The 143,248-nt window shown below is 47.8% G+C and overlaps 3 protein-coding genes and 3 pseudogenes across 9 annotated transcripts in view; 3 read left to right on the top strand and 3 right to left on the bottom strand.

Moving 5' to 3' along the window:
* The window catches only part of RASGEF1C (RasGEF domain family member 1C), a 30,075-nt gene extending 28,453 nt beyond the window's left edge, over window positions 1-1,622 (bottom strand). The window contains exon 1 of the mRNA XM_070417037.1: window positions 1,599-1,622. Coding sequence (XP_070273138.1) covers window positions 1,599-1,622 — 24 coding nt within the window. The remainder of the gene's footprint in view (window positions 1-1,598) is intronic.
* Window positions 1,623-8,186: 6,564 nt separating this feature from the next.
* Window positions 8,187-9,029, top strand: LOC139010014 (large ribosomal subunit protein eL6 pseudogene; annotated as a pseudogene).
* A 24,299-nt stretch (window positions 9,030-33,328) lies between these two features.
* On the bottom strand, window positions 33,329-84,319 carry MAPK9 (mitogen-activated protein kinase 9). Of its 7 annotated transcripts, none has more exons than XM_070416793.1 (12): window positions 84,150-84,319; window positions 71,530-71,696; window positions 59,398-59,527; window positions 56,959-57,017; window positions 54,361-54,499; window positions 46,472-46,637; window positions 45,402-45,473; window positions 41,895-42,077; window positions 40,580-40,704; window positions 39,208-39,271; window positions 37,639-37,710; window positions 33,329-36,296 (listed from the first exon to the last, which is right to left on the bottom strand). In XM_070416793.1, exons 2-12 carry the CDS (start codon window positions 71,649-71,651, stop codon window positions 36,154-36,156), a joined length of 1,275 nt encoding a protein of 424 aa, XP_070272894.1. In that variant the 5' UTR covers window positions 71,652-71,696; window positions 84,150-84,319; the 3' UTR covers window positions 33,329-36,153. The 7 variants fall into 7 exon arrangements, with proteins under 7 accessions (XP_070272894.1, XP_070272897.1, XP_070272892.1 ...); XM_070416796.1 differs by lacking the exon at window positions 45,402-45,473 and adding an exon at window positions 44,990-45,061 and having other exon boundaries at window positions 33,329-36,219; XM_070416791.1 differs by lacking the exon at window positions 45,402-45,473 and adding an exon at window positions 44,990-45,061 and having other exon boundaries at window positions 84,150-84,318.
* Window positions 84,320-84,447: 128 nt separating this feature from the next.
* LOC139011302 (large ribosomal subunit protein P1 pseudogene) lies at window positions 84,448-96,077 on the top strand (annotated as a pseudogene).
* LOC139011976 (U4 spliceosomal RNA) lies at window positions 89,167-89,315 on the top strand (annotated as a pseudogene).
* On the bottom strand, window positions 94,663-133,059 carry GFPT2 (glutamine-fructose-6-phosphate transaminase 2). Its single transcript, XM_070416790.1, has 19 exons — window positions 132,988-133,059; window positions 118,823-118,930; window positions 117,972-118,070; window positions 117,428-117,553; window positions 113,787-113,845; window positions 113,001-113,135; window positions 112,071-112,132; window positions 108,964-109,043; window positions 108,446-108,563; window positions 107,977-108,140; window positions 106,505-106,600; window positions 106,325-106,422; window positions 105,925-106,045; window positions 103,932-104,089; window positions 103,672-103,786; window positions 101,040-101,167; window positions 98,976-99,143; window positions 97,070-97,231; window positions 94,663-95,509 (listed from the first exon to the last, which is right to left on the bottom strand). The coding sequence occupies exons 1-19, from the start codon at window positions 132,992-132,994 to the stop codon at window positions 95,465-95,467; spliced, it is 2,049 nt and encodes a 682-aa protein (XP_070272891.1). The 5' UTR covers window positions 132,995-133,059; the 3' UTR covers window positions 94,663-95,464.
* Between the last annotated feature and the right edge of the window lie 10,189 nt (window positions 133,060-143,248).

The following is a 143,248-nucleotide window of genomic DNA, read 5'->3' as shown; positions in this document are numbered from 1 at the left end:
CATAGTCTATTTAGATCATGTCACCCCTTCAAGTGGAATATAAAAAATCTAACCACCACGAGAAAGCTTTACCCTTTCAGTTATGTTGTCAGCATCTGTGTCTTACATTTATGTTCACTGAAAAGACCATTTGACACTGTTATCATCTTTGGCTTCAACCATCAAAAGGGGAACAGTCTGTTATTTTATACAGACATCGATCCTTTCTGTGTGTCTTTGTTCACTCCTGGTGAGTGTCCTTCTGGTGTCATTTCCCTTCTACCAGGGAACTTCCTTTAGCAACGCAGAAGAGCAGGTCTGTTGGCAATAAATTCTTCACCTGAGCATCGCTTACAGCATCTTCGTTCCTAAAGGATATTTTCCTTTATGTATATAGAACTGTGGGTCAACAGTTCTTTTTCTTTCAGCACTTTAAATGTTATTCTACTTTCTTCTGACTTCTATGGTTTCCACTGCAGAATCCACAGTAATTTGAATCCTTCCTTCCTTATAAGAAAAGCATAACTTTACTTGATTTTTTTGTCTTTAGTCTTTCGTGTTCAGCACTTTGATGATGATGTGCCTGGGCATGAATTCCTTTTTGTTCTGTTCTGTTTGGGACTCGTGCTGTTTTGGGGTTCTCGAATATGTGGGTCTATGTCTGTGACTAAATTGGGAAGTTTTCAGCCACTATTTCTTCGAATACTTTTCTGCCCTGCACTCTTTCTCCTGTCCTTCTGGGACCCTAGTGGCATGAATGTTAGACCTTTTGCTATTATCCCACAGATGTTTGCGGCTCTTTTAATTTTTCATTTCTCTCCATAGTCAGACGGAATACTTTCTATAGAACCACCTTCAGTGTCACTGGTCACCTTTGCTGTCCTCTCCATTCTGCCGCTGAGCCCATCCGGTCAGTTTCTAGATTTCGGTGATGGCACTTTTCGGTTCTCAGATTTCCATTTGGTCTTTCGTGTCTCTTACTTCTTTGCTGAGACTTTCTATCTGTCCATTTGCTTTAAGAACATTTGCCTTCACTTGCTGGTGCATTTTTATAATAGTTGCTTAAAGTCTGCGTCAGATCATTTGAACACCTGCCTCATGTTAGCACCGGCATCTGTTCATTAACTTTTCCCACGAGAGTTGAGTTTCCTAGTTCTTTACATGTCAGATAATATTGGATGGTGCTCTGGGCATTTGGGATGCTATGCTGTGGAGTTCTGGGTCTTGTTTAAGTCCCATGTAAAACATTTATGTTTTTGCTTTAGCAGAGAACTGACCCGAGTAGGCTTGGGTCAAATGTTCTGACGAGGCTCCTGGGGGTTGCAGTTCTGATGTTAGTTCTGTGTTTTAAAGCCACGCACTTGGCATTCAAACGCCTGTGCCCACTCCTGGTCAACCCGAGGCCTGGATCGTGGTCTGCTGAGGAATTCAGTTATCATGGCCCCTGGTGCTGTTTAGGGTCAGATCCACACTCGTGCAGCCTGGGAATGAGTCTGGAGCCATAACAACGTCATTGGGTTGCTTCCTTGAGCTCCCCCCTTTCTACAACCTCCAGGGCATTTCCCGGTCTCTGGGGCTCCCATTGTTGGTCTTCCAGCCAGAAACAGGGCTTCACTTACCCCGTCCTGCTGGGCGCTTCCCATGACCGGGCCACGTGCAGGGCCACGTGGAGGACAGACAGACAGAAGGACAGCGAGGCCGCCTGCGCTCTGTGGGCAGCTCCCCTGCCAGGGCTTTAGGCACGTGCGGGCTTGTGGGCTGGGGTGTGAAAGGGCAGAGGGAAAATATTTTAAAATGGCTCAGTGGTTGAGTGCTGACCTATGAACCAGGAGGTCACGGTTCGATTCCTGGTCAGGGCACATGCTCGGGTTGTGGGCCCATCCCCAGTGGGGGATGCGGGAGGGAGGGAGTGTGCAGGAGGCACCTGATCAATGATTCTCTTATCATTGATGTTTCTATCTTTCTCTCCCTCTCCCTTCCTCTCTGAGATCAATAAAAATTATTTCTTAAAAAAGTGGATTTTCCTATTTTCTCTGGGCAGAAAGACCCATTCCTGCTCCTTAAGCCAGAACTTTCTCTGCCGGCGCTGATGTCCCTCCTGGGTGTCAGGCTGGATATGTAGATACTTATATCCAGTTCCAATAGGATAGATGTGATTGTGGGTGAAGAAAAGGTTTACAGGGCTAAATGGGTTATTTTTCAAGTGTTTCAAAAGTTAGAACGACTTTTATACTTTTCCTTAATTCTGAAGCACTTTCAAAAGTGCTTACTTTAAAAGGGCGCCCTGCTCCCTTCTCCGGCACTCGGCAGAGGTGAAGCTGCAGTCAGACGGTGGGCGAGGCAGAGCAGCGCACGTGTCTGTCATCCTGGAATCGGGATGTGGCACTTATGCTTTAACTTTATTCTTGTTAAAAATCAATGTTTGTTTTCATTGCATTAACCTTTATGTTCGCTTTCTGATTATGAGGCGTGATTTAGGTGGGAATGTAAACTGTCATTAAATATATGTTTATTTAAATAAATACGTTGATTTTCCTAAAAACAGCAAGCGAGACTGCACCAGACCTGTCTGCCCGCTCGCTGTGCCCTCCCTTTCGGAACCCCTTTCTCCGCCTGAAGGCCCAGATGCCTTCCCCTCTTGGGGGGGGGGGGGGTGGAGACGCCTCAGAGACGCAGGCGGCCCGAGGCTAGGCAGAGGGTCCTCTGGGCAGTGGGGTGTTGGGGTGCAGACCGAGAGGCGAGGGCAGAGTGCGTGGCAGACGGGAGTGGCGAGTGTGTTTTGTGGGTCTCCCTCCCCTGCAGCGTCAGCCCCTCCCCCTCATGCACTGTAACGGTTTGGAGAGGCTGTGAGTGAGCCCCCAGCGCAGCACTGGGTCTTGGTGAGCACCATCGGCTTGTCCCACATCAGGCCTGGCCCCTCCCAACTGGGCTCCAAGCCCAGCTCTCTGACCCGGTCCCGGTCCCGGGCTCTCCCATGAGCGCTCCCTGTGCTCATTGCTGCCTCCCGGCTCTGTGCCTGCTGTCCTCCCACAGGCTTCCTCCGGCCCTGTGCCTGCTGTCCTCCCACAGGGCACGGCTCCCTCCGGCTCTGTGCCTGCTGTCCTCCCACAGGGCACGGCTCCCTCCGGCCCTGTGCCTGCTGTCCTCCCACAGGGCACGGCTCCCTCCGGCTCTGTGCCTGTTGTCCTCCCACAGACTCCCTCCGGCTCTGTGCCTGCTGTCCTCCCACAGGGCACGGCTCCCTCCGGCTCTGTGCCTGCTGTCCTCCCACAGGGCACGGCTCCCTCCGGCCCTGTGCCTGCTGTCCTCCCACAGGGCACGGCTCCCTCCGGCTCTGTGCCTGTTGTCCTCCCACAGACTCCCTCCGGCTCTGTGCCTGCTGTCCTCCCACAGGGCACGGCTCCCTCCGGCTCTGTGCCTGCTGTCCTCCCACAGGGCACGGCTCCCTCCGGCTCTGAGCCTGCTGTCCTCCCACAGGGCACGGCTCCCTCCGGCCCTGAGCCTGCTGTCCTCCCACAGGGCACAGCTCCCTCCGGCTCTGTGCCTGCTGTCCTCCCACAGGGCTCGGCTTCCTCCGGCCCTGAGCCTGCTGTCCTCCCACAGGGCACAGCTCCCTCCGGCCCTGAGCCTGCTGTCCTCCCACAGGGCACGGCTCCCTCCGGCTCTGTGCCTGCTGTCCTCCCACAGGGCTCGGCTTCCTCTGGGCCTCACCTCGCTGCTCCCTCTCAGCCTCCATCACAGGACTTCCCTGGTTGCTGGTGCAGTGGCACTGGCTGCCCAGCCGCTGCCCGCCCTGGACCTGGCTTCCTGTCCCTGAGGCTTAGATCTGAGTCGGTAGCTATCGTGCATCTTTTTTACCTGCTCGTCTCCTGTGCTCCCCACGGGACCTGAGCCGCCTGGGGCACAGCTCTGTCCATCCTGCTCGTGGCTGCACCGCCAGCTCCCAGAACAGGGCTGTCAGCACTTGCTGGATCAGGGAATGAGTGAGTGAGTGAGTGAATGAATGAATGAATGAATGGACCGGGAGGTGAGTGGGTGCAGCAGCAGGTGGAGGAGGGTGGAGAAAGTGGTGCCACGCTGCGGCCACAGCTGACAGTGGTGACCAGGCGGCCCGCCAGGCAGCAGCTGCTGGGAAGGAGTGTGGCCTGTGTGAGGGTACGAGCCTTGTATTTACCACGGGAATGACTGTCAGACTCTGTGAGAAACACAGCTGCCCCTGAGGCAGGAGCAGGAGGAGGAGGGATGGAAGCACCAACTGCTCCTGGCAGAGAGGCTCTAACTCCCCGGCCCAAGCTCAGAGGCACAGCCCCGCCCCCTCCAGGCCCGGCCCTCAGCCCGCGGGCCCATCGCCCTGGCCAGGATCCCCCTCCTGTGACGCCCCAGATTCCTCCCCATCATATCAGCGACGGCTCCTGTGGCCCCAGCCCTCACCGCACCCCGCACAGGGGCCACCCGGACCTCCCCCGCCCGGCCACCAGCCAGCTTCACCAGCACCCGGCTCCTCTGTCCTCGGGGCCCAGCCTCCCAGGGGGAGGCAGCTGCGGGATCTGCTCCCCGGGGCAGGGATCCTGCTCTGGGATCCACCTCCCGTCCTGCAGGTGGAGTCAGGACCCCTGCACGGTGGCCCCCAGCAGTGAGGGCCTGGAGGGAAGGGCTCCTGCAAATGGGGCCCTTGAGTCCCGGAGAGCTGGGGATAGCCGGGGTCAGAAGGCCACAGCCCCGGTTCCAGGGCCGGGGCCACACGGGGAGACACAGGCTGTGGTCCCAATTCCAGGCACCCGTGACCCTCCCCCAGCCAGGAGTTGGACTCCTGACCCCTTAACCCCAGTGGTTCTCAACCTGTGGGTCGCGACCCCTTTGGGGGTCGAATGACCCTTTCACAGGGGTCACCTAAGACCATTGGAAAACACATATATAATTACATATTGTTTTTGTGATGAATCACTATGCTTTAATCATGTTCAATTGGTAACAATGAAAATACATCCTGCATATCAGATATTTACATTACGATTCATAACTAGCAAAATTACAGTTACAAAGTAGCAACGAGAATAATTTTATGGGTGGGGGTCACCACAACATGAGGAGCTGTATTAAAGGGTCGCGGCATTAGGAAGGTTGAGAACCACTGGTCTAACCTCTTCAGGGAGGGAGCTCCCAACACCGCACAGGAGAGAGGAACCGTTCGCAGCTTCTGAGCGAAGGAGCTGGACTTTGAGCTCCTGCAGTTGAGCACCTCCAGTGCGGCCAGCGTGAGCCTGGAAGCCGGGGTGAGCCACGGGGCGGGCTGCTCACTGGAGCGCAGGGCAGGGGGGAGGCTTGAGTTCTGACACTGCAGACCGCAGGCAGGAGGCAGTAGCCAGGAGCGCCCTCGGCCTGGGGCCCAGCATCACCCCTGAGAGGACGGGCAGCCCTGGAGCCGACAGGCGCCCAGCAAACTCGGAGCCTGTCCTTTGGGCCGAGGGATTTGCTTCGGCAATGCTGACCGCATCGGGAGCATCTGTCAGTGCCCACCCTGCACCCGCAGGCACTGCCCCTGCACCAGAATCGGGGCGGGCACAGCCAGTGTCCTGCAGGTATCGTGTGTGTCACGCACACCTGCGGGCAGACACCTCTCAGGCCTCTCAAGGCCCGGGAACAGCGGGTGCAAACAAATGCCTTGTTTTCTCCCTGAGCTCCTGGGAGTTGTTTCAGGGTGGGCTGGGAGCAAGCCTGCGAGGCCGGGCCTGCGTTGTGGGCAGGGCAGTGCGCTGCTTGCTCAGAATCTTCCCCACTGACTGGCTGTGCGACAGCCCCTTCACCTGTTTGAGCCTCAGTTTCCACAGCTGTAAAGTGGGCTCATAACCGCCAGCCTGCACGTGGATCTAGTGGGGTCAGGAGCAGGGGCAGTGCTCCCTCAGTGGGTCCTGCTCACCACCCCGTCCTGCCCCTGTGACAAGAGACACTCAGGCCGTCAGGCCCAGATGGCCGGGTGGTTACCGCCTGCTGCCCCACTGCCCCCGGGCAGGCCTTGCCCCCGGCCCTCCACTGCCGCCTGTGTTGCCCTGGCCCCTCACCAAGACCAGACCCAGGACCTGGCCATGTGTGCTTGGGGCTGTCGGGTCAGGGCCCGGGACCCGGGGTGGCGAGGGAAGCGGAGGACACAGGGTGCAGGGTCCCCGGCAGTCAGGGCAGCGTGGAGGCGGCACAGACGTCACCCTGGGGCTGTGTCCTTCTAGCCAGAGATGTCTGCCCAGGGTCTGGAACCCCTTAGAGGACAGAGAAAGAATTTCATTTCTCCCTGAGTTGGGGGATTGAGTTGAAACCCAGGCAGTTTTAGTGAGCGGTGATGTGTGACGGGTTCACAGGTGTGGGGCCCAGACACGTGGGTGGTCCAGGAGGGGTGGCCAGGGCAGGTGGCAGGGGCGCCCCCAGCTTCCCTCCCCGGGGATGGCGGGCCGGGGGTGTGGCGGCGAGCCGGCAGGGGCCTGAGTGACACCCAGCAGGGCCACTTCTCTGAGAAAAGCTTCCAGAGCAGAAGCTGCCCTTACGTGCTCCTCATTCTTGCTGCAAGAGGAGGCGCTCGCAGCTGAACTTCAACAAACTCATCGTCGTCTTTTCTGGGAAGAACCAGGGCTGATGAATCACCCGTGTTACACTGAGACAGAGGAGCACTGTTTTCCTCTGGCTTCTCTCAGAAACAGCCAGCGGACGGAGAAAGGGCCCTGTCAGACAGCTGGGGAGACGTGTGCTCACGTGTGCGCCCGGCCCGCGGCTCCACCCGCAGCTCTGGGCTCAGCCCTTGGGACAGTGGGGCCCTTATCCAGGCCAACACCCGGGTGTGGATGCAAACATGCGATTGGGAATCTGGTTTCCTTGAGACTGGCTGAGAAGCAGTTTTGTTGTTATCTGCATTTCACAGAAGGGGAAACTGAGGCTCAGAGAGAGGGCCTGACCTGTGATAGTCCCAGTGGGGGGACAGGCCTGCCTCCACCCACCCCTTCCGCAGACTCAAGCTGATACCGGCAGATTCTGACTTGAGAGGGTCTCCATGCAGAGAGTCCAGCAATGCGTGCGGGGTACGGCCCAGGCTCCACACACCGTGGGCCCTGGAGGCGGTCCGGCGGCCCAGGGTCAACCCTCCCCAAAGACAGGGCAGAGGGGATGATGTAGGAAGCCGAGCCCTGCCTAAGAGGCCACTGGAAACTAAATCACACACTCCTAAATAACTTAGAGATGAAAGTAAAATAATTAAAAATTTTCTGAATTAAAAAGACACAACATATCAAAATACGTGGGAGGTAGTTTAAGTGGTACTTACCCGAAATTTTATAGCAGTAAGTGCCTAATTTAGTAGAAAAAAAGACAGGTGTTAAATCACTTACATCAATGACTTCTGCTTCTACCTTAAGAAACTAGAAGAAGGACAAATGGAACCTAAAGTAATGATATAACAGCAAATGAGAATATTCAGAGCAGAAATCAATGAGATATACAATTAAAAGGGGTAAAACCAAAATCTGGTTCTCTGAGAAGATAAAAAAAACATAATAACCTTCTAATCAGACTAATCAAAGAAAAGAAAGAACACACGAATTACCAATATCACAAACAAGAGAGGTGACATTACCACAAGTTGTAAAGCTATCAAGAGGATAACATGGAAAAATTTCTTTAAAGACACAAACTATCAAATCTCATGGAAGAAGAAACAGTTAACCTATAGAATAGCCCTAAATAATAAAATAATGGGAAGAAGGACTTCTATGGAATAAAAGTGACTTAAGGTTTATAAAAATCAAATGCAATGTGTGGGACTTGCTTCGATCCTGATTTGAATAAATGAGCTGCCAAAGATATTTTTGAAGAATTGGGGCATCTGTGATTATAAACTGGCTGTCATATTAGCCGATATTAAGAAATTATTAATTTCACTTGGTGTGTCAGTGTCAGTGCTTATACTCATCAAATCCCCGAGTTTAGAGCTGCAAATCAGGGTCACGACAGGGTCATTACATCACATGATGGCTGTTTGGGATTTGCTTTAAGAACCTGGCCGAGTGGAAGGAAGATAAAGGAAGATGGGCTGATAGGCTTGGAGTCAGGAGACGAGTTCATGGCGGTTCATGTACATCCGGTCTATTCTTTATATGTTTATGGCTTTGAAAATTTCCTAAGGAAAAAAAAGGGGCAGAGGACCTTAGTTCTCCTTCTCATTTTGCAAGATGGCAGGTGAAAAGAAAACCGAGAAGCCGGATGCTAAGGAGAAGAAGCCTGAAGCCAAGAAGAAGGCCGATGCCGGCGGCAAGGTTAAGGCCCCCAAGAAGGGGAAGCCCCACTGCAGCCGAAACCCCGTCCTCGTCAGAGGAATTGGCAGATCCTCCCGGTCGGCTATGTATTTGAGACAGGCCATGTACAAGAGGAAGTATTCAGCCCCTAAATCCAGGATTGAAAAGAAAAAGGAGAAAGTTCCTGCTACTGTCACAAAACCAGTTGGTGGCGACAAGAATGGTGGTACCCGAGTGGTTAAATTCCGCCTAGATATTATCCTACTTGAAGATGTGTCTCGAAAGCCGCTGAGCCATGGCAAGAAACCCTTCAGTGAGCATGTGTGGAGTCTGCGGGCCAGCATCCCTCCTGGGACCATTCTGATCATCCTCACTGGGCGCCACAGAGGCAAGAGGGTGGTTTTCCTGAAGCAGCTGGGCAGTGGCTTGCTACTTGTAACTGGACCTCTGTCCCTCAATCAAGTTCCTCTTCGTAGAACACACCAGAAATTTGTCATCGCCACCTCCACCAAAATTGATATCCGTGGTGTGAAAATCCCCAAACAGCTCACTGATGCTTACTTCAAGAAGAAGAAGCTACACAAGCCCAGACACCAGGAGGGCGAGATCTTCGACACAGAGAAAGAGAAATACGAGATTACAAAACAGCGCGAGGTTGACCAGAAAGCTGTGGACTCACAAATTCTGCCAAAAATCAAAGCTGTTCCTCAGCTCCCGGGCTACTTCTGCTCTCTGTTCGCTCTCACCAATGGGCTTTATCCTCACAAACTGGTGTTCTGAATTTCTTATAAGAACCTGATTAAATAACTGATACGTTTCCTGAAAAAAAAAAAAAAAAAAAGGGACAGTCCCACCTGGTCTGTTGCCGCCCCCTCGTGGCCCCCGCCATCTGAATCGGGCAGAGGTTGCAGGAGGAAGGGACCGGGGCTTCCTCAGTGTTAGTGGGAACACTCTGATCACTTTATTTCATGTGTGTGCGTCTGTCGACACCTCTGCTCATGAGACTGGTTACAGCACAATAACCTGGTTTCTTCCTCCTGACACTTGTTGTTTGCAAAACAGAAAGGCATTTTCCCTGGCAAACATTTCAGAGCTGCAACATGCAGACACTTAACGTCCTTTTCATCACACGAAGTGCTAATACAATTTGGCTGTGTTCATGCAGAAACATCTGTCAAACTGCAGGCCCCGGCAACCCCCCGCCCCGAGCAGCTGTCACACGCTCTGCCATCTCAGCCTCTTTAACCCTCCACAGCCCCCGGCACAGCCACTGTGTGGGCCGTGTTTCACTCAGGGGCTCGGCGGACCAGTGGGTGTCAGATCGCTGCGCTGGGGAAAGCCCCGGGTGCCCTCAGGACCCGCATGGCTCCGATGACTGATGGGCACTGCCCTGCACGTAGAAAATACAGAACAAGGGGTCCAACCATTCCCATGGGAATATGTGACGAGTGGGTCACATCTCCCACCGGGGTCCTGAAGCAGGGTTACCTTCTCCCAGGACCAGTCAGCCGCTCCCCAGCCACCTGCCCAGGGGTGTCCGGCTGTCTGAGTGCAGGGTGGCCCGCTTCCGCCCGCAGAGCTGCCTCCCTTCTCCTGGCCCCTCTGACTGCCTCTCTTGTGCTCCGGGGTCTGCTGAGGGCTGACGGGGAAACCAGGAAATGGCGGGTTAAGAAGGACCAGAACCCTCCTGTGCGTCGCATACCTGACTCCCAGCCTGCGTGCAGGATGGTGGCGCCAGAGTGGCCGGGTGCCTGTCCTTGAGCTGCTCACAGTGGAGACACCGAGGACTGGCACTGAGCTGCCAGGATCTCTAGTGCTGGGGGACTGGACTTTGCTCCCCGCTCCCCTCCTTCCTAACCTCCTGTTTGACCGTCCTGTCCGGAGTGGCTGGGCATGGCTTTCTCCTCAGAGCTTCCCTTGACTACCTGACTCCAGCCCTCCTCAGCCTGGCGTGAGCTCAGGATGCCCTGGGCCTCCCACTAGGGCCTCTGCAGAGATGTGCCTGGGTGACCACGTGGTTTGATTAACTTAGCGGTCTCCACAGTGGGAAGTGTGTCCCCAGAGGACAGACCAATAGGAGGAGAATGGGAAGAAGCTAGGGGAGCCCCTTTTAGCAGTCATTAAAGGGGATTTTGTTAGATAATATTTGCAACATAAAAAGATGACCTGTCACACGTTTGTAAGTCATAATGCATGACAACAACCTAGATTGAGGGGGACCTCCACCCACCAGACAGTGCAGCGTCACCAGTTCCTCCGATTCCACCTGTGCCATCCTCCCTACTCACCCCACTCCCATCATTCCCACTACCTGGAATTTTAAAAATATTTTCTCTCTTAGATTCTACGCTACCTGATATGAAACTTCTAGAGGCCCAGTGCACTGATTTGTGCATCGGTGGGGTCCCTCAGCCTGGCCTGCTGAGATCAGGCCAGAACTGGCTCTCTGACATTCCCTGAGGGGTTCCAGATTGCGAGAGGGTGCAGGCCAGGCTGAGGGACCCAACCAGTGCACAATCGGGGCTGGGGAGGGACTGTGGGAGGGCTCTAGGGTGTGTCCAGCCCCCAGTCTCCAGCCAGACCCAAGCAGCAAGCTAACCTATAGGTTGGAGGGTCTGCCCCGTGATGGTCAGTGCGCATCATAGCAACTGGTTGAATGGTCGGATGGACAATTAGCATATTAGGCTTTTATATATAGCGATACTACAAGGCCATAGTAATCAAAACATAAGAACAGACACATAGTTCAATGGAGCAGAATGGAGAGCCCAGAAGTAAACCCATTCCTATAGAGTCAATTAATATTTGACAAAGGAGGCAAGAACATACACTGAGGTAGAGACAGTCTATTCAATAGTGTTGAGAATGTTGGCTAAATATATGCAAAAAATGAAACTAGACAATTTTCATATATATAAATAAACTCAAAATGGATTGAAGACTTAAATATAAGATTTGAAACCATAAAACTCCTAGTAGAAAACAGATGTAGCAAAATCTCTGACATTCTTCTATGTCTTTATTAATTTTAGAGAGAGAGGAAGGGAGAGAGAGAGATAAATGTTGTGAGAGAGAAACATCAATTGATTGCCTCCTGTACACACACTGACCAGGGATCGAACCTGTGACTTACTATGTGCCCTGGCTGGGAATTGAACCCACAACCTTATGGTGTATGGGATGATGTTCCAATCAACTGAGCCACCCAGCTAGAGCTCTTTTAGCAATATTTTTTCCTGATATGTCTCCTCCATAAAAGGAAATAAAATTAAAAATAAATGAGACTACATCTAACTGAAAAGTTTTTGCACAGCAAAGGAAACCATCAACAAACAAAAAGACATTCTACTGAATGGGAGAAGATATTCACCAATGATACATCTGGTAAGGCGTTAATATCCAACACTTATAAAGAACTCATATAACGCAACATAAAAAATACAAACAATCCAACTAAAAAACTGGCAGAGGACCTGAATAGACATTTCTCCAAAGAGGACATACCGATGGCCAATAGCAATATGAAAAGAGGCTCAACATCACCAATCATCAGAGAGATGCAAATGAAAACCACAATGAGATATTGCCTCACACCTGCCAGAATAGCTACCATCAATAAGTCAACAGACAACAAGTGCTGGCGAGGATGTGGAGAAAAGGGGACCCTGGTGCCCTGCTGGTGGGAATGCAGACTGGAGCAGCCACTATGGAAAACAGTGTGGAGGTTCCTCTAAATGTTAAAAATTGAACTGCCTTATGACCCAGCAATTCTACTTCTGGGTATATATCCAAAGAAACCCAAAACAGTAATTCAAAAAGAATATATGCACCCCTATGCTCAATGCAGTGTTATTTACAGTAGCCAAGGCATGGGAGCCAAGCAAGTGCACATCAACAGACAGCAGTTTAAGAGGCTGCGGCACATATATACAACGGAATATTACTTGGCCATAAAAAAGAATGAAATCTTAGCATTTTGACAACATGGCAGACCTAGAGGGTATTGTGCTGCGTGAAATAAGTTAGTCAGAGAAAGACAAATACCATATGATGTCACTTATATGTAGTATCTAAAGAGCAAAATAGATGAACAAACAAAATTAAAACAGACTCATAAATACAGAGGACTGATGGTGGCCAGAGAGGAGGGGAGTTGGGGGATTGGGTGAAAAAGGAGAAGGGATTAGAAGTATACATTGGATGCCCTGGCCGGTGTGGCTCAGTGGTAGAGTGTCAGCCCACGCACTGAAAGGTCTTGGGCTCGATTCCTCGTCAAGGGCATATACCTAGGTTACAGGTTCAACTCCCAGACCCAGTCGGGGTGTGTGTGGGAGGCAATCAATTGATGTGTCTCTCTCACATCAGTTTTTCTCTCTCTCTCTCCACCTCCCTTCCACTCTTTCTAAAAAGAACCAGTGGAAGAAAATATTATTGGGTGAGGATTAACAAGAACAACAACAAAAGAAGTACAAATTGTACAGTTACAAAATAGTCTTGGAGATGTAAAGTATAGCATAGGGAATATAGACAAATATATTGTAATAACTATGTATGATGCCAGCTGGGTATGGAAATACTGGGGGACGCTTTGTAAAGTACATGATTGTCTAATCACTATGCTGTACACCTGAAACCAATCTTCTATAATAATAAAGGGTAATATGCTAATTAGACCGGACGTCTTCTGGACGTCATTCCAGACATCCTTCCTGACGAAGCTGGGGCTGGAGGGAAGCCAGCCCAGGTCCTGAGTGCCTGTGGGCGGCCCGAGGGAAGCCAGCCGGGTTCCGGGTGCTGAGGGAAGCCGGTGCCGGCAGCCGGGGAAAGGAAGGCCTACTCTTGCATGAATTTTTGTGCATGGGGCCTCTAATACTTAAATAATGTTGAACATATACTATAATTGAAAAGTATATGCATGCACTGCACAAAATAAAGTTGCAAATAAGTGAAGAGTTACATGTTCTTTTACAGGTTAAAATGCTACATGATCATTAAAAAATATAGGTAATTATATATGTATACTTGGAATAGATGTTTAACCAGGGAAAATACGCATGTGACATATGGTAAACTATGTTTAGGAAGCAAGTGAATGAAAATTTTTATATTTATGTTAAATTAAAATTCATATGAATTTTTTTTTAAATCTTTATTGTTCAGATTATTACATTTGTTCCTCTTTTTTCCCCCCAAACTCCCCTCCTTCCAGCTCCCACCCCACCCTCCACCCTCACTCCCCACCCACTGTGTTCATCCATAGGTGCATGATTTTTGTCCAGTCACTTCCCGCATCTCCCACACCCCTTTTCCCCTCAAGAATAGTTAGTCCATTCCCTTTCTATGTCCCTGATTCTATTATAATCACCAGTTCATTCTGTACATCAGGTTATTTATTCACTTGATTCTTAGATTCATTTGTTGATAGATGCATATTTGTTGTTCATAATTTGTATCTTTACCTTTTTCTTCTTCTTCCTCTTCTTAAAGGATACCTTTCAGCATTTCATATAATACTGGTTTGGCGGTGGTGAACTCCTTTAGCTTTTCCTTATCTGTGAAGCTCTTTATCTGACCTTCAATTCTGAATGATAGCTTTGCTGGATAAAGTAGTCTTGGTTGTAGGTTCTTGGTATTCAGCACTTTGAATATTTCTTGCCATTCCCTTCTGGCCTGCAAAGTTTCTGTTGAGAAATCAGCTGACAGTCATATGGGTATTCCCTTGTAGGTAATTGAGCCTCTTTCTCTTGCTGCTTTTAAGATTTTCTCTTTGTCTTTTGCTCTTGGCATTTTAATGATGATGTGTCTTGGTGTGGTCCTCTTTGGATTCCTTTTGTTTGGGGTTCTCTGCGCTTCTTGAACCTGTAAGTCCATTTCTTTCTCCAGGTGGGGGAAGTTTTCTGCCATTATTTCTTGAAATAGGTTTTCAATATCTTGCTGTCTCTCATCTTCTGGCACTCCAATAATTCTGATATTAGACTGCTTAAAGCTGTCCCAGAGGCTCCTTACACTATCTTTACACTTTCGGATTCTTTTTTCATTTTGCTTTTCCAATTGGGTGTTTTTTGTCGAATCTTTGGTTTGATTCTTGAGCTCCTCTGGTCTGCTATTGGGTATAATATTCTTTATTTCAGTCCGTGTATGCTTACTTTCTAATTTCTTTATCGTAGCATCGAGGGTCTCATTAGTTTTCGTGAGGCTCTGCACAAATTTATGGCAAGCCCTCAAAATTGCGATTCTTAGCTCCATATCCTCCATTTCTGTCATGTTTTTTTGTCTCCGCATCTTTTATGCTTTCTTGGTGCACCCCCTTGTGGTCTCTGTGCGCAGTCTTGTTCTAGCCAAGCCTTAATTGTTGTAGTTAACACTAGAGGGATTTGACCACCAGGCCGACTGGCTGTAGGAATCAGCTGTGCGGAAAACGTCTGTCTTCTGGGGAGGTGCTAATCCAGCCTTTGCCTGAGGCGATCGGCAAATGGCTGTGCGCAGGGCTTGGGCGGGCGGGATCAACAGGGCGGGGGGAGGGAGCCGCTATGGCCACTCTCAGTCCGTCCCCAGGGGTTCTGCCTCTCTGTCCCCGCAACCGCTGCAAACCTCGGAGGGGCCGTAGCCAGACAGTCCCGCTTCTCCCGTTTGAGTCTGGGTCCCTAGAGACTCGCCCGGATCTGTAGCCCAGAGTCTGAGACTCACTCCTGATTGAAAACGACAACCGTGCCCCCAGCCACCAGCCCGCTTTGCGCGCGCACCACCTCACCACCGCACCACCGTACCTTTAAATTTTCCACACTACGCCTCCTCTGAGCGTCGGAATGCTGTTGTTTTTGCTTCTAGTTGAAGAGTCTCTCCTCAGCCAGCCTTCCTGTGGTTCTGGTTGATGTCCGTTCCGACTTTTAGTTGTATTTTTGAAGTGGTTGTTTACGGCGGCAATCTCCAGTGTTTACCTATGCCGCCATCTTCGATCTCCAGATTCATATGAATTTTTAAATTTTAAGTTCACTTAATGTTCATATATAAAATTTTAATGCTAAAAATATTTTATTGCAGCCCTAACCAGTTTGGCTCAGTGGATAGAGTGTCGGCCTGCGGACTGAAGGGTCCCAGGTTCGATTCCTGTCAAGGGCATGTACCTGGGTTGCGGGCACATCCCCAGTGGGAGGTGTGCAGGAGGCAGCTGATCGATGTTTCTCTCTCATCGATGTTTCTAACTCTTTATCCCTCTCCCTTCCTCTCTGTTAAAAAACCAATAAAATATATTTTAAAAATTTTCTAAAAAAAATATTTTATTGCAAAAATATGTATAGTTAGCTTGCTTTTAAGTTTTATAATCATGGTGTCACCTAAATGAGGCATGTGGCCCGCCAGCTGTGAGTTTGACATGCTTGCCTGTGACTTGATTTTGTTCACCTAACATAATGTTTCTAAGAGTCTGCTGTCGGATGGTCCATCATGTGAGTGTCCCAGAACTTATTCTCCAGCCTCCTCCAATGGAACCAGGGCTGGTTCTAGTTGTTGCCACCAAGCGCAGGGTTCCAGGAGTGCACACACACACACACACACACACACACACACACAGTTCAGCAGGGATGTCGGGGACATAACTGCTCCATCGCAGGGGACGCAACAAGTATTAGACTAGACAAGATCATTCTCAGTTGTTTTGCTAATGGTCTGGTCGTGACCTGTTATGGCGTCCTGGCTAATTTGCATATTACCTCAGATAGATAGATAGATAGATAGATGATTGATAGATAGATAGATAGATAGATACATCCCATCCTAAAGTCAGTGTCCATCCTTCTTCATGGGAGGAGCACTAAGACCTTTTTACTAAGGTCAGGAACAAGGTGAGACTGCCCATTGTATTCAGTATTTACTATTGAATTAGAGTTATTTAGCCAATTTAATTAGATTAGAGAAATCAAGCAGATGCAGCAAAATCAGTAAAGAAGTAAAACTATTTCAAATTGCGATGACAGAATAACTGAACTATAATGATAAAACTTAGTGAGATAGCTAAATATAATGACATACATACAAACAATAACCAGTTGCAAGATATAGTGGAAGCAAAAACACATTTATATCATTAACAAACAAGGTAAAATACTCCTGAATAAGCTTAATAAGAAATGTGAGGAGACACAACACATTGGGAGGCATGGGAGGCTAGGGGAGGGTCAAGGGGAGAAAAAAAAAGGAGACATATATAATACTCTTTGTAATATTTAAGCAATAAAACAATTTTTAAAAAAGAAAATAGTACAATAAATAATACAATTAAAAAAAAGAAAAAGAAATGTGAGGAAAACTTCAAAATGCTCCTGAAAGTAGTCTTGAACACACAGAAAGACACTCCTTGTTTTTGGATAAGATGACTCAACTTCATACCGATGTCAATTACCCTGAAGTCATCAATAAATTGAACATGATCCTAACAAGACTCCGGCAACATGCGGGAATCGCCGGAAACCCCTGAAACGAAGAGCAGGGAAGGAGGATCCGCCCTACTGGTTATTCAAACACGGTGAAGCGAGTTGAGTTCAATCTGCCCTATTGCAATGGTTGTAGATAGTCTTCCTCGCCGTCCCTGTGCACACAGCGATGTTCCCACAACTCCCGTAAGTGAAAAGACAGAGCTGCGAGACAGACTCGAAAACCCAGCGATAGGTCTAGCGGTGTTTGGATGTTTAGTGGATGATACAGGTGCCTTTATTTCCGTCACTGAAGAAGAGATGGCCTCTCAAATCAATTGTGATAGAGCAGTGGTTCTCAACCTGTGGGTCGCCACCCCTTTGGGGGTCGAACGACCCTTTCACAGGGGTCGCCTAAGACCATCGGAAAACACGTATATAATTACATATTGTTTTTGTGATTAATCACTATGCTTTAATTATGTTCAATTCGTAACAATGAAAATACATCCTGCATATCAGATATTTACATGACGATTCATAACAGTAGCAAAATTACAGTTCTGAAGTAGCAACGAAAATAATGTTATGGTTGGGGTCACCACAACATGAGGAACTGTATTAAAGGGTCGTGGCATTAGGAAGGTTGGGAACCACTGTGATAGAGGGATAGACATTTGGAAAAATATTAAATTGGTTCCATAAATTAAGTACAAAAACAAACAAGTATTGGAAAACATGGTAAATTCATTAAGAAAGCCTTTCTAACTAGGAGTCAAAATCTAGATGTGATAAAAGAAAAGCATGATTAAACCAACTACATAAAAATAGAAAGCTTTTAATGGCAGAACCTACCATACATAAAGATAAAGAAAACTGGGAGAAATATTTACAATGTAACAAAGATAAAATACTAATAATATCTCTAATATGTATTTTAAGTAAACTTAAATACAAGGGTAAAAAATACCCCAAACTCACCCTAGCTGGTTTTGCTCAGTGGATAGAGCGTCGGCCTGCTGACCAAAGGGTCCCAGGTTTGATTCCAGTCAAGAGTACAAACCTGGCCCTAACCGGTTTGGCTCAGTGGATAGAACGTTGGCCTGCGGACTGAAGGGTCCCAGGCTCGGTTCTGGTCAAGGGCATGTACCTTGGTTGTGGGCACATCCCCAGTAGGGGGTGTGCAGGAGGCAGCTGATCAATGTTTCTCTCTCATTGATGTTTCTACCTCTCTATCCCTCTCCCTTTCTGAATCTCTATCCTTTTCCCTTCCTCTCTGTAAAAAATTAATAAAATATATATTTTTAAAAAAAGAGTACAAACCTGGGTTGCGGTGCGGGCTTGGTTCAATGTGCAGAAGGCAGCCAATCAATGATTCCCTCTCATCACTGATGTTTCTATCTCTCTCTTTCTCTCCCTTCTTCTCTTCAATAAATAAAAAAATATTTTTTTAAAAAAACCCCAAACTCCAATAGGAAATGGACAAAACGTATGGACAGGAAACTCACAGAAAAAGATAACCAAATGACTCATAAACATATTTAAAATGTCCAATTTCACTCATAATAATAGAAATTTAAATTAAATGCATTGAAATACTCCTTCCTGGCTCTCAGATCAGCAAAGCTGCGAGGGAAACAGACAGTCATATATTACTGGTGAGAGTGCCAAATTTGGGGAGAGGGGAATTTGGGAATAGCTAACAAAATAAATACATTTTTCCTGGGAATTAAAGATACACCTCCACAAATGTAAGCAACCTATGCGCAAGGTTATCCATTGCTTTATTATGTTTTAATAACAAAGGCCTGGGAGAATCCAGATGTCCAACCGTCGGACACAGTTAAACAACACGCCAGCCATCATGCTGTCCAAGGGAATGAGAAGAGGTTCTGTGGGCTGGTCAGAAGAGAGGTTGACTTGAGGAAAGCAAGGTGCAAAGGAGCTGTAGATGCTAACTGTTGTGACATCCAAACGTTGTTAGACCTATCGCAGGGTTTTCGAGTCTGTCTCGCAGCTGTCTTTTCACTGGTGGGAATTGTGTATAAATGGCTTGTTTTGCAAAGAAACCCAGGAAGGATAAACCAGATTTCAAACGGGAACAAGGAGGAAAGACACAGAGATGTTTATCCAACAAATAAAATTATCTTGAAAACTAAAAGGGGAAAAAATAATTTGTATGCATACAGAAACAGACGAAGCTAACGGTTTATCAAATTGATAACATAGTCGACTGGTGCCGACTACCCAAAGAAATGCTGACCTTGACCCAGTATGCTTTGGTTGGTTGTGGTTTGGATGCAGTGATTCAGAAATTTCTTGGGGTGCATTCTAGGATTAAGCAAATGATTAAATATATTGATGTTTCGGGGACCCAGGTTCTTATTGTTGGAGAAAGGAGACGGATATATTAAATTTTAGTTAGAAAAGATTTCTGGCCCCGTCCACTGAGAAGGCCCGGAGGCCATGGCGCCACGGTAACAACAAGCACATCTGAGGCCCAGATCCTGGCTGCCCATCCCACTCCCGCCTGAAAGGCGCCCAGGCTTCTTGGAGGGATGGCTGACTGTAGGCCTGGGTCAAAGCCCTGTGAGAGCTGGAACAAAGACTCATGGGAACATGTCAAAAGGGCACAGAAACCAGCCGGAACAGCCATCCCAAACACCCAGCATCCCATCTTTGCAAACTCTACAAAGGCGCCTCTCCCCTGCTGGGCACAGGGAGGGCGGGGAGCCCTGTGATGCGGGGAGAGAGCAGGGCTGGAGCCCAAACCTGGCTCCCCTGCCCATCACAGCTGACCACGGGACCAGACCCTGTCCTCCTTGCCCGCCAGGCCTGCAGGCACAGAGGAGGCCTCCGTGTGGCCGTGGGCCCAGGGGGTGGACACAGTTAGGGGCAGACTATGGATTCCTCCTTGAAAATCCCTGGTGGACACCAGCAGCGTCTTCCCTGTTCTCCCCCCTCCCTCCTTTGCACCCCACTCGGGTATGTCAAAGTGATAACACACTCAGGGGGTTCCTTTCAATTCTCAAATGTGCCACCCTCTGACGACGCCTCCTGCACCAGAGGAAACGCAGCCCCCACAGCTCCTCTGCTGGCTCTGTTACAGCTCTTCCCACCGCACCACGGCCTCAGGGCCATGCACCTGAAGGTCCCTCCGACCTGCCCAGGGGGCTCTGCCCTTCCACTATCTCACAGCCGGGGTCACGCACTGCTCAGGGCCACTCTCTCTAATTAGGCGAAGGTGCTGCCCCCACCCTTCCTGGCCCTGAGACCTCCAACAATTCTGTCCCCTCTCAGCCTCAGTTACTTCAACTGTAGGATGGGGACAGGGCACCTCCCCGCCGGCACCTCTTCCCAGGGCCCTTCTGGCCCCTGGAGCCCAGCGGCACACCTGCCTCTCCGCGCCCAGGAGGAGGAGGGTGGGCCCCTCCAGCGCCCACACTGCCCGCCACACTGAGCAAGGCGCGGGGTCGGGCGCCTCCCCCACCGCCTCCCCTCCAGGCCCCCTGGCCCCCTGAGCACAGGATGAGGGGGCTGGGTCCCCTGGCCCTGCCCGCTCTCACCGCGGGGAACCCCCAGCCCCGCCGCCCCCTGCCCCGCGGCTCTGGCGGCAGCGGCGGTCCTCGCCTCCACCCGGTCCCCGCTCCGCACAGCAGCGCCCTCCTCCCCGCAGACAGGCCGTTCCCCTCTTCGCCAGCGCCGGCAGGGGCAGCCCTGCTGGTCCCATTTCAGAGGCCGGGACACGGAGGCCCGGCGGGCGGCCGCGGGTGCAGGCTGGCTTTCCGGCCACCGGCCAGCGCGCCTGGAGAAGGGCCGTCTCTCCGGGCCAGTGGTTCTCACCTTCCTAACGCCGCGACCCTTTCATACAGCTCCCCATGTTGTGGTGACCCCCAATTTCATTGTTACAAATTGAACATAATGAAAGCATAGTGATTAATCACAAAAACAATATGTAATTATATATGTGTTTTCCGATGGTCTTAGGCGACCCTCAAAGGGGTCGCGACCCACAGGTTGAGAACCGCTGCTCTGGGCGGCAGCGGGGGTCCACCGCCTCCTGCCCGCAGCCCCGGCGCCCGCCACCCGGGTCCGCCCGCCGGCCAACCGCGCCCGCACCTGTCAGGCCGCCTCCCCGCCCCGCGCCTCCCCGGCCTGCAGCGCCCCCACTCACCGGCTCCCGGCGCGCCCGGACCCCGGACCGGCACTTTGCCTGCGCCCGCTGGGAGCGACCCTGGGCCTCCCGGCGTCCGGCTCCCCCGCGCCCGCCCACCCTGTGGCGGGACTGCGCGCGCAGTGCCCCCTGGCGATCACACGGGGAGCGCGGGGCGCACGGATCTGGCGGGGCTGCGGCGCCCTTCTCAGCTGTCCGCCCGTCCTGCCCGTCCCTCCCGGGGCCTCTGAACCTGAGGCCCTCCCAGGCCTCAGGGTCAAGGGCGAGGGTCTGGTGTTTAGGGCCCTGGGCTGTGGCATTCTCCCACCCCCGTGCCCTGACCATGGTTCCTTCCTGACTTTGCACCCGAATTAATCCCTGACTGACTCTCTTTCCTGGCAAACCCCCCGCACCCTGTTCCCCGGTTCACCCCTTTCCTCAAGGCTGAGCCCTGGCTGCCCCTCTGGGCTCTCCTGACGTGGGTACTGCACTGTGATTGCTCTGTTGTCTCTGAGTCTTGTGGGCACAAGGTGAGCATCTAGGGCGCAGGGTATACTTCACTCCACGCCCCCAACCCAGCGCCCTTGGGGGGGAGGGGGCGGCAGGCTCAGGAATTGGCCGTGACCTGGGCTCATTTACAAGACAGATGCCCAAGACTCTGAGAGACCTCAGACTCGGGGCTCTGGGTGGGCCCCGGGAATCTGCCATCATTACAGGTCCCCAGGTTCACCCACCTTTGACTGCAGAAAAGGCACGGGGTGTGGTGTAGGACACCCAGGTGTCTAAATGTGATGCCGGCCACCTTGATAATGTAAAGTGAAGGTAGGTGGGAGCAGCGCGGTGTGGGGACCCAAGGAGGCAGCGACAGGTGCTCACAGCTGCATCCTAGGAGGCCTATTCAGGGTGAGATGAAGGCTGGGCAGTAGCTGGACAAGGGCGGAAGCCAGGAGACCCTTCGGCCACGGCTCCGCTGTCCCCAGGCAGGAGGACTGTTTGCAGGCAGGCGATGATGGCCGAGGGAGGAGGGACGGAGCTGAGTTACCTCTGCGGGATGAAGTCTGCAGGATTAGACCCCCCTTCACCCAGGCAACTTCCGGTCCTTAGTTGTCAACGCAGCTGGACTAGGTACTTAAACCTGCAACCATGGAGGGAGGTCTCCAGAGACACACGTGTCTGATTTATGACACAGGAGCATTCAGGGGCAGTTGAAAATGGGTGAAGGAATGGCATGCAGTTGGGTGAGGGCAAGAGGGGACCGAGGGGTCCTGACAGTGCGGGGGAGCATCACAGCCCAGCTGCGGGGGCTGCACAGGGCCCTCCTGGAAGGATGCGTGTGGATTTGTGCAGAGGTGGCAGCTGGCTGTTTCTAGAATGACTGGCAGGCCAACAGGACGCACACACCGAGCCTCATCCTAGCTGCCCGGCCCCACTCAGCAGGGCACAGCCTCCATCCAGGCCTCAGTGGATGAGCCCCTGTCCTCTCCTTGCATGAAGCCAACAACAAAAAGAGATTATTTATGGAAATAGTTGTGCTGAGTCACCTTTGCATTTTGGAATAAACGATACAATGTTGGGTTCAGTTAGCATCCATCTCCACTTGTTTTTGCTCAATTTTGGAATAAAAGTGATAGTAGCCTCCTAAACTGGGTTGGGTGGTTTGACAACCTTGGGTAATATAGGGTTTGTCCATTTCTTGCAAGTTTAGTAACAACTGACCTGTAAGATTCATGTGCCCTGGGGAGTGTCTGGGGCGCCCTTGCTCTGATAGTCACGCTCCGTTCAGGTTTGCTGGAGGCCATCGCAGACACCTAGTAGCCAAGAGCGTGGGGCTGGGTTCAGGTTTGCTGGAGGCCATCGCGGACACCTAGTGGCCAAGAGCGTGGGGCTGGGCACCAGGCTCAGGCCTCAGACGCGTGGCTGTGGGAACTCGTCTCCTCTTCCTGCCTCCTCTCCCCGGCGTCTCCATAAAGATGTGCCGACCTCAGAGGAGCTGCTCGGAGGAGTACAGTTCATCCGCAGGATGTGCCGAGTGTGACCACTCTTTCTGAGCTCAGTTCAGTGCTTGGTACAGACATCTATCTGCTCCTTGCAGATCGCACGTTAGCATACTGTAAATTTTCTGTTTACAGTTCTTTGCTTTTCCACTTTGCATGTTACAGGCATACTTTTTTATTCCCTTGATCAGTATTGCCAGAGGTTTATTTACCTTGTTAATACTTTGGTTTTGCTAGTTTTTTCTCTCATTGTTATTTTCTATTTCCTTGTCCCTGCACTTTTCTTACCCCCGCTCCCCACTTTATGAACTTATTGAGGTGACACAGATTAACAAAATTGTCCAGGTTTCAGGTGCACAATTCCACAGCACATCGTCTGTACACTTACTGTGCGTTCACCACCCCAAGTCAAGTCTCCATCCATCACCATTAGCCTCCTTACCCTCTTCTACCTACCTCCGCCCACTTCCCCCAGCAATCACCAAATTTTTGCCCCTATCCATTGGTTTTCCTCCTTTTTTCTCTTTGCCCAATTCCTCCACGACCCCCCCCCCCCCACCCCCGCCACCAAGCTCCCCAAACCCTGTTTTCTGACAGCTGTAAGCTTGGAGCCTATCTGTGAGTCTGTCTCTGTTTTGCCTGTTAGTTCATTTGGTTCATTAGATTCCACATATGAGTGAAATCATATGGTATTTGTCTTTCTCTGACTGGCTTATTTCATTTAACATAATGCTCTCCAGGCTCATCCATGTCACAAAGGGTAAGAGTTCCTTCTTTTTTACTGCTGAGCAGTATTCCATGGTGTAAATGTACTACAGCTTTTTTATCCACTCATCTACTGATGGGCACTTGGGCTGCTTCCAGATCTTGGCTATTGTAAATAATGCTGCAATGAACATAGGAACTAGTGTTTCATGTTTGTTTGTTTTTTATTCTCACCTGAAGACATGTTTATTGATTTGAGAGATAGAGGAAGGCAAGAGGGAGGGGGAAGGAAAGGAGAGAGAGAGAGAGAGAGAGAGAGAGAGGGAGAGAGAACGCGCACCTGGACTGGGGATTGAAGCTGCAACCTTTCTGGTGTATGGGACGATGCCTCAACCAACTGAGCTACCCAGCCAGGGCACTGTTACCGGTTTTTGTTTTTTGTTTTTTTCAGATAAGGCAGTTTCATTTTTAATTTTTTGAGGAAGCTCCATACTGCTTTCCACAGTGGCTGCACCAGTCTGCATTCCCACCAGCAGTGTGCTAGGGTTCCCTTTCTCCACATCCTCGCAGCACTTGTTGTTTGTTGATTTATTGATGACTAGAGGCCCAATGCATGAAATTCGTGCAAGGGGCTCAGCCCTCACAGCTCTGCCTGCCTCAGCCGGCCCTCGCAGCCCTGGCTTAGTCTGGAAGGTCGTCCGGAAGGATGTCTGGAAGGTCATTCGGCCGTCCAGTCTAATTAGCATATTACACTTTTATTATTATAGATAGCCATTCTGACAGGTGTGAGGTGATATCACACTGTGGATTTGATTTGCATTTCTCTGATGATTAGTGATGTTGAGCATCTTTCTATATGTCTACTAGAGGCCTGGAGCACAAATTCATGCATCGGTAGGGTCCCTCGGCCTTGCTGGGGGTGAGAAGGAGTGCGAGAGGTGGGTCGGTCATGGGAGGTTGGCCGTAGGAGTGCACTGACCACCAGGGGGCAGCTACTGCATTGAGTATCTGCCCACTGGTGGTCAGTGCACGTCACAGTGACCAGTCGTTTGGTCATTTGGTCACTTAGACTTTTATATATATAGACTAGAGGCTTGGTGCATGAAATTTGTGTACGGGGGGCGGTGTCCCTCAGCCCACAGGGATTGGGCCTAAACCGGCAGTTGGAAATCCCTCTCACAATCTGGGACTGCTGGCTCCTAATCGCTCACCTGCCTGCTTTCCTGATTGCCCCTAATTGATTCTGCCTGCCAGCCTGATCGCCCCCTAACCGTTCCCCTGCTGGCCTGATTGACGCCTAACTGCTCCCCTGCCGCCCAATCGCCCCCAACTGCCCTCCCCTGCCAGCCTGGTTGCCCCCAACTGCACCCCTGCCGGCCTGGTCACCCCACACAACCTGCTGTAGTTGTTTGGTCGTCTCTCACTAACACCCTGCCAGCCTGGTTGCCCCAAGCAGCCAGCTGTTTGGTCGTTACTGTGACAGTGTCCCGGACAATTTGCACATTCCTCTATTATTAGTATAGATTAGCCATCTGTATGTCCTCTTTGGAGAAGTGTCTATTCAGATCCTTTGCCCGTTTTTTAATTGGATTGGTTTTGTGTGTGTTTTTTGGTGTTGAGATTTTTTTTTTAATCTTCACTATCTTTGTTTTTGTTTTTTTAATATATTTTTTATTGATTAAGATATTACAGAGATTTTAAAAAATATTTTATTGATTTTTTACAAAGAGGAAGGGAGAGGGATAGAGAATTAGAAACATCGATGAGAGAGAAACATTGATCAGCTGCCTCCTGCACACCTCCTACTGGGTATGTGCCTGCAACCAAGGTACATGCCCTTGACCGGAATCAAACCTGTGACCCCTTAGTCTGCAGGCCGACGCTCTATCCGCCGAGCCAAACCGGTTAGGGCTGGTGTTGAGATTTTTAAAGTTCTTTATAAATTTTGGATATTAACATTTATCAGATGTATTAGCGAATATGTTCTCCCATTCAGTGGGTTGTCTTTTCATTTTGTTGATGGTTTCCTTTGCTGTGCAAAACTTTTTAGTTTGATGTAGTCCCATTTATTTTTTCTTTTGTTTCCCTTGTCCGAGGAGATCAGAAAAAATATTGCTCTGAGAAATGCCCAAAATTTCACTGCCTGTGTTTTCTTCCAGGGTTTTTATGGTTTCGAGTCTAACATTTAGATCTTTAACCCATTTTGAGTTTATTCTTGTGTGTGGAGTAAGAAGATGGTCTAGTTTTATTTTTCTGCATTTATCTGTCCAATTTTCCCAACACCCTCAAATGAATAGACTATCTACTCCATTATATGTTTTTTTCTCCTTTGCTTAATATTGACTATGAAGGTGTGGGCTTATTTCTGGGCTCTCTATTCTGTTCCAATGATCTATAAGTCTGTTTTTATGCCAGTACCATGCTGTTTTGATTACTATGGCATTGTAGTATACTTTGATATCAGGTAGTGTGATTCCTTCAACTTTGTTCTTCCTTCTCAAAATTGCTGTGGCTATTCAGGTTCTTTGTGGTTCCATATTAAATTTTTGGAATATATGGCCTAGTGAAAAACACAATTGGTATCTTGATAGGAAGTGCATTGAATCTGTAGATAGCTTTGGGTAGTATGGACATTTTAATGATGTCAATTCTTCCTACTCGTGAACATGGTATAATGCTTCCACTTATTTGTATCTTCTTCAAGTTCTTTATTCAGTGTCTTATAATGTTCTGATGTATTAGCAACATCAGAACATTATGAGTACAAGTCTTTTACATCCTTGGTTAAATTTATTCCTAGTCATTTTATTCTTTTTGAAGCATTTGTGAATGGGATTGTTTTCTTCGTTTCCTTTTCTGATCATCCATTATTGGTGTATAAAAATGCTATCAATTTCTAGATGTTTATTTTGTATCCTGCTACTTTACTGAATTCATTTATCAGTTCTAGTAGTTTTTTGTGTTGTTTTGTTTGTTTGTTTTTTTGTGGATTCCTTAGGGTTCTCTATATACAGTATTACGTTATCTGCAAAAAATGACAATTTTACTTCTTTCTTTCCAATTTTGATGCCTTTTATTTTTCTTCTTGTCTGATTGCTGTGGCTAGGACTTCCAGTACTATGTTGAATAAGAGTGATGAAAGTGGACATCTCTGTCTTATTCCCAGTCTTAAGGGAAACGTTTGGAGTTATTTTCCCATTGAGTATAATGTTGGCTGTGTGTTTGTCATATATCGCCTTTATTACGTTGAGGTGTTTCCTCTATTTCTCATTGCTGAGAGTTTTTCATCACAAATGTGTGCTGGATTTTATCAAATGTTTTTCTGCATCTATTGATATGATCATGTGATTTTTTAATCTTTCATTTTGTTTTATGTGGTGTAGCACATTTATTGATTTGTGTGTATTGTACCATATTGCTGGATGTGTTTGCTAATATTTTTGTTCATCAGGGATATTGGCCTATAATTATCTTTCTTTGTGGTGTTTTTATCTTGTTTTGGAATTAGGATAATGCTGGCCTCATAAAATGTGCTTGGGAGTCTTCCTTTGACTTGAATTTATTGGAATAATTTGAGGAGGATAGGTGTTAGTTCTTTGAATGTTTAGTAAAATTCACCTGTTAAGTCATCTGGTCCAGGACTTTTGTTTGCTGGGATTTGCTTTATTACTTCTTCAATTTCATTTGCTCTTATCGGCCTACTCCAGTTTTCTGATTCTTCCTGATTTCATTTTGGAAGATGTTGTTTCCAAGAATTTGTTCATTTCACTCAGGTTGTACAGTTTGTTGGCATATACTAGGTGTACTGGTTAATAATGCGGATTTTTTTCAAAAGATGGAGTTACACATGTTGATATATATGCGATTTGATATGTATGCTATTTTGTTATATTGACAAGCTTCAAAACTTTATATATCAAATTTTCTGAAGGTGTTAACATCATAGATATTTTTCCGCTTAAAAATGTCGAATTTCGTGCCAAAAAAGAGCACGAAGTTTTAATTCATTACTTTATTTTGAAGAAAAGTGCTGCTGAAAGTTATCGTATATTTTGGGAAGCTTATGGTGAACATGCTCCATCTCAAGATACTTGTGAACACTGGTTTAAACGCTTTAAAAGTGATGATTTCAATGTGAAAGACAAAGAACATCCAGGTCCATCTGAACCACGCTTTGATCGTGAAACGACCAGAATGGGCCAGAAGACACAGCAAAGTAACTTTGCTTCATGATGACACACCATCACACACTTCAAAACCAGTTAAAGACATGTTAAAAGATCTTGCCTGGGAAATATTAACCCACCCGCCATATTCACCAGACCTTGCTCCTTCAGATGACCACTTGTTCTGATCGATGGCACACGCACTTTCTGAGCAGCACTTCAAAACGTGTGAAAAAGTGGGAAATTGGATCTCTGAATGGTTTGCCTCAAAACAAGAAAAGTTCTATTGGGACGGTACCCACAAATTACCTGAAAGATGGGGAAATGTGTTGCTAGTGATGGACATTACTTTGAATAAAGCACTTTTGATGTTTCTCTTGAAATTATCGTGTTTTCTTTGATTACAAAATCGACCATTATTTTTTTAATATTTTTTAAAAATACATTTCTTTATTGATTTCAGAGAGGAAGGGAGAAGGAGAGAGAGATAGAAACATCAATGATGAAAGAGAAGAGGGAGAGACAGAAATAAACGATGAGAATCATCAATCGGCTGCCTCCTGCATGCACCCTATTGGGGATTGAGCCCACAACCCAGGCATGTTCCCTGACTGGAAATGGAACCATGACCTCTCTGCCTTGTCTTCTAAATCACTGATTTGATCCTCTGCTTCATCAAGCCTGCTTTTAATTTCTTTCAGGGTATTCTTCACTTCTGATATAGTATTCTTCATTTATGACCATGGTTCTTATTCATGGTTTCTATTCCTTTTTATCCTATACTAGAGGCCCGATGCATGAAATTCATGCATGGGTAAGGTCCCTAGGCCTGGCCGGCAATCAGGGCTGATCTGTGGAGTGACCAGCAGGGCGAATTCGGAGTCCCTGCTGGCACCCGCCTTGGCCGGCCTGGCGCCACCTGCTCACCAGCCAGCCCCACCCCCCGCCGCTGTCGGTCGCCTCCCTCTACAGGGCGATGGGTGGGGAGATCGGGGGCCCCCTGCTGGCACCCGCCTTGGCTGGCCTGGGGCCTGCAGGCTGGGGGCAGCTCCTGCATTGAGTGTCTGCCCCCTGGTGGTCAGTGTGCATCACAGCGACTGGCCATTGCACTGGTTGTTCTGCTGGTCGATTTGCATATTAGGCTTTTATTGTATAGGATAGTTCCCACTAAGTTCCTTATAGTTGCCATTAAGTTCCTGATTGTTTTCACTAAGTTCCTTGAGCATCCTTTAAACCATTACTCTGAACTCTATGTCTGTTAAATTGCTTACCTCCAACTCCTTTAGGTCTTTTTCTGGAGAGTCCTCCTTTTTTCATTTGGGGGTTGTTTTTTCTCTCTCCATTTAAGTTGTCTCTTTGTGTTTGTTTATATGTATTACAGATAGGCCTGCTGATTCCCAGTCTCTGTGGGGTGGCCTTTTGTAGGAAATGTCCCGTGGGCCTCAGTGGTGCAGTCTCCTTGAACTCCTGAGCTGGATGCTCTAGGAATAATCCTTTTGTAGATGTTTTGGCTCTCCTGTTGTAATTTGGTCTTGACTATTATCCTATTCATGTGTGGGATCTCCTCTCAGGCTGGCTAACTGTGAGACTCAGGCGTGTGAGCTGTTGTACAGGTGCAAGTGAAGTTCATCTTGGCAGATTTTGATGCCTGATAGGGTTTCCCTTTGCAACCTACTGTTATGTTGTCTGAGGCTGTTTTGTATGCTTATTTTGGGCCTCCCAGGAGGTACTTTTGTGCCAGCCAATGCCAGAAGCTGTCCAAGTTTGGCTCTTGACATCCTGTTTGAAGCTTTAGGCGATCCACAGCTGCGGCTGCTTTTACTGGGCTTGTCTGCCCATGGGAAGGGCCAAGCTGAGCTCCTAAGTCAGTGGTTCTCAACCTTGGCTGCACATTAAAATCACCTGGGAATCTTTTGAAAATCCTGATTTCTGGGCCTCATCCTCCGGAAATTCTGTTTCTTTGTTATGGGGTGGGGCCACAACATTAGTAACAAAGAAACAGAATTTCCAGAGGATAAGGCCCAGAAATCAGGATTTTCAAAAGATTCCCAGGTGATTCTAATGTGCAGCCAAGAGAACCACTGTCCTAGGTTGGCTTTTTAGCAGCACAGGGCCCTAAGTCAGGTGGAGGGTGTGTACCTGTACTATTTCCCTGTCCTCAACCAGGTGGAGACCCTTGTAGGCAGGCTGTTTGGGTCTGCTGGAAGTCAGGAGTTTGTATCAGCTTTCCTGTGAGAGGAAAGTGCCAGCCAGGCTCCCAGGCATGTGGAAGGAAGATCTCTAACTCTCAGCCAGCCAATGACTGGCTGCTCCCTGAGGCTGCTGCCTCTTCAGCTGGGTTAGTGGTACCAGGTGGGGCCAGCTGGATTCCAGAGTGTGGGATAAGTGGAATTCTGGGATAAGTGGGATTCCTTAAGGTGGGATGAACTGTATCCCGGGGGCTGGGCATTTGCCATTCCCTAGGGTTCACCTGTTGGGAGGGGCTTATGTCTCAGGAGAAATGGCCACTGGGATAGTGGGAGGATGACTCAGCACAGGTATCCTGGCAGCCATCCTCTCAGCACTCTCCCCAACTCCCTCCACCCCCGTCTCTCCTCAGGCAATTCCAGTCCACACGGCCCTTCCTCTGCAGAAACCAGGGTGACTGGGAACGAAAATTCTGTGCACCTGCCCTCAAAAATAATGGCTTTGCCTCTGGGAAGCTCAGTTTTCTGGCTGCTAGAATCTCCAACACAGGTTGCTACGTGGGCAGCTGTTGCCGACTCTGGCTGTCCAGGTTGGGGTGCCCTGCCTGGGGGTCCCAGAGGCCCCTCTCATCCCTAGGGAACCCTCCTCACCTTGGCCTATTGCTCCTGAGAGCTCGGCCAGCGCCTCTCACAACACTGCCCTTCCTACCAGTCTTGAGGTGGTTTCTGCCCTTCCTTGTTTAAACATCTCTTCAGCCAGTCCCCAGATGGCATTTTGGAGTGAATATTCCCCAATTTAGTTCTAATTCTAGTTAGATTCTTGGGGGGGGGGGGGGGGGGAGAGAAATCCACTTACTCCACTACCATCTTCCTCCTGGCCTACATTGTACCATGCCTTTTTTACCCACTTGGCTATTGATGGGCAACCCTAATGTCTTTTGACTGAAGTATTTAACCCATTTACATTTAAAGTAATTATTGATAGGTAGGTAGTTATTACCATTTTATGATTCATATTTTTATCTCTTCTTCTTCCTCCTCCTCCCCCCTCCCCCTTCCTATCCTTCCTCTTCCTCTTCTTCTTCTTCTTCACTAAGTTCCTTTAACATTTCCTGTAATGCTGTTTTGGTGGTAATGGAGTCCTTTAACTTTTTCTTGTCTGGGCACTAGACAAGTTTTTTTAGAGTACACAGAAGTGGAGAGACTCTAGGGCAGTGGTTCTCAAACTTCTGGCCCTTTAAATACAGTTCCTCATGTTGTGACCCCACCATAAGATTATTTTCGTTGCTACTTCATAACTGTAATGTTGCTACTGTTATGAATCGTAATGTAAATATCTGATATGCAGGATGGTCTTGGGCGACCCCTGTGAAAGGGTCATTCGACCGCCAAAGGGATTGCGACCCACAGGTTGAGAACCACTGCTCTAGGGCTTTTTCATGAGAGGGCTGGAAGAACTTTGAGTTTAATCTAGAGACCAGAAGACTTGGAGCTTATCTTCCCAACTAACGTCTTAAAGCCTATCTCATAAGATGGGTCCAATTCACTCTATTTCATACAAAGGAAATGCCTAGGACCCATGCGTGGAAGTTGTGGAAACCAGATTTCAGTTCAATTTAAGAAAGAAATTTCTAACAGTCAAAACTACAAAAAACTCAGTAGGAAGGGCATTCCTGATTAAAATAGTCTAAGCAGAGGCTAGGTGAGCCCTCAAGATCGATTCCTGCTCTGAATGGGTGTGAACCAGAGGACTTCTCTACCTTTTCTCTCTCTATATGACATCTAAGTATGTAAAAAAATTATTTTAAAGCACACTTATAAAAATTCTAAGAAAGATACAGTGAAGTTGTAGGAGGAGGAAAGAAAATATTATTGGAGAATCAACTATTTAAATCATGGACTTAAGTCAAGAGTTTATTTCATAACTTGTACGAAACGACTTCTGTTTCCATGAGTCTGTATCACAAGCCTCCAGCTCCACCTTTCATCATGCACTGTGTTCATTTCACTGCAGCTAAGCCCCTATGCTCTCTTTTTGGCACTTAATAAGAATACTGACTGGCGCTGGGGATTAGAGTGAGGGTGTCCCTATATACACCCAAGATCTGTGTGCTAAAGTGTCAGAGGCAGGAAGAGCAGAAGAGCAGAAGAGCCCCCGGAACCCTCCTGCAGGCTCTGCTTCCCATTAAGAACGCAAAGCATCCAGCAGCTGCTTCTAGAAAGGAGCTCTTGCCACGGCATCCACCAGGATTCTCAGAAAACTTGGCAAAATCTGTGCTCGTGGCATTTGTGTGAGGAGAGAGTCCGAGTTCTCATCAACGTCTCAGAGGCATTTATGACTAAAAGAGTGAGCTCTATATTCAGGGCAAACCTGCATCCCCTCCTCGGGGGCTGCAGCCTTCTCACTGTTGTGCGGGGTAGGGGTTGGGAGTTAGAAAGCTGATTCTGAATGGTCTCCAACTCTAAAGCACCAGGGGAGAAACCGTGGTTGCAAACACCTTTGCTCACAGGATCCTGGGCCCCAAGCCTTGATCTTTCAAACTATGAAGGAGTGTGTGGCCCTGGGCCTTGAGGACACAGCGAATGACAAGTTCCCAATGGCTTGACAGGTGCATCCCTCTTAATCATGGCCATGTAAAGACTCAAGGGGACATGACTGGCCACTCTGTTACTGTTATTACTAATTTAGTTACCAACTTTCCTGATTAAAAAGAGAACATATAAAAACACTGCCTTAGTCAAAGATAACCTCATGCTCACAGTCACACAAGGAGGCACAGAATGAATCTTCATGACAATATTGTTATTTTGAAAGATTACCCCTTCCCCTACCCAAATCCCCACCACCACCATGTACCATTTGTCAATTAATAAAAAGCATTCCAGTACTGTCTACATTGAAAATGGGAAGGTGGTAAGACAGAAATGGAACCCAGACCAATATCAAGAGAAATGTTTTCCTTCTCCAGAGGCCTTTAAAAATAAGACTGGCACTCATCTATCTGAAATGGCTCCAGCCCTTTTAAGCAGAGAAAAGAAAGTGAGCCTTTGAGGACCCTTCTACTCCTGTTGTCCTAAGTTGTGAACATCTAAAGTGACTCAAAACCCAAGTGCTCATCTCGTGCACAAACCACAAGCACATGGGTGCCCAGGGACATGATGTGATACAAGGGCAGACCAATCGGTGGGTCTCCTGGCCACACCTTGGGAGCAGACAATGACACCACGGCTCTGAAGCATTTTGTGCTACATCGTTTTGAAAACAGATTCAGGATTTGCAGCAGATTTTCAGTAAGTGATCTCACAGAAATGTTTTCTCTTTCAATTTAAAAACATTTGCTAGTATTGATTGAAATGACGACACTTCAACATCCACCTGTGTTTATGTTAAATCTGTAATCAGCGATGGTGATGTAGAAATATACAGTCAATTGTCACTTCAAAACACACAAAAATTGGACATGCTATACACTTCTCTTTTAAAATGTATCTGTATTATTTTCACCAATCAAAACACACATAATATATTTCATTACAAAACATTAGGCAATATTACTTTTGAGATATGCAATCTGAGAGGTCACACCTGTATTTACCACCAGCATGAAACATCAGAGGCGTTACATTAGCGATCAAGCAGTAGACCTCGTAATCATCACCATGACTGACACAGCATCAGATCCGCATGAAACCAGCATCCCATTCAACCTTTCAACCAGGGACTCTGCCTGCCGGCAAGGCCCTGCTGAAGGTTTCCTTTTAACACTGTGGCTCTGAGTTTGCATCCCACAGGTAAGAACAGAGCCACACTAGCATCTCCAGACCACAGCTGTCAGCACTGAGCAGCATGTGCTTCTAGAATGCTCTCCTACTTGGACAGACTCTGCTCTCTGGAACCTGCACTTGAAATCAAGACCTGACAAAGGGGAGGCAGTCATTTCGGTTTTGAGTGAAAACAAACAAAACGAACCTAGATCAAATTCCAGGCTAATAACAAATTACCTGGTTTATAAAAATATGTGTCCAAAATAGTTACTTCCAGGGTTGTGTACAATATAAATTACAAAAATAAAATAGAGAAGATGAAAAATTGAGCACATTTTCAGTTCTTATCAGCATTCATCCACAGCGACCAGTGTGAAACCCTGTGCATTGCACCAGGACCTGGCACACCTCCCTCGGAGGGGACCCTGCAGGGGGTGAGGTATTCCTGTGGAGCTCTGCTGTCTACAGCCTGTGGCCTGTCCTACGTGCACTCCCCACCACCTGATGGAAGGTGGGCTTGGCACGATGTGGGCTCCATCCGTGAACACAAACGAAGGAGTGAGCAGGAAGCCCTCTGTGGGGTGCCTGGTGAAGCGGGACTTCCCTGTACCCTCAGCACCTGGTGCTGCATTTACATAAGGCCAGGGCAGATAATACATTTTTAAAACTTTTCCCTTTCTTCGTTTTTATTTTAAAAGATAGATTTAGTAAAGCTTTTAAAAGAATGTACATTAGAGAAAAGGCCATTTTAAGATGCTTTTACATGTATAGTGATAACGGTCTTCACTATACCATCAGCCTCCAAACACAAAAATCATCCTAAGCCCCACAAAAGGTGTTTTTGTCTCAGTCCAAGTTAGTATCTCCATCTTGTACTCGGGTGTGTCTAAATCTCACAATATAAAACTGATTTCAGTATTAAATTTGCTCATTAAAGGTTCTACTTTCCAGTAATAATACCAACCAACCAATAAGATACAACTGGTGCAGAGAAAATAAAATATTGTAGTTAATATTTATAATAAACTGTCTTATCAAAGTTCCTCCTCAGAACAATTCTAGAGAATGGTGACCCAACAGCTTCCAAAATAATTAAACATGAGACAGGAATCCGTACAGAATAAGCTCTAGGAAAAGCATTATGCACACAGGTAGCCAAAATGTGACCATCGGTAGCTCCATTTCTGCAGTGACACTGCATACCCAGCATCTCAGTGAATTCTGAATGATTTCCACATGCAAAACTCTGAAAGCATCCATTTCAGGTGAGCAGTTTAAATCAGGAAATATGCAGCAGTGAGCCACGACTCTTTCAGGGCCTCCTCCACACCCTCTGAACACGCACCATGTCCCTGAGGAAAAGTTGCCAACACCAACTGGGAAGCCACCAGCAGGCGTTCGGCATCAGCCTGCTCCTCACAGACCACAGGGAGATTAAGGTGCTTCTTTCAGGAAAGAAAGAAAGCCCGGAAGCCTGCTGTGTGGGAAAAGGGAAACCTGCCTTGCGAAGTCATGTTCACCTTGAACGATGAAGGAAGAAGGGACCCATCTCGCTGTGGGCAGAGCGAGTCCTCAGTAAGTGCCTGTGATGGCCTTTAGTGGTCATTTTGCAAAACCCTACTCTAAAGGCAATAATGGATTCAAGGAGCTATGTGCCATCATATTACTGAGATGGATTGTTACGGGGCTAATAAAGATGGTGAATTTCTAGGTAGCATTTTAAACTAATAGTAAGTTCATAAGACCAAGAAAAAAAGAGTTAGGGTCGACAAGATTTTAAAAGTATATGTCTAAGCAGCACGAAACACAACTTGGAACTTTGTCATGCAGTAAAGCTGAATGTGCAGCCACCATACTAATGTGCATGTAAATGTCTTGGTTTTAGCAGAGATAATTCTCAGCCCCAAACATGACAAATTTTTAAAAAGTTCTATTTTTTTTATTTATTAAATAGATGTAATTATATTTCTTCTGAAACACAAAAGATAGAATAAATCATACCATAAACGAAGGTGAGATATGATAATATGATGGTGGCCAATTAATACACATAAATCTATTTTTTCTGGACAGACACCAAAGTACTTAAGATTAAGAGGTAATTCTAGAAACAGCACTACCTGGAAGACTATTTGGCATTTAAATATTGATTTCCAAAGTTCTAGATGGCAAGTTGGAGCAAGCACTGTGGTCACATGCATATAAGTCCCAACAGTCATTGAGGATGAGAAATTGTCACTACCATTACCGTACAATTAAAGAAACAAATTCATTCATTCTAATTGCTCACCTGAAATGACCTTGAACAAAATCTCTAAAAGTGTGGCTTGCACTTTGTTCTTCAGACATAACCTGCTTCACTATAATCTAGGCAGGCAATGCTATCAGGACTGAGCAGGGGCAAGGCATCATGTTTCTTACATGCAGAACATGGACTTTTTCTATTTGGTTCCATCAACTCCTGGGCATTTCAGGCCCATGGAAGCGAGAGTTCCTCACTGACAACAAGCTTGCTATTTCGAACTCATCATCGACAACCTTCAAGGGGTCCCGTGGAGGCATCGAGGCTGCTGTCTGTGTCTGAGGCCAGCGTCTGCTCGGTGGACATGGATGAAATGTCATTGATAGATGATGACTGAGAAGGAGTGGCGTTGCTACTTACTGCTGCATCTGTGCTAAGAAAACCAAGCATAATAAAACCTGAGGCACGACGCTGCTGCACACCCGGCAGGGAGCCGCAGGGCGCTCCTCGCTTGTCCTCTGTGGTTTCCCGTCCTAACTATTAGTATAAATGATGAGTTAGATGACTGTACATTTTGAGCTTTTCCTAGAGTCTTTCTTTAGGCCCAGAACCCCAAATATTCCTGTCTTTCCCTGAAACATTCTCCTTTTCTTCCTAGTGGCTAAGCATCATATATGTATTGATGTATAATCATGTTAACTACTTAAAAATGCCTGCTGGGTTAAAAAGGATATTAAAGAAAATTGCTGAATGTATTCTAAAATTATCAGTATCTCAAAAGGCTTAAGCCCAAATAGGATTCAAATGCCACCAGACATTTCAGTTATAATCGCAAACACTCGATCCAAGGACAAAAGCATCAGCTTTGAAGAATTCTTTTGCAATAAAAATACCTTCTAAAATAAGGGCTGTATACAAACAAACCAGCAAGAAAGGGGGAAAAATGTGGTGTCCTCCTGTTCATTTTATTTTTGTTTTAGAAATCTCCAAAATTGACATATTAAGGCAAATAAAATTATCCTACTTGCTACTATCCATATTTTGGTCTGGTCTGAGCAAAAATAAAACATTCAGGCTCTCAGAGGTTAGTGTCTGCAGTCTTAAATGTGGGCTTAATTAACAAAAAGCACCTAATCTCATGCTGAAGTTACACAACCTCTAGATGACTGACCCATTTGTCTTGCTGAATATAAAATTCCATAATAAGAAGCAGTGCACACAGGCCATAGAAGTTGGGTGAGAAAATCTCTATAATGAGGAGTTTCCGTGAGAAAAACAGGTAGCCTCCCACAGACTTAGGAACAGACATGCTGTGTCTCTAGTGATCACACAGTTGCCTCGCTGTTAGGCTTCTCCCATTAGGTAGGTCGAGGAGAAAATGGTGTAACTGTACGAATAATTTTCTCAAAAGAAAACCAAACTCATCTTAGTTAGATTCACAATCGTTTTCTTTTTAACTGGGTGTGGGCCAGGACAAAGTGGGCCATGCACATCGAAAAGGCTTTACATTCAGTTTCCTCATCTGTAAATGGAGCTGACAGCAGCTGCTGCAAGGATGGGACAAGAATGTTTACAATGAGGCTGGTTCACTGCTTGGCACCTCAGTATAACGTTAGCTGCCACCCCCAGGACAAACCCAGATGGGAGATGAAGCACACACAGATTTTCAAATCCAGTGCTGGTCAGGCTGGCACTTAACACACTACTGCCATCGGTAAAAGTTGACCAGGGAGAGAAGAATGCGATCAAACTATTAAAGCGATGACTAACCTGAAGGCTGATCTTTGACAACACCGTTCTTACTTCTTTCTTCCCAGTCCATGACTTCTTTGTAAATCAGCTCTGCAAACAGAAGTGCAAGTGAAAAGGCTTCCTCAGTTTCTTAGCATCTCTAACCCTTCTTCCAAGTCAACGGGAACTACTTCAAGGGCACTGGGATGTGTTATTTTTAATTGTGATACACAGTTAATTCAGAAACACAGTCAACCTAGACCAAACTATCCATGTTTTGATAGATTAAATCTTTTCAACCCAATTATTAAGGCCACCAAAAATGGAGGTGGTTCTGGGTCCATGAGGGGATTTTTAAAAAATATATATTTTATTGATCTTTCACAGAGAGGAAGGGAGAGGGATAGAGAGCCAGAAATATCGATGAGAGAGAAACATCGATCAGCTGCCTCCTGCACACTCCCCACTGGGGATGTGCCGGCAACCAAGGCACATGCCCTTGACCGGAATCGAACCTGGGACCCTTGAGTCCGCAGGCCGACGCTCTATCCACTGAGCCAAACCGGTCAGGGCCATGAGGGGATTTTTAAAAAGGGGGCAGGTAGACAGAGAGAGAGAGAGAAACAGAGAGAAAGAGAAAGTTAGCAAAGTGGTTCTCACAGAACATTTTAAACTATTGGATGCCCTCACACGTGTTTGTATGTTTCTCTGTCATTACTGTGGTTCTCCAAACATGACCAGCATTCACATGTGAGCTAGAAGCACCTCCAGACTGGCCAGAAATTAATCCAAATACCTAACTTTTTTCTTGGCTTCAACTCGGTTTTCCTTGGTAAGAAAAACAATTAACTATTAAGCAATGTATTAGGGGGCTCTAAAATTTTAGGATTCTTGAAATAAAAGAAGCCTGCCTTTTGCCACAAAGTGTGGCTGTGTGTAAGGCCCTGCTGTGTGTGTGCACGCAGGTCACTGGCACTCCAGGCACCCTGGGGAGTGGTCCAAGTCACCTATTTTGACTTGTGCTGGCCATGGTTCTCAATTACTAGTGATTCAAACTTTTAATGAAAAATCATTAGTTCAGTCTCTTTATTGCTGGTTTAGTTTGTTGTGAGTTGTTTGGTTAATCTCATAGTGGACTAAAATTTTTTTGCATATTTGTGATCTGCTATTTTGCCCAAATTCTATTTTAAAACACATATACAACCACATGATTTATGAATTCAGCATACATTCAAATGACCCCACTGAAGTCCCCAAGGTCTGCTTTACGGGCTCGTAAATTGGGGCTACCCAACATTTTGCAACATATCATCAAGGTGGGATATAATTAGTACACTTAGTTGACAAACCAGGATTTGATCATGTAAGGTCATGTGAAAAAGCCCTTATTTTTCTCTTTTAAGGCCAATGATATACAATTCATACATGTTCCTTTTGAACTCTGTTACCTTCGAGTTCTTTTTCTCCTGGGAAGGGGGAGAGGGAGGGTAATGGCCTGCAGGGTTTCTTGTTCCGGCCCCCAAAGGCTATTATTGACAAGTGAGAAACTGCCCCTTCAAGGACTGCAAGAAATGTCATAAGTATGGATCAAAATCAGCTCCCAGTTACCTTTCCATTCTTCAATGGCATGTTCTCTTTCTTCCAACTGGGCATCGTAAATTTGAGGTGGTGGCTAAAAATTAAGTTACACATAAAGTCAATTAATTTACAAAATAATGAGGCATTAAGAAAAGGGTAGAATCACTTGGAGGACTTCTAATATATTTATGATATGGATGTAATTTCTTTCAAACATGGCTTATGCAAGATTTCTTCAAAAGTGTGATATTATATCAGTTTTAGAATCAAAATAATTAAGAAAAGATTAACCAATAAAATAGAGCTCTTATTGTCATCTTTATAATCACATGACCTCAAAACACTTTAAAGCTATCTGCTCAAATCTATATATATAAAAGCCTAATATGCAAGTGTCCCCTTGGGAGTTCGATCACTTGCTATGACATGTGCTGACCACCAGGGGGCGGTGCAGAAGGAAGGAAGGCTCCAGCCAGCAGCCAGCAGCCGGGGAAGGAAGGCCCTGGCCGGCAGCCGGAAGGCCCTGATTGGCCCTGATCGCTGGCGAGGCCTAGGGACCCTATCTGTGCACAAATTTTGTGCACTGGGCCTCCAGCGTAATTACAAAATGAGTCATCACAGGCTGCTTCCTAGAGACCCTCCCTGGACAAGGCATTGTGCTAGGAAACAGAAGGGGGAGAACGCAGTCCAGATTGACAGTTCTTCTCGTCAGAACTCCCAAACCCATCCACCTCCACCCATAAGTGCACTGATCCAAAAACTTGCTTAAAAATCACATGCTTATATATCAGATTCTTTTCATATAAAACAATATTTAAAATGGAGGTTTAAAAAAGAATAATAAAAAAATAAAAATAAAACGGTGGTTAAATCCAGAGGCCAAGACATAAAAATGAGTTCCACTGCTGGCACACAATCAGCATCCACTATGCGCTTCTTCACTCACAGCTGAGGATCGCCCCCAGTGTGCTGTGGAAACATGCACACGGGCACCAGCTCAGAGTGGAGCGCCTCTAGCAGGTGCCCCCGAGAAGGACCAACAAACTTGTGATTTTCAGCAAGTTTCCTAGCCTGACTGGGTGCCTAAACAAGATGATGTAACCAAAGCCCAACACACAATGCCAGGTACACATGGAGCTTTAAAATGGCGATATGATGACCACACGGCAGCATCCGCATCCAAGATGAGTCTATGGCCGCAGCATAAACATGTTCACTTCCTAAGTACTGAGCTAGAGCCCCAGGAACAAGTGCTCCAAAAGGGGCCGTGACCCATCACATGGGCTCTTTGTGAGCCTCCTAATGTAGGACTTGCTCCCCTTATGTAGACATTCCAGACCAGACAGAAGACCCTAGGAAATATAAGTCCCTGAACATAGGTCTTTTCACAAGAGCTGCTTACCGCTTCTGCTTCAGCAGGGTCATACCACACAGTAATGTAAGGGTGACGCAAAGCCTCGTCCACAGAGATTCGCTTGTCAGGGTCTATCACTAACATTTTTGATAACAGATCTCTGGCTTGACTTGCTAGAGTAAAAACAAATATTAGATTAGTAACCAATGCTGTTTATCTGAAAACTGCACTATGAAGAACTAACTGTGACAGCACAGAGAGAACAAAAATGGGTCTGGCTGGTGTGGCCCAGTTGGTTGAGTGTTGTCCCATGTCATTTATCTGGGGGGGGAGGGGGCGGGGCGGGAGGCAGCTGATCGATGCTCATCAATGTTCCTACCTTTCTCTTCTTCTCCCTCTAAAATCAATAAAAAGATTTTTTTAAATATATGAACTTTGAAAATTGTTTGATCCTTTTCCACTTTAGGTCAGCTGAGAGCCTAGGAAAGGGTAGGTGTCTCTTTCACTAGAAATCGGGCTTTTGGATGTGGTTTCAGCCTCTAGGTCTGGAAGAGGAAGACAGAGTCCCAGGGAGCGCCTCTGCCAGGGAGGGTGCAGAGCTGAGCGGGGGCACTGCCCTCTGTGCAGACACGAGGCACGGGTGAGCATTTATTTCTGATGTCGTTCCAAAGTGCAACTAGAACAGACCTTATAAGCCACACAATAATCTCACGCTGGCACAGGATGGGCACTTCCCAGGTGCCTCTGCTTTGCCTACCTGTATACAATGTTGTCAACATACACTTTAAAAAAATCTAGAGATCAGTAGTAGCTAAAAAAAACCAACACCTTCAGTAACTTAGTTCAATGCAAGGCTCACTGAAGTTTTGACAATTAGTTGACATATACAGGCAAAGGAGAGATGGGGCTTTTCTGATTGAGGGGCAATTTACCTTGATGTGGAGAGAAACAAATCTCTTTCCCCTTAAATCACATTTTAGTGATGGACACAGGAAAAGGGAGAAGGAGCTTCTTTTGAACTGAACTATCATTTGTTTTCTGACTTTTCAATGGGGCTAGATCCTTATTCAAGCATCCTGTGAACCTGGAAACGTTTAAAACGTCAGCTGCTGGAACTAACGCAGGAGTCTTTCTGACTGGTGGGAATAGTTTTATTTGGCCCATTTAGTTAAGCCATTTTATTGAGGACAAAACTTCTAGGCCTTGAAGCTTTCTCTCCACAATGCCTTCATTTTAGCCTGGAAATGGTTTTACTTGAAGGTTTCAACTATTTTGTTTCCCAATGTTCACAGGTTTTAGAATACAAACATGAAAAATGAACGCTTCACCCAAATTATGGAAACAAGGAAAGAGGCTAGCTTACTTTTAATTTTGTCTCGTTCCGATTCTGATGGGAATATCCAGTCTGGAAAGAGTTCTTCAAATTTGATTCCAGGATACTTTGGTCTGTTTTCTACATAATTCCTCACAGTTGGCTGAAGTTTCTTCATGAAATCTGCAGACGGTGTTCCTAGCTGCTCAATAACTTTATTCCACTGATCAATATCTAAGGAGTCTCTTGAGGAAAATACAACTGAAATGCCTTATATTCCTATTACATGAAGTGGTATCATTCAAAGGAAAACAAATTATATTTATACCTGTCGACAAGTAATTAACTAGGCCACTCTACGGGGCCAGCAGAAGCATTTTGAAATAATATTCAAATAAGGTTTGAGTTTCCAAGTTTAGACCATTAAAAAACAAACAAAAAAACTCTTATACTCTTTATAAACTATGATCACAGTTTATTAAATCAATACAATGAGTTCTATGTGCCTTCCCATTCTAGATTGAAATAAAGGTATCTTATAACTGAAGAATACCTATGACAGAAATGCTTATCTATGAAATTAGACAGTAATTACAAGGCAAACTGAAGCCAGTTTTCATACTAATGCTATGTTAGATCGAAAGCTCCCTAAACTGGAAGACCTATGGGGCTTCTCAGTTCACAGCTGGGGAGCCAGAGCCCTGTGAAGCAGGGCCCACATCTGGCACTTGCTACCATTTTCACTTGAAAAAAAAAAAAAGTTGTCAATACTTGTTTCTCTAATTCCCAGCCTCTTGCTCTCTCTTAAACATCCTCTTGTCAGGCTTTCCCTATCACTCCATGAAATCCAGCCCACCCAGGCTGCCAGTGACCATCCCTCACCCCAGTGGTCATTCTCAACCCTGACCTTTTTAACAGCGTCACCCAGCTTCCCCCTCAGCCACTCCCACCCCTGGCTTCTAGAGCCTCTCCCTCCAGGAGGGGCCTCTGTCACCTTCACAGGCTTCTCTTTTCTCTGCCACCCGAGGGGCTTGGTCCTCCTCCTTTGTCCTCTCAGCACTCACTACCAGTACCCTGTCTTTACACAGCATGGCAGTCTGACCATCCATCTTTGTTTCTCCATCCCAAACCTCTTCCCAAGCTCAGCTCTTGATATCTCCAGTGTCTGACATACGTCTCAGAATCCTAATAAGGCTCACTGAAGGGCTGACCTTCAAAACAAATACAGCGTTTCAGCCGCCTCCCCGTACCATCCTGGTGGTTTCCTTGTGTTAGCCCTTGACCTTGCAGGTCTACCCTCAGCTCAGCAGTTGGGCCATCCTTTTCCACTTTAGGTCAGCTGAGAGCCTAGGAAAGGGTAGGTGCTCAATCAATAGCTACTGGGGTTATGTCTATAGACTACAGAGGGATAGGCGACAGGAGGACAGTCCCAAAAGCCTGGCTGACATCCGGGGTGTGTGAAGGCACCACCGAGCTCTCATTATACCACAGAGGAACCAAGGCTCAGAAGGGCTCTGACTCCTCAAGGATGCAGACACCATGTGGGAGTCAGAACTGGGCCCCAGGTGGCCTGGCTAAAGCTTCCTCTCTTATGGACCATGCTGGGACAGGAGCTCCTTTTCTACTGCAGGCCACAAACCTAAAGCAAATCTATAAGAACTGCAGACTGCTTTCCAGAATCTAATGTTCGAAAAACTGGCAAAATTATCTTTGAAAAATGATGTTAATCTCAGTGTGTGTTCTGAAAATGACATTAGGTAATCTTATATATAAATTATTAATTACAGACACTGTAAGATGTTAATATGTAAAGTAGGAATTTTAAATTACTTAATAATGCACCAAAAAGTACCCACATTTTTCATTTTTGTACTTTCTGAAGAAAATATTTCTTAATACAAAAAGGAAAGGCATAAAATGAATAAGAATTGAGACAAACTGAATGTTAGATACTTTTAAATGATTTAACTTTAGAATATGTCAATTTTTCCCTTTTTAAGTGACTTTATTTGTAAAATAAAGGCCCCCTTCCTTACAGTTTGAAACAAGTGAATTTAAGGTAGATTATGGGAAACTACTGGAAAATTTACTAGAACAAAATAAAATGCTGCATTTAACCTCACATAACATCTGTGATGTGGTAAATAAAATGACAGGAATAAAACCTTTTCATTCCAAGTTTGTGTTGTGAATAATTTATAATACAAAAAAACTGTCCTCATAAAATTATAAAAAACTAAAATTAACAAAATACAAACACTGACTACACAGCTTGATTTCCTTTAAAAAACACAACACATCAATTTGCCAATGAACAGAGACACTTAAAGCTTTCATAACAAAAATCAAAATCAAAGACTAATGAAAATATTAAGTCGTTAGAACACAAATGAAAAAGGGCATATGTGAAGAACCATGTTGGTGTAAAAAACACTAGAGATGGAAGAATATGAGGAATATGAGGAAAGAAAGCTATATTATCTATTTACTTTGTGCTATGTCATTAATATGATTTCCTGACCACAAGATAAGTTAATCTTTGGCATTTTATATTTATTTTAGACTTCCCAGTGTCTCACAAAATACCTTTAAGCAGGTTTTTAAAAAATTTCTACAAAATGTCAGCAGAGAAACAAGAAAATTTACCGTATGTTGTTCCTCACCAACTTTCACTTTAATCTTTTTCACTTAGGTGTTATGTAATGTGCTTCCGTTCTTTGGGGGAAAGTATTTTAATGCATACTAATAGCTAACAAAATAGCATATTAATTAAATTATGCAGGAATACTTACTGGCCTACTAAATTTAGACAGCAACTTGCCTAGTTAAATTAATTGAGTGAACTAAATAACATTTTCATTTATATCAGAATATATTCATCAAATAGTAAATAAATTTCTAATAAGCTATTTTTTATAAAATTAAGAGCTAATATAATTAGTTTAACTTAACAAGCCTCAATAAAATCATTAGAGGTAGTCAAGTAAAAAAGAAAAGGTAAAACTGAACCGTTGGTTTGTGACACTAATTTAACAAACATAATAAAGCCCCTTACACCCGGTCTGGAACTATGGCGTTTTCCTTTTGAGCTCCGGCTGCTTGTAGTGCTTAAGGAAGCATGGCCGGGAAGGTCCCGGGAAGGATACGGTCAGTGCCTTGGAATATCACACAACCTTTCACCAGCTCGCCCATGATGCAACCCACTGACCAGATATCAACTGAAAATAAAATGAAATGATAAAATTATAAAGTGCCATGAACAAAACAAAGGTGAGGAAAAGGAATTCTAACAGTGTACTAAACACACAAATATGGAAGAACGAATTGCTAAGGGTGAGTTGAGCTTCACACAATGTGAATGGTTGCAGCCTCCAGTGTAGCCATCAGTGCACAGCAACCTGGGGCTTAAGTGGCAAAGATTCCAATACTTTACAGCTTAAAAAACAAACAAAACCCCAGAAACAGAAGTGCCTGTCCCCACACCAAGCTGTTTTAGCCCCCCGCCCCCCCGCCCCGCGCCCACCCTGTGGCCACTGCAGGTCTCCCTGTGAAGGATACAGTCTCTTCCTGGGAACAGGACTTTATGGAGAACCATTTCTGCCATGATGCACCCGACAGACCAGATGTCCACTACCAAACACCAGGTGATTAAAACCAGCAGGAGACCCACACATCCTCCTCCAACTCCCTCCCATAAAGACCAACGCAGCTGGTAACATGCGAACCCCAGGCCTCCTGAGGGTCCTTTTCTAAACTGTCCCGTCAGCAGGGCCCACAGAGGCAGGCTGGCTTTTCTGAGCTCCAGAGGAGGCCCTGCCAGGTGCCCTGACTTCCAGCGGCTCACCCTCTTCTGCGGGGCCAGCAGAACTCACGCCTCTGCCGGGCCAGCAGAACTCACGCCTCTGCCAGCCAGGCAGAGGGCTATCTAGTGCCCTTGCTGGAGAGGGGGCGCGTGGGAGAAGGTAAGCGGGAATCTACAACAGAGCCAGAGCGGTGTCCCAGTGGGAGCATAGGTTACGGAGCAGCTGAATAGATCTGAGGCAAAGCCCATTTCAGATGGCTGGGGCAAACTTTCAGACTTTTTTAAAACAAGTAAACGTGAGTTCATTCTTTTTGGCAAATTTGTCAAAAGCTATGTTTGAAAGAGCTCTGTTATTGCTAGAATAAGTTTTGATGTTAAAAAAACACCGATATCAACTTTTCTATGCAAAAAAGAACATATATTATTCCATTTGTAGCACGTTCAAAAATAAGTAAAACCAATCAATGGTGCTGGAAATGAGGTTGGTAGCTTCCCTTGGGGACTAAGACCTGAAGGGCCCTGCAGAGGCCTGGGGTGGTGCTGGTTATGTGGGTGTGCTCCCATTAAGTGCACACTTGAGATTTATATTCTTTTCTATAAGTATGTTATACTTTGATAAACATTCAAAAATATTAACTTCAAAAGTGAATAATTTTAACTAATGGAAATATAAAAGCAATGATTTTTTATTTGTGGACTAGGATAATCTGTGTAACACAGTCCCCACGTTAAAGTTCATGTAACTCACAGGAAAGAGACAACACTAGTGATGACGAATGGCACTATTTTTAAACATCTCAGGCTCTCCGGTACCATCTGCACTCACCGTTCTCCTTATAGCCCATACCCAGGATGACTTCCGGCGCCCGGTAATACCGTGTCACCACGTACGGGGTCATCATGAAGTTGGTGCACGCTGTCCGGGCTAGGCCAAAGTCCAGGATCTTAAGCGTGCAGTCTGACTTTACTACGATGTTGCTAGGTTTCAAATCCTAGGACAGAAATGGTTTAAATGAATAAAATGCACCAAAGCATGCTACTAGTAAATAAACAACCGCATGCTGGCAGGGAGCGGAGAAGTCAGTGACTGCTGAAGCACATGAGAGTGCTGGCGGGAGGAGGAAAGTGAGAATGGAACCCTGGCATTTTGGAACAATTCATCCTATTCTCAAACTGAAACTAATACAAATAAGCCTAAAGAAGTCAGCTGGTTGCCCTCACCCCCATGTGGAAATGCTCATGACCTTTACTTCAAACCTTCCGAGGGGGGGAGCGGGCCGGGCTGAGGGTCAAGGGGCTGGTGCCCGGTGTGAGGGGTGGGGCTGCCACCCGTGTAGGGTCCATGCTGCCCAGGGCCCGGCCTCCACACCCTGCACCATACTGCACAGGCATGGAGAACCTGCGCCATGGCGTGCCACCGGCTCACCAGGAGAGGGCAGTGAGATGGGAACCTCCTCCAGGTTCAAGACCTTGATCAGCCCATCCTCTGTGGAAAGTGCAGCAGGCCCAGCAACCAGTGCCAAAATTCCACTCAAGGGAAGCACCTCGTCACGGACAAACAAGAAGGACTTGCTGGTGGGTGGCTGCTGCGACATCAACGCCCGGCACCAAGCAGGACTGCAGCACCGAGGGCACTGCGCTACCTGCTGCCTGCAGCCCAGCGCGCCTCCTCCTGCAGCACGTCTGCAGCAGGCGGCTGTGCATTCCAGAACCTCTTCAGGGCAAAGATCATTGAACTGTTTGGCTAAATGGAGGCCTCATCCCAGAGCGCGCAGCACAAGAACCCCTACAGGGATCTCACAGCAAAATAGTCCCACGGAGAAGCCCTCCTGGAAGACTTGCGCACGCACCCCGCAGGAGCCTGGCAGCCTAAGCCGAGCCTCAATGGTCACTAGTCCCTTGGAGAGAGGTGTTGTGGGAAACCTTGGCTTTGACCGCTTCTGTGTTGTGTGCTTTGGCTTCACTCCCGCCGGGCTTTACCAGGTGGGGCTGTTGTGTAACGCAGCTTGAAACACCAGCAAGTCACGTTTGAAAAAGAAAAGGGGCTGGTGCTTTGGGCGCCTCCAACCTGGCAGGCCAAGAAACCCCAGGGCAGGGGCAGGAAGGCCGAGGAAGCGGGGGGGCACCTGGCTGGAGCCCCTAAAGCCACTTAAGGTGAGGGCCAGTGGGTCCCAGCGCCTGTCTTAGAGAAAGGAAAGGGTCGGGCTGCGCTGGAAGTTCTTGTGTGCGGGCACCCAGTCACTGGTGCTCATCAGGGCCCTTCACTGTAGTCATTTATTGCATTTCTCTGTAGGGGAAATACCTTCCCTTGACACACTGAATATATCCAAGGATATTCTTATTGTTTTCTCGAGTTTCATGAGTTAAGTCATCCCCTTCACCCAGAGAAAATGTTGGGCCTCTTAGAATGTGCTTGTTCTCTCCAGGTAGTTATTTTGGGTTTAGTTTTCACAGCATCTTCAGGAGAGGGCCCTGAACACCTATGCTGGCGTCTCAGATTGCCTAAAAACTCAAAGATACTGTTCCAGTCTAACCGATGACGAGTTTCCAGCAGCCGGCATCGTGTGCTGTCAGACCGTTTTCTAGGTGTGTCTGGGATACTTGTATGCCTGTGTGCGAGCACCATTTTAGACAGAAATTCTGACTCATCGTCCTGGAAGATTTTGTTCTCATTTCCTATGAAATGACTGGTCTGCTCAGCCATGGTCCAGGGGAGCCTCCTCTCCTCCCATCATGGCAACCCCATGTTAAGGGGATTCCTCAACGGAGATACGTACATCTAGCCATTGACTGTAAGTGGTCATCCTTTATTACCTTCAGATGTTACAGGTACAGAAACTGGGTTTCCCTGTGGTTTGCAAAGAAGAAACCCCAAGTTTCTAGCAAGGAGTGAGAGACTTAAAGTGAACATGTACCCTCAGTGGCACGAGGGAATGAACACAGGGCATGCAGGTTGCTGGTCTACATGCTCCAGGCGTGCCCCATGTTTCCAGAACAAGCCCAAAAGCATTTGGTCCTCAGATCAAGACACGCCCCTGAGTACACTCTGCTCTCGAGAGCTGCACTGACACACAGCTCTTTCCTGGAGCCCCTCACTGACCCCGGGACTGGGCAAGGTCTTTTTCATGTTTTGGTTGTTCAAGTTGTTGGCCTTGGAGCCGGGCACTAGTTTTACAGTCTGCTTTCACATTTTTTGCTTTCCAGTATGCTTCTGCAATAGGGGTGGTCATTTCCCTTCACTTCCTCCTATCACTTCTTACATTTATCTTCCCAAAGTAGTCTGTCCCCATAACTAAGTTTCCTCAGAGGGTAAATTGTGTGTCTGGTGATTATTTTTAAATTTAGATCCCAAGGAATGTATTGTTTGCAGTGGACTTTTGGATTCTCTGTGTAGTTCCTGGTGCTTCATCAAACTTTGTATATGAAAGAAATGTGCATGTTCAGATGTTTTACCATCTCATTATTTTCAGCAATTAGTAAAAAACCCCACAACCCTTCTGAGGACTTCCCCCCCACCCCTCCCTCCCTCCCTCCACGCCTGGTCATCCTTCAGTTCCTAACACTCTGGCTCTTCCCTGCTCTCCAACAGATATAATTGACATTTTCTAGTAGCCACCTTAAAGAGAGTGAATAGAAACAGGTAAAACTAATTTTAATAATACATTTTACTTAATCCAATATATCCATAATATTGAGAAAAGACTGAAGGTAGGGGATATAAAAGGAATCACTTTAACCAAGCTGCTGGAATTATTAACATCATGAAGATGGAGGTATGAGGAAGGACTCTATTCTTGTTCTACTTAAGTAGTCTGGGAACTTAAAACTTTTTGAACGTTCCAGGCCTGAGTTGATGCCTGGACATACATCTGGACAGACACCAGACCGCCAGATAACCTCTGACTTCCCCCTCCAGGTAACCCTCTGATTACCCCCAAAGGACCCACATATCCAGGTTATCCATCAATCTAACTAGACCCCCTGGTGCCCATCCTCTAGAGCACCTGGCACCCATCATCCAGACAGCCTGCCATCTGACTGACAACCGTCCTGGACCACTCCTAGGGTTAAGAATGCAGGGCTGCCTATTCTCAAGAATGCACTTTTTACTGTAAGAACTCCTAACTTTTTTTTATTCTTCAGAACACTTCTGGGTTTTTGCCTAGCTGTATTTCCAGTGTGCAAACTCTAAGACCCTTGAATAAATCTATCATTTATTTCTAGCCAAAGCCTCCAAAATTTTTTTGAGTTTGACAGTATTATCATTTCAAAATGTAACCAACATAAGAAGTATTAATGAGATATTTTACATTCTTTTTTTGGCACTGTCACATCCCATTACAGCCACACTCTGAGTGCTCCATCGCCTCAGGTGACTGGTGGCTACCACCTGGACAGCTCAGCACCAGGGTTTCCTTGCCCTGGCATCTTCCCACGGCTCCTTCTTTCTTTGGTAAGAATTCCATGATCACCGAGCCCCACTCCCCCAGCGCACAGCGTGTGCGCCTCACCCTCCCCCACCTCCAAGCGCGGGCTCTGCGAGGGGAGGCCCCTGTGCTCTCTGCTCTGAGAACCAGAAATGTCCGTCAGAAACGTCTGCCCCTCCCCAGGACTCTCAATGCTTCCACACAGCTTCTGTCACTTTCCCTCTTAGCTCTAGGGCCTTTCTTACTGCGATCTCCCACACTCCAGCCCCTTCCTCAGGCCACAGGAATTTGACTTTTGCCTGGGGACGCCAGCCTGCAGACTCACCCTAGAAACTGTGACTTCTGAACAATCCACAACTGCTCTATTCACAAGAATTCTCCAACATGCAGCTGCAACATCAAACTGCCCAGGCACACCACACGGAAGGACCTGGGAGTGGTTAAGTGTGAAGCTCACGGCCAGTATCTGACTTAGAACTTTCCAACTGATGCGCCGCACATGGACACGTGACACTGTGAAGTGTTACTTATCATTTCAAAATGTAACCAACATAAGAATTATGAATGAGGTATTTTACAATCTTTTTTGGCACTGTCACATCCAATTATAGCCACATAGTCAGAGTGGGGGAGTGGGGCTCGGTGATCATGGAATTCTTTTACCAAAGAAAGAAAGAGCCATGGGAAGATGCCGGGGCCAGGGAACCCTGGTCCTGTGCTGTCCGGGTGGTAGCCACCAGTCACCTGAGCTACAGCATGTGGCTGTAAGTAGAGAACCTTTAAAACTTACAATAGCTAACGTTCCGTTTCATTACTGTTAAATACTCTCTAAACTTCCCGATTCAGAAAAACAGAAATTACAAACACATAATTTCTAAAAAATGCAATGAAAATTCCCAACAAGCCCCATGCCGATGGCCCGGCCCCAGCTGTCCCAGAGCCTGTGTGTCCCGAAGTGTGTCCTCGGGAGCACGGCCGCCCCTGCCGCAGCCACTGTTCTGCACAAGGTAAAGCCGGGAAGACTCAGCCACCCACCCAGCAGCTGTCCCTGTGAGCAGGCGCACACGGTGAAGCAGCTAAAACAACCCCAACCAATGTCATGAAACAAGTATTTTTGGAGCGTTAAGTGACGAGGCAGCGTTTTTAGCCTCTCCTGAGGCAGTGAGGAGAGGAATGGCATCAACATCCCCATAGTGGGTGACCTTTCTGGATACAGGGTGGTGGGAAAGGCAGGAGGTGCTTTCTTAGGAGGCTGATTTTTTTAAAAAGTTGAAATGTCTTTGTTTTACCATCCAGCAGCCCCTGCAATCCAACCTGGCCTTGAACTAAAACAAGAGCCACATGAATGAATATGACCAGAACAGCTCCGCCGGCCTGCTCCGTGGACCTGAGTGAACTGGAAAACAGGACCACCTCCGGCCACTTCCACCAGTCAGAGCTTTGTCATCTGGTACTGATTTTTTTTTCCTTGGGGGAGGGGGGCGGTGTGTGTGTGAGAAACAACACACTTTACTGCCAACTGCTGGAGAATGATGATAAAATGAAGATGACGTGGATAGTTGGAAGGGTTTAAAGAGGCCCCAGGCCCTGGAGGGCTCCCCACATCCACAACTACCCCCTCCCATCAGCTCCACACACCGCCAGGGGCAGCTTTCCAAGACAGACTGGACTTCAGTTTCAAAGTAGCAGAATAAAGACAATTCTGCCTCTTTAAATCCTAAAAATCCAAAACAAGGAAAACCAGAAACATATGTCAAAATACAAATGACACCTGCACTTGGGGCCTGACCCCCAGAGTGTAGGGGTTAGGTCTAGTGAAGCGTGGCCTCCCTGGCAGCCGCCAGGGGAGGATGAGTGGCCCACACGGGGACCATCTGGACCAACGCCCTGGAAGGACTCGGGAAGAGAGCGCCAGGTCCTGGGGAGGCAGGGTGACGCAGGAAGCAAGACACTGGGAAGGGAAAAGGAGACTTTCCAGAGAGAGGCTCTGCTCCTTCCTCACGCCCACTGGCTCATTATCTAGAAAAACAGAAACAAACTCTCCAGACCAGGCTTCAGACTCAAGACCAACAGACCCGCTGGTGTGAGAGGCCCAGCTTGTGAAAAGCACTGACAACGTCACAATAACATAAAACACAATATGGACACTGATCCAAACCCAATTACACTGTAAGTACTGGGAGGTGGCAGAACAGGATAGGTGAGGGTTGTGGATGGTGAAAGAGCAAAGTCAGTACCTTAAGCCCCAAACTGAAAAAGGTCATCGAACAGAGATCTAATCATATTATATCTAATCATATGGAAATTAACACTAAAAGAACTGAGTTTGCTTCTGGGAGAGAGAAATAGGACGGAGGAGTTGGGGACTCCGCTTTTTAAATAAATATCTGTAGAACTATGTGATCCCTGATTAAAATAAAAAACAAATCAACCAGCTCATTCAGCAAGTTGCAGGACAATTACGTACGAGAGGATCTTGTTTTGAAAAACATAAGTTTAAAAGGACATAAGAATAAATAGATACGCTGGAATCAGCTTAAGCAGAAAGTCTGTGTCTGTGTCAAGTGAAGAAGGAAACACCCCAGTTGCTCACCGGCCACCTCCAGGTGGCAGCGGAGGGCTGGGGGACTCTCATTTCTTTTAACTTTTTGAATTATATAAAGTAAAAAGTGGTGGGATTATGGGTGTTTTATTTTTAGATAATTAACATTTTATGCATAGCATAAAACTGTCTTAATGAGCAAAACTGCAAGTGTACCTGTGTGCATAATACTGTCCACAGGCAAAAGAATAGGAAGGGTTCACAACTCAAGATTCACGCACTCAGTGTTGGCTGCAGCTCTCACCACGTCCCAGGGAGAGTCACGCTTTCCTATGAATCTCCGGGCTTAAGAGGGAAGGAATAAACCAGGAAAACCATTTCCCTTTACAAAGTTAATACAGCTTCACAGAATCTGGGCGCTTACTAACGCGTGAATTTAATATAAGATGTACTTAAGAGACATTAAAGGTGCCTTGGTTTATATAAAAGTCTGTGAAAATTTTAGAAAAAGAAATAGAATGGTATGTTGGGAAATCTTCATTTTTAATTTTTAAAAAATTACGATTTTTAAAGCAAATTTGTCAACAGAATTTGTATTATTTTAACTGAACACTTGGTGGCAGCAAAGGCTGTAACAGCTCACTGGTCTGGAGCCAAGTGCTCATCAGCCAGCATGTCAGGCCAGGGAAGCCTCAGCCTCCTGGCCTCAGGCTGCAGACCTGAGGTTCATGATGGGGCAAGGGCTGAGCCCTTTCTGGGTTGGTGGGCTCTGTTGCCACAGAGACCTCCATTCAGCAGCTGTGATGGAATCAACCTTTCCTGGCACCTGATGGATCTGCTACCCCACTGAAAATCTATTTTTCTCTGTTATCAATAGGCTGCATTGTTCTTGTCTCACTATCTTCCTCTCCCTACAGATTTAGTTCCAAGAAAATAACTTATTGGTGTTGAAACATAGTACCTAAAGATAGTCTGTGAACAAAATTAGTATGGTAATAATTCAGAGAATGCTATGAATTATTCCAGTAAAATTACATTATTTTTGCCTCTAATCTCACTCAACATTTTAGTTGTTTCAAAAAATTCTATCACAATGTTCTGTTTATACACTAGTCCAAATTTAAAAAAATAGAAACTCATACAACCAGCTTAGAGAATTACACTGTATCTTCCCAATAGTACAGGAAACTGTCATTCAAATCCCAGTCTTAATCCAGTCCAGAGGCTCATCACAGGCCATTCCAAAAGCTCTTACCAGTAGGGCCAGGATGCTGGAATGGCAGAATTTTCCAATAGAAGAAACAAATGTTTAGGTTATAATTCATGCAAGATTTCTCAAACAACTAACTATATTATTTTCTACTCGGTCTCTAATTTCTCCCACCCCAAATCTAAACCCTTGATTCATTAAAAATGAGATTTCAAATATGGCAAAAGTATCGACAACAGGTGAATATGGATAAATGGTAAGAGGGAGCTCTTTGCCCTATTCTTCTGCGGAATCCAGCTGAGCACCTGGCTCCGGCCTGCATCCAGGGTGGCTCACATGGGCCCAGGCCAACCAGGCGTTCCACCGATGTCTTCTGATATTAACAATGTTTGGAAACTCAACACAACCCTATAGTTTATTTGGATTTTCAACACTGAGAAATTTTTTAAAAATTTAAGTTCTTTTGTATCTGGAGGATTCTGGCAACAAAATTATTATGATTTTAAAAATAAAATTAATATGGCATCACTACTTACTCGATGAATGATACCGGCTGAATGAAGGTGTTTAATACCACAGAGCATCTGGTAAAGAAGATAGGACATTCTCTCATGGTCCAACTCCATATGAATAACCTGACATAAGTTAGCATCCATTAATTCCATAACTAAATACCTGAGGGGGAAAAAGATTAGCCATATTCACATGAAAAGCATCCAAAATTCCTTTGTGGCTATCAAACCAGAATTTTTATGAAACAGTAATAATTTACTAACTCAATGTATTGGCTAAAGTAAAACACTAATTTGTTTTCTCTAAACATTTTATAAAGTATCTTGAAGCAAACATGTAATGGACCTTTATAAAAGTTTTTTTCCAAAAAACAACTAACGATGTTTTTTTCAAGTTAAAAATAAAACAATTTCTATATCATAGTAAATAGAATCTCAAACATCCAAATTCTCCTACATCTTAAATTTTTTGCTATGGAATCATTCTTACCAGTCTAGAAGCCATGCTGTTATTTCTCTCATCTTAAGAAAACTTGATCCCCAAGGATGTAAAAGGAATATAGTCAGTAAATAATATTGTAACAAGTACATAGGGTGCCAGGTGGGTACTAGACTTACCAGGGTCATTTCTCATAAGGTATATAAATGTCTAATTCTATGTTATACACCTGAAACTAATATAATATTGTATGTCATCTGTAACTGGGAATAATTTTTTAATAAAAATAACTTCGCTTCACTTCCCCCAGCATCGACTGCCCCTATCTTTCTTCCCTTTGTAAGCAAAACTCCCCAAAAGTTGTCTATACTCACCATTTCCAATTCTTCTCCCGTTTTTTCTTATCCCACTTTGCTCAGGCTTTTGCCCTCATCTCTCTGCTGACACTGTCCTCCAGGCTCCACTGACTTCCCTGTTGCTAAGTCCCGGCTGCCAGTGCCGCCCCCCGCGCCCCCCCCCCCCCCCCCCAGCTTCTTACTTTTGGAGTGCTACTGCTCAGTCCTTGGCCTTCTGTCTCTGCACAGTCTTGGTGATCTTCTCTGGTCTCTGGTCTCAAGGTTTTAAATACCATCTACAGACCATCAACTACAAATTCATACCTTCAACTCAGACCTCTATCCAGGCTCATTCACCCAACTTCCCACTTCACAGTTCCACTTGGGTGTCCAACAGACAACTCAAAGTCCTGTCCCAAAATCAGCTCCTGATCCCACGCTACCCTCTGACATGTTCTCCCTGCAGCCTTCCTCATCTCATGTGAGAGCACTTTCACCCTTGAGGTGATCAGGCAGAATTCCAGGCATCACCCTCCACTCCCTTGCTCTCGCACCACACATCTTCTCTAAGAGCAAACACTGTGGTTTTACCTTCAGGACAGTTTCAGCCCCGATCTCACCCCATCCCCTCATCATTCCCCTCTGGTCTAAGTGAAGCACCATGATCTCTCACCGGAACTGGTACAATCACCTCCCAACTGGTCTTCTGGGTCCCCACACCTGATGGTGGATTCTCAGCCCAGAAACCGGTTATTCTTTTAAAATCAAAGTCAGGTAAGCTCACTCCTCTGTTGAAAGTCTTAACTGAATTGCCTTAGAATAAAAGGAAATCCTTACAATAGACTTCCTCTCTCCTCTGCTGTTTGAGCTCCAGCCACACTGGCCTCTTGCTGTTCTTGGACACACCATGCACACTCCCACTTCCACTCCTTTGTGCTGCCTGTTCCTTCCATTCAATTCAGTCTTCCCGCAGATAACTGCAAGTCTAACCTTCTCAACTCCTTCAAGCCTTTCTTCAAACGTCACCAATCCAGGGAGGTCTTTCTCCAACCCCAACCACCCCACTTAAAACTGCAACCTGACTCCTAACCCCCAGCACTCCAGATCCCACACCCAGCTCCACTTCTTCCCCAGCACTTGCCTCATCCTAATGAATGACATCATCTCCTTATTTCTTTCATTGATTATCTCTCTTCCCAGGCTTTCCTGCAAGCTCTAGGAAGGAGGATGCTTGCCAGCAATTCTTAAGTAACAGAAGGGATGTTTGTTTTGGTCACTAAGGTATGCCAAGTCCAAGAGAGTGCTGAGCACAGGGCACATATTTGTTGAATGAATGAATACAATAAATTTAGGATAAAGTTGGACATTATATCTCAATAAATTGATAAATTAATATTTCATTTCATTGTTAGTAAGAGAATTCTATTTCAGATTTTGGGAACACACAATATCTAACGTCTTAACCATTTCAAATAATAATTGTAAACACCTGAACCTTATAATCCTGGCTTTCAGGGGACTGTAGAAAATGTTTTCTATTTCAGTAAAGCAAATTACTGGCATTAATTATCACTGTCTGCCCTGAAGAATTATTTCCAGTCATTTATCTGTTATAGAGATGATAATTATCTAAGTATAAAAATAGTTGAATATTAGTATCCATTTTCTTAATATTTCTCTTCCACAGAGAAAAGTGGCTAAGATATCATTAAAAATGTATTGTCATCCTAAGTTAAAAAAAAATAGCAGTTACTTTCCAAAGTAAAAAAACCAAAAAAACAGTTACTTTCTTTTCTAAATATTCAGTCTTTGATGCATAGTACATTATTGAATAAAAATGATACTTACACATCTTGAAATTCTTCTAGAGTTTTTTGTGGTGTAAACACATTTAACAAACTAATTATCTGAAAAGAGAAAATTATTTGAACCTCAGAATTACAGATGACTCTAAAAATTAAGTTTAACATTAACATATCAAAAATGGGTGGAAAATCACAGCAGAGCTCAGTATTTATTATTGTTATTGTTTTTACCAAAAACATATTACATGGTATTTGAAAAAAAGTTAAATGATTAGGATTCTTACCTTGAAAATAAGACGTACTTTTCATAACGTCACTTTTGTGTGTTCCTCGTAATTTATTATTAAAGAATTCTAACATTTAATGTCTTTCTAACTCTGAACATAAAAAAGTAGAAATGGGGGGGGGGGGGAACCCACACTAAATAAAGCAATATGTTAACTCTGAAAACTTAAATTTTATGTACAAATTTCTAAAAAAGTTTTAAAATATGAAGGCTAAGCTTGCATTTTTGGTATGATAAAGATGAAATGCCTCATAGCATTATCTATTTATTTAAAGAGAGTTCTAGAATGGACCCCACTGTAGGCTTTGGACTTGCAGTCTAAGGCTGCTTGAGCATCAAACACACATCCTCAATCATTTCAAATGACTGAGGGAAAGAGAAATGATTCAGTATATAGACAGAACTGGGGTGGCTGGCTAGCCAAGGAAAAAATAAAACTGGATCATCACTTCAATCTTTATTTATATCAAGATAAACTTGGAATGGAACAAATATTTAAATCTAAAACATGAAACCATAAAACATTAAAATATGGATAAACATTTATATAATCCTGGTGTAGAAAAGCCTTTCTAAGCATGACAGAAAACCGAGATTTGATTCCATTAAACCAAAACCAAAATCAACCCAACAAAAATAAAACCAGTGAAAACAACCTAAATAAGGCCAAGGGGAAAAGAAATGAGGTTGATAGCTCTAACATACAAAAGATCTTTTGTAAATGCATAAGGAAGAGACCAACAGTTCAAGAGAAAAATAGACTAAGGCCATAGAATACAAATTCTCAAGAAAGAAAAATAAATGGCTAATAGAGATATGGAAAGAAATTCAACCTCACAAATAATATTTCATTTTTCATCTGTCAGACTGGTAAAGTAAAACATAGGCTCAATAGTATGTAGTGCAGGGGAATTTTGAAACAGAGGCATTCTCAGATACTCTTAATGAAAGCATAAAACGGACAGTCTTCCTTGAGGTCAATTTGTCAGCATGTATTAAAGCCAGAAGTGTGCATACTCTTTGACCCAACAATCTTGGCCAAAAAATTCAGCTGGACAATGTGTACAGATGCGTGTAGAAGGATGTTCACTGCAGTACTGTTTATAATAGGGAAAAACTGGAGACCACCTAAGTATTGTATTCAATAATAGGTGATTGGACAAATAAATTACTGTGCATCTGTACTATGCAGCTATTTTAAAAATGGATTATATCCATGTTCCTAATGTGTATGAGACCTAGCAACATTCCATGAGGGCAAAAGCAGGATGCATAACACAGCTGATCTTGTTTAAGTGTGTGTGTGTGTGCTCACAAATGCATGAGGGTGCTCACCGCAATGTTAATGACAGTGATCTATGGGTGGTGATCAAGGATTTTTGCTTTCTTGTTTACATTGTTTGAATTTTAAAAAATAATAACCATACTTTTTTATAACCTGAAAACAATTTTTTAAAATAAATAAAATAAAGCATGTATCAAAAAAATTAAAAACAAACTCAAAGCACTGACTCAGAAGAAAAGCGATCTTAGCTGTGCATGCCAGAAAGACCCAGCATACATGTTAAACCAAAGGCAGCCAGAGAGTTAAGTGTCACCTTAATCACCACCTCCTGGTCCTAACAAAAAGAGGTCACATGGGGGCAGCTCCCAAGGCTCTTCCAGACTTAACATTTGATGGTTTTCTAATGTGGTAAGGTTATAAAAGAATGCTCAGACACCAGTAATGGAATATAAACATTTTCTAGAGATACTTTTTCTCCTTAAGATTTACATTGCTTTGATTTCTGTGGCGATGCCAAGCACAGCTATCATAAATATAACATCATCTAATAACATTTATTTAAAACTGAAATGTCTGTATTATAAGGTAAAAAGTTACTTATAGAATGAAGTTTTTCTTAAAAATATTTAGCTGTTTCTCAATTTGCTAGGTGTGTACTGATACCACCTTACAGAAGCAGGGTTAACTGACATTCCTATCCCTGCTGAGTGACCTAAGTTCCTATGGACCATGATGCCTCTTGCTAATTTCAATTTCCCAAATGTTGAGAAGAATTTTATCAATAAAATATAACCATTTAAATAGTTATTTTAATCATTAGGTTACCCTAGGTCTGAACTCAGTGTGACCCACAAGATTATCGTGTCACTGACAACGTTCAAATATACTGAGGAAACAGAGACATAACTCACATTTTTATGATTGACACATTTCAGGAGCACGAGTTCACGATAAGCTCTCTTTGCGTGGGTTTGATTTTGAAAAGGCCGGCTTAGTTTCTTGACTGCAACATTTATCCCAAGAACTGTATCAAAAGCAGCGCTAAAATTAGGAAATAGAATAAGTGCTATAATAAGCAACCCATTAGAGTGATTTTGGAAAATATGCAATGCAGAACGTACAAAGTACCATCCTTTTAAATGAGTAACAAACAAGGGAAAACCTTCCTGCTGTTTCCACCTGAGGCACTTGTACCCCTGCAGCGCCAGGGGCGCTGGCTGAGGGGCAGGATGGACGGACTCCTCTGTGGAGGTGCGGACACGGCCGCTGCAGGTAGGATGGGGTTTAGCAATCCCGGGCACGTTGACTTATTAGATTAGTTGAGATTATTATATCCAGAACCAAGTAATTTTATATAGAGATGTAACACAGGTGAAGAAATGAAATCTTCAGTTTAAATATGCCAGTAAGTTGGGGGAAAAGTCACTGGTTATCACAGGATAAAATGTAAGTATATTTTGGAGTAACACAGAGGAGGAAATAGTTGAGCTCATGGAAGAATATAATAAATCTAATTTTTGATTGTGTTTTTCCCAGACAAAAGAATCTAAAAAGAAAACAGAAGCCAAAATCTCAGCTCATGGTAAATCCCCAAGATACAAAACCCTAATGTAAACAATTGCGATATATAAAATTCCACTAGAAATATCACATCATACTAGGGAGTAAGAATAGAATCTTCCAGAGCCTGTGTTTCCAGCATCTCAAGTTCCTAGTTGAAATTTATGGTTCATTTTCTTCCAGAAAATAGACAGAAAAAACTGAGTAGCCTGGCTGCACATTTTGAACTAATTTCAAACAAGTACGAATAGTACCATTCATGTTATTATCCTTCGGCCTCCCATCAGGGGCTCATCGCTGCTAAAGACCACCTGGAAACCCAGGCACTACTTAAAACACTGTTTCTGTTTCTTGATCCTATTCGGTTTATAACATGGCTTACACTCATTCACTCCTATGAATAATGTTTTCTGCCAAACAACCCTAACTTAATTCAACCTGTTTTTAAATTGAAGGCTGTCAATGACAGCATTTGATTAAGAATAATTAGAATCTTCATGTCACTTTGGAATTCTTGTTTTTTAATCTAATTCTGTTCACATTATGTGTACATGTTTACACATATGTAAATTCCGGTGTTCATATGTAAATGCACCATTCATGTAAATTATAAAATGTTAAAGAGAAATCTATTTGTGAAATGAATCATTAGTTAATGTACTACTACATACATGTGTATTTGTACCTATGTATATTTCTGTCTAGGAATGTGAAAAACAAACACATCTTTTTTCGCCTCAACAGTTTTTGTCCAAAATGAGCCAAATAGACCAATTCTGAGCATCTCAGCAGACACATACTTCCCCACTCGTGGTTCCCACTCTAGGAGTGACTACCTTCCTGGTTTTACTTCTTGCAATTACTTTTCAACTCCAAAGAACATACTTTTATTACTACTTCCTCATTTATCAACTTTAGAAATTATCTATTCACTCCCCATTATAAAAACTGAGAATTCTGCCCTGGCCGGCTTGGCTCAGCGGATAAGAGCGTCAGCCTGCGAACTGAAAGATCCCAGGTTCGATTCTGGCCAAGGTCATGTGCCTGGGTTGCGGGCTCGATCCCCAGTGGCGGGGGGAAGGGGGGGGCGTGGGGGGGTGCAGGAGGCAGCTGATCAATGATTCTCTCTCATCATTGATATTTCTTTTTTTTTTTTTTGATATTTCTATCTCTCTCTATTTCTCCCTTCCTCTCTGAAATCAATAAAGAAATATATTTTTTTAAAAAAACAACCTGAGAATTTAGTCACTTATTGGAAACCTCAACTCCTCCCAGTTTTTTGCTCTCATGTTAACTTTCCCTTGATTACCCATGTAACTTTAAATAACATGTCCACACTTCTGCTCCATCAACTTCCAAAGGCCCCTCTTCACTCCCAGTATGTAAAATGAGATTATTATATACGTGTCCTTTTCCCTCCAGCTCTCTCCTCTCTTCCCTCCAAACTTCTGTCTTACGCGGCAAAGTCTGATAACACATCTCTATGATTTCTACAACTAAGTCTTCTGTGTTTCTTACTTGGGATGTGACTAGAAGTTGAAAATCAAGACAGAGTATATGCATATAAGTATTACTGACTGCAGAGCTGGGATTACATTTCATTTTCTAAAGAGCACATGACTTGCTGCTGGTCATAAAAGAGTCGGATTGTTTCCAGCATCGAGGTCAGATGGATCTCTTTTCTTATTATCCATCAATTGCTCAAACATCATGTCCTTTTAAACGTGTTTTATACTTAGATTGTGAACTTTTCTACTGTAAGTTTCTAATACATGTGTTTTTTCCTTATTAAGAAAGAAAAGCATACCTTCTACAGCCTATTACCAGTACTTCCTACCTCATTACTCACATTATCTGTTGTTTGGAATCTCTTCCATTCTTTCTGAAGACATTTTCTTGGAGTTCCTTTCAAGGTCTGCTGCACAGCGATCACCCTGGGACTTCTCAATGACCTCCATTGTTTCTTGTGTTACATGTTGTGTTCTCTTTCTTAGAGAACATCCTCAAGAAACTTCCTCAGGAAAAGTGTATGGGAGATCTTCCTCTGCCCTTATCCTTGATAGCTTGTCCTCTAAAACCAAAATCAATTTCCTCTGGGAACTCCCCTGATTTCCAACGGTAAATGCTGTTGGAGACAAGACTTAGGCCTGTCTGATATCATTCCTTTGCTTCCTTTTTTGTTCCTCAACTCAATGATTTATCACAAAGAGCATGTTTTGTCAGCATTCCTAAAGTGCCCCACACCTCCTACTAATCACTGTCCCTCCTGCCCCCTAACTGCTTTGACTTTTATGATCATCACTTCTTGCTTTTTACCAGTTAAACATGCATCTTTGAGCCCCACCCCATGGTTTATTTTTGCCTGGATTTTGAAATCATCTGTGTCTGACTTCTTTCACTCAACATTATATTTGTGAGATTCATCCATTGCTGCTTTGCATAGCTCTAATTCATTCTGTGTCATTGCTGTATATTCCTTTACATGACTATATGACATACTGCTGCTGTTTTCAGTTTGCAAGGAATTACAAAAAACAGTCATAAACATTTCATACATGGCTCTGGGCCCCTATGCATGCATTTCTGATGAGTAGACAGCTAACAGTGGGACTGCATATGTTTTATTTTAGTAGATAACACCAAGCTATTTTTCAAAGTGGTTCGTTCTACCAGTTTCTAGGCATTTCATTATTATTTTTCTGTATATTGATCCTGTGTCCTACAATGGAGCTAATCCCAAGAGCTCTTTAGAAGCAGAGTTTGTTCTGGCTGGTGAGAAGAGGGTCAGAAAGATTTGACTCTTGAGAAGGACTAGATGTGATACGTGAGAAGGAATGTGGGGGTCTCTAGGAGCAGAGTGGCCCCTGGCTGACAGACAAGCAAGGGAATGGGGGCTTTAGGCCTGCAGCTGCCACAAACTGGGTTCTGCCAATAACCTGAAAGCACCTGGAAGCAGACTCTTCCCCAGGGCCTGCAGATTACAGCCCAGGCCAGCTGACATGTTCAGCTTGTGTGATGCTGAGCAGAGAACCTGGGCAAGCCCATACAAATTTCTGATCTATAGAATTATGAGATTATCAATGGGTGTTGTTTTAAACAACAAGTTTGTGGTAATTTGTTATGTAGCAATAGAAAACTAGTACATCTTCTCTTATGTACTTTTCTACCCTTTTCTCTCTCCAGGCTTTACTCTATTTTTTTTCTAACCTACCGTGTTCTAGACCAGCCGTAGGCAAACTACGGCCCGTGGACCGGATCCGGCCCATTTGAAATGAATAAAACTAAAAATAAAAAAGACCATACCCTTTTATGTAATGATGTTTACTTTGAATTTATATTAGTTCACACAAACACTCCATCCATGCTTTTGTTCCGGCCCTCTGGTCCAGTTTAAGAACCCATTGTGGCCCTCGAGTCAAAAAGTTTGCCCACCCCTGGTCTAGACCACTAATTCTCTCTTCCGTTATGTCTAATATGCTGTTAAGCCTATCCATTAACTTCATAATTCGATTACTGTATCTTACAGTTCTAGAATTTCTATTAAGTTTTTTTAAGTTTTCCGTTTCCCACCAAAATTTTTTCATCTTGCCTTTTACCATCCTGAACATAACATCATCGCTATTTTAAAGTTTGGATCCAATAACATCAGGACCCCCCGAGGATCTGGTTCTTTTCTCTGTGCTGTTGTCTAATCTCCTTGTCTGACTAGTTGTCTCTGATTGTGTGCTGAAGCTCGCACTTAGGAAACTGTTTGCTAGATATAGGTTGATATGCAGTATGATGCTATCTTCCTCCAGAGAGAATTTACATTTACTCCTGCTGGGTACCTGGGGGCACTTAGCAATTGGAGGCCACCTCAAGTTCAAGTTCACAAGTGAGATGATTTGAAGCTGAGTGGGTACCCGCAAGTGCCTCTTTCTCTCTGGTTCATTCTTATTTCTAGGATGCAGCCCTTTACTGGTCCCAATTCAAAGCAAAGGAAGTTCATGGAACCCCTCTAGAGGACCCCACACTCAAATCCTGTCCCCACGCCACACAGACAGTCCAAAGCACTGCTCAGTCTCTCAGCTGCCCACGGCCACATTTTCAAATGCACCAAGGGAAAGACAGCCCCAAATCCTGGCTCCCCTCTTTAGACTTCTGTCCTTCCACAAATCCTGGCCTCTGACTTCTTCACTCACCTACACACTCTCTAGGGCAAATGCTGAACACTGAGAGCCAACTGACACAACTATTTCAGAGACGCACTTTTAATTAACACCCCTAATTCCAGCCACCCGTTTCATCTTCATTCTCTGTATCTGTCGTCACTATACCCCCAGTCTCTTTGGTGCTCTACTACAAACAGGTTCTCTTCCTTGTTGCAAATGTCCCATCCACTTTTTCTCTCTTCCTCTGCTCTGTTTTATCTGCATCAAGTTTCCAATTACTTTTCATATTTCAGAAACTTGTTAAAGGCTCTCACCCACCGATTACTGTCCTCTTGTTCTCTCTGTTTAGGTGTGTAATCCACTATCTTAAATCAGAAGTTCCAAACCACTCATTTTAGGGGTGAAACTATTAAGGCCCCAAAGGACACATTATTTACCAAGGTCACCAAAAACTACCACTATGAAGATCAGAGCTAGATTTAGAGCTCAAGTCTCTTGAATCACAGCCTTTCTATGCCTTATACCATACATCTTCTTTATCACAGAAATTCTATTATTGTTTTTATTTATATTAATTTATATTGTTTAAATTCTATTATAGACATCATTTTTATTTATATTAATACAGAGAAAATAAAACAGGGTAATAAAAGGGCAACATTCCTGCTTGTACAGAACTAGAAGCAGCAAAAAGAAAAAAGAGCTCTATCAACCACTCCATATTAAGGTTTTAAATGCTACCAGATCTAAGATTAAACACTTTTTAAAAAAAGTTCAATACACCCAGCCAGTGTGGCTTAGTGGTTGAGCATAGACCCATGAACCAAGAGGTTGACGGTTCAATCCCCAATCAGGGCACGTGCCCGGTTTGAGGGCTTGATCCCCGATAGGGGATGTGCAGGAGGCAACCAATCGATGTTTCTCTCTCTTTGATGTTTCTATCTCTCTATTCTTTTCCCTTCTTCTCTAAAATCAATAAAAATGTATATAAAAAATGTTCAATACTTCACAGGATTATTTCCTAAAATAAATAATCTTTATTATTTCAGTTAAACAACTTGAGATATTAGAAGGCAAAGGAAAAACTGAATATATATGAAAGAAATGTACACACATTTTCTCCACTAGAGCTGCAAAGTCTTGAAATTATTTAATTTTACTGTATGGCTTGCTGATATTTGAGTACTTGAAAATGATAAACATTTTAAAACTTATTTTCTAATTAATTTTACTAACATTTTAATGAACAACAGAAACAATAAATCAAAGACAATTACAAAAACAATTCAAAATTAGGACTGAAATACTTTATTCTAATTCCAGCTCTTCCACTCAATCCTATACTGGTATCTGTACTTTGGTTACTTGAACACTGTCCCTAAAACTTTATAAAGCTTTGGTTTAAATAGATGATGAACAACTTTTGTAAACAAGTATTATTGTTACTACTAGAGGCCCGGTGCATGAAATTCGTGCACTGGAGGAGGGTGTCCCTCAGCCCAGCCTGCACCCTCTCCAATCTGGGACCCCTCGGAGGATGTCCAACTGCCGGTTGTGGGATCGGGCCTAAACCAGCAGTGGGACATCCCTCTCACAATCCGGGACTGCTGGCTCCCAACCGCTTGCCTGCCTGCCTGCCTGCCTGATCACCCCCTAACCACTCCCTGCCAGCCTGATCGATGCCTAACTGCTCCCCTGCTGGCCTGATTGCCCCCAACTGCCCTCCCCTGCAGGCCTGGTCCCCCCCAACTGCCCTCCCCTGCAGACCTAGTCACCCCCAACTGCCCTCCCCTGCAGGCCTGGTCGCCCCCAACTGCCCTCCCCGTCAGCCATCTTTGACCACATGGGGTAGCCATCTTGTGCAAGGGCATGACAGTCAATTTGCATATTAACTATTTATTATATAGGTTATTCCTCAAAAATGTAAAAATATACATGCCCCCTGTATTACTTTCTTATTGCTGCTGTAACAGATTACCACAAATTTATTGGTTTAAAACACACATTATGTTACAGCCCTGGAGTGTTAGTGTGTGTGTGTTGGGGGGTGGGGGGAGGTGCGCACACATGCACACACCTCAATCAAGCATTTGGTTCAATCCAAGAGGAAACTCTATTCCAAGTGTGAGCTGAGATCACCTGGGGGACATTTTGTAGATGACATAAGTCTTGAAAGACCAGGGACAGTATCTCAATAGACCCAGGGGGTTCAGAGGAGAATTCACCAAGGAGACACAGTGGGACACAGGAAAAACCTGCCATATCTGCAGAGAAAGGATCACTAAAGAGAAAAGGTTATCTGAAGTTAAGGCTTGAGGACAGGGACACTCAGGCCTTTATGTCACTGATGGGGAAGAAAGGGGTTTGGCTGGCACCAGTGGAGTTTCTTACTCTATCCAAACAACAGGATGAGGTAATATAGACCTTCTTCTTGCACCATGTACAAAATACTTTTCTTACTGGAAACTTAGCACATAACGCTAATATCCAAGATGCTGTGCAAAATAGAGCCAGGAAAAAATCCTCAGAAGACACGTGCGGGGAAGTATCATAGGAAAGGTTTCTCTCCTGTCAACCCAAGGACTACCAGTCCCAGCACTACCACTGCTGCAGCTCAGGAGGCTGACAAAGTCTCAAGCCCAGAAGGCAGACAAGGAGCAGTCACCCAGCTCCCCACAGCCAGCACAGGCTCTGGGAAAAAGGAGCAGTGAAGTAATTAATCATGGAGACCAGGTCTCCAACCATCTACGACCAACTTCTGTGATGGCACTTCATCAAAAGACCAAAAGATGAAACATCCCAAGAGTATAAGAATAGTTTTCATAACTGTACAAACATCTCTAAAAGGAAATATCAATAACCTGAATCAAGTTAACTAACTAGCCTCTTTTCCACGTATCCAGTAAAATAAACCAAGCAAAAACATTTTAATTTGGTAATGAATAACTGGCTTGGGTTACAAAGTTAACTACTGACATCAATGACAGCTGTGCGTGGGTTCATGAAGGACTGTCTTAATCAATTCAAAGTAATAACTTCTTCCTTGAGCAGAAAAGAGCAAAACTTAATTTTTGACCTTTCCTTAGAATCAAAACTCAGGCTATGAACATGCAGATTTCCAAAAGATGATATTTAGGATGGTATAAAAATTTTAATCTCTATATATTTCTGAATGTGAGATGAATGCTGCTCCTACAAATACTAAAAAATTGTCATAAAATCATTTAAATAAAAATATTGAGTTAAGTGAAATTACTATTAAGATTCTGTCAATGTCTATATAACAAGCTACTACAAGAAAATTACAACGTATTTTATGTATAACATAAAAATATCATCATATGCAATACAATAGTATTAGGACTTAAGTATCCATTAAAATAACAAATATCCTTTGTTTAAGGCACCTTCCAGTTTACTTTTATTAAAAATAATTTTTATGGAGCTAAGATTCACATAGACATAAAATTAAGCATTTTAAAGTACATTCACAATGTTGTCCAATCACCATGTCTATGTAATTTCAAAAGATGTTCATCGCCCCAAAAGAAAAACCTCATGCCCATGAAGCAGTTGCTATGCATTCCTCCTTCCCCCTTGCCCATTAACTACCAAACTGTGTCTGTCTCTATGGATTTACCTACTTTGGATATTTCACATAAATACACTCAAATGCTACCTTTTGTGTCTGCTTCTTTCGCTTAGCATGTTTTTTTAGGATCACCCATTTGTAGCATGCATCAGTGCTTCATTCCTCTTTATAAATAACATTCCATGTATGTCTATTACATAATTTCTGTATCCCTTCATTCATTGGTGAACATTTGAGCTAGTTCCACCTTTTGGCTATTGCAAATAGTGCTGCTATAAGCTGCTATAAACATTTGTGTACAAGTCTTCGTTTGAACATGTTTTTAGTTCTTTTGGGTATTTATCTAGGACCGTGGTCGGCAAACAACAGCTCTCGAGCCACATGCGGCTCTTTGGCCCCTTCAGTGTGGCCACGAAGTTTCAATCACACTGTACGTGCGCGCCCGCATGTGGTATTTTGTGGAAGAGCCACACTCAAGGGGCTGCAGTTTGCCGACCACTGATTTAGGAGTATTTGATGGGTCATATGGTAATCCTATGTTTAATCCATTGAAGAACCTCAAAACGTTTTCCATAAGGGGCTGCACCATTTTACATTCTCACCAGCAATGTACAGGGTGCTGATTTCTTCACGTCCTTGTCAACATTTATTACTTTTGGTTTTGATTATGGTCATCCCAGTGGGTGTGAGGTGGTATCTCATGTGGTTTTGATTTATATTTCCCAAATGACTAATGCTGAGCATCGTTTCATGTGCTTATTGATCATTTGTATATCTTTTTTGGAGAAAGGTCTATTCAAATTCTTCGCCTATTTTTTTTGAAATTGTATTTTTTGTTGTTGAGTTGTAAAAGTTCTGTATGTATTCTGGATACTAGACTCTTATCAGATATATTACTTGCAAATATGCTCCCATTTCATAGGTTGTTTTTTTCTTTCACTCTTCTGATAGTATCCTTTGATGCACAATTTGATGAAGGCCAATTTTTTCATTTTATTGCCCATACTTTTGGTGTCATTTCTAAGGATTCAAAGTCATGAAGTTTTCCCCATATGCTTTCATCTAAGAACTTTATGGTTTTAGCTCTTATATTTAGGTCACTGACCCATTTTTTAAAAATACGTATTTTTTAATTTATTTCAGAGAGGAAGGGAGAGGGAGAGAAAGAAACATCAATGATGACTAGGCCAGCATGGCTCAGTGATATTTCTCTCTCTCTCTCTCTGTCTCTCTCTCTCTCCCTCCCTCCCTCCCTGCCTCCCCCCCTTCTCTAAAATAAATTTTAAAAATATATATATTTTTAAAAAACACATCAATGATGAGAGAGAATCACTGATCAGCTGCCTTCTGCAGGCCCCACACGAGGATTAGGGGATTGAGCCTGCAACCCAGGCATGTGCCCTGACTGGAATCCTCCTGGTTCATAAGTTGACACTCACCTACTGAGCCATGCCAGCCGGGCATCACTGACCCATTCAGAGTTACCCTTTAACACAATGTGAGGTAAGAGACCAGCTTCATTCTTCTGCATGTGGATATTCAGTTGTGCCAACACTATTTCTTGAAGAGACTGTTCTTTCCCCAATGAATAATCTCAGGACCCTTTTTAAAAATTGGGTTATAGAAGTATGGGTTTATTTAAAACATTTTTATAAATTCATTAACTTCCCATCCTATAATTCTATCACTGCTTTTACCAGAGAAGATTTAGTTTATAATGGCATATTAGAAACTCTTGTTTCAAAACTAGAATTTTTAAATAAGAAATACATATCTATAATGAACATATATAATTTCATTATTAAACATTCTTTTAAAAATAAAAATGAGAAGTAGCATATGCAAACTGAAAATCAAAACCAATCTCTGCAAAATAGTATTTTGTAAAGCAGCATGTGATTTTATTGTTATTGAAGTCATGTGTAATGAAATCATTAATTGTAACTGCCTACCCTTTATACGGTCTTCTGTTTTACAATTAATTATGAAGTTCTAGTCAGCCTCTTAATGTAGGTATCACATTAAATGTCCTTGATATTAGTCTTGCGGAATTACCTGTGTCAAATTACAGTCCAATTCCAAATAAGACATAGATTTTATAACAAAAGAATGCTTTATTGCCTGACCGGGGTGGCTCAGTGGTTGAGCTTCAACCCATAAACCAAGAGGTCATCAGTTCAATTCCTGGTCAGGGCACATGCCCAGGTTGTGGGCTTGATCCCCAATAGGAGGCGTGCAGGAGGCAGCCAATCGTTTCTATCTCTATCCCTCTCTCTAAAAATCAATAAACACATATTCAAAAGAAAATAAGGTTTTATTGTCTAGAACTTTGTATTAACATCAAAGTGTCCAACAGGAACCATCTATTGACTTTATAACTTCTCTTGACACACTGGGTTTAAGTACCAGTATAGCGTGTTATCACCACCATTTTAGATACAAGTTGGGCATTCCTTCCAAACCGCCTCTTCTCCCACATCAGTTTGACCAGGAAGCTCTGAACTGCCTGCCATCTCCTCTTAGCTTACAGGGCCTCCAGCCACCTTGTCCAAAGGAAAGAACTGACTTCCTTGATCATGTCTGTACAATAGAGAATTAGTTTCAAACGCTGGTGAAGATTCTCTAAACCAGTGGTTCTCAACCTTCCTAATGCCGCGACCCTTTAATACAGTTCCTCATGTTGTGGTGACCCCCAACCATAAAATTATTTTCGTTGCTACTTCATAACTGTAATTTTGCTACTGTTATGAATCGTAATGTAAATATCTGATATGCAGGATGAATTTAGGCGACCCCTGTGAAAGGGTTGTTCGACCCCCAAAGGGGTCTCGACCCACAGGTTGAGAACCGCTGCTCTAAACCCTAAACCTCTAAGGAAAACAAACTCCCCTACCACAATATCCAAGAGTTCTCTTTCTCTTGAACCCCCTGGTGCCAGCTATAAACACTGGGTGCTTAGCTTCATCACAGTTTCTTTCAGATGCAAAGACAATTTTGTTTTTACTGACCAAAAAAAGAAAAAAAAAAGTTTAGCCCAGGAAACGAAGGGATAAGAAGTTTGGGAGGTGCTGGTAACGGTAATCTAGAAAACATGTGAAAAACTTTACCTTGAGCTGGCCAGTGATGTCGCGGCAGCTGACTGTCTTACCATGCAAGAGACTAAGGTTCAGGGTCAGACCAACGGTTCTGACGTCCTGGGCTGGACGCACAGTTGAAGTGAGACACCAAGGAAGAGATGGCCAGCCCAACCCCTCACACAGCATCCCTTCCTGGTTAATCCATGAGATGATAATGACACTGACTGGCCTCATCCTGCCAATGAAGGGCAAAGCACTGCAATGATGGCGCCTAGAAATGAATAGGAGTGAATGGGAATAAAAGGGGGAGGGGGAAGGTGGCCAGGATGAAGAAATGAATAAAACTCCAAATTTCTGTTACAACTCACTGTCATACCTATTACTCTAATATCATAATGACAGGGGAATAGAAAAGAAAAAAAAAAAAAGAGAGAAAACCTGCTACCTATTTAACTTATGCAATATTCTAATAATTTGGGTCTGTATCCTACAATCTGACTACATATAAATAGAGCAAGAGGGGAATTCAGTTTAGCTCATAAACCTATAGCAAATAAAATAGTATTTTCATCATCAGCATTTCTAAAATCTGATTATTTAGTTTCATTTCATTTTTATTACAAAAACAACTCAATCCATACTATTGAAATAGACTGTACTTACCAAACAATTCCTTGGGCTCCCGAGCCAATCGGTTTTAACTGCTGGTAACGCTTTAGGACGGTGAAAGTTGAGTCTGCCACTTGCACACTGTAAAACTGACTATCACATTTACTGTCACTCATGGTGTAGTGTCATGTAATATTCCAAAGGCTGTAGTCGTCAGATTCCTTAAAAGAAACACAATGAATATACATTGTTACTGAAATTACATACATAGTGTTTCAAGTTTATTGGTATATAAGACAATGTGGCTGTATGTTTATAAACTCAGTTTGAATAAGTTCTAAACTTAAGCAACACATGAAATATGAAATGATATGAGACTATTATGAAAGGAAGACAATTTGAGGCCTGCATGACATTTTACATGACTGGGGTAGAAAATAACCTCCTTTGGAGAAAAGAAATTGCGCATTTTTTTCTAGCCATGAACAGATTATGTCACTACATGATTCTCATTAGGTTGCTTCCTGTGGGACCAGCTTACAGAAAGCTGTCTCCCCCAGAGAGAACGCACTGTTTCAGATAATCACGTCCACAATTCCTGCAGAGAAACAAATGGACCAGACTTCAAGTCCACAAATGCGGGTTAAAGTGATGAACCAGAAAGCAAGTCCTATGTCAAAGTGAGGGAAAAGGGGGGAGTTAAAGAACGGGCTGGTAGAGGCCCGGTGACGCGGGTGTGCTCCTGCCTGGTGAGCGTGGTCCTGGAGCCAGCCCGTGTCCCTGCACCCATCACTAATGGGTAATCAATGACATGGAAGCCATGATGCTCATTCATGAGGTCTGAGTATGAGCCGGCAGCCTTGGAGCAGCCTCCCCAGGCTTTGGGCCGAGGCTGAGATGCCCTCTGCAGGAGCCCACATAACTATACGGAAAACAAGCGCACAGAAAACCGCCAGGCAGCCACACTTAGTTACGTGGTTCCCTGGCTCTTGTTTGACGATGTTTACTGAAGGTCAGCAAGATATTTAAGTTTGTCTTTAAAAAAAAATAAGTCAACTTTTAATCATAGAGGTATAAACATTTTATACTGTTTAAAAACACAGAACTTAAATTTAGTCTACACCACCAGCAAATTCCTGCCTGTTTGTTCTATCATCTAATATTTAATGTCTATCCACTGAGTTTTTTGGAGTGATGATTTGTATTTCAACACAATGATGTCTAGGATTTCCATTAAACATGGAAATGTGTTGATTACTAACAAACCTAAACAAAAAAATTAAATCAAATGAATAGTTTCTCCAACTGACCATTGCTTCATGTTTTGTACTGTTTCCAGGGCAGGGGCTGAGGCACAGCTGTCAGTACCACCAGCCATTGCGACTGAGAGCCATGTACCCTCCCAGGTGTGCCTCGGGAGGCCAGCACTGCAAGACATAACTATCACACTGCTCATGACACCACGCAGGACGGTCAGCCCCGGGTTACACGGCGCTGAAGTGTACACACTGCTGTGAGGAGGGTGCCCCATGCCTGGGCGAGGACAGGTCTGTCGTGCTCATCCTGGCATCCCACACTCATAGGACAGGAGGAGAGGGAGAGTCTGGTCCCTGGGACAACGGAGTCATTCAATAGACTTTGTTGATCTAACCCTCAATACAGCATCTAATGATTTCCTCACAATGCTTCTCCATTTTACTAACATCTGAAAGAATTTCCTTTTCTAAAGATTGATTTGTAGACAATTGTACTCAACATTTTTGGGGTGCCTCTGTACAAGAAAGTGACAACAAATCATGTAGGAGATACAGCAGCAACTAGGAACCAGTCTTGAAGCAGGATGTGGTTCACAATCTGGGGGAGAAGTGTGAGGAATGTACCCATTATCTATACTGTAATACAAATTACAATGAAGTAAGGGCTATAAGCAAAATGTAAATGAAGTCAAGAGATCCTACCCATGAGCAGGAGTGTAGAAGACAAGGAAAGCTTCCTGGAGGAGGTGGCATCTGACCTGGACTGTTTTGCCAGAGACAGACAGTAGAGGCACAGAGCTCAAGCTGACTGCTCAAACATGGTGAATTGCTCAGCTGGGTGAGTTGGGTACAAATACAAGGATAAGAGACAGACTTGGCAAAGAGGTGGGTAGCCACTGCAACCTGCTGTTTCCTTGCCATATTGTAATACATTAGCTATGCTGGTCATTCATAAAGCATGTCCTGAGCACCACTGCGGGCCAGGTCCTGTGCCAGAGCAGCTGGTGTGAGAGCATATATGGTGGGCACACTCAGGAAGAGACCCGAGGCCAGGAAAGCCCTAAACCCAGAGAAGGTTTGGGGTGCAGAGAGCTGGAGGTGCCTCTGAGCATGACAAATCATTTGAGATTTAGTTTTGCTGGACAGTGGGGGAAAGACGCTGGAGAGAGAAAATGAGGCCAGATCACCACAGGCCCATAAGCCCCTGGGAGCCACCTGGGCCTGAGCTTGAGGGCTGTGGAGCCATCAAAGCGCGTGAGGCATGTGCTCTGACCTGCTTTTCAGAGAGCTCATTTGGGAAGCTGAGAAAGGGGTGGATTTAAGTGGTCAGGACTGAAGACGAGGAGACCTGGCAACAATGACTGAATCATGGCAGGTGGGGGAAAATGAGGCATGGTTTGGAGGAAGAATGTACACACTCACAGCCCTCAGAGGAGACAGGAGAAATGAGGTGAAGCGTCTGGAGACCCAGGCCGAGTCAGCGAGTTTAGCTTTGAGTCTGAAGTGCCTAAGGGACAAGCAGCATGATAGGCACGGGCTCCTAATGTACCCAGGACCCTCCTCCCTTCCTTGTTTTAGTAACAGAAGCCTTTCTGTTCTGGCTGCCCAACTACAGATGACATCTGCCTACTCCCCTAGTAGCCAGGTGTGGCCAGGTGACCAAGAACTTCTGGCTAATGAGATGTGAACAGAAGTACTACCTCCAGATCTTTTTTTTTTTTTTTTTTACAGAAAGCTGCTTGCTGTCTACCTTTCTTCCTTGTTGCTGGCTGGGGTATTAGCTGACATAGACCCAGAGATGGAAGTCACATGCTAAAGCCCCCCACCAGCCAGCATCCTGAATGATCTGGTGGCATAGAGATGCCCCCCAGTCTTGTCCCCCTGCTCACAATGAGACTGGCACAAATTAATCTCAACCTTGTTGAGCAAGCTGGGGACTCGCTCTCTGCTCCAGCAGCTGTAACCTATAGTTCAGCGGTTCTCAACCTGTGGGTCGCGACCATTGGAAAACACATATAGCATATTAGATATTTACATTACGATTCATAACAGTAGCAAAATTACAGTTATGCAGTAGCAACGAAAATAATTTTATGGTTGGGGGTCACCACAACATGAGGAACTGTATTAAAGGGTCGCAGCGCCCTAACCGGTTTGGCTCAGTGGATAGAGCATTGGCCTGTGGACTCAAGAGTCCCGGGTTCAATTCCGGTCAAGGGCATGTACCTTGGTTGCGGGCACATCCCCAGTGGGGAGTGTGCAGGAGGCAGCTGATCGATGTTTCTCTCTCATTGATGTTTCTAACTCTCTATCCCTCTCCCTTCCTCTCTGTAAAAAATCACTAAAATATATATTTTTTTAAAGGGAATTAATTAGCGGGAATATTTTAAAAAATAATAATAAAAAATAAAAATATAGGGTCGCAGCATTAGGAAGGTTTAGAACCACTGCATATGGTTTGACTGGTATAATATTAGGTTAGCTTTTGTGAATTTGAGGAATACATTATATCATTAGGTTTAATTATTAATATAATTTCATCTGAAGATTTAAAATAATTTAAAATAAGTCGTCCTGATTAGGCAGGAAAACAGCACCTAAGAGAAAACCTGTCAAAGCTACCTTCTTGTCAAGCTTGGGCCTCGAGAACAGGAGAAAAAAACCCCAGGCAACCTGAGAAAACATATAATTTAGTTATTAATGAAATCAACTCTACTGTGATTATATATCAACAAAATGGATCTCAGCTGGGTGTCAGGAAAGTTTACAAATTGGGGAGCACAGGCATTCCTCATGAAACCACATCACAGCACACTGAAGCTGCGGTCGCTGCCTTCGCGTCCCTCCTGGAGGGTGCTGGCTCCTCCCTTGCTCCCACAGTGAGACCTGGTGCCCACCAGGCTCGGAGCTCCTGCAAAGCAGGGAGGCCTGACTTCCCCCTCCGACAGCACTGCCTGATAAACTTAAGGAAATGTCTAAAGCCCATCAGTGATCCACTGAAAAAGCTCCTGGGGACACACTGCTCCTGGGACTCCTCAGACCTGTGTGGTGAGTGGACGCCTAAAGGGAAGGAGTCAGCATGGGCTTTGCTAACCAAAGAGGTTAAATACCTGTAGTATCTATACCAGTGATGGCGAACCTTTTGAGCTCCGCGGCGTGTCAGCATTTTGAAAAACCCTAACTTAACCCTTTGCGGTCGTATTAAGTTTGGACATGGGTGTCGTACTGGTCGTAATTAATTTCCATTGAAAGAGCAGTGATACATAACATGCAAGATTATGAAGGATAAACAAGATTTATTAATTCTTTTTTGGAACTACGTCACTACTAGTAGAATCACTACAAATGTTATCACTTTCTACGTCAGAGTCAGTATTTAAGGTGCCAAAATAAAACTCTTCATCGTTACTTTCAGATTTGCAGTACACTTCTTTCGGTAACTTTCTTTTTGCCATTTTGGAGTATTATTTTGAAATATCTTAACAAGCGAGAATGCCTAATTACAGTTAAACGTAATCTGTAAAGCTTTATTTGAAATTCTGCGAAGTATCTCCGAAGCTTGTCGATTTCTTCACTCTCAAAAGGCGACTGACTCACCACGGTGTTTTGCATGGCGAGTGTGGAACGACCGCGTTTGTTTATATTGAGTTTCGATATCTCCGATTTGTCAGGGCAATGTTTTGGTTCGTGACAAGGTCGCTTAGACACTTAAGAGCTTTCAGAGAAATTATGAACTGATACATGAACGAACAGAGTTAAGATTCGTACGGTTCCCTGCTGTGGTGGCTGAGAGCAGACATACGACCGGAACGGTAAAAAAGCTTTGGTGGCTGAGAGCAGACAAACGACCGAAACGGTAAAAAAGCTTTGGTGGCTGAGAGTAGACAAACTACCGCAAAGGGTTAACTCTGGTGCCGTGTCACATATAGAAATTTTTTATATTTGCAACCATAGTAAAACAAAGACTTATATTTTTTGATATTTATTTTATATATTTAAATGCCATTTAACAAAGAAAAATCAACCAAAAAAATGAGTTCGAGTGTCACCTCTGACACGCGTGTCATAGGTTCGCCATCACTGATCTATACTAATAAAAGGGTAATATGCTAATTAGACCGGGAGACCTTCTGGACAAAGCCATGGTGGCGGGGCTGAGGCAGAGGCAGTTAGGGGTAATCAGGCCAGCAGGGGGGGCTGTTGGGGGCGAGCAGGCCAGTGGGGGGGGGGGCAGTCTTTTTGATATTAGCCATTCTAACAGGTGTGATCTGATGTCTCATTGTGGCTTTGATTTGCATTTCTCTGATAATTAATGATGTTGAGTATCTTTTCAGGTACCTATTGGTCATCTTTATATCTTCTTTGGGAAAATGTCTATTCAGATCTTCTGCCCATTTTGAATCAGACTGTTGTTTTTTGTGTTTTGTTTTGTTTTTTTTGCTAATCCTCATCCAGGGATATTTTTTCTATTGTTTTAGAGAGAGAGAGAGAGAGAGAGAGACATGATGTGAGAGAGACACATCGATTAGCTGTCTCTGGCCTCTGGCACACGTCCTACCTGGGGCAGGGATCAAACCTACAACTCAGGTATGTGCACTTGACCAGGAATCAAACCCGCAACTGTTCGTTGCTCGGACTGATGCTCAGTCATTGATCTGCACTAGCCAGGTCCAGACAACAGCTGCATTTTTTACTGTTGCATTTTATGAGTTCTTTATATATTTTGGATATCAGCCACTTATCAGACACATGATTTGCAAATATTTTCTCCCACTCAGTAGATTGCCTTTTCATTTTATTGATGGTTTCCTTTGCTGTGTAGAAGCTTTTTAATTTGATGTAGTGCTACTTGTTTATTTTTGCTTTTGCTGCTTTTTCTTTTGGTGTCAGATTCAAAAATCATCTCCAAGACTTATGTCAGGGAGCTTACTGCCTATGTTTTCTTATAGCAGTTTTATGGTTTCAGGTCTTATGTTCAAGTCTGATCCATTTTGAGTTAATTTTTATATGTGCCAAATGTTGGCAAGGGTGTGGAGAAAAGAGAACACTTGTATACTGATGGTGGAAATGCAAACTGATTCAGTCACTAAGGAAAAGAATATGGAGGGTCCTCAAAAATCTAAAATAGAACTACCATATAATCCAGTAATTCCACTTCTGGGTATAAAAACACACACCAAACAAACACTAATTTAAAAAGATACATGGCCTTAGCTGTTGGCTCAGTGGATAGTGTCGGCACATGCCTGGGTTGCGGGCTTGAACCCCAGTGGGGGGCATGCAGGAGGCAACAGATCAATGATTCTCTCTCATCATTGATGTTTCTCTCTCTCTCCCTCTCCCTTACTCTCTGAAATCAATAAAAATATATTAAAAAATAAAATAAAAAGATATATGTACCCCCATATTCACTGCAGCATTATTTACAATAGTCAAGATATGGAAACAACCTAAATATCCACTGATGGATGAATGGATAAAGAAATTGTGGTATATACAGGGTAGGGCAAAAGTAGGTTTACAGTTGTGAGTATGTGAAACCCAAAGTTTATTCTTTTATTTTTTTAAAGTTTTTAAGTTGAATTTATTGGGGTGACAATGGTTATTACAATTACATAGGTTTAAATTGTACAGTTCTATAATACATCATCCGCACATTGTATTGTGCTCACCACCCAAAGTCAAGTTTCCTTCCATCACCATTTATCTTTCCTTTACCCTTTTTTACCTCCCTCCACACCACTTTCCCTCTTATTCTTGTATTATTATTTATTAATTATTGTGTTATTTCCCATATGAACAACTGTAAACCTACTTTTGTCCCACTTTGTATACATAATGGAGTATTATTCAGCCATAAAAAAAGGAGGAAGTCTTGCCATTTGTGACAACATGGACAGACTGTGAGGGTATTATGCTAAGTCAAATAAGTCAGGAACAGAAAGACAAATACCATATAACCAATATGTCTACATAAATACAAAAACAAATCAAATTAGCAAATTAAAAATATAAGCTTACAGAAACAGAAAACGTTGGTGGGTCCCAGAGATTGGGGGGGTGGGGGGATGGGGCAGGAGGTAGGAGAAATAGGTGAAGGGGGTCAAAAGGTAAAAAGAAAAAAATGTACTCCCCTCTTCTAAACTATAGCATACAGACTTAAGATTTAGAGAGTGTACTGCTTACAACAATTGTCAAAATAGCTGTCTAGATTAGGGTTTATATATTTTCTATTTAAATTTTTAATTGTGGTACATAATACAATAAAAGATACCTACATTAAAAAAAAAACCCACAAGTTAGGACTCTGGAGTCGGAGGGCGGTGGGTCTGCCACTCACCTGGTGACCCTGTCAAGTGGTTCCACTCATCTATAAAGTGGGGATAACTGCAGAACAGACCTCGGGGGCAGCTAGCACAGGCCCCTGCACAGGTCAATGTCCTGGTGTCAGCTGACATTAGGACAGATATTACTACCCCCAGTACTTGTCCCCAAACAAATGTTTCAAATCTGAAAATGTGAACTCAAATCTGGGAAGTGCAAAAGCTGATGACCTGACCAATACTGGGTAAGACCTCTGTGGAAGGCACGACAGACAGGAGGGAGTGCACAGGATTTACTGTTCATTCCAGGGTGTGGCAGGCATGAGGTTTCAGAAAATGTTTTGAAGACATCTGCTTCACAATACATAATAGTAACTTATGTTTCTGAGAGTACAGTTAAAAATTGGTGAAAGAGATTTTGATTCCAGAACCAGAGCTAGTGGATTTATTACCTGAGCTGCACCCTCATCCTTAGATATAAAAATCAAGCTAGTAGCAGCATCAGTTGAGATATACAATATTTAAATAGGCAAATAAATTAAATCACAGTTCTATAGAAATATATAAATACATATATATGTGTGTGTATATACACACATACTTTTTGTTTTAAGTCATTTTAAAAGCAATTTCAGTCTATTTAACATTAAAAAGTTAGTATTAAAAAAATAAAAAGTTAGTGTTAATGCCTCATTTTTAAGAAAAAATGATTCTCATTTGTAATCCATTTATCCTTACAATCTATTTTTACTATTCCTGAAATGTTTTAGAGTATGTAGTCTTTGCTTAAGAAAGATACTAAGGTAAAATTAGCTGTGGGGAGCCTGCTGATGGTGGTGAATATTTTATAGGACCAAAAAACAAACAACAAACAAAAAAAGCAAATGAATCAAATAATTAAAATTTTTGAATTTTACCTTCAAATGTTAAGTGAATTCCTTAGCTCTAAGGAATTCCTATGTTAAAATGGTGACTACTCTCACTCAATATTTTTGTATCTACTAATTTATACCCCGTTTTCCAAAGAGGATTTGAGGCATCAATGAAATAAAAACATTTTAAGTGTCAATTCAAAGGCCAATATAAAATTGGAGATCCACAGTTCTTTTTTTAAAAATGAGTTCTTATTGGGCAAAAGATATACAAACTTGCCTCCCAAATAATACATCCTCCTAACGACTCAATGGGTCTAGGACTGAGCATCGGCTGCTGTTAACATCTCAGGGAGCCAAGCAATGTTACCAGACAGCAGACCACACCTCATTTAGGAAGGCACCCTGAATCTGACCCAACCTCATCTAGATCCAATTATGGATCCAACTGTAAATTTTCAGGAAATATACAGAGAAACACATTAAATTACATTGTAGAGATGCAATCAGTAAAACCCAACTATGGAAATGCTATACAACAACCTAATCGCTTCAACAAATAAACTACAAAGAAAACAAATAAACAAAAACCTAGAGGGGGAATCTACAGGTTGAAAGCCACTTAAAAGACCTATCAACCAATCACAAAGTATGGACCTTATCTGGATCCTGATTTCAATAGACAAACAAAGAAACTATAAAATGCATGGGACAATGAGAAATTTGAATACTGATTGGTCATTGGTTATATTAAGAAACTAGAGGCCCAGAGCACGAAATTCATGCATGGGTACAGTCCCTAGGCCTGGCCTGCAATCAGGGCCATCTTCCCCAGCTGCCCGCAGCCGTCTCCACTCCCCGCTGCCACCCACCCACGGTTCCCCATTCTCCATTGGGCCATCGGAGCCTGCTGGCTGGGGGGGGGGGGGGGGGGGGGGGGGTGAGAGAGGGACCGAGAGGTGGTCAGTGCGCCTCATAGTGACTGGTCAAGTGGCTGTTCTGCCGTTAGGTTCAATTTGCATATTACCCTTTTATTATATAGGACTAGAGGCCCAATGCACGAAATTTGTGCGAGGGCCTTGGCCCTGGCCCCCGCCTGCTGCTGCCAGGGCCTCTGCCGCCTCTGCCTTAGCCCCTTGCCTGCTGCAGCTTTGTCCGGCAGGAAGGACGTCTGGAAGGATGCCCAGTCTAATTAGCATATTACACTTTTATTATTATAGACTAGTGCCCTACCGGCATGGCTCTGTGGTTGAGCATCTACCTATGAACCAGGAGGTCACGGTTCAATTCCTGGTGAGTGCACAGGTCTGGGTTACAGGCTGGATCCCCAGTGGGGGGAGTGCAGGAGGCAGCCAGTCAATGATTCTCTCTCATTATTGATGTTTCTAGCTCTCTCTAGCTCTCCCTTACACACTGAAATCAATAAAAAATACATTAAAAAAAGAAAAGAAAGTATTGGTTTTCCAAGTTTAAAAGAGTCATTATCTTTTAGAGACATATACTGAAAAATTCATGTATGAACTTACATATTTAGGATTTGCTTGAAAATAGTAAGAGGGGGTGAGAGTATAAGTAATGAGGTTAGGAATAATACAAGATGGGCTAGGAGTTGATAATTGTTGAAGTTGGATACTATTCTGTTGTTGTTTTTTAAATATATGTTTGAAGGTCCTCATAATAAACAGTTGATATAAAGACTGATATTGAAATTAGTGCACACAATCACAAAAAGCTAAGCACAAATTTAATTATTCTCAAAGAAAATTATGTAAAAATGTCACCTTCTTAGCCAGGAGTTAACTATACATTTAGACCAAACATAGCTGCCCTACTGCCGGAACAGTAGTATTAAGAAAAAAATGTGCTTTCTATTTTACCTTATACATCATGAAAATAAATGTTTTACTCACTATTACTTGCTGCATCTGGCACTTTTCTTTATCTAGAAAATTAAATTTACTTTAAATAGACAAATTGAAGTGTACCCTCTAACATCATTTGGGGGGGGTGGCAAATAAACACACTCTAATCTGTCAACAAATTATTTAAAGTTCTGGCATCCTGAAAATTAAATCCTCAAAAAAAGTAAAATAAAATAAAAAATAAAAGCTCTCCAGAAAATAATACTGTGCCAAAATAGGATTATTTTTAACCCCGAAGGATCCTTCTGATGGGGAAAAAAGGTTAAATGAAGAAAAACCTTGTCTAGATCAAATATTGTTTTTCCAGAACAAGTTAAAAGCCAAAAGAGAATAGGTAGAGTTGAGGGACTCAGGAATGCACACTGACCAGGGGGAGACCTGGGTTCAAATTTCACCTCCCCACAGCTTGCTGTGCAGCAGGCTGCTGAGCCCTCACAGGGCACAGTGACAATTAAATGAGCACCTGGACCAACTAGCTCCCCTGGCCTCAGGCTACCTTTCCAGCTCTCTGCACCACTTCCCTCCTTAGCTGCCTGCCCTGGAGGTCTACTATCCTGCAACCTGAATCAGGTCTGTATTTTGCTTGGCTCACATTTTAAAAAAAAAAAAATTTTTTTTTTAATTAGCTACTGCCAACATTTAAAAATCCAGAGAGCGAAGTTAACAAATATGGAGTTCAGACACCTTTTTAAAACCCCAGGGGAGGTCTGGTCCTCCCGGGTTCTCACCACCTGTCTCTTACACCTGGCTCAGCAGGTTGATTCCGAACCCCACGCTGGCTAAGGTCGTGGCTTTGCCCTGCCCTTTCCCACTTCTGTGCCTCTCCCTCGCGGGCAAACTCCTCACCACCCTTCAAGGCCCAACTACAGCACCAACTGTCATCTTCTGGGGGCACGGCCCGTCCACTACAGCAGGCGTGGATCACACTGTCCCAAAGCTGACCATGGGCGCGTCTGCCTTCACTGCGGGGCCTCAGCTCTCTGGAGGAAGGGACCCTGTTGCTATCATATTTCTGTCCCCCAGGCTAAGCAGAAAGCCTGACCTAAATAATGCAGAATTCAGTAAATGTCTCCTGAATGTGTGGAAGGAAATTACAGCTAAAGCGTTATTAAAATGTGAGATTTTTATATCACAGCTTGTTCTGAGTGTTACCAAATAAAGGGGTCAAGGACATGAAGATGTATCATAAAAGGAGAACAAGCATCCACCTGCTTCCATGTTTCACAAGTTACCCAGAAGCCACTCAATGAACAGATAAAGCAGAGACAACGGGCAGGCAGGGGCAGGCATCCTCCGAACTGGTGCTTTCTAAGCACCGGGGAGGAAGCAGACAACGACCTGCATCCTAGCACCGGAGACAAAAATAAACAGGCAAATAAACAGAATCAGCGTGAATGCTGTGGGGGAGGGAGGGAGGGGTTTTAAACAACATAATTACTGAAAATCTAAGGGATGAACGAGGGTAGTCGAGGAAGGCCTGGTGTTAAAGGAGACCTCTGACCAGAGGAAGCACCCCCAGGAGCCAGCGGTGCCAAAACCTGGAGACGGCCCCATGCGCTGGAGACAGCAAGTGCCAAGGTGCAAGGTAAACAAGCGGCGGCAATCGAGGTGAGGAGCTGGCATGTTACACAGGCTGGTGCGCTTGGCCAGGGATCAAGCCAGGGAGAGGACAGCAGAGCTCGGGGCGCGAGGAGGGGAGGTGGGGGGGGGGGGCGCCCTGGCTGGCGTGGGCCCAGGGCACGGAGCGAGCGATGACAAGGCACCGGAGGGACGAGGATGGGGGCGCCGGGCGATGGAGGGGGGGTTCCAGCCCAGCTCCCCACACGTGCGCCCCGGGCTCCGGCCCCGGCGCTTCCCCACACGCTCGCGTGGAACGGCCCCGTCCCGAAGGGCAGGCATTTCCCCACCTTCCCGAGAGCAACACCGAGCCGGCGCCACGGCCCACGTCGCGGGAGCCAGGCCGCGACTCCCGAGCATCCCAGCGCCGTGACCGGCGGCGTGGCCCCCGCAGAGCCCTCGGCAGGTCCCGCCGAGCCGGGCCAGGCCAGGGAGCCGGCCCGCAGCGCGGGGCTCTGACAGCCGGCGGGCGGGGCGACTGCGGCAGCCGGGAGCACAGGGGCGGCGGCCGCACCGCCGGCGCCCGCAGAGCCCACGCCCCGCCGAGCCCGGCCCCGCGCCCGTCACCCCAGCGGACCCCGGTCGCGCGGACCCCGGCCGCAAGGCCCTCCCGTCGCCCCTCCCTGGCGGGGCGGGGCAAGGCCCGAGCAGCCCCCACCGGGCCTAGATAGCCGCCGGGCTCACCTCGCCTCCCGTCGCTGCGCCGGGGACAGGGAGGGCGGGCGGACTGGCGGCGCTGGCGGCTCCTGCCCGGGCTCGGCCAGCCGCCCCGCCCGCTCGGCCCCGCCGCCGCCGCCGCCGCCGTGGGTGTGAGGGGCGCGGGGTGTTTCGACCCTTCCGGTCCGGCTCCCTTCGCCGCCGCCGCGGCGCCCGGCCTGAGCGACCCGCACGCCAGCCAATCAGCGCGCAGGGACCCGGGATGGCGCGACCAATAGCACCAGGAGGCGGGCCGCTGGAGGCGGCGGGCGGAGCACGGGGCTCGGGGCGCTGGGACCGCAGCCTCAGGTGCGGCGCGGGGAGCCCGCTGGCCCCCGGGGTCCCGCGGCGCGGCGGCCGGACGCGGAGCCGGCGGAGGGCGCACCGGCGGGACGGAGAGCGGGCCTCGAGGCTGCAGGTGCAAAGTGGGAGCGGCGGGGAGGTCTGAGGGGGACGGAGCCGGCCCGTTATGGGGAAGAGCCCGAGCCTCGGCGCCCAGGATTCCGGCGTGTGATGGCCTCCGGGAGGCGGGGCCTTGGACTCCGCTGCTCCCTCTGAACGGGCTTCTAGGGGTGCGGCCAGAAATCGGGCCTGGGAAAGGGGGTGCCCTGGGGGTGGCCGAGTGCGGACGAGTGTTCCCTGTCGGTCGGTGGCGGAGGGGAACGGAGAATAGGCTGGTGCGCTTGGCCAGGGGTCCAGCCATTCTCGGAGAAGGGCCGGGTCCTCAATGGGGGAAGGAGAGCAGGGCCGAGGGCTCCCTAGGGCCTGGGTCGGTTACACTGACCTTTGAGGCCTCTCTCGCAGCCCTGCGGCCCCTCGGATCCCGGCAGCCTGGATCCTATGGAAAGATGGGGAAGGCCGGGGTACTGGGGCTTGCCGCATCTTCTGGATAAACACCGGATGGAAGAGGGGCTCGGAGGCTGGGCACGTGGCGCGAGAAGGGGGGCGAGGGTGGGGCGGAGAGGTCCTTTACTGGAGTGGGAGGACTGGGGAAGGAGCAGCCGTCACAGGACGCCTGGGCCTACAGGGTGGCCAAGGTGGGGGCCACCATGGGGGAAAGGAGCAGGATCCTGCCTGCGGGGAGGTCAGGGGGCAGGAGGATATGGAACGTGGTGGCAGGGTTTGGGGAGGGCGGCAAGCCTGTGATCCAGAGCCAGGCTGGGGGGCACCAGAGCCGCAAAGGAGGGGTGGGGTAGAGGAAGGGATCCAGCGCGGTATCCCTCTTAGGCCACCCCCCGCCGTGGCCACCAGAGGGAGTTTCCTGAAACGGAGCCTGGCCCTAGGACTAGGTCCTGCTTGAAATCGCAGCTCCTGCTCCTCTCTCAGCCTCACCAGCCACCTGCTCCAGGTGCACAACTGAAAACAGGGAAGCACAGTTGCCACCATCAATGTGGACTGAGGGGAAACGAGTGAAGTCTGGCTGCCAGAACTGTCTGTGGTTTTGCCAGGAAGCACTTGTGGGGGCTTCCTCTCAGAATAGGAGGGGACACCCATTCCCAAACACTGCAGCCCCGAGTTTACAGCACTCACCCCGTGCAAAGTGAGTACCAAAAATCACTGTACACACACACGCACCCGTACCTGTTTCATGTTGAGTTTTCTGAAAGGATTCTGCTTTTTTTGTTTTGTTTATGAAATACAGTGAACAGAACTGAGGTGCCAAGTCGGGCACTGGTCCATGCTTGGAGGAGTGTACAGAATTCTGTTAGAGGCCAACAAATGAGAGGATCCTGCTGCAAGTGTGAGGAGAATTGGGGGAGGACACGTGAGCGAGGCTGACAGCTGATGTGGCCTGCCAGGTGGGGAGAAGCAGGTGAGGAAGGCCTCAGTCAGGAGGAAGCCCGGATGGAGCTGAAGATCCGTGGGAATGTGCTGGGCCAGTTGAGGTGGGAAGGGCACTCAGAGCCAAAGGTTCCGAAGTGAGGACCTGCACGCTGTGCTCAGGGAACCACACATCACCTGCTCTTCCTGGAGACAGGAGAGTTATGAGGACCTTGACGGGGGGTGGGCAGCACTGAGCTGGCTTCAACTCACTGAAATGGTTTGATTAGCCCAGAGAGTTGTTTTTCTTTTTTTATTGCTTTCACTTGAAACATCTCAACTGTTGGTTTCACTTGCATAGTTGACGCTCTGGCAACATGGGGCCTGCATTCCCAGGGGCAGTGGTCAGCTGGAACTGAGCGGCAGCTGCCATGTAGGCAAAGCTCCCAGTTTACCACAGTGCCCACCACTCCCTGTTACCCACACCGGGCTGCAGCTTCACTCATCCCTTACCTGCTGGCTCTTGGGGGCCCTGGCTGAGGCGGTAAAGGACAGCTGTTGATGAGTGTTAAGAAAGGAAGTGAGGGATGTGAGTTATTTTGGAGATTACTAGGCCACATTAAGTTGCAGTGATGAGGGCTTATGGCGATAAGACCAGTTAGGGAGCTATTGAAAGGCCTTTTTAAGAGAAGGTGAGGCTTGGCCTGGGACCATGGCAGCAGGTGTCAAGAGGAAGGGACTGATTTTAAAACAATTTCAAGAGTGTAGGGAAATGCAAATCAAAATCTCAATGAGCGACCACTACACACCCACTAGGACAGCTATAATAAAAAAGACAGTCAATGTCAAGTGGCGATGATGTGGAGCAATTGGAAGTCTCGTACACTATTGGTGGCAAAGCAAAATGGTATGCCCACTTTGGAAAACAGGGTGACCGTTTCTGATAACATTAAACATACACCAGTTATACCCCACAGCTATCCTATTCCTGGCTGTGTATCCGAGAGAAAAACATCCACACAAAACACCCACAAGTGCTTCCTGGTAAAACCACAGACAGTTCTGGCAGGAGGAAAGGCAGACACAGTTGGGAAAGGCAGGAGTCTGGGGGTTAATCTCTGGTGATAGGAAATAGGGTGTCCGAGCCCCAGGCACAGCTGAGGGCCTGCGAGCTGTGAAAACAGGGCTGTAGGGTGGCTCTGTAAGCAGATGCTCACTTCAGTGGCTCTCAGCCTTCCCCCTCCAGGCAGCTCATGGAGCACCAGCTCTGGACCCTTGCTGTTCTCTGGAAGCATGACCAGTCTTAAAGCCTAAAGGAAAGGCCTCTGCCCACCTCCAAAAAAACCAAAAAACAACAAGCCCCTAACTCCCTCAGATGGCTCAGCAGTGAATCTCACCATCAATAGGGCCAACTGTGTGCTCAGAACTATCCCCCCACCTTGAATCTGACCAGACAGTCCAAGGTGACGTGGCAAAGAAAGCTAAGACAATTGAACAGAAAACTGCATCAGGAAAGAAACAGACTATATGGCGATGAAAATCCCCAAAGGAAAAAAATACATATCACTGCAGGCTCCAGAGAGAATGAAAAAGTTGTGTGTCCTTGAAAAGAGAACCAGTCATTAAAAAATTAGCACACAAATGATGTCCTTGCCCTCTCAACTGAGATGGCCCAGAAGCAATGACATCCCAGTAGCAAAAGTGCACCTCAAGCCCAGGTCTTGTCTCCAGTAAAGGAAACTGGGCTGATTCCAGGGTCAGGGCAGGGGATGTATTACAAGATGAGCCTGGAGCGTCTTGTCATGCAACAAAGTAAGGGTGTGATTATAAAGGACACACACAGGCACTATGGGGGCATGTCATAAGGGACACAAGAGCCCACTGAAAGAACTGGAACATTTTGAGCAACAAAATAACATAGTATTGGGTTATGACTCAGTATAAAATATCCATGAGTTCATAGTAACATAAATAAATGGAGAAGAGCAAAACATCTGTACTGAATTCCAAATAATTGATGGAGAGTCTCTCCTTTTAAGGAGGTGAAGCACAACTCTCCCTTCTGTACGTGGAGGATAAGCATAGTGACTTTCTTCCAAAGAGTTAAGCATGGAAGGGGGGAGGAGGGAATAGAATACCTGACAAACACTACCTCAGACAGGCAGCCACTTAACATAGCAGTGATAAGACATGTTGATGGTATGTACCCTGATATAAAGTGACGAGAAGGGCACTCTATTTCGTAGTCTTCCTTCTAAAAAAAACATGACCCTAGTCTAACCTGAGAAAAGCATCAGACAGCCAGGCTGGTGTCGCTCAATGGAGGTTGCAGGTTCAGTTCCCAGTCAGGGCAAATGCTCAGGTTGCAGGCTTGAACCCAAGTATGGGGTGTGCAGGAGGCAGTTGATCAATGTTTCTCTCTCATTGGTGTTTTTATCTCTCTCCATTCCTGTCTCTGAAATCAATAAAAAATATATATATATTTTAAGAAGCATCAGACAGCTTTCTTCCCCCGAGCTGCTGAGTAAGGTGCGCGGTCCTATGAGGAAGCTAAGGCCGCTTTGGGGTAAGGCCCTCACTTCATCCAGCAACTAGCACCATTCGCCCAGCACTTGCCCATACCATGGCCTCCATCTCGGAGCTCACCTGCATCTACTCGGCCCTTATCCTGCACAACGATGAAGTGACAGTGATGGAGAATGAGATCAATGCCCCTTTTAAAGCAGCTGGTGTAAATGTTGAACCTCTCTGGCCAGGCTTGTTTGCAAAGACTCTGGCCAATGTCAATATTGAGATGCTCCTCTGCAATGTAGGGGCTGGTGGACCTGCCCCAGCAGCTGGTGCCGTACCAGGAGGTACTGCCTCCACTACTGCTGCCAGAGCTGAAGAGAAGAAAGTGGAAGCAAAGAAAGAAGAATCTGAGGAGTTTGATGATGACTTGGGCTTTGGTCTTTTTTGTAACAGTCTGCCAACAGTCTGCTAAATCTCTTTTGTAACAGTCAATTAAAAGCTGAACTTTAAAAAAAAAAAAAAGCAGCCCTAGCTGGTTTGGCTCAGTGGATAGAGTGTTGCCTGAGGACTGAAGGGTCTTGGGTTTGATTCCGGTCAAGGGCACATGCCCAGGTTGTGGGCTCAATATCCAGTAGGGGGCGTGCAGGAGGCCATGATTCTCTCTCATTGATGTTTCTATCTCTACCTCTCCTCTCTGAAATAAATAAAAATATATTAAAAATAAAAAGCATCAAACTTTGTGCGGTGGCAGTATTGTAGCCAATGAGGTTTATCTAAGGCACAATTATTGCTAATAGAAAAAAAAACCCATCAAACCCAAATGTGGGGCAGTCTATAAAACAGCCACCAATAATCCTGAAAACTGTCAAGGTTATAAAAAAGCAAAGAAAGTCTGAGAAACTGACAGAGCCAAGAGAAATCCAAGGAGACATGTAATATGGTGTCCTAGAATAGAAAAAGGGCATTTGATACAAACTAAGGAAATGTGAATAAAGTATGGACACAAATATATGTATTATAAACCTAATGTGCAAATTGACCAAACAGCAGAACGACTAGTTGCTATGATGTGCACTGACCACCAGGGGGCAGACACTCAATGCAGGAGCTGCCCCCAGCCTGCAGGCCCCAGGGCAGCCAAGGCAGGTGCCAGTGGGGGCCCCCTGAATGCCCCGCTGGTTGCCCCACATCTGCCCTGATGGCCAGCCAGACCTAGGGACCCTACCCATGCACGAATTTCGTGCACTGGGCCTCTGTGTGTGTGTGTGTGTAATATGCAAATCAACCGGACAGCGGAATGACCGGTTGCTATGATGTGTACTGACCACCAGGGGGCAGACAGTCAATGCAGGAGCTGCCCGCAGGCCCTGATTGCCCAATGGGGAATGGGGAACTAGGGGTGGGTGGCAGCAGACACAGGCAGCGCCAGGTCAAGGCAGGTGCGAGCAAACAGGTCCCCTATCACCCCACCAGTCGCCCCACACACAGAGGGCACCTGGCAGCGGGGGGTGGGGCAGACTGCCAGCAGCCAGGGAAGATGGCCCTGATTGCAGGCCAGTTTTAGGGACCCTGCCCATGCACAAACTTCATGTGTCAGGCCTCTAGTATTTATATATTTAGAGAATAAAAAAGGGCTCTTGGAAAGTAAATTATGGTGGCAAAAATGAAAAAAAAATATTTGTAGTGGACAGCTTAGGAGAGAAAATTGAAGCAAGCAACCTCCTACTTGATAGCGTGAAAAGACAACAAGATGCACAATAGAAAATATAAGAAATTAAAAGGTCATTCCAGCAGTTTTGAAATCTGAATAACAGTGATGCCAGAAAAACAAAAAGAAATTCACCAAAAAGTAATTCAAGGATTTCCCATCAAAATGGTGGCATAGGTAAATACTGAACTAAAATTCTTCCACAACCACATCAAAAGTACAACTAAACTACAGAACAACTACCATTCAGAACCACCTGAAATCTAGCTGAAGTCCTACAACTAAGGCTATAAAGAAGACACATTGAGACAAGTCCTACAACTAAGAACATAAAGAAAAGGCCACATTGAAACTGGTAGGAGGGATGGAGAGGCAGAATGGGCTAGTCCCACACTCACTTGGGTCAGATAAAAATTGGGAGGGATCTCTCAGGTGCAGAGGTCCCCCACGAGGAGCAAGGCGGGCCAGGGTTCCTGTGCCAGGAAGAGAAGTCCCCATAACTTCTGGCTGTAAAAGCCAGTGTGGATTATGGCTGAGTGAGACAGAGGGCTGCTGGAGTCCCAGGCCCTTCAAAGGGCCTGTGCATGGACTTAGACTCACTGGCTCTGAAATCCAGTGTTGGGGCACCAAGGACATATGGGAAGGAACTAAGTTGGTATCAGGACGAAAGCTGTAGGGGAAGCTTTCTCTCAGAAGTGCTGGCAGAGACTACTGTTCCTTTTTTCAGCCCTTCTCCCCACAGAGTCAGCAGGTAGGCACCACATCTGAGTCTTCATCAACCTGCCTAACATTGTTTTGCCCTCCCCTGGTGATTCCCTGAGTCCCTGCCCCACCCAACTTGCTGGCCCAACCCAAGCCATTTCCAGTGGCTTTTCCATAAAAACAGCTTGTCTTGGGTCATGCTTCAGCTGTTCCTAGAATCTCTCAAACAAGCAGCATCTGGCTTCAGCGTGCTATGTACCTTTCACTAAGTGGCCCCAGGCCCAGCACTAGCAGCAGCTGACCTTGGTTTGCAGCTTGGCCTCTCCTGAGCACCTCCAAGCCCAAGACAAGAAGCAGCAATCTGCAGATTGCTTTGTAGCTCATGCCAGGTGGCCTGGGGCAGGGTACAGGTGGGTGGCTTTATGTTCACCTTCTGGGAGGCCCCAGAGCCAGCACACCCTGTGGACAGCTTCAGACTGTGTTGAAGAACTGCTCAACATCCTCCACTAGAGACACACTCATGGGGCGGATTTAGCAGGCACCAGAGCCCCCTTGAAGTAAGTCCTGCTCCATGGGATCAGCCCTGGCACAGCTGATCCTCCACAGTGGTCGCAGCTAGTTCTTCCAGCCAATTGTCCTGGGGGGAAGTCCCTCCCATTGACATGCCAGCAGCAATCAAGGCTCAACTACAAGAGGATGCGTACAGCCCACATGGGGTGGGGGGCAAACCTGGAGTACCCAGCTTGGGTGATTGGAGTGGATGTGCCACTGGACCCTACAGGACACCTACTACATAAGACCACTCTACCAAGCCCGGGAGATGTAGCAGCTCTACCTAATACATAGAAACAAACACAGGGAGACATCCAAACATCCCGAGACAAAGAAACATCCCGAATAGAATAAAACTCCAGAAAAAGAACTAAACAATATGGAGACAAGCAATCTACTTGAATCACAGAGAGTTCAGAACACTGGCTTTAAGGATGCTTAATGAAAAAGAAAAAAAGGATGCTTAATGAACTTAGGGATGACAATTTAATAAATTTTGTAATATCTAATCACTGGCTTGTACACCTAAAACTAATATAATACTGTAATTGAAAAATAAAAAATTATTTAAAGTAAAAAAAATGTAATTCAAGAAAAATTTCCATTATCAAGCCACTGTGCTGTACACCTGAAACTAATACAAAATAATATTGAATATAAACTGTAATTTCAAAATGTTTTTAAAAGAAAATTTCCTAGGTCTAAAGACCATGAATTACCAAACTGAAACCAATACTCAGTGAAAAGAGACAAGACACCTCCGTGGGATAGTTCAGAACACAGGGAACAAAAGAAAATGGAAAGGTCACCTAAAAGGCACATCGGAGAGACTTTGCACCCCTCGACTGCAACACTGCAAACAAGATAAGGGAGCATTACCTTTACAATTCTGAAGTAAAAAAATTTTTCTGACCTTGAACTCTTTATTTAGCTAAACCAGTGGTCGGCAAACTGCGGCTCACAAGCCACATGCGGCTCTTTGGCCCCTTGAGTGTGGCCACGAAGTTTCAATCGCACTGTACGTGTGTGCCCGCACGTGGTATTTTGTGGAAGAGCCACACTCAAGAGGCTGCAGTTTGCCGACCACTGAGCTAAACCCTCAAGTGTGAGAAATAAAGTCATTTCCAGACATACAAGGTCTCAAAAATCTTACCTCTCAAGCACCATGACTCTAGAACAGCGGTTCTCAACCTGTGGGTTACAGCCCCTTTGGGGGTCGAACGACCCTTTCACAGGGGTCGCCTAAGACCATCGGAAAACACACATATAATTACATATTGTTTTTGAGATTAATCACTATGCTTTAATTATCTTCAATTTGTAACAATGAAAATACATCCTGCACATCAGATATTTACATTGCGATTCTTAACAGTAGCAAAATTACAGTTATGAAGTAGCAACGAAGATAATTTTATGGTTGGGGGTCACCACAACATGAGGAACTGTATTAAAGGGTCGCGGCATGAGGAAGGTTGAGAACCACTGCTCTAGAAGGATGTACTCCACCAAAATGAACAGTACAACTCAAAAGGAAGACACAGAGACAGGAAGCGGAGACCAACATGAGAGATGCCAATGGATCCTTTAGCAGATGGTGAAAGGTGATCCCAACATGACAGCCCTGCAGACTGGAGGGCAACTGGCCACACTGCAGCTGTGTCGCCCAGAGATGGATTGTAACTGCCAAGAACCCCACTTCCATCGGGCTGTCTTAACCTGAGGACTGACGCCCAGGAGAACCAGGCCCAGGTTCTCATCAGTAGTTAGCATACTGACCACATCCTGACGAGGGTCTCTCCTGACGAGGACTCCCAGGAGTCCTCCGTCTTCCCTGATGGCTGGAGGTAGGCAAGATGGGCTCGGGAGCGGGGAGTGCTGAGCAGCCCACCCCCTCGAACCCACTTCTGCAGCATGTCCACTGCCTGGTCCACATGGCTGTCTTGTCAGGCACCTGACTGTGGAGAACCCTGTTTCCCAAGACTCACTCGTGACCCTGCTCATGATGTCCCCGGAAGGGATCTCATCACCTCCCAGAGAAGCAGAAGTCAGACCATGACCCCAAGACTGTTGCTCTGGCCTCTTCCCGGATCCTCTGTCCAGCAGGGACAGTGCCGCCCTCTCCTTGCACTGCTGCTGTGCTCTTGCCCTCCAACTTCAAGACCAGGTGGCTTATTGCTTGGGGGTAGATTACACGAGGGTGGTAGGACAATAAATAAAAACTAATACAAAAATCAGGATGGTCATCACCTCTCGGGCATAAGGATGAAATTCATTTTTCTGGTTCTTGTCCAATAAAAATATTCTGGCTTATTGTAAAAAGTTTCCTAACACCCAGAGTCATATTGGCTGTGGTTTGGTCAGGAAGACAGAAACCAGGGCAGCCATTTCCAGCAGGAATCACACCTGATAAATTTGGGAGAAGAAGAGGGGAATGGAGGTCAGACAGGGCCACCACAACGCTGTGTCCCTGCCAGCTCTTGAGAACTGGGATTTGGAGCTGCAGGAAACCTGCTGGTGGCGCCCGCTGCCTAGAGCACTGAAGGGTGGGTGAGTTTGGGGGAGCACCACCATAGTGAGACCTCCTGTCTGCTGAAGCCATGCTTCTGTCTGCCTCTGCCAGAGGAGAAGCAAATGATTTCTCAATGAATAATATAATTTCTAAACTACCTTCCAAATATCCCAGGAGTGGAATTTAACCTGGAAATTTGGTTCCCAGGTTTACAATCCCTGTGATACAGAGGAGAACATAGAAGAAATGGGAAAGTTCCTCAGTGGCTCACAGGGAATCGAGAACAAAGGTTGGATGAGGTGTTAGAGCGCACATACTAGCTAGCTGTCCTGAAGACACCATGCAAGCCCCTGGGGGCAGCACTTCCATGGAGAGTCTAAATTTTGACCCTACAAACCTTCAGAACTCTTATCTTTGGCTTTCTACTTTCCTATCTGATTATACTAATAGAATCTGTGAGTAGAATATGGTTAGTGGGGGGAGTACAAATTTGAGAGTTTCACCCCTGTCTGCTGCCTCCAGGCTCTGGGCAACCATCTCAAGCAGCATCACATGGTCCACGCCCTCCAACAACTGTTGAGGAGACTCTCAGGAGAGTCTCAAGTCTCCCACATTCTGTTACATCCCGTGAAACAGTCCTCATTTTCATGCTAGAAGCATGCAGGTCAAGAGTATAGGTACCAGACCCCGCCGGGTCCTGTTTTGAGGAGCCCTCAAAAGCCAAGTACAAAGAACGAGATTAACAAATCCAAATGCACAAGACAAAAAAGTATACTGTCTTTATTGTCTTAAAATTGCATAGTTCTTTGATTGTGCACGCTTTTAAATAGGGGACCCACTTGAAAACTACTTTCTCGCAGGGGATATTTCAAGCTTTTTTACTACGGCAAGAGCAGGGACCAAAATGCTGCCTGGGCTTAAAAAGAACCATGATCAGATGAAAAAGGGAGTTGTAGAGTTAGCGGGATTTAGACAAGAGGTAACCATTGAAGGACGCTGATTCCATCCGACAGGACTTAGAGGAGGCCAGGGAAGCTGAGGGAAGAGTCACCCTGACATTGAGACTGGATTCAGGAGCAGCCAAGAGAGGAAGAGGAAGGAGAAAGGAGTTGAGAGGCAGTGCCTTGTGCTCAAATCTGAGATGAATGCCCCCTGACAGGAGACTGGGTACACTGGGTAGCCAGGGGCACAGTCTGGGCATGACCCCGGCTACAGAAAGCCACATACTAGAAAAATAACTTAAAGCTATACAATTGTCATTATAAATACTTTGTCTTTTAAAACTAACTAGTGCTGGTTTAAAAAGGTTCACAGTTTCTCGAAGAGAGCCGTATATTGCACGGTGGTGGAAAAGTCCGCTCTGGTCCCCATGTGTAAACGATGAGTCCCTTCTCCTGTGGCGACTTCAGGACACAGAGAAACAGGATCTGCTGTAAGCAAAGCACTTGGGTACAAGGCACGTGGGAGCTGTCAAACTCTGCTGGATTTAGGAGACGGAAATGGCGTCTCTGGGTCTTGAACCAGATTGAACATGGTGATGGTCTCCTCGCCTTCTTCTCATTCCACAGTTACAGACTTGGCCAGGTTTCTGGGGAAGTCCACCTACAGTAACAGAAAGTAGCTGCTCAGGATCCCGCAGACCTCAGCAACACGCTGTATCGGAAAACCTAGCATCAGAGAACTTGGGAAGGAGACCGGGGACTTGCATCCTGGAAGTGGTTCCTTACTCCAGACACTTCAACTAACTGTATAATGTTTAGTTGACTCAATAAACACTTGTAGTGCACCTGCTATGTTTCAAGCAGCAGCACTATTAAAAGGACGTGATTCATGCTATTAAAGACAGCACAAATTGTATTGTGAAAGGATACGCACTCAACCCAGGAGACTTGTTAGCGTGGGGTGGGGGTTGGGAAGGAAATGTGATGGGCTGGCGGATAAAGTAGCTTCAACTTTATCTGCGATGTCTTATTTTGTTTATAATAATGTGTTGGGGTTTTTTAAAGAAATATGACAAAATGTAGCACATGTCACTTCTGAATGACGTACACCATCAGGTGTTTCTTATATTGTATTTTGTGTTATGTATTTTTTAAAGCTTCTCAGGATAAATTATAATCAAACTTCTATTCCTTTGTACAATAAATTGTGTTCTTACACTTGCTGGTGAGATCATAAATTGGTTCTTTTCTGGAACATAAGTAGACAATAGATGTTAAGGGTCCCAAAATGTTAACTCATATGCTAGACTGAGGACAAGTCTTAAATGTGGGATGAAAATGTATGTACAAAGATGTTCACTACAAGTGTTATTTATGCAAATGTTCTGAAAAATTAGAAACACTTTAAATAATAGAAGACTGGCTTAGTAATTGTTAAAATCCATGTTATAAGATTGTGGTGGAAGATTATACAGGGACTAAATGTTGCTTGCAACAAGTTCGTAATGTGAGAAAATACAATATATCAAAAAGGAAGATATAAAATTTCACCTTGGATACAATCTTGAAAAATGTTAAAAAAAAAAAAAAAAAAAAAAAAAAAAAAAAAACTCACATGCACAAGGCAGACTGCAATGAGATACTGAATTGCTTTAGCATTGCCTGATGATGAGCTTATGGTTAATGATATGGTCTTTACACAGCTTGCAGTTCCCAAGCTTCTTTTCAGGGGGTATAAATTACTTTAAAAATCATTGTTTTAAAAATGAGTATATTTGTCCTATCAATATTTATTCCTGATAAAGACGAACCAGAACTTTAAGAAAATGTATCAGTTGGGAGGGTCTGTGGGAGGAGCTAGGGCTTATGGCAGTTCTTGTACTCTTATGTAATCATGAGAATCCTACACACAAGAACCCTACAGGGAGAACTCGGTGTTTACAATAAAACTATGGTTCTAGCTTCCCTTTCCCTTAATTTCTGTTTCCCCTTATATAAATACTCATCCATCTTGGCACACAGGCTAGAGATTGCCATGTCTGCATGCACTGTGTGGCAACCATTTCTTCCCTCCCCCCCTCCCCTACAAATAAATCCTCGGTGATGAAACACCCAGTCGATATTATTTTTTTTAGTCGACATGCCAAATAAGTATTTAAAAACAAAAAGGAATGCTAGGGTTACATTCTGCCCTTCTGGGTCAGGCAGTGCCCAGACGTACGTCATATCCCCGGAGGACGGCCAGGTGGAAGGACAGGAGCTGCAGGGGGATCACGCTGAGGATGCCCTGCAGGCAGTCCACGGTGGGGGGCAGCTCGATCATCTTGTATGCGAACTTGGAGCTCTCGGTGTCGTCCTTGGAGCACAGTATAATCGGGCGACCCTGAAGCAGAGGAAGGTGGTCACTGAAAGAAGCACCCCCCACAGGACTGTTTCTGAGCTCAACATTATTGCAATGAAGACAGTAATCCTTTATTGCTGCTGGAATTCCGGGTGAGGTGCTGTGTATGATTCATGTAAAGGACAAAGTGGTTTTGACGCTTTTTGGTGAGTTTCTTTCCCTTCCCTGGCCCGGGGAGGGCCCTCCTGCTTCCCTCAGCGCCCATTTCTGTGTGGCTCCAATGTGCCTTGCAAAGGGCAGAGCACACCCACTCCTTGCTCTGATGGGGCTCACAGCTGAGTGGTGGGAAACAAAATCAGACCAGAAGTCGGTAAGTAACAATGAACTTCAGGAAGGTGCCACAAAGGCAATAAAACGGTGCGCTTGGGGGAGGTTGGTGAAGCCTGGGGTGGCCTCTAGAAGGGGACATTGGGTTGAGACCTGGCTGACCAGAGCCAGCTCTGAAGGTGTGGGAAGAACATGTGGGGCAGAGGGAACCACCAACGCCAAGGCTCGGAGGCAGGAAGCAGCTGGCATGAGTGGGAAACAGGGCAGGGGCTGGATTATGCGGGCTCATGGTCACTATAGTTTTTTGGAAGCCACTGGAAGGTTTTAAGCAACGAGGCACAGTGATTGTGTTCTGTAACTTCTGCCCACCATGCTGAGCATGGCGGGGGGGGGGGAGCAGCAGCTGGCTCAAGTGCCCTGTCGGATTTTACCTCCCTGTAAGTTCCTAGGCCTTCCAGCATGGATGTGGGGGAGTTCCATCCTCCCACCTCTGGACAGCTGCAGTGTAATAGACTTCGGCTGATCTTTGTCCCTAGGAGGGGACCTCTAAACTCGTGGGCTTTCCTGAGTGATAGAAGTGTTTGTTTCCCATGGTGGGTGTATTCGGAGTTTATGCTAATGAGGTGACTCATGGTGGGCCCAAGGATAGTTTCAGGATAGGGAATGACCATGCCGGGAAGACAGAGAGAGAATTGGGGCTTTGAGCCAAGTGATACCAGTCTGAGCTCCTGACCTCCAGGAACAGAAGAGGTGCTGGAAATTGAGTTCAGTCACGTGGCCAATGATGCAATCTACTGTGTCTACATAATGAAACCCCAATAAAAACTCTAGAAGCTCAGGCAGGCTCCCTGGCTGCAATGCTCACTGCTGTGTGGGAGGGGGAAGCGCCCTGAGGACATGGAAGCTGTGTGTTTTGGGCCCTTGCCCTGTGAGTCTCTTCCTTTGCTGACCCTGATTTGTATCCTGCATAATAAAACTGCAATAGTTACATAATGTTTTCCTGAGTTTTATGAGTCATTCTAGGGAATTACTGAACCTGAGCGGCTATCAGGAAATCCAGAAGTGGGGGTGATCTGAGAACCCCTGAACTTGCAGCTGGTGTCTGGAGTGAAGGCAGTCTGGTGAGGACAGTGCCCTCCACCTGTGAAATATGACCTAACTGCAGGGGGGCAGTGCCAGGACTGCCCTCGGGACTCCCCACCAGGAGTGCCTCCTCTGGTCTCTGGGCCTGGGACCCAGCACAGCTCCGGGTGCTCTGGGTCACTGGACCTCACTAAGGAGCCGATGTGGGTCGAAAGCTGGCCAGTCCCTTTCTGACTGTGTGCGCCACTCATGAGGGGACTGAGGAGAGACTCGGTGGTCATCCCTGCTCACTGGCAGGACCCAAGCATAGCTGGAATGACGGTGGCTGAGGTGGGCATGTCTGGGAGAGAGAAGGAGCAAGGTGGAGAGCCCTCACCTGGCGAGCCGTGATCTGCTGCAGGGCGTTCTGGCATTTGGCAAAGCAAGGGTCCTTCATGATGACCATGATGATGGGCATCTGCTTGTCGATCAGCGCCAGGGGCCCATGCTTCAGTTCACCAGCCAGGATGCCTTCTGAGTGCATGTAGGTTATCTCTTTAATTTTCTGGGGAAAATGAGGTGGAATCAGTCACACTGGGCAGGCATGGGGCTAGAACACATCAACCAGAGGGAGAATCAGCTGGGAGGCAAGGCGTTGAGGGCCACAAGGCCGATGGACACACCGAGCGTCTACAGCACAGAGGGCAACTGGCAAGGCCGGTTCCACGGGAGGTGGCCGGTAGCGATCCAGAGCATATAAAAGCCCAGCCTGCAGCTTGTGTCCCCAGACCAGCCCCTGGGCAGTCACCCCCCTCGGATGGACAAGTCAGGGTCACTCTAGCTTTCCCCAGGCCCCGTGCCCTTCCACAGTTAGGGTTTGTAATGATGGACTTGTATTCTGTCTAGATACGCCTCCAGCCAATTATCTGAATTACAATCATTTCCCCAGTCCTAGATCATTAATAAACTGCAAAAGGTTGCTCCAACTGTCCAGCAAAGTCACACACCCCGGGCTGTTGCTGGCATTTTCCTGTGTGGGGAAGACCGTTCTATTCCCCTACACTACACCCATCACTGGACTGGGAAGAGTGATGAAGGACACCTCTCTCACCCACTCATTCGGGTCGGGAAACACTGTTGGAAGACTGGCTCCATCCTGAATGCCATGGACGTCTGGAGTGCCGGCCCCCCGGGGACCATAGAGGGGTCACTGACTGGGCCAGCAGCAGCGTGAACGCTCCTTTCCCCTCAAAGACTAAGCTGGCGATGCAGCTGAATGCGCACCTTTCCCCAGCGCACTCAGGTGCCGTAGCCGAGCCCCCGATGGCAGAGGCATGGAGGCAGATCGAAGCCCACCCTTCCCCAGGCCTTGCCTTCCTGCCCCTGGGAAGCAGCCTCACTGCCTTTGGCACGGGCGGGACCCTCCAGTGGAAGGTGTGGGAGTCGGAGCACACGGCGGTCAGGCTCCTTATAGCTTGCACCCCCGCCCCCACCCAATAGTCTCTGAATGTTTCATGTGAATCTACTGGGAGTCGCATTGTCTTTAAAACGGGGGAAGAAGTGGTAGGAAAGAAGCAGCCGCTTGCTCCCCTGGGAAGAGGAGGGGAACCAGCTGGTCAGGGATGATGCCCTTGTCTGGGTACCAAGTGCTGCCTTAGCTGTGACCGTGTCTCCCGTTTAGCTCGGTTGAACATGAACAGCAAGCAGACGGTGAGTCAAGGGCAAGCACGGGACCCAGGCCCCTGGACAGCCATGCCCACCCTCTCCATAGCCCCGTGTCCGTGCCCTGCCCCTGACCCACCCCATCAGCTCTCTTACACCAGCCAGTATGGATCGTTACTGCCGCAGGAGGCAAAACAGCCAGGCACTGCTTTAAACCGTGCAGGGCCTGTCAGGCTCATTTCTGCAAGAGCTGCAGCTCCTCTCAGTTTGAGGGGTAACAGGGACACTCTGCAGAGGTCCCACCCCACAATTCTGGTCTGCCCAAACCCTCCCACGCAGGCTGCCTGTGGTAGTGAGGGAAGAGCAAAGTCCACGTGCACCTGAGTTCGAATCTCAGGCTGGCCATTTCCGCTGTGTCATTTTTAGCAAGATGAATCTTTTGGAGGCTGTTCCCTCCCGGGTACAATGTGGACAATAACTGTCCGTCTCTCAGAAGATGCTAGTGAGGTATAAATGGGCTCATCTAGATGGAGCCTGGCACAGGCTGACACCTCTGGGGCTCACCCAAGGGTGTCCTACACATTTATCCCGGGAGAATAAAGATTGGGAGCCCCTAGCTCTATGTCCCCAGGGCTAGAACACCCGGTAGTGGGCTGGTGCTCAATGGACACAGTGGACAACAGGCCTCAGCGCCCCTACCCTCTCTCAATGCCCTGTCCTCCTTGCTGGTTTCTCTGGGTCTCCCACGCCTGCCCTCTGCAGGGGGTGGTGGTGTCAGGGTTGGGCAGAGGGTGCTCACCAGGGCTCCTTCCAGGCACGTGGCGTAGTTGTAGCCCCGCCCCATGACCAGGAGCGACCTCTGCGTGTAGAGCTCCAGGGCCAGGTCGTGGATCTTCTGGTCCAGTGACAATACTTCCTTGATCAGCTCTATGTCACGCACACAGCAGAGGGGGAGAGCCAGTTATACCGACTTCAGAACAAGATTCACAATCAGAAAATATAGTGCGTAAGACAAGGTTTAGGAGCTCACATCACTTAGTACATTTGGCTTCTTTGCCTTAATTAATAAAAACATTATATATATATATATTTAAATCAGTGAGAATAGTGGCATTGTTTTTTGCAAATCTTAATATTTGACTTTGAAATGAAAAACAGGTTCTCATATCTCCTTCCTCAATCTGTTGTGATAATCTTTTGGTTAAAGTATAGGGAAAGAATGCAATCTCACAGAACTTTGCAGTTGGACAAGGGAGGAATGGTTAAGTAGCTTTTTTAAGTCATTGTGAATGTTCTTTGATACTGTACTACATGCAAGAAGCAACAATTTCCTAAAAGAGTACTTGCAGGTGTGGAATCTGAAATCATATCAGCAAACTTTCCCTCCCTTGTTATATTGAAACATGCATTTCGCTAAATGGATCTTTTACACATGCACAATTCTGCACCATCATGCATTGGTACAAGTGCTGGGAATGTGGTCAGGCTTTTCCAAAATCCGTTTTTCCAAACTCTCAGTACAGCTGAAAGCTGGAAGTTTATCATTGGTAGCAAATGCAGTCAGTGTTCTCCGAATGTCAGGCTAACTTTGTTCGTTTTTGAGAAAATGCCTGCCACATACCCGAGTCAGCTTGCCACTCCAACAACCACGTGTCTTTGAAACGACCCTCGTGCTTCAGGGTCCGGCAGAAGTGCCTAACGCGTCCTGCCCATTTGGTCACACAGCGCATTAAGAAGCACTGCACGCCAATAAGACCAGTGCAGTCTCCTGTGTCATCACGGGCGTGCGTAAGTGAAGCAGGTGCGCGGTGCTGAGAGCATGGCGCCTCGGCCGGGAGGTGTGCCGAGGTGCCGGGGTGGCCACCGCTGCCTTTCCAATGTCCACACGGCAGAAAGCCAAACATGTCTTATTTATGATCAAGAAGGCATCGCTATGAATATAGTTTTGCAAACCCCTAGGGCCTGTGGACCCCATCTTAGGAACTGCGGACTTAGCCATCAGGGTAAGGTCCTGCTTTGCCAGGGCTATTACTGCTTGAAGTGAAGAATGTCTTTCTTGGCAATAAATTTCCAGCATGTGGTGTTGGGCAGATTCAGACCCCGAGGCTGTGTATGGCCAGATGGTGGCTTTCCCTCACTGCCTCTCTGGGATTGGCCCCTGGCTCCCGGGAGGACCCAGGACTGCCCCATCTCACCCTCGTGGCATCCATGGGATGAGGTCTTTCCACTTCCTATTCTGGGGCCTGCACACAGCAAACCTAAGAGGTCTCTTTCCTTCCCTGGCGTGTAAGTGGCTGAGGGAAAGGAGCTGCTGGGCACCCTGGCAGCCCCAGGATGGCCTCGGGCAAGGCGGCTGGTGCGGGGTACATGGAGTGCAGTGAGGGAGTGAGTGACTGAAACCAAAGAGCTTGCAATTTTGTGGGACAGATACCGCATCTCACCGACAGCGAAAGATGGAACCTAGCAAAGGAGGAGTTTGGTGAGACTGTAAAGGAGCTGGGGCAGGAAGAGACTCGGGCCATGTGCTTTCTCAGGTATTTCCTGCGTACCTGCTGTACGCTGGCACCTGGTTTTCAGCAGTGACAGTGACAAGGGTGACTGTGTGCTCACTGAGCTGACATGCTAGTTGGGGAGAGAAGCCAGTACATAAGTGAACAGGGAATTTTGGATCAGAGCATGTGCTAGACAGAAAGGAAACTGGCTGGCTGGCTGCCTGGCGTGGCTCAGCTGGTTGAGCATCGTCCTATGCACTGAAGGGCTGCCAGTTCGATTCATGGTCAGGGCACATACCTGGGTTGCAGGTTCAATCCCTAGTCAGGGTGCATACGGAAGGCAACTGATCAATGTTACTCTCTCACACTGATGTTTCTCTCATTCTCCCTCTCTCTCCTCTCCCGCACTCCTCTTCCTTTCACTAAGCATGTCCTCAGGGGAGGATTAAAAAAGAAAAAAAAAAAAGAGAAATGAAACCGGCTAACATTTCATAGAGAGCTGGGGCAGGAGGGTGGAACCTCAGGATGGCCAGGGAGAGTCCCAAGAAGTGACATGTGAGCTGAGACTTGTGATGAGAAGCCATTGGCTGCTTAAAGAGATGGAGGAAGAGGGTTTCTAAAGGAAAGAATGTGCAAAGGCCCTGGGGTGGAAAGAGCTTTTCATTTCTGAGGATCAAAGGTGGCCCCTCCCACCCGCCCCCAAAAGAGGGGGCTGGAGAGGGGCATTCTATGAGGTCAGAGGTGGAAGGGCCCAGCATGCAGGGCTCCTAGACGAGTGAGGAGCGTGGACTTCGCTCTTGGCCTGGTGGGAGCTGCAGTGGTGAGGGGGCAGTTTGAGGGGAAGGGCGGGAGTGATTAACAGCATCGAGAGGCAGGAAGAAAGCACCAGGAACAGCCCACGGATTTGAACGTTGAGGGAAGTGTCATTTTGGAACATACCAGGCAATGACTGCAGGCCTCGGATGATCTCGCGCCGGCGATCCTGCAGTGAAACGCGGTCTTCCGACATCATCAGGCCAAACATCACCAGGGAGATGAACTGACTGGTGTAAGCCTGCGGACCAGCAGCAGTGCTGACCGAGGGGGCGGATGTGCGGGTGGCCACCACGTGAGGGGGGCAGATCACCGGACCCCTCTCGGCCTCCGTCCGCCCGCCAGCCCAGCCGAGGCCCTCCCACAGGGCGCCCGCGGCTTCTCACCTTGGTGCTGGCCACCCCGACCTCCGGGCCCGCATTGATGTGGACGCCGCAGTCGGTCTCCCGAGAGATTGAGCTGCCCACAGTGTTGGTGACGCCCACGGTCAGGGCCCCGCGGTCCTTACAGTAACGCAGCGCCAGGAGAGTGTCTGCGGTCTCGCCTGCCACACAAACCCTCCTTTCAGCGCATGTTCACGGGGGCATGGCTCTGCCCCCACCCATGGGCTCCCCGCTCTTACACAAAACTCAGTGCCCAGACACAGGCACTTGCACCCAGAAAGGAAAACGCATGCTCAACCGTTTTGCTGGTTGGTTCTTAGACTCAAGGTTCCACTGCTGCTTATGCGGCAAGCACCTTCTCACCCACTGCCCCACCGCCGCTCCTGGCGGTCCTGTGAGGCCACTGTCCTCACTTCCCCTTGAGGACGGGGACTCAGCAGAGGAAACCAACGCCTGCTCGCTCAGGGCCACGAGTCAGCACCAACCTGGGTGGGCCTGGGCCCAGTGCCCTTTCTATAGCTCCGAGCTGTCTTGTTCAGAATGTGCCCAGATTTAACATTTAAAAAGCAAGAATGTCCCCAAATGGCATTTCTCAAATAAGCCTTGTTATAAAGAGAAGCGCTTCTTGCAGCCTTGCAGGGTGGACAAAAATTATTTTTACAATAAAACTACGGAAATAGGTCCACACATAAGCCAGCACCAACTCCCTAAGCTTGCAAATCCTAAAGAACTCAAACTAAATTCAGCACAACCCGGGCCATACAACCAAACCCATTCGATGGGCACTCAGCCACTGCTCTCGGCTGCGCCCTTCCCAGTAGCTCTTGCGCAGAGCAGGCTGGCGCCACGGTGCGGTCCAACTCTTTTCTCCGTTTTCTCCCTAACTTGCATCCAGCACTCTGGGTGTCACCTAGCCCTTCCTCAGTGCCAGCGGGGCTCAGGGTTTGGAGAGCAGGATGCCTCCATCTTCACCAGCCCCGCTCCCCAGTGTCTGGTACAGCATTTTTTAACTTAATGGACAGGGCTAAACAAAATGAAACTTTAAAACCCTTCGGTGAAGATACTCAGGAGCTGTCCCCACGTTATTTTCACATTAAATCCACCTCTGTTCTTTGGTGAGTGGCTCCCAGCAATTCATGAAACATTTTTAGATTTTAATGGGACCATAAGCCAGCAGCGTTGGCAGCTGAAGTCACATGGCAGCCCCTGGGTGCACGGTGCTCAGCTGGAGGTGGGTGTGTCTGTGTGAGTGTTTGTCATTGAAATAGGAGTAGGATTAAGATTCCAAAATGGAAGCCCTGATATCTATAGGAACTTTCAATTCTGCTTCCATTTTATGGTTAGTTTTTTCCCCTTTTATCCAAAAGAGATACATTCTGAGGTCCTTATGGATGAAGTAACACGTCTGAGACTGACTTCCAAATAACCTGCTGAGCTGATCATTGCTATGGCGAGGCAAATCCTCATGGCAATCTCTACTCTGATAAAGGCCTGGGAACTTTCCATAATTAAGACGTTTTTAAAACCCTCCTAGAGCTCACAGGCACTCCCAGCCTATGGCCACAGTTCACCTCTCCAACCGTCTGCCCAGCACGAGGGTAGCAAATATCCAAGCTTAGTGTTGGGATGGCACCCGGTGGGGTTTGCTGAGCTAGCCCTACCCTGGAGCAGTGTCTCTCCAGGCCTCCCCTGCTGGCGGTGTGGGCCCTGCCCAGCAACCACACAGCCTTTGAACCAGCGGAATTTTGAAGAACTTGCTCATGAAACCCAGCACACATCATGGAGCCCTGGTGGGTGGTCCCATAAGCCTTGGACTTGAAGTACCTGGAGGAGGAAGAAGCCCTGGCTGCACGGCCCTCCCCATAGGGACGGTCACCAGAGGTGCTGAGGGTGCCATGAGCAGATGCGTGCGAGCAGCGTGCGGCTGGTGCGTGAGGACTTCAGGGGGGATGAGGGGACAGAGCCGAGGTGAGCGAACACAGCCCGGATCCCTTACCCGACTGGCTTATGAAGAAGCAAACGTCATCCCTGAACACGGGCGTGTTCCTGTCCAGAAAATCGCTAGCAAGTTCCACCATCACCGGGAGTTCGGTAAGTTCCTCCAAAACTTGTCGCGTCTGAAGCCAACAAGAATGGGGACTCAAGTCAGTCACGACGCTATAGGGAGAGCAGCAGCTGGGCTTCTAGGGACAACTTGTGACATGGAGCCTTCGTATCTGGTGGGGAGGGACCTTCAGGCACCGAGGGCAGAACCGCAGGAGAAAGGCGGTGCCCGCTCTCGCACTGGCTCACAGGAGCCAAATCTGGACGGTCAGACGCCTGGCAGCATGTAGGGTGCCTCTTGTCCTCGGCCGCCACTACCTCCCTGGCCATCCAGGCCCATGCATTGCACTTACAGCCACAGCGGCATGGTAGCTGGTTCCACAGCCAATCACGATGAGCCGCCGGCACCGTCGGATCTCCTTCAAGTGGGCCTTCAGGCCGCCCAGGAGCACTGCGGGGCACACGCGGGGTGTCAGCCCGAGCCCTCACACAGGCACTGCGCAGGGCCTGGGCAAGGTCGGGGGGTGGATTACCTGTGCTGGTCTCAAAGTTCACCCGTCCTCTCATGGTATTGAAAACGGATTCCGGCTGTTCGAAGATCTCCTTCTGCATGAACGCACTGAAGTTACCTGCCCGATGAACAGCAACAAGACAGGTCCCTTCCATTTACTTTTATTTCCAGGCTTAACTTTTCATCAAGACAAAGTTGTTATGCAGTTAGTCAGCACGACACAGGCAAAGACCCCTGCCGGTTAGTCACCAGGTGTTGTTTGCCTGATGCTCATGGGGACAAGTGAAAGGGAAGCAGGATTCCTACCTCAGTTTACACACCTGGCCCTTTCACAAGGGAGGGAGGCATGCAAGTAACAAATTTGGGCTGGTCTTATGGGGTCACACTCCTCTTTGCAAGGCCAGAAGTAAAAGCGCACCTACTTAGGGAAGTACAAATTAAGCCAGGCCCAGAGAAATAGACCACTTCCTTTTAAACAAATAGCCTCCAAGTTCTGTATTCAAGAAAAACCTTTCCAGTCACGCATGCATTTTCAGGGCTCTGATTTGAATGGGGTTGGACGAGGTCAAAGTGACCATATGGCTGCAGTACGTTAGGGCCCAGACAGGTGCTGTGTTGATGATCAGCTGCGTCTAGACAGGTGGGGATGTTCTCAGGGATGCACAGACATGCCATGGCAGTGTCCCTGCTGCTACCTTCAGCAGAGGACTTGTACAAAAGGTGCCACGAAGCACCTAAGACAGGTGAGGAGCGTGGGCCCTGCAGACACGGGGTCAGGGGGCTCTCCGAGGGGCTGGCATTTCCGGGGACATGATCAACAGTAAATGCAATCACCTCTCCACAGTGGGCAAGCCCAGGGCCTGTCTGAGTAACAGGGCGGCCACGGGTGGGTGGGCAGGGTGTAGTGGGAAGGCTAGAGTGAGGTGGGGCCAGGATGCATGTGTGTGAGGGGGTGCATTTTACTTTCAGAACAGTAGGAAGCCATTGGAGGGCATTAAACAGCAGGACAAAGGTTCTGATGTTCTTAAAAGTTTACCCAGGCTGCCCTGCAGAGAAGAGGGTGCAGGGAGACGGGTGCAGGGAGACAGGTGCGGGTGCAGGGAGACAGGTGTGGGTGCAGGGAGACAGGTGCGGGTTCAGGGAGACAGGTGCGGGTGCAGGGAGACAGAGAGGCTCTCCTCAAAAGGAGAAAGGGGTCCATAGTTTCCCTTTTACCCAGGGCTTCTGCCCAGAGAAGAAATGGTGCCTGGGGCATAGACATGTGTCCCAAGAGGCAGTGAAGGGAGGCGGTGGGTGGGCGGTCAGACGGAGCAGGGGACCTGGCGCTGGATATACTCAGAGGCTCCCTCGCAGAAGCCAGGCAGGCTCGCCACACCCTGAGATCACCTGAGCCCCTTTGTGGAGGCCCCACCGGGCAGGGCAGTGAGGCTCAGGAGCATCCCCAGGGAGCACCTGCCCCCGCGACTGCTGCCCTGACTCTCAGAGGACACCTGCCTTTCATGATCTGCTGCAATTCCATCTGCAAGGTCTGGATGGCTCGGGATGGGTCATCACTGGCTGAACGCTTGACCCGGTGAATGGAGAGTTTCCCACCGGCCGCGGCGGCGATGTCGTCGTCCTCGAGGAAGATGACGCGGTTGGTGTGTTCTATGATGGCGCTGGGGCAAGGCAAGCACAGGAGTCACAGGCAGGACTGTGCTGGACGGCTGCGAGACGGCCATCACGCCCGGCCGCCCCAGCTGAGTCCACATCAGGGCACTGAATGGCATTTTAGGAGGAAGGGGCATCACACATTGATTTGTTCCCCGGAGGAAGGCCACCAAGAACTGACATCTGACAACAGCCCTGCCCCTGCTGAGCTGCAAGAAAACAGCTCAAATGGGGGGTGAATCAGAAATGGCGGTGCAGCCCGACATTCTCGATTACACAGTCCCAGGAAGGGAAGGGGACAAGGCTCAGCTACCTGGCGTCGGAAGCGAAGAAGAACTCCACGGCTTTGTTGCCCACGGCCTGCAGGCAGGTCGAGCTGTCCAGCCTCTGCACCCTCGGTTTCCGGATGTTATTCACGCTCTCAATGTTGCCTAGTAAATGCACATCCCGTTAAACTCTTTTGTTTGAATAACATGCAGCATAGAGCCCGTTTCCATCTGAATGTGTGTGCGAGAAATGTGCAATTTTTAGCTTTGGCTGTGTCAGCCAAATAGCGTGAAGGATCCCCAAATAGCAAGAGCATTTAAACGGCCGCAAAGAGAACACGCCAAATCACCACTGGAATCCGGGCAGGCTGCCTGCATGTACCAGAGCAGCACGCCATCCCCCGGGCTTGGGATAATGGTGTAAAGTATTCAGAGTAAAAAAGCTTTTGGAAAAAACAGAGCCCAGGCTCAGCTGCCTGAGAACCTTCTGGATCTGGTGCCACCTGTGGGCCACCCAGACACGGTGAGGGCACCACGCCTCCAGGGGCAGGGCTGCGGGACTTACATGTCATGTACAGGACGGGGACCTGTTCCGTGGAGAGCTTGTATTCGCTCCGCACTCCGATGAGCAGGGGGCTGCCTCTTCTGCAGGGACGAGAGGGGGTCGGGTTAGCCCACAGGAAGATGCTGCTCCAAGGCTCGGGGCAGAGCCCAGCAGGCCAGCGTGAGCACCCAGCTCGCTTCTGTGGTGCCACCCACCTGCCCAGTGAGACCCCACACGGCGCTGGCGTCCGAAGCCGAGTCCCTGTCAGGCCCTGGCAGCAGCAGGTGCACCGGGGTTTCCGCCTGCGTCTGCTCCCCGCCCATCTCTAAAGAGGGAGCCCAGGATCTGCACGAAGACTCTCTTTGCCCCCTTTCATCTGGCTGAGATGTCCTCCAGCCACGGGAGCATTCAGCTGACGGGGTTTGGGTCTGCTCAGCCTTGTGGGCGACTTAAAGCGCTTTCTAGGGCCGTTTTGTTTCTGCCGAAGGAACACCTCGGTGGAGTTTGGAATCTCCAACCTGCACAAGGCAGACTCCTCACAAAGGGGACGGTGATGGGCAATTCCTGCAGCTGAGCTGAGTGAGGGCCCCCAACTCAAGTCCCCTGCTCCCCCACCCCAGCTCGGCCACTAGCACCAGAAGGCAGTTTTCAGCAAAGTGCTTTTGGCATTCCTTTCTGGCTCACAACTTCTGCAGGTACTGTGTTTATCAGGCATTGTTCTATGAGTTGAATTGCATCCTGCCTCCAAGAACTAATGGTTTGCTCATTCTTACACATGACAGCATGCAAGTCAAATTCCCAGTGGGTGAGCTGTGCAACACACAGTTTGCTTCCGCAACTCAGGAACTCCAGGCCTTCCAAGAACACACGCCTTTCCTCCCTGCATGCTAGCTGGTTAATAGGAAGGAAACACTGGGAATGTGTGAATAAGGCAATTAGAGAGCGCTGTCTCCAACACATTCGTTAGAAGACAATGGGGTAATATTTTACATCAACCAGTTTCTTGCTAACTTAGATCAATGTACTCATGAATGACTTGAGTCAGCCTGAGTCCACCCCACATATATCCACTTGGCCTGCTAACCTGACTCAATACAGGCCCTAAATACTTCTTCATTAGTAATAGATCTTATTTTCCAGTACCGTTGCCTGTTTGGACTTCACTCTGATTTCTCCAAGTAGGAGGACAAAGTCTATGTCTTTGCAGAAGGTGCTGTGAGTGCCTTGAATATTTTGGACAATCTTTTATCCTATATAATAAAAGCCTAATATGCAAATTGACTAAATGGCGGAACCACCGGTGGAATGACCGGTTGCTATGACACGCACTGACCACCAGGGGGCAGACACTCAACACAGGAGCTGCCCCCAGGTCCCAAGCCCCGGGTCAGCCAAGGCAGGTGCCAGTGGGGTCCCCCCCCCCACCCCGATCGCCCTGCCGATCAGCCCTGATCGATGGCCAGGCCTAGGGACCCTACCCATGCATGAATTTCGTGCACCGAGCCTCTAGTTATATATAAAGCATATCAGAGACAAAGTTCTTTCTGGGTCCAATGGGAAATTAGCTTACACAATCTTTATAATAATGACGGTTAGAAAGTACCATAGTTATCTATATTTCTTGGCAAATGTCTCCCCAAAATGTTTTTTATGGATTGAGCTCTATAGCTTCTCCAGTCTTTGTGCCATATAATGCTCCCAACACATCCCAAAGATTGTCCTGCAGGTTATAGAGACAATTTAGAAAAATAAAACTTTATTGCTTCTTCACACTGTCTTCTACATTCACTTAAAATAGTAATGTTATGATAATAGATTTTAAAAGGGGTTTCTAAATTTGATAAGGACCAACTGGTATTATAAAGTTCTATAGTTTGAAGGAATAAAATTCCACAGGATAAATTAATTCCTGTCTTAGAAAGAATAAAATCATAATGCATTTCCTGCCTAGACAGTTTGTCAGTCTGCAATGGAGAGCCCCACCCTCTCTGGCCCAGTCTCCCAGGGCCTGAGGGCATTTTTTATGGCTCCTCGGAGCATTCAGAAGGAAGCCTGCAGCCCTCAGGGCATCTGAGGCTCTGCAGAGCTGGGCCTCTGCACGAGCTCCCACTCCCCATCAGCCTCGAGTGTCCCCATGACCTTGCTCACTGCTGTCCCCCATGTGTGGCATACAGCAGGCATCAATAAGCACACACTGAAACTGGAAGAGCCTCGAGTCGCACCAGTACTCCCTCCCCACATCCTGGCCTAACGGGAGATCCCAGCAGTGCCATGCTTGCTCTGGGCTCCTTGCCTTTACTCACACTGGTCCCTCTGCCTGCCTCTTGCGGGCAGACACCGGCTCTCCCCAAGACCGCTAGTGTATTGCCTCATACCCCAAGCCCCCATCACAAAGTATCACCGTCTCTGCCCTGCTCTGTCCTCCTGCACAAATGTCCTGTCCTTAAGGGCAGGACCAGCTCTAATGTCACCAGGTCCCCAGGGCCCAGCACATAGTAAATGCTCAACAAATATTAGTTGGATGGATGGACAAATGGATGGATGGATAGACAGATGGACAATCAACCTTCTGAATATAAAACAACAGGATGGCATTCATACACCTGCTTGTGTACATCCGCAGTGCTGGGACCCTGGGGGGCTCTAACAGAGGGGCACACAGGCTGAAGCTGGTCCTCTCGGCTGATTCCTGGGACACCCCTGCCCCGAAGGTGATGAAGTTGGGCCTGCGAGGCCCCCTCTTTATTGGATTCAAACCACGTTCATTTTTGTTCCTAGTTTCATATTCATAAATTTGCATGCATTTTCTAAAGGAAGTCTCTGAAACTGTATAGGCTTTAAGCCCCATGAAAGCTGGATGTGCCTTTATACAATTTTATTTTAAATTTGAATGTTGTTGTCAACTTCTAAAAGTATGAAGATTTCAAACAAAAATCCAACTCTTTTCTGTTAAAATGGCAGACGCTCTGGCCAAAGATCTGGTGGGGTGCATTCTCTGGCTGAGCCACGGCTGTCCTTTAGAACAGAGCAAGCGCCTTCCAGTGCCCAGAGGCGCAGGCCCTCATGCCTCAAGCTGAGTGGCTGTGTTTTAGTTATTTGCAATTGAAATAGTCATGTGTTTGCCTTACCTTGTGGCAACGGCTTCTCCCGGGTAGTGGATGCTCTTGAAAACCAACGCGAATGCTCCTTCCTGAAAGCACAGGGAAGAGAAGTGAGGAACAGCTCACTCTGCTAAGCCAGGCCGCGGCAGCCTGACCCCCCGGCGGGTCGCCCTGGGCCCCTCTCCCCTGTGAGCGGTCCTGGGGACATGCCGGCGGTGCTCACAGGGCACCGGGCGCAGAGCAGCAGGGTGACATCAGGAGGAAAGTGACATAGACGGAGCCACGCTAATTACAAAGACCAGACCTTGTGACCAACAGCAACCACACCTGCCGAGGCCCCGGAGGAACAAATCCCAGCTCTGTGATCAACTGGGTGAACTGGTGCATCAGAACCTGGCCTGGAACAGCATCTATTCAGGGGACACCCGTGAGGGTTAAAGGGGCCAATGCTCCATGACCCGTGCTTAGCTCCCTCACACCACCCTGCAGCTGGGCAGACTGCAGCCCTCTTCGTGCCGCACTTTCCTCTTGGTGAATGAAAATAAGACCTGGTATGGCTTCTGTGAACCAATGCCAGGAAGGATGCTGGGCCATTTCTCCCCCGGGACAATTCTAAGTTGACATCAACAAGATGCATCTAGGTTATGTAACTAACGGCACAAGCGTCTCACATGAAAAGCTGGCAGTGTGAACCCCACCACCAAGGTCCTGTGTGCGACCTGCGATGGGAAGCAGCCACGGTTCCGAGGCCAATCACAACCCCAGAGGCGTTAAAACGCGGCAAGGCTCTTCCGTTGGGTGTTTACCGCCCAGACCTCAGGACTTTTCCAAATGTTACAAGGACCTGAGAGCGTAACGCCAGAGGCTGTAGGTGAGCCAGCGTGACTTCTCAGGTACTTTGCATACATCTGCCTAACGCTTACAGACGAAGGGGTGAGTTAGGCGGGTGTGACTCACCAACTGCTGAATGACTCTCTCGACCAGTGTTGAAAATGTGATGTCCTCAATCTCTCTGTTGTCGAACACGTATTTGATCAGCTTGGCGATAGTCTCCGTGTCCGTCTCTGACTCAAACTCGTAGCCTTTGCTTTCCTGGAATATTTGGTTGGACACAGAGTGTCAGATAACGGTCATTGCGAAACGCTGGCCGGGCCAGCTCCCTCTCCTCCCTTATGACTTGCCCTCGGAGTGACTTAAGGAACTGTCAGAGTGACACGGAAAATGTGAACGGGATGAGAAATGTTTGCCAGAATCACACAGCATAACACAGCTGAGTCATTCCGGACGCCCCGAGACCGCCCCACCTCCAAAGCTGGTCTCTGCCATGAACCTGAACATTGCAAAACAACGGCAGTCAGAGTAATCAAATGAGCTGAGTCAACTCCACCCACATCCCAGCCAGCACCACAACCTTTTCATCCTCTGGACACTGGCCATCTGCCTCTCCGCCCCACATTCCCTTTGGTGTATGAGTCGACAATTTAGTGCAAACACTTTAATAAAAGGAAATGCGTGTTCTTTTGATTCTGCGACTCCGCAGCGGCCCCTGTGCATCTACTCGAGCAAGATCTGAGGAGCCGTCTGAGCTGGGGCGGAGGTTTGTGTCCAATGTGGTGACGTGGCCGAGAGTGGCTCTCCCTCCGCTCCTGCTTTTGTTTCCGGAGGGAAATGAGCTGGTTGGAAAGTTTCTGGGAGAGGACCAATGGCACTTGACTTAGATGTTACCCAGGGGAAGTATCTTACCAGAAATTTCCTCAGGTCTTTGTAATTTGTGATGATCCCATTGTGGATGACAACGAATTCTGGAAGAAAAGTTTCAAGACAGAAATGCTATGAAGACGAGAGGATCAAGTCAGATGTGAAGGGAAACAATTTGGCAGCTTGACACTACAAACCTTGCTCCTATAGCAGTGGTTCTCAACCTTCCTAATGCCGCGACCCTTTAACACAGTTCCTCAAGTTGTGGTGACCCCCAATTTCATTGTTAGAAATTGAACATAATTAAAGCACAGTGATTAATCACAAAACAATATGTAATTATATATGTGTTTTCTGATGGTCTTAGGGGACCCCTGTGAAAGGATCGATCTACCCCCAAAGGGGTCGCGACCCACAGGTTGAGAACCGCTGTCCTATAGGGTGTCTGTTAAGCAAATGTCATTTACCCAGAACCGATGTCGGCTATGACTACAATTTCAACCTGAGGAAACAGACATCCACTGATCTGACCAGGGACAGAGCTCTATGTGTGGTCTACAGGGTCACCAATTAAGTGTTGCTATTTATGTCGATGGGGTTGATTAACCCTTCATTACCCAGAAACAATTCCAGGAATTCCCAACCAGCTCAGAGAAGTCCCCAGCTAGCAGTCCACACTCGGGCTTCTGTTTGACTACACTGAATTGCAACAAGATCTGAGCTGAAAATTTCTGAGGGTTCACTTAAAAACCTGGTTTTCTTCTAGGAAAACCCCAGAGGTTCTGGCATCCCTGGGCTCCCCGCACTCCGGTGTGGCCACGAGCATGTCTCTTTCTTTTGCAGGGTCTGCCCGCTCTTTCCACCTCCCGCGACACAGCAGCAACCCGCTCCCCTGGGCTGCGCCCAGTGCAGGTGAAAGCGGAAGGGGCGGGCAGTCCCTGTGTGCCACTGCACATCCAATAAGTAGCTGAGAAACGGCTAAGGCCAATCTGAAAGTTTTTCTGGGCAAGTAACCCTCTTCCCCCTGCAGCCTAGATAATGAAAAGACTTTATTATCCTTGAGACGCGGTACTCCCAGGAGGCCGTGTCCACATTTTGGGCGTTTGTCATAAATATTGACTATTATTCAGTGAACATCTGGATCTCCAACTCAAGTTTTTTTCAGTACAGGACAGGTTCTTTTTCCTGTTACATCTTTTAAAACTTTTTCCATTTTTACCATACTTTCTTCTCTCTATATTTTTTTTACAACATATTGTATACTTTTGTGTGGTCACACAGAAAAATGAGATGTCTCGAATAAAAAAAGCCATTTTCAGCCCGACCGGTGTGGCTCGCTGGTTGAACGTCACAATTCGATTCCCGGTCAGGGCACATGCCTGGGTTGTGAGCTTGATCTCCAGCAGGGGACATGCAAGAGGAAGCCGATGGATGATTCTCTCTCATCACTGATGTTTCTCTCTCTCTCTCTCATCATTGTTTCTCTCTTTCTCTCTCTCTCATCATTGATGTTTCTCTCTCTCTTCCTCCCTCAATCTCTCTGAAATCAATAAAACATACTTTTAAAAAGCCACTTCAGCAGGTGTGCTAGCCCAGCGCACCTGGGTTATGTGCCTTTACTACTCCATTTGTCCGGGTCCCTCTTGGGGACACCAGCTGGACTGTTGGTCTTCTCCTGTATCAGCTGCCTCCATAGCCTTCCCCTCCTCCGACTGCTTTCATGTCGACTGTGACACTGTTTCTTACGCTATTTTCTTTCACCTCGTCCTACTGTCTTCTCAGCATTAATTTGCTTCCTAGAATCTGTGTTTTCTTTGTGAAAACTCCTCTGTGTAATCTTCTTCTGCAATGTCGCTGCTGGGTGTAAGCCTTCCTCTTAAAAGTATGCTCTCCAGCTCTCACGGCTGAGTTGCTAAAGAAATGTTATGAATCTTCTCTATTTCCCATGTTGTTTTGTTTTTAATTACTCATCCTGAGTCAGGGCAGGCATTGCTCAGTTTGGGTGTGGGGTCCTCTCCTGGGAGCATCCCCGCTCTGGGGACACAGAATCATCATCGGCACTGAACTAGGGGTTCGCATATCGCCTGGGCAGGCAGGGGACTGTGGCTGGGTACATCTCCGGGCACATGGGCCTGGGGCCATGTTCCCTCAGCCAACACTGCTGCTCCCGCAACCACGCGTGTGTCTGGCTTGGGGTTTGGCTGGATGTCCGTTCTAGGTCCACAGTCCTATGGGGTCTGCTGTCTCCCGCCCGGGTGTAGGGTTCCGGCCGCAGTAGTGGGACGCCCTGCGGTCCAGGGCATGGACCAGATCCAGGGGAAAGCCCTCAGCAAAACCCTCGCTACCCTCGCCTCTGACCATGTGGGCACATGTGCAGCCTGGCCCCTGTGCTGCCTTCGCTGCTCTGATGAGAGGAGTGCCTGGGACGCTCCTGTTCCAAATCGGGCAGGGGGGCTGCCTCGGGAAAATGCAGTGCCCACAGGGCAAAGGACAGGGCACAGGGAGGTGCCGCTCTCTTCTGCAGCCCAACTTCCAGGAGGAGGAGCTGCCACGAGGCTGAATGCTTAGCTCAGCGCCTGCTACCAAGCACCCCAAGCCCCTCTGATGTGCCTGATCCTTACTTTGAGGTGGGCCTGCTGTGCCCGATGTCTCGGAGCGGGGTTCTGGCTGACTCCAAAGATCATTCTCTCTACGGGACACCCTCGCCCATCATGCCCAGGGGTGAGTCTTCGGGGCTCCTGACCTGACCAGGCTCAACCCTGAGTGGGGACCCATGTGGGGGCCCAGATGATGTCTAGGCCCTTGTTCGGAGCCCCGGGGGCGAACCAAGGGCCATGCCTCTCCCCATCTCACAGGCCTACTGTGTCTGACGACCCTGGGGCTGACCACAGAGCCCCCAAGAGCTCTCACTGGGAGCCCCAGACCTAGCAGTCCACCCCCATGAAAGGGGGCGGGGTATGATTCAGGAGAACTGTCCTGGGGGTCCACGCGAGTGATGAAGCCCCTTGAGTTGGGGCTGGCACACGGGGGCATTTGGGAGAACTGGGGAGCCCGCAGCCCACCAAACAGGGCCTGGTGCCCGTGGGACCGCCGTGGGCAGTGGCTGTGCCCCTGCCCTCTGCCCCTGGCCTGCTGTCTGTCAGTCCACTTTGTCCAGGGATGCCGGAGGCTGGACTTTTCCGCACCGTCATTCTCACTGTTTACAAAAGCACAGGCTCAATGGAGGGCTCTGCTGCTGGGAGGAGCTCTTGGGCTGCCAGCTGCTGAGGCCTCCCTGCAGGGGCACCTCAGACAGCGAACCAAGGTCGGCCCTGCTCCCCTGCCCTTGCCCAGGACCACTCTCCTCAGGGGCAGGGTGGGCTTGGGGATGAGGAAGGAACGCTATCTTTCCCTCAAGTGCCCGGCCTCCAGAGCACTTCAGCCCTTCACCCCTCACGCTGCCAAGTCCCCTCAGGCTGGTCCACGCAGGATGTGCCTCGTGTGCCTGCGGACGCCTGAGGGTCAGTACCGCCCCGGAGCAGGAGCAGGCGGATCTGCCTCCTGTCTGGGGCTGGCACCACCAGCTTGGATCCCCGGGGGAGACAGGCCGGCTGGGAAACCCCTGGTGGTGGGTGCAGATCAGCCTGCCAGAGTCAGGGCCACGCAGAACCCCGAGTCGAGACAGGGAGCAAGGCGTCGGTACCTACCGTTGCCTCTGTCTGATCGCTGCGGGTGGCTGTTGACAGCGCTCGGAGCCCCGTGGGTGGCCCAGCGCGTGTGCGCAATGCCAAAGTGGGTTTCAAACTCCACCTCTAAGTCCATGCTGTCTTGCTCTAGAGGAAAGAAAAGTGCAGTTGCCACACTTACAAAGCAAACATTGACCCGGCTCTGCTATGCCGAGGCGGCGTCTGCAGGGAGACAGGTCAGCACATCCCGCAGCCACCGGGCACTCGCACCTCCTCCGGGGTTTCTGCCAGACCCCTGCTGCTGGTTACTCAGTGCTTACCAGCCCTAACCCACTTAACTTTCACTTTAAAAAGAAGATTCTGTATCACCACTACACGTGGAAAAGCAATATCGCTTGCCAGAAAAATTAAAATAAATACATAACTACCAAATATTTAATAATACATTTCTTCATGTCCCCTGCACAGAAAAGTCAGCATTTTTAGTTTCAAATACCCTTGGAATAAAAGATTTCCAAGGACCCAGGCTGCACTCACTGGCCGGACTGGCCTGTTTTCCACTTACTGTAAAGTTCTTCGTCAAGAGCCTTGACCTTTCCCCTTTTCTTGACCAGTCGGATATGCCTTTCTTTGTCTTCGTTATTGTTCCCATCGATTGCCACACCTGCAGGTGAACACGGTTTTCTGTGTTGGACTTAAGGCTTGCCTTGCACACTGTGTTACAGGGCACCGCCCGGGAGCGGGGAGGAGTGGGGGGGGCGGGGCAGGGGAGAAGTGGGGGGGGGGTGCATGATTTATTAGTTCTCGCTCCTCTGGCGCGTCGCCTGATTGACTTGGAAAGAGGAGGCTGTCCTGTGGCAACACCTAACAGCCTGCAGGGAGTGAGTGCCCGGACCCACACCGCCTCGGAGGGCGCGGGCACACATAGGGCATTCACCGTGCTGTGCGCTTCGCATCCTGCTGCTTTAAATGGCACCCCTGCTCAGTGCCCCCTCCATCTTCCCCACGGACAGGGATGTAAACGGACCCGGCTCTCCCTTTCTCCTACGGCGGCTGAGGTAAGAACGGGAACAGACGAGGTGTCCACCAGCCAGGCCGGGGGAGGGGGAGCTCTGAGATGCCCACCTAGTGGAGGACTGTGCAGCACTTAGACCGTTAGGAGGAAGTTGGGATGATGGGAAATGCTGACATAAGTGAAAACATATAAAAGTACAAAATCCTGTCATCATAAGTAGGTGGGACCACAAATGTCTACGCACTCCCCCCCCCCCCCCCCCCCCCGCCCCGGCCCCCAACATGACTGGAGGAGGGACACAGAGATACCAAGGGGGGCACTGTGGATGCAGATTGCTTTTACCCTCGTTTCAAATGTAATAAAGAGCGTTACGGTTCTGCAGCAGAAGCCTGCAGGCCTACCTGCCGAGTCGTAGCCTCTGTACTCGAGCCGCTGCAGGCCCTTGACAAGGGTCTCAAAAATCTCCTTCCTGGTGCGGGGGACCCTGTAGTTCATGTAGGCAAAGATTCCTGGGAAAGAGGGGACATTGCACGTTACTAAACACGCGGTTCGTGTTTAGAACACGGGCTGGCCCTGGCTGGTTTGGCTCAGTGGATAGAGCATCAGCCTGCAGACTGAAGGGTCCCGGGTTCGATTCCGTTCAAGGGCGCCTGCCCGAGTTGCAGGCTGGATCCCCAGTCTGGGGCGTGCAGGAGGCAGCCAATCCATGATTCTCTCTCATCATGGATGTTTCTCTCTCTCCCACTTCCTCTCCCTTCCTCTCTGAAATCAATAAAAATATATTAAAAAAACAACAACAAGGTCTGGGCATGCGGACAGACAGCGCTGCGGAGGCGTCCAGGCTGCACAGAGGAAGAGCCACGCTGCCCCCTGCTTCTCCGTAGACATCCCTTCCTCCGTGACAAAGACGCAGGCAGCAGGAGAACACCCTCACACCCCTGGCCTTGGAGAAGTTTTCCAGGGACGTACTTGCAGGAGACGAGGCGTTCACTGCAGCAACGCCTGTAACAGCCAACCAAGATCAGCAAACCACCCTACCAGCCACGGGCATCCCCCCCTCCCCCACGTGGACTCCTTGACGGGCACAGAAGGCACCTGGGAAGTCACACGGAGGTCACAGCAGCCCTGCAGCAGGTGAGAACGGGCACTGTGGCCTCCGCCCACTTCCCACTCAGCTCTGCTGCCCTGATCGATAAGCACCATTTACAGCAGCAAGAGAATCCTTATCTCGAAGGAAGGCCAGGAAGACTTTGTTTGGCTTTATTTTCTGCATTCATATTGCAAAGTAATATTTTCCCAACTAGGGAATAACAGTTGCCATGCTGGTTCTTTCCAAACCCTCCACTCCCCTGCTTGAGACTACAGACTCTTGGTCTGTCTCTGTCTTGCCCTGTGAGTGCTCCATCCAGTCATCCTTCTGTCCTTGCATCCTCCCTGCCCTCCTCACAGCTCAGCTCCAACCCCTCCTCCCAGACCAGGCTTGTCAAGGCCCCAGCTCTTCCACCCTGGGGCAACTATATCCCCTGACAGGGACGCAGGCTGCTACTCCCACCTTTATATTATCACTGTATCTCAGCGACAGTCCTTGTTCAGTAAATGTGGACCAGACCAACCCTGAATCTGTACTAATCAGGGGAGCAATGGTATGGATCCTGAAAATAGTCAGGCGTATTCATAGCAGCTCATCTTACTGAGAACTCACCATGGATCAGGCACTGGCCAAACATTCCCACACAGATGCCAATCAAAGCTCACAGCAGCCTTAGAGGCCAGACCTGCTGTCACCCAGCATCTGGGAGGCTGTGACGGGGCAAGAGACAAGGAGGCCTGACTTCAGGATGTAAGTGCTCCCAGCACTTACGGGGAGACGTAGACTTAAAAGGTTTATTTTCCCAATTTTAATTTTGGGAAAGAAGATGCCTACCGAGAGGGCTTCTGGCGGCTACCTGGGGTCAAAGTAAAAATAAATAAAACAGAGCCTAGCAGCCACTTCCAAACAGGTCCTCTCACACAAGCTGCACTTCAGAGAGAAGCTCGCCTTGAACCGCTGCCTGGCTGCACTGTGATCCTGGAAGCTTATGTCACCCAATAGGACCGAAACTCCCCCCCCACCCCCCCACCCCCAATCAGAGCTGTGCAGCCACATCCCCACCAGCATCTTCAACAACCATCAGAGCAGCTCCATTCGGACCCGTCAGGACGGTGTTTTTTGAGTCAATCCAACAGCAAGGCTTTGGAGTTCTCATTTGCACGAGGATGAACCGATCAGGGACCAGGACGGGGACTTCGGTCCAGGTAAGCCAGTTCCCCGCTGGCTCCAAGGCCCTCTGTCCCTTTCCACTGGAGACTGCGTTTCCCTGGCTGAAGCTCTCAGACCGGCGGGGAGCAGAGCAGGCAGAGCAGAGCTGTCTAGCCCGAGAGGGCCTTGCCCCAGGGCTGCCATGCCCCAGGACCATGGCGCAGCCATGTTTCATTATAGAGCTGCCACCATCGAGCCGCCCCACAGCTGTGCTGTATCGCAGTTGAGCTGTACGCACTGAGTGAAGTTTCCTTCTCCCCTGCACCCCAAATTGGGGATTCCTGTTGGCACTGAATTGGTGACAGCGACCACTGGTTGACAATTGTCTATTTTATTATTTTTATTTTCTAACGTTTTTCTGGATGGCAGGAAAGTCTGACCAAGATTGAAGACCTGCCGTATATCTGCACCATATTACAGCGTCATTTACAATAGCCAAGACGTAAGTGTCCACTGACGAATGAGTGGATAAAGAAAACGAGGTACACATAGACAAGGGAATATTATTCAGCCACGAACAGGGGGAGTCCTGCCAACTGCGACAACATGGGTGGGCCTAGAGCAGCGGTTCTCAACCTGTGGGTCGCGACCCTTTTGGGGGTTGAACGACCTTCTCACAGGGGTCGCCTAAGACCATTGGAAAACACATATGTAATTACATATTGTTTTTGTGATTAATCACTATGCTTTAATTATGTTCAATTTGTAACAATGAAATTGGGGGTCACCACAACATGAGGAACTGTATTAAAGGGTCGCGGCGTTAGGAAGGTTGAGAACCACTGGCCTAGAGAGTTATGCTAAATGAAACAAGTCATTCAGAGAAAGACAAACACTATGATTTCACTTATATGTGGAATCTAATAAAAACCAAACTCCAGATACAGAGGTCAGATTGGTGATTGCCTGGGGTGGGTGGGAGATGGGGGATTAGGTAAATGTGGTCAAAAGGTACAAACTTCCAGTTATAAGACAAATAAGTTCTGGGGATATAACGTACAGCATGGGAGCTGTAGTTAATACTTCATTATCCATTTCCAATTTGCTCAAAGAGTAAGTCTTAAAAGTTCTCATAATAAGGAAAAAGTCTTACCCATGTGAGGTGATGCATGTTAAGTAGTCCTATTGCGTCATCATCTATATCTATATCCATAAATCATTACGCTGTACACCTTAGCCTTATACCATGTTCTGTCACTAACGTATAATAATAAAAGGGTAACATGCTAATTAGACCAGATGTCCTTCTGGGCATCATTCCGGACGTCCTTCTGGATGAAGCCGGGACCGAAGGGAAGCAGCCCATGTCTCAGGTGCCTGCTGGCGGCTGGAGGAAGGAAGCCCGGGTCCTGGGTGTCAGAGGGAAGCCAGTGCCAGCAGCCGGGGGAAGGAAGGCCTATTCTTGCACGAATTTTCATGCATTGGGCCTCTAGTCTCTCAATAAAACCTGAGTTTTCCCAGACATGAACCTCGGGAGGGATAAGCTGCCTGAGGATATCTGAGAGCTGAGCACGATTATACACAAAACCACCTGTCATATCCCCTGTTGTTACGCTGGTTTAATTCAACATGGTATATCTGAGTGAATGATTAAATTTCAACTAAATGTGGGGTCCAACCACATGAACATTGAACTTGCTAAAATCCCATCTAGACACACTCAGTCAGAAATAGGTTACAAAGTTAAACAGCACCACACTGTCTTGCCTTCTTATGCACTGTACGGTACTGTGCCCGGGGTGTATTTTCACACACATCTTAAGGTACAGAGTTTATATTTAACAGCCTGCACCCTGTGCTTTCTGCGCAGTGACAGGCGTTTTCTGTTAAAAACGGCCGAGGGTAATGTTGACAGTCGCTATTTTTGCCTCCCTGGCTGCCTGGAGCCGGGTGAGAAGTGCTGAATGGAAGGGCTGTGTGTGCATCTCAGAGCCACCCGCCTCCCTCCACTCCAACCTGAGCGCGGCTGGGCGTGGGATGCACTGTCACCTCACGTATCTATGTTTAGGTGAAACTTTTCATAACATTCATTTTTCTTCACAAATTCAGGAAGTTTGCTGTGGGGACACGATCAAATTCCAGTCACGTGGAAAGCCCACCCAGCTCTGGGGGGCGGTCACGTGAACTGGGGGGGCACCTCGGATCGTTTCTGAAGGGTTTTAAGTTAGAGTCTTTGCTGGCTCCTGGCAGTTGTTCTGGAGTTACACTTGCACCTCCCGGAGAGAAGCGGACCGCTGCAGGTCACAAAGGCCACACCAAGCCTGGAGCGTTCCACCTGACATGCCCTGACCAGATGCTCCGGGCAATGCCCTCCTCCGGCCCAACTCCACTCTAACTCAGGAACGGAGGTTCTTCCAGGGGCTCGGCTCTCGGACCCAGAGCAGCCTCCTTGGTGGGTGGGGAGGAGCCGCCGCCACAGCCCGCCGCCCTGCTCCCGCCATGGGCTGGGACAGTTACAGCTTCCTTGTTGGCGGGGTCATCAGCTGGGTCCACCCCCAGCCAGGAGGCTCTGCAGCCAGGAGGGCGCCGTTTGGGAGATTACCGTGGTCAGGGGCTGCCGAGGACTGGTTTTCAAGGTCTTTGCACACGGAGGCATAAGTCTAATTTCCAACATCTAGTCAGTAAGTCCTTTAAGCACAGCCTCTTCCTTGCAGCTCAGCCTCCTGGCTGCCCCTGCACGCAACTGAGACGAAGTGAATCAGCCAGCATTTACACCATGCTTTCGCTGTTTTAAAAATAATGAAATAAAGAAGTTGCCTCCCCAGGAATTTCTCGGTGCTATTCACAGCAAAATTTCCAGCTGGAGTCCCTTCCCTCCATGAAAAGAGCGAGATGAGGAACATGTTTTACCTCTGAGATCCCTAAAGATCGGCTGGACAGTAAATGAGGGTGAATTCGTGTACCCTCCTGGGAAGGCAATTTGGCAAGCTCTCAGAATGAAAAGGTGTGCACCTGCCAACCCGAGCTCTTGTACCCCCAGGACTGTCTCCACAGAGACCTCAGCGGAGACCCCAGCTGCTTGGTGCTGGTCGTGGGCAGCCTGAGGCCCGGCAGGGGCCAGGTTAAGTGACCGTGCGCCACACGCGGGGCCACCGGGGAGCACGCGCAGGCAGCCCTCCACAGCCACCGGGGGAGTGTCTCCTCTCCTGGGAAACAGGCTGCCTCTCCAGGAAGTGTCGGGGGGACACGCAGACTGTGGAACATGCATGGGTTGTGCAGGGATGGCGGCGGGGGGGGTGGGGGGCCGGGGGTGCAGACAGTTCTTCTGCAAGGGCACCAGGACGCAGGGCTAGTGGCTGCCTCCAAGGAGGGCACTGGATGAAGGCAGGAACATCCTCCCGCTGTGTGTGTGCTCTTTGTACACACGTGCCTGTGTACACTGGTTTAGCATGTGCCGCACGGAATCAGTGCTGGCTATAGGATGGCCATCCAGCCCCATCCGACTTCACTGACTTCACTGTGGCTCCCAGCCCCACCCCCCGGAGGACAGCCACGCCCCAGGAGACAGCACAGTCTGAGTGCACCTTCCCAGCGCGTGAAAGGACAAGGCCAGGCTCCCCACCTGGAGCCTCCTCCCTCAGGCTTCTTGCTGTCTTAGCCTATCACCAGTCTGGGACAGCAAGAAGCCCAGAGGGTAGCGACCGACACCTGCAGCCTGCGCCAAATACCGTTTCCAGGCGCCAGCTGGCCCCGCCTCCTGTGTGGCCTGCAGCAAGTCGCTGAACACGCTTGGAGCCTTTGCAAAGCCCCGAGGACAGTTGGTGCTGCCGCACAGTAGGCGTCCTGGGAAGGCGCAGGCTAGGAGCTTCCCTCCTGGAGTGTGAGGCGCACCTGCAGGCCCGTGGGGCCTCCTGGTCACCCCTGCAGAACTGACCAGACACTGAAACCCAGGGGAAGAGAATCGTTTGCCAGTATTTCTCCTTGGCCTTCTACTTGGGGAAATGATGGTTAAACCAAATGGGTGATTCAGGCTGCAACTCGGTCAAGATTTAATTCAACCTCAAAACCTTCCTCTGGCCCATGGAGGCCCCAGCGCTGTGCGGGAGTTCTGAGGTGGAGGGGCCTGGCAGGTGGGTGGAGAGAGGACACGATGCTTAGGAACCTCTTTTCCCCTCCAGGGATTTGCAGGCGAAGGGGCTGGGCCGAGGGGCAGGAGGGGCAGAGCTCCCAGGCGGGCTCTGTGCACAGGTGGCCCCAACTCATTCTGCAGGTGTCAGCTCACGGTCACCCCCCCACTGGGTCTAATGAAGCCTTCCCCGCTCCCCCTTTTTAAACAGCCACGTGGACCTGTTTATTAATTGCTGACATAGCACTTGCTTCCTTGTCTGTTGTCTGACTTCCCACGGGACTGTAACCTTCATAGGACGGAACACATCTGTCTGTTTCTCTGTCTTATTGATCGCTGTATCCCTGTCCCCTGGCCCAGAGCCTGGCACATTTTATGTGCTCTATAACTATATGTTGAAGAAATGAATGAATGGATGGATGGATGTAGGGTGATTAGAGAGAGTGGCCTTTGAGTTGGGCCTGAGACAGCCACGTTCAACCGTGTACAGCAGACTCCTGGTCGGGTTCAGGCCTCGATGACAGATCCTCCCCTGGCCCCTGGGAGACCCCCCCCCCCCCCCTAACTCACCAGCATGGGACACTTCTGCTTCTGACTCCACCTTTCTCTTCCCATCCAGCCCTCCTTCCCCCACCAGGCCAGCAACCACAGCAAGGCTGGCTGCCACGACATCCCAGAACTGTAACCCCTGGTGTCTCCAAGCGACAGATAACGACAATGACTACATCAGAAGGACGCCTGGCCAGAACCAGAAGTGCTGAACGCCTGGATTCTTCTCTACAAACCCTGGAGTGCTCAAGATGCTGCAGGGAGGAGAGGTCATTTGGGGCCTGGAGGATGAGGGAAGAGGTCAAGTTCACCACAGGCTGGCTGGGGTCCGCATCCTCATTCTGTGGCTGTAGTTTTGAAAAAACTCTCCATCTCTCTGAGCATCAGCTGTTAATAAAGCATTGCCCCACTGTGCCTGACAGTGGACAGTCCCAGGCGGAAGGCCAGCCGGTACCACACACAGAGTAGGGGTTCCATTGTGGGAGGCACGTCAGCGCCCAGCAAGGCGGGCACCTCCCCAGGCAAAGGGCACACTTTCCACCACGATCCAACGCTTCTCAGAATGGAAGGGTCGAAGCTTTTTAGTCCATGAGCCAAGTCATTTAGACAATGTTCTAAGACCCAAATTGGATTAGTCGTTGCCTGGACAGAGGACATGGCCAGAAATTCCTGAGCAGACATCTGTGTGTGTGAGTGTGAGTGTGAGAGTGTGTATATGTGTGTGGCATGTCGGGGGGGGGGGGCTGTCTACTCTTCAGTGTGAGGCCCCCAGGAAGGGGTGGTCACTGGGCCAATGGCAAGGCCTGGGAGGAGGCTGTAGGCTCTCCGGATGTCCAGTCCTCACTCACATAGACGGGGGAGGCCACCTTCTTCACGAAGGGGGAGAGCAAAGGTCCCGGCGGGGGGGGGGGGGGGGGGGGGGGCGGTCTCGCACACTGGCTCAAGGTCAGGAGGGGGTTGGTCCCTCTGGGGACAACCTTGCACCACCTCATGCCTCCTTGGGACTGCAGGGGTTACAGCTGCGCCCCCACTGGAGCCCCCGAGAGAACAGGGACTGCTTCCTGCGGTGAGCAAGGGCAAGGCATTTCTGTTTTTAATAAAAGCCCTTGGTGTCCTTGTCAGGTTAGGGTTTCACCAGCACCAAAGGGCAAGCAACATACACTCTCCACTGTAAAGAGAAAACAGAAGTCCTGTTTCAACTGCCAACATTCGCTTATTTAAAAAAAACCAGGCTTTATTTTCAGGGAGAGAAATGCGTCTGTTGAAAATGAGAAAGAGGCAGATGATCAAATTGCTTAACTGTTTCTGCAGTTAATCTTCAGAATTTCCTCCAACAGTGTTTATAACTCAAGTTAATCTCCCTTTAGAAGTGAATTTTACTACATATAAAAATAATCCCTTAATTTAAAAGTGCTGTTTACTAATGCTACACCACAAAGTGTCCAGAAGGTTTCTCAGAACTTGGGGAACCCTGACAAATAAGGCTGAGCAGTGGAGGAATGGCGTGATGGGGGTGAGGAGAGGGCGGCCGCCAGGCTGAGCCCCTGCCCCCGGAGTGCCCACGTGAGTCCCATCTCCGCGGTGGCATGAGGGAGCTGCCAGAACTGCTCCCCAGAACCAACTGTGCACCTCTCTTCCCCACTGCGCGCTCAGGAGCCTCACCGATGACCTGAAATTAGCCATGGTGACAGTATTTTCCCCATAGAAACTGGCAAACCGGAGAGCCGGTTGTTAAGCATTTCAATGTTTTTTTTATTGATTTCAGAAAGGAAGGGAGAGGGAGAAATAGAAACATCAATGAGAGAATCATCAATCGGCTGCCTCCTGCACGCCCCCTACTGGGGAATAAGCCCACAACCCGGGCATGTGCCCTTGACTGGAATCCAACCCGGGACCCTTCAGTCCGCAGGCCGACTATCCGCTGAGCCAAACCAGCTAGGGACGGCTGTTAAGCATTTAGTTTGGTGCATAGGATTTAAACATTATTCTTTAAATTAATTACCAAATTAGAAAATGACTATGCTCAGACGGTTCCAGGCCTCAAACTAAATGCAGTTTGTAGTAATTGGCTGCTGTAACTAATTAGTTACAGATGGTAATTATATTGTTTATAATATAGCATTATTCTTTAAATTAATTACCCAGTCTCAATTCACTGGGTACTGGGCTCCTGAGGCTCCTATGGCTTAAGAGATAACAAGCCACTCGACCTGACTCCAGTGTCTGTGCCCCATCAACTCCAGCCCCGTCCTCCAGAGACATCTGTCCACAGACTGAACTGTGACAGGGAGGAAAGGAGTGTCAAATACGACAGGGCCCTGGGAGCTGGAAGACGTCTGGGACAAACGGGTGAGCTCTCCCGAGTCACCTCATCTCCCTGGACGGCTGCTTCCTCAGCTGAGCCCAGAAGTGCAAGCTCCCCTGAGGACCGCCATGCAAGCGAGCAGACCGTGCGTGCGTGTCCTGGCCCCAGTGGCATCAGGCAATAGAACCTGCCTGCTTTCTGCAGGGAAGAGATGAGTGGGAAGGGTATGTACCTGTGAGAAGGGCAAGATGAAGTGAGAGCCATGTTTCTATGACACAGGGACTGAACACTATTTGGTCAAACGGCAAGTTGCACCATCCAGTGAAGAGCGGGCGGCTAACGGATACCTGGGTCCACTTTTTGACTGTGGTCCAGTCTGAGTGCTGGCCCAGGGGACTTGGGTGTGTGGGGTGGGGTGGGGTGGGTAGGGATGCAGACAATATCCTTGTGACCATAGCGTGGGCATCTGGGACTGGCAGCGTTGGGCTATTCTTGGGGGAGGCACCTGAAAGCAAGCACCCAACTGTTTGAGGATTAACGGCCTCAAACATCAGTCCTAACTGCTGGAATTTCTCTATGGAATCTCCATATTAAAAAAGGGATTTAGGCCACCATCGTGGGACACTGAAGGGGACAAGAGAATCTCAGGGAAATTAAAAATGGCGGCAGAGTAAGTGGATGCTGCTCAGACAAGCTCCCAGGAGCAAACTGGAATTACAACTAAAATGCACAAAAACTTCCTGAATATCAACAGAAAACTCACAGGAGAGAACCCTGATACCCGAGGACCGAGGGTGGAGACGGCATGGAGACTGGTAGGAGGGGCGGAGGCGCTCACAGATGGCAACTGAAGTCCCAGAGAGATATCTCAGCTGGGGGGGGGTTGGCGGGGGGACCGGGGGGGTGCCACTGAGAGCTCTGGGATCTAATCCCCAAGCTGGGCCCTCCAGCAGAGAGCACCAGAACTGAGGAGGGTCCCACATAACATCTAGCTGTGAAAAGCAGTGGGGTGCTGTCTGCCAGGGAGTAACAACTGAAAGTTCAGGCAACCCTCTTAAAGAGCCAATGCACTAAACACCTTGTGGAGCCACCCACCTTGTGCTTTGGCAGAGGGAGGGTGAAGCGGACTGGAGCTGTGAGAGCAGAACCCAGGACTGGGGACTAGGGGGATAGAGCTCAGAAGGCAGACACCCCAAGTTTCCTGGGCTGGGTCATTCCCTCATGCAGCAGAGGACATCTTTCCCACACAGACATCTGCCTTGCCTGGGGGGATGACAGCTGACGCACCCTATTGGGAAACACCTTGCCCTGAGGCCACTTAAGAGATTAAAAGTAACAATTAGCCTCCAGGCAGAAGCAACTGCCCCACCCTGTTGGAAAAAAACTTGCCACACCTGAGGACGATTGCCTGGGGCAATTCAAATAGGAGGAAAAAGTCACACAAGTACAGGAGGCACAGAGAACCCCAAACAAGAAGAACCCAAACAGGCCCTCGCCCAGACACATTATAATTAAAATGCCAAAAATTAAAGACAAAGAGAGAATCTTAAAGGCAGCAAGAGAAAAGAAAACTGTTGCCTACAAAGGAGTTCCCATAAGGATGACACCTGATTTCTCATCAAAAAAGGTATTTAGTCCAACTGGTGTGAGTCAGTGGTTGAGCGTTGACCTATGAACCAGGAGGTCACAGTTCAATTCCCGGTCAAGGCACATGCCCTGGTTACAGGCTTGATCCCCAGTGTGGGGCGTGCAGGAGGCAGCCGATCAATGATTCTCTCATCATTAATGTTTCTCTCTCTCCCTCTCTCCCTTCCTCTCTGAAATCAATAAAAATATTTTTTTAAAAAATAATAAATAAGGTATTTATGTGATTAAGTTAAGTATCTTGAGATGGAAGATTATCCTGAATTATCTGGGTGGACCCTAAATGCAGTCATCAGTATCCTTCTAAGAGGGAGATTCGCCTGGAAGAGGAGGAGGTGATGTGACCACAGAGGCAGAGATTGGAGTGAGTAACCACAAGCCAAGGGAAGCTGGCAGCCACCAGAGCTGGAAGAGGTGAGGAACAGTCTCCCCTAAGGCCTCCAGAGGAGGTGGGGCCCTACGGAGAGCTTGACTTTGGCCCAGGAAAACTGATTCTGAACTTCTAGTCTCCAGATCTGTGAGAGAATAAATGTATGTTGTTTGAAACCAGCAAGTTTGTGGTAGTTTGTTACAGCAGCCAGAGGAAACTAATACATTAACCAAGACAAAAGATGACGAATTCAAGGTAAGGGCTTTACCTTTTAGCAAAAACTAAGAATCCTCCACTTCTCTCTAAACAAGTCTTTCCCCTCCCCAACTCCCCCCCACCCCCCGCCCCCAACAATGAAGGAGAGGCGAGATTTAAGAATTCATGGACAGGAAGTGCAATCCTTGCAGTAAGATCCCCATGCATACATGCTGCATGCTGTCATGTCCTTGCATATGCTATGCCCTCAGCCTGGCATACCTCTCAGCCCCTTCTCTCTGCAGAGCTCATACTTGAGGCCAGGACCTTGTGGCACTGTCCCAGGTACCCCCTCTCTTCCTGGGCCAGTCAGTACTCCTGCCTCCACTGTGCTAGGGCCCGAAGCTCAGACTACATGGGCACCAACAGCTGGGTGGGGGCTGGGAAAACTGGGGAGCTTGCACCCCTCATCCTAGGGGCCACTATGCACTATTCAGAAATATGGACTCAGGGTTACTCAACTCTGAACTTTTTCAAGAAAAGTCGAAAATTTCACCTACTTATGTGCAATCTCCCCAATTTCTAATTTGGTAACTAACTTAAAGAATAGAGTTTAAATCCTATGCACCAAACAGAGAGGTCTGCCTGCTGGTTTGGCCTGAGGCCGCCCGGCTGCAGCCTGTGCCCGAGGCCCGTCCTCTGTGATGGCATTTACCTCAGGAGTTATCGGGTCCCTGGTCCCTAGTCAGGAATCTGCCTCTGGACTGCCCAACTATGGACCCTTGTCTAAGGGGAGGGTCATGCCCACATGGCCCCAGGGCCGGGTAAACACGGGTCTCAACCATCATGGCTGCGTGAAGAAGGAAGGACAGAGGAAAGGAAGGAGGAAGGGAGGGACTATAGTAACTTATCCATTGGCAGGAAGTAAGCAAAATGACAGCAGCTCTCAGATGTCACTACACTGACATGCCACCGAGCTAAGGCTCAGAGCGCACTGCAACTCCGAGCATCCGCTTACGGTGCGTGGGGTCCAGCAGTACTGGGCTCAGCTTTCTGTTCGAGAAGCAGGGCCAGTCTGAGCAAGGTCATCAGCACCTAACGGAGAGGCCAGCGAGGGTCCCTGCTGACGCCCAGATGGCAGAGCTCAGCAGGCCACAGCCAGCCCAGAGAAAAGACTTCAAACAACTCCTGCTCAGACACGGGTGTGCACAGTCCTCTCCGGGCCTCAATTTCCCCAAATGTGAAATGAAGAGGGTCAGGAGTTCATTCCAGGTGCGTCTTGGCAATTTCTGCCACATCCCTGTACCAAATGTACAAACATTTCTTTCATGTTTTTCTGTAAAATTGACTATCTTTTTGAAAACTTAAAATGAATTCATTACAAAACAACCGTTAAGAGGAAAACCTGTATCATTTGCTGTACATACGCAGACCATAATGCAAAGAAACCAGACCAGTATATTCAATTCTAGCCAGATGCTGCTGTGACTGAGCAGGGAGCGTCTGTGCTTGGCAGGTGTCAGAGAGATGGAAGACGCCTGAGCACAGCGAGGCTTTCTCCCGGCTTCCGGAAAAGGAATAACGTCCCCAGGCGGGAATTCCACGGGAGCTCCCTGACCTCCCGGGGGTAGGGGGGTTGGGGGCTGCAGGGTGGGGTGTGGCAAAGGCAGTGCCCTAATGTGAGGTCACAGGTAGTCTGGACTGTCCGCTCATCCTTTCTCCAGGAGACAAAACCTGTAGCCCTTTTAGAAAGCAGAACCAAACTCGTGGTTTTGAGAGTTGGAGAAGGTAGAGGACGCCCCCAGCCCAGTCTCAGAAAGCAAGCCTGGAGAAAGGCGGGTGTGAGTATGCACTAGGACAGAAGGCTAAAATGGCATGGGGGTGGGAGGGCATTGGAGGGAGGGTAGCCAATGGCGGACCTTCCTAGTGCCAGGGTCTCCGTGCACTAGTTCGGCTCGAAGGCCACCAGCTGGCCATGGGCCTCGAATGCCACACTGATGGGTGTAGAACCCAATAGCTTCTGACAAAACCGCCACCTTTGCCTCATCTCCCTCCTCAGATTGCCTGCAGGCAGCCCTACAGATTACAGATCATGCCGGGAATCCAGAAGTTTTCGCTGCTGAGGATTCAGGAATTGAAATGATGCCTGCTTGGCCTGGGGAAGGCTGCACCCCAAGGCCAGCTGCCTGCCCTGGTTGGTTGCTCCCTTTTCACTTTTTTCAGGAGAGCCTGGCCTCAGAAACAAGGTCTGTACAGACTTTGGCCCAGGGCTCACCGCTGGCACACCCCCCCGCAGCCCTCTGCGAAGTCAGACAGAGGCCTTTCATGGCTTCAGAAGTTCCACCAGGTCCTCCAGCCGCAGGAGGCTGGGGTGGGTAACCGAATCCGACTCAAGGAAAAAGCGGAACAGTGACCTTTTGTCCCAGCAGAAGTTCCCGGCTCCCGGCTTTCTCCCCAGCCGGGCTCTCTCCCCAGCCGGCGGAGGCGGCCCCGCCGGGGGGCGAGGAGTTGCAGATGTGCCCGCGGACCGCCGCTGCCCTCCCCAAGGCAGGGCTACCTCGCCCGACAGCGGGTCGCCGCGGTAGCCAGGAAGCCTGAAGCCCGACCCCACTCCCGGTCCGGGACCCCCTCTCCCAGCTGCAGCCTGAGGCTGCGGTCACTGCTGCCTCTTCCTTGCGCCTCGCCCCAGAGCTGGATCTAGCAAAGAGCGGCCACACGGAATCAACACTCCTGGGGACCAGAGGCTCATGACGGGATGCGAGGTGGGTGCGCATCCTGAGCCACTCGTGACACTGCCGTGGATGGGGTGGGGGGCGCAGGTGGGGTCGCGTCTCCTTGGTGGGAGCCGGTCGGGCACCCCGCGCCGGGGCCGCGCGTGGCCGCCTTTGTGGGAGACTTGGGGCAAGAAGAGAAAAGCGCCCTCACTGGGCGGGGTGCGGACCCCGCTGTGGTGCAAGCCAGGAGCGCACGCGGCCCGTGCCCTCCCCTCGGTGCGGACCCGGCGGGGTCGCCCTCACCCAGCACAAGACCGGGACTGGCACTCCCCTCCCCCACCAGCCCGGGGGGCCCAAGCCCATCGGCGCGCCCCTCCCGGACGCCTCCCGGCCCCGCAGCCGCCGGCGGAGGGGCCGCACTCACCGCACATGGTGGCCGCTCTCGCGCCCCCGGGGCTCTGGGCTCGCGCTCGGCAGACACTCGCTCTCCCGCGCCCGGCGCTCTCACCCGCTGCTCGGCCGCCGGCCCTTATAGCCCCGAGCCCTCCGCCAGGGGCCGGCCTGGGGCGGGGCCGAGGTGGGGCCGGGGCGGAGTCGCCTCCCCTCCCTGCTCCCCATTGGCCTTCGGTTGTCGTGACAACGGCGGGACCGGGTCCTCTGGAGTCGAGGAAGGGGGCGAGGGGCCGCTTCAGGCGCCAGTCCGGTCTGGAAAGCGGGCGGTGGGCATCGGGTCCTGGAGAGGGGCTGGGGGCTGGGAGCTGGGGGCTGGGGGTCTGGGGGTTGGGGTCTGGGGGCTGGGGTCTGGGGGCTGGGGGCTGGGGGCTCGGGGCTGGGGGCTGGGGGCTGGGGGCTGGGAGCTGGGGGCTGGGTGCTGAGGGCTCGGGGCTGGGGGCTGTGGGGCTCGGGGGCTGGGGAGGGGGCTGGAGGAGGTCTGGGGCTGGGGGGCTGGGGGCGGGGCTGGAGGGCTGGGGGGCTGGGGGGTTGGGGTCTGGGGGCTGGGAGCTGGGGGCTGGTGGTCTGGGGGCTGGGGGCTGGGAGCTGGGGGCTGGGGGTCTGGGGGCTGGGGGCTGGGGGCTGGGGGCTCGGGGCTGGGGTCTGGGGGCTGGGAGCTGGGGGCTGGGGGTCTGGAGGGCTGGGGGCTGTGGGGCTCGGGGGCTGGGGAGGGGGCTGGGGGAGGTCTGGGGGCGGGGCGGGGCGGGGCTGGGGGGCTGGAGGGTTGGGGGGCTGGGGCGGGGCTGGGGGGTTGGGGGGCTGGGGGGCTGGGGGAGCGCGGGGCTCGGGCAGGTGCCTGTTTCCCAGTCCGTAAACCGGTGGCGCTGGACCCACTCCGGGGCGCGGGGAGAATTGGGACCGCGTGTGAAAGGCACAGGGCGCGTCGGGCGGGACGCGGGCCAGGCTCCCGCTGCAGCTGAGACGCAGCCCCGGTGGCCCGCAGCCCGGCCCGCCTTCCGAGGAGAGAACCCGGCCCGGCTGGCAGAGGAGGAAACCGAGGCCCTGGCGGGTGGAGAGCGACTTGGTCAAGACGGGGCCGCCGAGCCCTGGCCCGGGAGCAGGTGGTGGGAGCAGCTCTTCCTGCACCGAAAGGACGCGGTTCCATCCTGGGTTGGGGCGCCTACGGGAGGTAATTGATGGATCTCTCTCTCTCTCTCTATCTCTCTCTCTCCTTTCTCTAAAAATCAATAAAAACATACCCTCGGCTGAGGATTACATTTAAAACAAAAACAAACAAACAAAACAACTAGGCAGTGGCGGCGGTGGCCGAATTCCCGCCTGGTCTCCGCTGCGCAGCTGGAGCTCCGAGGCCGGGACGTCCCAGGTCCAGAGCCAAGCGGGGCCGCCCGGGGAGCCGCCCTCCCCAGCGGGCCGGCCGGGCTGTGCGCGCAGCTGCCCCGCGCGCCCAAGAGCCCCAATCCCGCCCCGTGACTCACAGGCCGGTGCTCCCCGCCCTGGTTCCCGGCTGTCCCCTCCCCTCCCCAGTGCGCCCCTGCCTCGGTCTCCCGTGGGAGGTCACGAGGACTGGCCCAACATTTGCGTGCTCTGAAGCCATCTGGTGTTTTTTATTTAAAAAAAAAAAAAAATCCTGAAACTCTTAACAGATCCTCCCGGTCACGGTGGAGAACAAAACGAAACTTTTTACATCATACCGTGTCCTGATGTAATCTCTCATGAACTCACGTTGGCTGTGCAGGCCCTGAGGGGAGGGGGTGTCTGCTGTACACATTTACCCAATGAGGAAACTGGGGCGCAGTGACGGGAAGGGGAGTTTGGCTGGAATCATCCTGATGGGGTGTAGCACAGCCTCTGCATTCGCCCCTCAGTCACCCTCATTCCTGAGCAGCTGCCTCATGCTTGTCCTGGTGCGAGGGATTCAACGCGGAGTGGAAATAGGTCCAGCCTGGCCCTCCTGCGCTTTCAAAGTGGTGGGAGGCAGACACTAGTCCAGTGTCACACTGAGCCAGACAACTCCAGGGGGGATACCGGAGGGTGCCAGGCTGTGCCAGGACGGCCATGGGGTTGGGACTGGTGCCGGTCCCTGGAGAGCCAGGGCAGTTACCAAGGGAACAGATTCCAGGAGGGAGGCAGGAACAGGCATGTGCAAAGGTCCCAGCTGGGGGCTAGAGCTCCAGTCTGCAGGCCATGCTGTTCTGTACCAGACCAGCCTCTGCGCTCTGTGACTGAGGCGAGGATGGGTGATGTCAGCAGGCCCTCTGATGGTAGGGGGCCCTCGGCTTCTAGCAGGGTCCAGATCTGTCCTCCATCCTTCTCTGGGATTCACAGCTCTCCATCGTGGAGAGCATGAAGGCTAGGGCCCCTGTGGAGGCATCTGCAGCTGCTGCTCGCCCAGCATCCCGGTTGCCAGGGAGACCAGCCTCTGAGAGCTCTTTGGGAGGACAGTGGCCTGGGCTGGGCCACACAGCATCCTGGTGGGGAACCAGCAGGAAAGAGGAGCTTATCCCCTTCGTGGTGGTGCAGCTGGCGGCAGGGTAGACTGGTGATGCTGGGACCCTCTTGTCATTTGTGGAGGCCCTCGATTCAGCCAGTTCTGAAGCCAGGATCTATCCCTGAACTTCTCAGTAAGTTCCTGTTTGCTTGAGGCCCTCTGAAGCGACTTCTTCCATTTGCAACCAACTCAAGTCCTAATTACTTCAACCTGGAACTGCTATATTTACAAAATAAAGAAGAAGTAAGAAAGCCCAGAAGGAATAGGAGGACAATGAGGGAGGAGGGTCTCAGGAGTCACTATAGTAACCAATTCGAAAGGGAATATTGACCAATCAGAGGGGATATCAAGACACAGGAACTACAGCCTTTATAAACCATGGAAACAGGAAGTCGATAGGACCCTTTCCCCCTGCCCACGTGGGAGTCTATTCTGTGGGGCTCTTTCCCTCTCCCCATGTGGGAGTCTGTACTTGTTCTTCAATAAATCTCCACCTTTGCTATTCTACCCTCTGTCCGTGGATTCATTCTTCGGCTCCGGTGGACAAAGAATCCAGGTTCCAGTCCAAAAATTGCGTATCACTGGGGTGGGGCCAGTGGGATGAGGTGTCCAGTGCCAAGGCTGATCTCCACAACTGGTTCAGCCCCACTGTCCAGACATGACCTTGACCCATCTGGCTAGGAGGATGGGACCGTGCACTGAGAATTGCAAACAGCAGCCACAGACATGTCTTTTTCACCTGTAGTTTTTGTTTTGTTTTTTCAAACCTCAAGTAAACTTTCATGTAGTTGGGAGATTTGCTCACTGATCTGGCTTCTCCCAGACAACCCAGAGATCTGCTCCCCAATCTCTACCCCAGTCTGGCCACTCCCATGGCCGTCCTGTAGACGGGAATACACCTGCTAGACACCTGCCACAGGCTCTGTTCAGGTGCTTTTTCTTGTGACATTTCCACGGGGGCCTGGGGAGGGTTGGGGTCCATGGTATGGTGAGGGCTGCCCTCTAGCTCCTGCGGGAGTCCCGCCTGGGCTTTCACTAGCTCCCATGTTGTCATTAGCATCCTCACCACCGGTCTCCAACTGTCCCAGCTGGGCATGGCCTCTGGGCCATCAGGGGCGGTCATCTGTTCCTTCCCATCTCCTGGTGCCCCTCTGAAAGCGGAAATGCCAGGCAGACCTGGGTGGCAGCTCCTTGAGCCCAGAGCCATGGAGCATAGGGCTTCCCAGGCTTTGGTGGAGGCCTGGGGAGATGGGGACTGTTACAGTAATTAATATGGTACTTAATGTTAGGACCTTAGAATGTAAGACTTAAAGCATGTAACCCTGTGTGGACTGTTATAATAATTAATGTTAGATATAGGAATGCTGTGTGGGACTCAGGAATGCACCCTCGTAGCTCTGCTTAGTACTGATAAACAACCTATCTGATGGGCACGCTCAAAGCCGGTACCCATAGATTAGCAGACCCCAGGTGGATCCACACATTGCAGCCGCTGATAACACACACACCAGCGAAGACCACGTCTACAGAGGGGTATATAACCAGACAGCCTGATCAACTCAGCAGCGCACAGCTCTCCTGTCGCCAGAGTGTGAGGGCCTGTGTGTGCTCACGTCTTGGTTCCCAGCATGAAACTCTGCCCAATTAACTGTCGATCAACGAAGGAGCCAGCAGCCAACGATGCCATCTATCCCTGTGTGTGTGTCAGCGAGCATCGCCAGGTGGATCCTTCCCAGCATCTGAGACCCATCAGGAACTGGTAAATAAACCCCCTGTGTGCTTGCATCTAACCTGTCTGTCTGTGTGTAATTTCTCCGGCTCGGGTCAGATCTCGGTGCTGTCTCTGTGAAAGTGTCTGACCAGAAGGTATTGGCGCAAGCCTCAAGCGGATGGTCCAGACCACCTGTGCATGTCCCACTTAGGAGCAGCACCTATATGGGAACCCCCCGCACCTCGACATAGGTGACAGGCATTAACTATATAAGAAATAGAAGCAATTTGGGACAGGGACACAACATGCTGAGGCCTGCGGCTGAGAGCCCTGCAGTGAATCAGTTCATCTGGGTTAGATCAGAGCTGTGGTCCTTGAATGGTGTTGTTAGAAATAAGGCGAGCCCCCAAATTCGGGGGTCCTGGTAGAACACAAAACACACTCGGGAGCCAGGCAGCAAGGCAAATATCTTTACTTCTCCGTAGAAGGGTGCACACACATGGTCTGGAAGCAGGCACACACAGCAGGTGGTCTGCTCAGCTTTATAATCCCTGACGCATTTGACCTGTCTCTCACTCTTGATTGGAGCTCAGGCGCACAGTCTTTCCCGATTGGCTAATTCAACGGGAGGGGTTGACCTTCACCATGAAGATGGCAGCCCCCAGGGGAGCTGCAAGCCACGCGGCCCACATGGTGGATGTCAAGTTACGCAGTCCAAAATGGCGGCTGTCTAAACTGCTTTTTGACAGAAAAGATGACTTGTTTCTTCTTATAATTCCCCCCTTTTCTTTATTTAAACTCTTTTCTTCAAACTCGGCGGACATTCATTGACTTTCATGTTCTACAGTGTCCAGGAGAAGACTAATTTGCTGTTTGGTCAATTCGGTTTCAATTAACCCTTGGATAAGACCCCCCATACATGGGATTATGTGACATCTCATCACTGTAAATCCTACTCAGAGGAGTGAATGTGGACACCATCGGTCCTTCCACTTTCCAAACCAATGCTCTCTAGTGCATCAGAGAAAGGACCCTAGGTCCCAGGTTCCAGCTCACTCATCACTAACGCTGCCAATGCCTAGGGCCTCAGTGATGGTCCATCTGCTGTGTTGTCAGGGATGGATGTGCAGCAATGGCCCCCAACATTACACATATTCCTCCTTTTTCTGCCAAATCTTATCCAAGGCCAACCTGTTCTCCCAGGTCATCCTTCTGCTGGCATCTAGCTGTTCAGCTGTACCTTCAACTGCGTCTTGAGTGTAGTTAACAAGCCTTTGCTGGTTCTATAAAATAATTAATCCAGCCACATTCTTGTTCACAGTGAGCCACCAGCACAGGACAGACTTGAACCCTGTGGCAATCTGATTTCTAGCCTTAACTCCTTGGCACCCCTCCTGGAACCCAAATGGGATCTGTGTGTATATGGGGGCTAGACTCTCTCTCCTCTTCCTAGTCCAGTGATGGCGAACCTATGACACGGGTGTCAGAGGTGACATGCGAACTCATTTTTTTGGTTGATTTTTCGTTTTTAAATGGCATTTAAATATATAAGATAAATATCAAAAATATAAGTCTTTGTTTTACTATGGTTGCAAATATCAAAAAATTTCTATATGTGACATGGCACCAGAGTTAAGTTAGGGTTTTTCAAAATGCTGACACGCCGAGCTCAGAAGGTTCGCCATCACTGCCCTAGACCTCTGTCTGGCTGTGTGGACAGTGACTCACTGTGGGCCCGTGGTCCTGAGGGTAGAGGTCACAGCCACTGAGAGGCCTTCACAGGGAGAGAGTCCATCCCAGGCAGGAGGGTCTTAGCTGTCAAGGTAGGCTGAGGCCATCTAGGGATTCGGAGCTTAGTCTCATTTGTCTCCAGGCCCCCCTCTCCCACGTGTAACTGATGCCTGCAGAGCTGAGCATGTAATTGTCACTGTAACTCAGGGACCCTCACAGTCAGGCCCTGGGCACGGTCTTCCGCCTCTGGACCCTCCCTCTGCGTTCTCAGATGGCCATCTCAGCTCTGGACTTCTCCTTGCCCCTGGGCACCCTCTGCGCGGGGTGCTTCTTAACTGTCTGTGGGAGGGGTCATTTAAAATTTTCCAATCCAGTGCACATGGACAGTTACATAAAACACAATAACAATGCTTTATAAAAACATGTAAAAACAAGCCATGCAAAATACAAGACCTACAAAACATCAAACCACTTCTCAATAAACATAAATAGAACAAACATAGCACAGGAAAAATTATTAAAATCACAAAAATTATACATTTCACCAAAAGTTTACCTGTAGGTGATTACTAGGTGTACAGTTAATAATGTGGATTTTTTTCACTAGATGGAGTTACACATATGTTGATATATATTCGATTTGATATGTATGTTATTTTGTTGTATTGACAACAAGCTTCAAAACTTCATATGTCAAATTTGCTAAAGGTGTTAATATCATAGATATTTTTACACTTAAAAATGCCAAATTTCATGCCAAAAAAAGAGCATTTGTGGGAAGTTTTTTTTTTTTAAATATAGTTTATTGATTTTTTTCAGAGAGAAAGGGAGAGAGATAGAGAGTTAGAAACATCGATGAGAGAGAAACACCGATCAGCTGCCTCCTGCACATCTCCCACTGGGGATGTGCCCGCAACCCAGGTACTTGCCCTTGACCAGAATCGAACCCGGGACCCCTCAGTCCGCAGGCTGACGCTCTATTCACTGAGAAAAACCGGTTTCAGCTTGTGGGAAGTTTTAATTCATTACTTTATTTTGAAGAAAAGTGCTGCTGAAAGTTATCTTATACTTCGGGAAGCTTATGGTGAACATGCTCCCTCTCAAGATACTTGTGAACCCTGGTTTAAATGCTTTAAAAGTGATGATTTCGATGTGAAAGACAAAGAACGTCCAGGTCAACCAAAAAAGTTTGAAGACCAGCAACTACAAGCATTATTGGATGAAGGTGCGTGTCAAACTCAAAAACAACTTGCAGAAAGATGAAAAGTTGCTCAGCAAACAATTTCCGAATATTTACAAGCAATGGGAAAGATTTATAGGAAGGGAAATGGGTGCCACATCAACTGAAGGAAAGACAAATGGAAAACTGAAGAGTCATCAGTAAAATGTGCTTCAACAGCACGAAAGAAAGTCTTTTTTGCATGGAATTGTGACTGGCGATGAAAAGTGGATTTATTTTGAGAATCCCAAATGCACAAAATCATAGGTTGATCCAGGTCAACCATCAACATCGACTGCAAGGCCAAATCGCTTCAGAAAGAAGACAATGCTCTGCGTTTGGTGGGATCAGGAAGGTGTGGTGTATTATGAGTTTCTAAAACCAGGTGAAACCGTTCATACTGATCGCTACCGGCAACAAATAATCAATTTGAACCACGCTTTGATTGTGAAATGACCAAAATGTGCCAGAAGACACACAAAGTAATTTTGCTTCCTGATGACGCACCATCACACACTTCAAAACCAGTTAAAGACACATTAAAAGATCTTGCCTGGGAAGTATTAACCCACCAGCTGTATTCACCAGACCTTGCTCCTTCAGATTACCACTTGTTCTGATCAATGGCACACACACTTTCTAAGCAGCACTTCAAAACATACGAAGAAGTGGCAAATTGGGTCTCTGAATGGTTTGCCTCAAAACAAGTAAAGTTCTATTGGGACAGTATCCACAAATTACCTGAAAGATGGGGGAAATGTGTAGCTAGTGATGAACATTACTATGAATAAAGCACTTTTGATGTTTCTCTTGAAATTATCGTGTTTTCTTTTTTTTAATTAAATCTTTATTGTTCAGATTATTACAGTTGTTCCTCTCCCCCCCCCATAGCTCCCCTCCACCCGTTTCCCACCCCCCCTCCAACCTCACTCCCCCCCTCACTGTCCTCATCCATAGGTGCACGATTTTTGTTCAGTCTCTTCCTGCATCCCCCACACCTCCTTTCCCCCCCCAAGAATAGTCAGTCCACTCCCTTTCTATGCCCCTGATTCTATTATAATCACCAGTTTATTCTGTTCATCAGATTATTTATTCACTTGATTTTTAGATTCACTTGTTGATAGATGTGTATTTGTTGTTCATAATTTGTATCTTTATCATTTTCTTCTTCTTCCTCTTCTTAAAGGATACCTTTCAGCATTTCATATAATACTGGTTTGGTGGTGATGAACTCCTTTAGCTTTTCCTTATCTGTGAAGCTCTTTATATGACCTTCAATTCTGAATGATAGCTTTGCTGGATAAAGTAATCTTGGTTGTAGGTTCTTGGTATTCATCACTTTGAATATTTCTTGCCACTCCCTTCTGGCCTGCATAGTTTCTGTTGAGAAATCAGCTGATAGTTATATGGGTACTCCCTTGTAGGTAACTGACTTTCTTTCTCTTGCTGCTTTTAGGATTCTCTTTTTGTCTTTTGCTCTTGGCATTTTAATTATGATGTGTCTTGGTGTGGTCCTCTTTGGATTCCTTTTGTTTGGGGTTCTCTGCGCTTCCTGGACTTGTAAGTCTATTTCTTTCACCAGTTAGGGGAAGTTTTCTGTCATTATTTCTTCAAATAGATTTTCAATATCTTACACTATCTTCATATTTTTGAATTCCTTTCTCATTTTGCTTTTCCAGTTGGGTGTTTTTTGCTTCTTCGTATTTCAGATCTTTGACTTGATTCTTGTGATCCTCTAGTCTGCTGTTGGGAGTCTGTATAATATTCTTTATTTCAGTCAGTGTATGCTTAATTTCTAGTTGGTCCTTTATCACAACCTCGAGGGTCTCATTAGATTTCTTGAGGGTCTCATTAAGTTTATCGGCGGTTTCTAGAAAATTCTTGAAAAACCTTATAAGTGTGGTTTTGAACTCTATATCCAGTAGTTTGCTTTCCTCCATTTCTGTCATTTGTGTCCTGTTTCTTTGTCTCCGCATTTTTTTATGCTTCGCTGTGTCAATAGAGTGGCTTTCTGTACTAGATGTCCTATAGGACCCAGTGGCTCAGCATCCCCAATTACCTGAGGTAGACACTCTTGGTGCACCCCCTTGTGGGCTTTGTGCACAGTCTTGTTGTAGTAAAGCCTTGATTGTTGTAGGTAACACTGGGAGGGATTGACCTCCAGGCCAATTGGCTGTGAGAATCAGCTGTGTCTGCAGTGGGAGAACTTCTGTGCTGGAGACACCCCTCCGGGGCAAGACTTGCTTCAATGGGGCTTTGGTGCTCACTGAGTCTGCCCCCTGAGTGTATCCTTTATGAATCTGAGGAGCTTCAATCTGGATGGTCCCACTCTGACCACTGGGCACACTGGCTCCTGGATCTCTAAGGAGGGGCTAATCTAGCCTCTGCCTGAGGCTATCCAGCAGGAGCCAGCTGTGAAGCAATGCAAGTTGCCCTGGGGCCTTGGGCCAGCTGCAGTTTGTTAGGTAATTATCAGATTGCGAAGGGCCAGGCCTTTCATATGCAAAAGCCTCCTTGGCTTAGGCGGGGCAGGGTCCCAGGGGATCAACAGGGCAGAGCGAGCAGTTATGGCTGCTCTCAGTCCTGCCCTCAGAGGCCCTGCTTCTCAGTGTCCCAGCAATCGCTGCAAGCACCCCCGAGAGAAAGCTGCCCTCGAGTTCCGACCAATGCCAGACAGTCCAGTTTCTCCCGTATGAGTCTGGGTCCCCAGAGACTCGCCCAGAACTGGAGCTCAGAGCTTGAGACTCCCTCCTGATTGAAAAAGACAACCATGTCCTCAGCCGCCAAGCCTCTCCTCATGCGCCTCTGTACCTCTGTATTTTACTTCCGCACCGCACCTCCTCTGAGTCTCGGTATGCTTTTCTCTTTCCTTCTAGTTGTAGAATTTCCACTCAGGCAGCCTTCCTGTGGTTTTGGATGATGTCCATTCTGCCTTTTAGTTGTATCTATTGTGTTTTCTTTGATTACAAAATCCACCATTATTAACCGATACACCTAGTAATATAAAGGATTGTAATTAATCAATAACTTTCGTCATTCTGCAACTGTAAATAAACAAAAAAAGTCCAATGATGTTTGCATTT

The sequence above is a fragment of the Myotis yumanensis genome, unplaced genomic scaffold (assembly GCF_028538775.1).
Source record: "Myotis yumanensis isolate MYYU_CA2020_CCGP unplaced genomic scaffold, mMyoYum1.0.hap1 SCAF_5, whole genome shotgun sequence".
NCBI lineage: Eukaryota > Metazoa > Chordata > Mammalia > Chiroptera > Vespertilionidae > Myotis > Myotis yumanensis.
Note: the sequence above shows the minus strand (reverse complement) of the source record. Positions and strands in the feature narration are given on the sequence as shown.

Excerpts from the sequence above, each read along its gene's own strand:
- MAPK9 (XM_070416793.1), bottom strand. The coding sequence starts at position 71,651 with ATGAGTGACAGTAAATGTGATAGTCAGTTTTACAGTGTGCAAGTGGCA. Across the intron at positions 46,638-54,360 it reads CAGCCGGTATCATTCATCGA|GATTTGAAACCTAGCAACAT; the intron begins GTAAGTAGTGAT and ends TTTCTGTCCTAG. Across the intron at positions 45,474-46,471 it reads TATGGGCTATAAGGAGAACG|TGGACATCTGGTCTGTCGGG; the intron begins GTGAGTGCAGAT and ends GGTGTTTGGTAG.
- GFPT2 (XM_070416790.1), bottom strand. Across the intron at positions 112,133-113,000 it reads AGAGAGTCATTCAGCAGTTG|GAAGGAGCATTCGCGTTGGT; the intron begins GTGAGTCACACC and ends CTGTGCTTTCAG. Across the intron at positions 99,144-101,039 it reads CGTGCCTGGAAGGAGCCCTG|AAAATTAAAGAGATAACCTA; the intron begins GTGAGCACCCTC and ends CATTTTCCCCAG.